This window comes from Nilaparvata lugens, chromosome 5 (genome assembly GCF_014356525.2).
Source record: "Nilaparvata lugens isolate BPH chromosome 5, ASM1435652v1, whole genome shotgun sequence".
Lineage (NCBI taxonomy): Eukaryota > Metazoa > Arthropoda > Insecta > Hemiptera > Delphacidae > Nilaparvata > Nilaparvata lugens.
This window is the reverse complement of record NC_052508.1, coordinates 55,188,678-55,332,856: the sequence shown is the minus strand read 5'-3', so window position 1 is coordinate 55,332,856 and position 144,179 is coordinate 55,188,678. Positions and strand designations below refer to the sequence as shown.

At 34.3% G+C, this 144,179-nt stretch overlaps 4 protein-coding genes and 4 non-coding genes across 8 annotated transcripts; 2 read left to right on the top strand and 6 right to left on the bottom strand.

Annotated features, from left to right (window-relative positions):
• Nucleotides 1-61,574: 61,574 nt before the first annotated feature.
• Nucleotides 61,575-62,944, top strand: LOC120351430 (U3 small nucleolar RNA-associated protein 25-like). Its single transcript, XM_039428805.1, has 2 exons — nt 61,575-61,600; nt 62,236-62,944. The coding sequence occupies exon 2, from the start codon at nt 62,237-62,239 to the stop codon at nt 62,540-62,542; it is 306 nt and encodes a 101-aa protein (XP_039284739.1). The 5' UTR covers nt 61,575-61,600; nt 62,236; the 3' UTR covers nt 62,543-62,944.
• A 99-nt stretch (nt 62,945-63,043) lies between these two features.
• On the top strand, nt 63,044-64,797 carry LOC111060426 (piggyBac transposable element-derived protein 3-like). The gene is made up of 2 exons (XM_022348091.2): nt 63,044-64,147; nt 64,792-64,797. Exons 1-2 carry the CDS (start codon nt 63,044-63,046, stop codon nt 64,795-64,797), a joined length of 1,110 nt encoding a protein of 369 aa, XP_022203783.2.
• A 15,101-nt stretch (nt 64,798-79,898) lies between these two features.
• Nucleotides 79,899-91,977, bottom strand: LOC111043427. Its single transcript, XM_022328384.2, has 3 exons — nt 91,739-91,977; nt 81,338-81,673; nt 79,899-80,382 (listed from the first exon to the last, which is right to left on the bottom strand). The coding sequence occupies exons 1-3, from the start codon at nt 91,752-91,754 to the stop codon at nt 79,967-79,969; spliced, it is 768 nt and encodes a 255-aa protein (XP_022184076.2). The 5' UTR covers nt 91,755-91,977; the 3' UTR covers nt 79,899-79,966.
• Nucleotides 91,978-94,158: 2,181 nt separating this feature from the next.
• On the bottom strand, nt 94,159-140,481 carry LOC120351644. Its single transcript, XM_039429548.1, has 3 exons — nt 140,394-140,481; nt 137,358-137,547; nt 94,159-94,298 (listed from the first exon to the last, which is right to left on the bottom strand). The coding sequence occupies exons 1-3, from the start codon at nt 140,421-140,423 to the stop codon at nt 94,159-94,161; spliced, it is 360 nt and encodes a 119-aa protein (XP_039285482.1). The 5' UTR covers nt 140,424-140,481.
• Trnat-agu lies at nt 100,509-100,582 on the bottom strand. Its single transcript has one exon. It is a non-coding gene; the product is annotated as a tRNA-Thr (tRNA).
• Trnat-agu lies at nt 100,881-100,954 on the bottom strand. The gene has a single exon. It is a non-coding gene; the product is annotated as a tRNA-Thr (tRNA).
• Nucleotides 102,094-102,164, bottom strand: Trnag-gcc. Its single transcript has one exon. It is a non-coding gene; the product is annotated as a tRNA-Gly (tRNA).
• Nucleotides 129,303-129,373, bottom strand: Trnag-gcc. Its single transcript has one exon. It is a non-coding gene; the product is annotated as a tRNA-Gly (tRNA).
• Nucleotides 140,482-144,179: the final 3,698 nt, after the last annotated feature.

The following is a 144,179-nucleotide window of genomic DNA, read 5'->3' as shown; positions in this document are numbered from 1 at the left end:
GACAAGCACTTACAGAGAGAGTACTTGATTTGTTTACATTTGGGGAAGTGACAGCTATTATTAGGTAGTGAGCCCATGGAGAGCAATGCACCACTGTATCAACAATATATATCAACTATGTATATATGAATATATGATCAGTGTATATCAACAATGGCACCTTCGCCGCTCCACCACTGGGAAGCAAACAGCGACCAACGATCTGCCAGTTTATTGATTCTGACAGGGTTTTGACACCGTTGAGCTGCTTAATTCACATTATGCCAAATAAAGAGACGTGGTGAGAGTCAAGGGGTAGGAAACCCTACCGTTGGTCATATATACGAACAGTTCGATTCGGCAAAGGGGGTGGTTTTTATTGTAAATTAGTCAGGGCTGTTGAGGTGTAGACCGTGAGGGGGGGGGTCGTTTTCATATTTTATGATACCATATGGGGTGGGCTCGCCTCCTGGGTGACCGCATATTTATCCAAACCAACAACGATTAAAGTCTTACGCCCCTCTCAATAATAACGCAGCCACGCCACCCCTTTCCAGCCACCAAAACTAAAGTATCTTGACAAATCTTGCTCGCGTGTTATTGCGCGATATTTATTCTGGCGAACAGGTTTCGGCTTTTCAAAGAGGCCGCTTTTTCCAGCAATCAATGATAGAGTGGATGACGGGAAGGGAAGGGGTGGTTCAAGTATCATCACGGCTCATCTATTTGCTCATGGATCATTTACTGTCATATTCATAATACAACATATACTTGAAAAATTAATGTATGCTATAAATGTCACACAATGAAAACATATAATGAATATTAGCTTAGTGAGGGTAACGGGGTAACCATCGTACATTTTTTTCGGTGATCAACCAATGTTATCATGTATACAATAAACGTCGAGAAGTATAAAAACTGGATTAACCTCAGGGGTAACGTTACTGAGTTCTCTCTAATAAACGCTAATAAGACTGAAGGAAATTGAAATTTGAAAATTTCACTTGAATAATTTATACAGTTATGTACATTTTACCACAGATTTAAGCCTAGTTTATGGTGTATGATTATGCATTATATTTGTACACTTTATGTATATCGGCTGAGTCTGATTACACATCTTTAAAAAAATCGAGATTAGTTCACAAAATTAATGTTATCTACTTTGGATGTCTAAAATGTCAAAGTTGATTAGTTTCGAGTGTGCTACAGTACGATATATTCATTGTAATCAACTTTGACATATTTAGACATCCAAAGTCTAAAAAAAATATGGAACTTGACAGAAAGTCTGCAAATTTCATGTCTAAAGTTTTGAATTGTGTTTTCAAATGATTGATTTGTAGAATTTAAAAATGGTTCATGTAAACCATCCCTTTCAGAGGGAAGAGGATACTATTTTTCTAAAAATTGTATATTTCAATGTCATACTCACTGTAAAATCTCAGATTACTGGTTATCAATTTACTGGCTATCATTTACTGGCTCAATTTATTTTAAATTGATCATATTGCAATTATTTTGAACATAGAGATCACCATCTCTATATTCACCATCATTCACATTGATGGTAACCCTACAGTTGTTGTCTTGGAGTTTTTGTACTTTCAAACTATTGACGAGCACTTTCCACAAAAAGTAGAAAATAAAACCTTGATACGTTAATCATTCTTCAAATCAAATCAAATCAAATTCTTTATTTACACATTGTTGTACAAAAGAAAACTGTATCAAATAGTGTATCGTCAAAAATAAAATCAAAACATAAAACATATATGCTATACAGTAGGCCACTACATCAATCATGTATAGTATGAGCATAATTTCTTATATTATTGTAAGGTTCCATTATCAAAAAACTCGTCAACACTATAAAATGCCCCTCTTACCAAAAAAGAAAAGACAACTTTTTTGAAATATCTGCGATTTCTACCCTTGATTGCAGATGGCAGGTGATTAAAGAGCTTGACTCCCATGTAACTAGGCTTCTTCTCAAAACCTATGTGAGACAACACACAAATTACCCTTGACTCTAGTATTGTGTTGGTGAACCTGTGAGTGTGTTGAAAACTTTTCTTTATTATCATATGTTAGCAAGAGTAATTGATAAAGTATCTTGGATACTTTTTGAATACGGTATGGTAAAACTTAGGCTATTCTCAGAAAATTCGGTTTGCCCTCTCTTACTATCGTGAAAATCGGCTGATTTGTATATTGAATACAGTAAATGGTAGTGAGTAGGAATTATTTCCTTCGTATCTTCTACCTACTTAAACATTCCTGTTCCTATAATGGAACCAACAAATTTTAATTGGGGTGGAGAAGTTATAATGAGACCAATTCGAGTAGGTTGCCTATTATTGAAATATCCACTGGTCAACGACCTTTCCGTTGAACGGTACTCCAGCTCTGCAGGTAGTTGAGTATTGTTGAGAAGTGCTTGAAATAGATGTTTGCCTATTCATGGTAATTAGCTCAATATTCAGGGTTTCAGGCACAATCTTCGATAGCTTTCATGGGTCTCTTGCAATGTGAAAGACCTCATGTATGGACTTAGAAACCCTTTCAAAACATTTTTTCTGCTACCCCTGAAAGCTATTTTGAATCCGTTCCATCCCTGTCATTGTTTTTGAAGAAGAAAACAGGACTGAGCATGCAACGGGACGTGCGAAGTTCAGATCTCTATAATGTAGTCTCTGGTGCATAGACAGTCCTCTTTCACATCCAAGCAGTTTGAGGAACCGATTCCTGGAAAAAAGGAGTGATTGTGGTGTGGATGTCTATACCCGGTTAATTTTTGACAGTTCTTAGCAATCCTTTACTCCACAAAATACAGGATTCATAATGTAGAAGCTTATAATGTGTTAACCTACATTGAACTATTACGTTGAACCACTACGTTTATGATTAATTTATTTATTATTTTCTCAAGAGAGCACTGATGTATTTTGTGAAATTTGCAATAATTATTTATTCATTCATTTGTTGATACAATTACAAATCTGAATATAAATATGAATAATAATATTTATCTTGGTAAATAAATGAATGAATGACTAGGATACATAACTGCGATGCAAATCATAGAAGTGTTTGGGAATAGATAATATCTTATTTTGGACAGGATTACAGAGAGAATAGATCCATGTATTAGCGTTGTTTCAAGTTCATCATGAAGCTCCAGAAATCTTAACCAAGGAGACAAAACCAGAAAAAATATCGCTCATTAAACATTTTAGATTACACAATATAGATAGGGAAGTACGGTCACAGAAGTCAGACTTTATCATCCAATATGATAATATGACAATATGAGTTGATAATATAATATGACACATAATATAATACATGACATACAATAAAATATATTATATTGTATGACAATATGAGTTGACAAATAATTTGATTGGAGAGCAATAAAACCTATGTACAGGTTTGGCTTGTCAGTGTAAGAGTAGTTTTGGACATTTAGCTTTAGGATTCTTGAAATGTTGATTTATATATGTTTATGTTAAGCCCAATAATATTATACTACGTCTGCTATCCTTTTATAAGGTTTGCTTGATTCTGTTTTCAAATCTATGTTTAAGGTGTAGGTTGAACCACGGACACCTTATTCTTTTTTTCTCTGTTGCTGAACTGTACTTCTTGTAATTTGGTACAGCATTAATTTCAACCTTTCAAGATTGCAAGGCATTGACATTGCAGGAGTTTCGAAATTACACAAGATAATGTTTGATTTACAGACAGGGGAGCGACGTATTGTGGTACCACAGCTCAAGCAGTTGGATTTCAGATTGAATGCATACACAGCGTCCATAAATATCAGCGACGCGAATGGAAATAATACAGTTATCATCGCTGACGGAAGAACAACTTTGGAACGCCACCGCGTTCAGCATTATTTATTCACGCGAGTTTTCCAATCTGGCTGATAAGTTGGAGCGCAGAGAGGTGACCTGTTGTCAGGCTGCGGAACAGCGATAAGCGGAGAAACAATAAACGCGCGAATACATTAAAACAACGATTCTAGAATAGCTTTACAGACGACCGGAACGGGAGGGGGTACTGCAGTCTCCATCTAGAAGCTTTCAAGGGGTGTGGTACACACCCTACCACCCCCTTCCCACTGTGTGACAATCTTGACACTTGTGCATTAAAGAAGTTGACGGTCCGTAACAGTAAATCCGTTTTAATGTTTCGGTTCCATTTATCGCCATAACGCACACTCGCGCCATTTGATTTCAACACTGAACTCTACATCTGCATTATCATGGCTGGAGCAGGTCGACTTATGCTGGCTGTATGTTTAAATGTCAACTTGCAGTTATTCGATCGACTTCGGAGGTGGAGGAAGAGGATTATGTTATCAGAAATGCTCTCTACAAGAAGTAATTATGTAAAAATGGTAACATTTTCTCATCTTCTTCTTAGGGTGCCTGTTCGTTTCGAACGTTGGCGATCATATTGCTTTGTGGTAAAATTTACTCACAATGGGCCCGTTCTTTGTACATGGAATGTGGTAAATTGTCTGATTTACCAAGTAAAAAGTTCCACGTTCCATGGGAGGAATTTTGACAGATTCTGTTCCAGAATCCTGTTCCAGCTCCAACTTTCTGCCCCACAGTCGAAGTGTGGTAAATTGTCCGACTTGGTACAGTTCCAACAGGTTCCAACTATCTGAGCTCTGATTGGTCGATTATTGTAGTCTGCTTGCTTCTCTGCGCATGCACTGATAGTTTGTTTACCATAGCATAGAATATATAACCAACAATATGATGTTTGATAACCATTCATTAAATGAATTTTTCTCGATAGAAAATTCGAGAGTAATGGAATAAAATAAATTTACACTTTTCTAGACGGTAGGTTTGTAAAACAGTCTTTCTTCATTCACGCAGCTAGTAAACGACACAGTTTAGTCTAAATAAACTTTATATGTGCGCGCCAAAAGCTTGAACCAACGATTTTGAAATGGCGTTCCATGGGAACATTTTGCACTAGTCACGTGATGGAACAATTTACGATTGGAACTGGAACAATTTACTGTACACAGAACGTACACAATAACAGTATGTGCCGTTTGTACGGTGACAGTTCAAGCTAAATTTCATTTCTAAAATGGATTAAATCCATATCAAGTTTTTTTTGTAATAAAGTGATTCGCCACCTGCTGATTGAATTCAGTTTAAACTTAGACTGTGCAAACGGCTCTATTAGTGTAACAAAAAATAAAACTGTGCAAAGTATAGGCATAGAGAAAAGATAGCATACAATTTTCTTGTGCTATCTTTTCTCTATGGTATAGGCTACTAGTCACTGTATTCTATCTATCTATAGTGCATATTGATACTGCGAACATGATTCTTTATATAAGGACAACTTCTTGAACAGAGATAAGGAAAGAACTTGACAACTATCTTCTAGTTTTAATAGTTTAGTAGTAACTATAGTGATTGTAGATCATATTATAGTTAATCTTATAATTATAGTTTATAGAGCAGATATAGTTAATCGTAGGGCAAATTATAATCCTTTCAAAGTATTGGACTCTGTATACTTTTGGCTCTCTATTGGATATATGATGAACATGATAATCATTAATTTATCATCGTGCATGGAATCAAATAATGCATTGATATCCAGATGTAACCAGATTTCCAATATTTAACTCCACCAAAAAATAAAAAGATTCTAAATCATAGCTACCGTTCCTGTTTAATTGTAATCTTCCTAGAAATCCCCATTGTATTGGAAAAGTATGCTATGTCAGTGATATTGATTGATTCCAATTTCCAATTATGCTTCAGTTATTCATGAATAAACTAAATTCATCCAAATTAGTTGAAAACCACACCATCATTCTCAATCTTGAAAATGCCTCACGTAGGCTACAATACCCAATTAAATAAACAGATTTGCATTGTTGACATGAACCTCTATTAGGAAAGTGTGATAGCTGATGGCTATTACTTTTTCGTAACATCAACTCATTAATTGCTAGCTGTTGAAAACTGCCAATAGAGGAAATTTGTAGTTGAGGCAAAAATTTCACAGGAGAGATATCTGTTAGAATTGACACTCGATATATTTGTATATGGAAGCTTGAACGTAGATTTGTCATTCATATATTTGTATTTTCATTCATACTCCAGTATGTTCTCCATATTAAAATAGATTTGAATGATATTGACTTAGAATGAGATATAGAATAGACTTTTATGTTTTCCATATTAAAATACTCCAATTAGGAGAATGATGAGATATGAGATAACCATAGGTTTCGAGAGGTGGCGTTCAAAAACCATTAACCAATTTTTGACTAATAGTTGATCAGATGAGTCGGCTTAAGTGGTCACCTTTTCAACGGGAATAGCAGACAATCATAATCTTATCTCAGCGATTAGATAGCACGACCATGGAGCTGAACGCTTCTCAAATAACTTTTAGCTGTGATCCAGTGACAATCAATTATTATTTCTGCCCTAAACTAATTCAGTATTGTCATTGTGTGTGACCCACAAGTATCGTGTGACATAACGCTGAAGTTTCATCCAAAAATGATAGTGTAGTATAGACTGTAGTGTAGTTCACACTTCTGCCACAAAGTAAAAAGGATCCTTCATCCTATCCTTGTCTGTGCTGTAGAGCACTCTATTCTACTCATGAACTTTGCAGAATCAAGTTTTGACACTAAGTTTTGCTAATTGTGGGATTGTTAATTCTATACGATTCGAAAGCATGCTCCAGTCAGTGAGAGAATATTTCATATTTTTCACAAAACTTTAATAGTCTGCAAGTCATCATCCTAGTGTCAAAACTTGATGAAACAACATATAGCAGTTGGCAATTTGTTGGATAAATTCAAGATACTGCAGAACTTTGTATAGCATGATCCTTTTTTCCACGTACATGTTCCTTTATCATTTTGCATTCTAACGATTACTCAACGATAAACCTAATCGATAGTCCCAACGAAAACATAACCTATCATAGGATGAAGGATCCTTTTTACTTTGTGGCAGAAGTGTGAACTACACTACAGTCTATACTACAGTATAGTTAGGTCCTAACCTAAACATTTTATATTTTTCACAATCAATATAGTCTGCAGTCGTCCTTCTATAGTGAGGTCCACGTTATAATGACAGTATTTGATTAACTTTGATGTTGCTATGCTTGTCTATCATTCGACAAAGTAGGTAGTACTATCATTTTATAGCTCCGCAAAGATGCCAAATCTGTTTTTGGCAATGTAGAAATATAATTAATCAATGCAGAGGCAAGGCAACGCTGTTCTTCTATCTTTATCCACTGCCATTATAACGTGGACCTCACTATAGTGTCAAAACTTGATTAAACATACAGAAGCTCGTAATATGAAATTCTCGAAGAGAAATTCAAGATTTTGCAGAACTTTGTTGAGTATGGTCATCTCATCCACGTTTATGTTCTTTTTTGCATTCCAACGACCACTCAACGATAAACGAATAGGTGCAGAAAATCCTTTTGACCTGCATCTCATTGTTCATCATAGTACAGAATCTTCAATGGTCGGTGAACATTTTCAAAGAGCACTGCACATCCACAAAGTAAAAAAGATAAAAAGTCTTCTTTGTCTGTGGCACAGCCCAGGTGTAAGGTGCTGCTAAACAGAGCTTTAGTGGAAGTTGGCACATTGTAGTGATTCATACGCTACAAAGAGCAGCAAACTTCAATAATAGAGAAAAGGCGTGAAGTGCGATGTGTGTGTGACTGGTAGGTGGTCCTTTTCTTGTGCGATTTGCGAGAGACAGGATGCAAGGGTGTCAAGACAGTTGTTGTTCCGATAGCACCCACCAACACCATCAACCAGCCAGTGCTGCTTTCACACAAACTGATAATTCCAACCCTCGCTTCCTTCTGGAGATAAACCAACACCCCCTGTGACACATCGCGAAGGGGTGACATGTCCCTCTCCATTCTTATGTGATCATAGGACTAAATTTCACTCAACTCAATGCTTCTCACGATTCCCTTCTAAAGATATTTGAATTCTCCAATCTCTATTGGATCATAACAATGGGGAATGGTGATATGTGATGCTGTGTGGGTGGATATACTGTTCCGATACTAGCTCCTCTTCTTTTGAGGAGGTTGTTTCTGATATCGTTTCATCACTCTAAAAATTAAATTGATTTAGTGTCTCGAAGAAACAACGGGGTGCAATTTAAGGTTGTGCAAAGGCTGAAAATAAACTTTTTACTGGTGATATTTTCCACGTTTTTTATCATCAAGCTATAAAAATGGAAAAATTTTCTTAGGAAAACATTTTTTTTCCGATGATTACTTTTTGAGATATGAGCGCCTAAAGTTTAAATTTTTGGGGCAGAACATTTCAAATTCCGTAAGAGATAAATCGATGAGATTTAGAGGATGAATTTTTCATGGTATTATTGATTGAATAAAACAAGATTTATAAAAAAATGTCAATTACTGAGAAAGTTATTCAATTATTAAAAATAAGTCAACTAAAAGTTTTTTTTTGGTTATTTTTAGTAAATTGAATAACTTTCTCAATAATTGACATTTTTTTATAAATCTTGTTTTATTCAATCAATAATACCATGAAGAATTTATCCTCTAAATCTCATCGATTTATCTCTCACGGAATTTGAAATGTTCTGTCCCAAAAATTTTAACGTTAGGCGCTCATATCTCAAAAAATAATGATCGAAAAAATTGTTTTCCTGAGAAAACGTTTTCATTTTAATAGCTTGATGATATACAAATCGAAAAACTTTGAAAAATATCACCAGTAGAAAGTTTATTTTTAGCCTTTGCACAGCCTTAATCAATTTACTGGAAAAAGTTAGAACATAGAAAAATAAAATTATTATAAAACGAAACCTCAAAGTTGAATGCAGTAACCATCTTAAAAAATCGAAAAAAATAGTTTCTCATTAATTCTCTTATATTTATCATTATAATAGTTTGATTTAATCTTTTATTTAGTATTCTGTATTTTATTCCGTCTTACAAATGTTAAGATCAATGGACGGAATAAATTTGATTAACTTTGATAACAAAGAATTTGACAGAGAAATCACTTTATGATATTTACAGATATTTTCAAACCAAATAAGGGAAACCATTAATGAAGAATACTCAATCAATCATACCTAACATCTATAATTCTCTTCTGTTAAATTGTGTCTATTCTATGTTCGATATCCTTTCCATCTGGTATTTCTTGTATCATCATTCCGACGTCTCAAGGGTAATGTGGAGATAGCATACAAAAACCTATGTAATTGAATTGCAATATTACGATCAAAAAACATATAAATTTAGATTAAATAAATTCAAATTTAAACGTATTAAATTATAGATTAAATCTTCATTCTCTCATAACACTGACAAGGAGCAGTGAAAATATAATTCCTACGAATTCCAATAATTGAAACTCTTGGGAATTATATTCCCACTTTGGAAATTATATTCCAATTATTGGACTATACCTACCAGGTATATTATTATTATTAGAATAATGATAATCACCATTAGAGCTCATGAGAATTATATGCCCTCTGCTGAGAGGCAATCCAGCTTGAATATTCCTTGGATTTCAATTGCATTGAAAATGGAGATCGTAGTCTACATGATCTGATTGATTTCTCTCAGTTTCTGATAAATTATGATTTCTTATTTAGCTGTGTCATTTTAGGTATTAAAACACTATTTAATTGACACAGGATGCACTACTAATCCTTCATAGAACTGAACCTGGATCCTGGATCCTAGGATTTCTGGATAAGGTCTACGGACCTGAAAGGAAGCTCGTGAATATAATTATTATGCTTTCATGATCGGCGGCCATTCTTCGAATGAGAATATAAGTTAACGACGATGAATAACATCGGGAGAAGAGAGTGAGATGGAGTGCTGGTATGTCGGCTGGCTCAGTGGCCAAACAACAGAGCACGGCCATAAACCATAATACTAGTACGTGTACTCTGTTAGTACTGAACGAGTCCTGGGCTTTCTGAGTGTGCTCAGGCCAGACGGAGGCTGAGTGCTTCCTTCAGAGCAACAGAGAGGCCAACTCTAAGATTATTGGTACAGAGAAATATCAAGTTAGGAGGATAAAGAGCCATTGTGACGATGGAAAAATCCCAAGACGTTGGAAGAGAGAGACAGGGAATTGTGGAGGAATAGAGAGATAAGAGGAGAAGAAGTTTGATATAGTAGGAGAGAGAAGAGAGAGAAAGAGGGACTGTGAGTGAGAGAGTGATGAAGAGTTGAAAATTTTGAGGAAATAAGATCAGTTGAGAATATGGAAAAATAGTGAGATGAAAAAGAAGAGCAGAAAGGAGAAAAGGAGAGTAAGAGATAATGATTAAGAAATATATATAGAGAGAGAGAAAAAACAAGAGAAATAGGAAAATTGAAAAGATGTGGAGAGAGAAAGGTTGAGAGTGAAAGAATGATGAAGAGTTGAGAGTTGTGAAGAGATAGGATTTGTTGAGCGTATTATAAAATAGTGAGTTAGAAAATGAGAGCAGATAGGTAAAGAGAAGAGTATGGTAATGGCCAAGAAATGAAGAGACGGTGAAGAAGAAGGAGAAAGTGGTGAAGAGTAGAATGGAGAAGAGAAGGAGAAGAAGCTGAAGAAAAAGAGGAAACTGAGGGAAATGAGAATTGAGATTAGATTGGATTAGAAATCTTTATGTATAATAAGAGAGGAAAGAAAGAAGGAATCGAAAGAGTAGAGAGTAAAGGAAGAGGAAAATTATGTGTTTGATTGGAAAGTGAAGGAAGATGAGAAAAGCTGGGAGGAGAAAAGCACAGAAAAGTTGAATGAAATGTTCAAGGTCAAGAAAATTGTTGAGAGAAAATTGAATAGTTAAAATAATTCAGAGAATGAAAAAAGAAGAAGGGAAACATAATGAGTTGTGGAAAAAGGAAAAATAGAAAGGAAGAGACGACGAAGAAGTTGAAGAGTGAAGGATAAATAATTCAGAGAATGAAAAAAGAAAAAGGGAAACATAATGAGTTGTCGGAAAAGGAAAAATAGAAAGGATGAGACGACAAAGAAGTTGAAGAGTGGAGGAGAGAATAAGAATGACAGAAGATATTAGATAAGTTCATGGAAATGAAGCAAGAAAGATAATAAACTTATTATGAATGTGATAGTAGATTGAATTACTTGGGGGAGAAAGCGAAGAAATAATGTGGGAGAATATAGAAGAAGAGGTAATTGATTAAAATGATCCGTTTGATGTTGTCGAGAAGAAGAAGTAATTGATAAAAACGATTCATTGATCTTGTCAAATCCAAAAGTGAAACTTTTTATACTAGAAGAATACACTTTATTAAGTCCAGAAACTGTTCATGTTAATGAGTTGAAGCAGAGAGAAGATATAAGATAAGTATTTTATCTTTAGTTGAAGTATCGGAGAGAAAAAAAAGATAAGAGAAACAAGGAAATAGTATAATTTTGAAGAGAGATTATTCACGTTTTCTTAAAATATCAATCACCGATCACAGAATACCCAAGATGTGAACAATGAGAACCTTTATGAAGTTTCACTGTGAGTAGAGATCTCAGCCAAATGACGTTGAAGAAGGCAGCGCCGCGCCGCGCTACAAAGCAAAGATGCTGAGAAGCTGAGAGGTTGAGAGGCTTGTCATCGTTATCTGTTTGCTCAAAACACGGCGTCGACCAAGAGAAGGCAAATAGTTTAAGTCGCGTATCGGCTGCAGGCAAAGCACATTAAATAATACAGAGATGACTCATGACGCCACACACTCAATAGTGATCTCAATTCCACGAATTCAGTCACACACAGGCGCTGAAACAGGATATTGGCTCTTTCCATTTGTATTCCATGATGAAGGCTTGATTCATAAAATAGGTTCCAAGTGAATTCTCTGAACTCTGAATTATTTTACTTGGGAAAGAAATCAAAATAACACTTCGAAGAGTTTTGACATGTTAGGACATGAGGACAGAGTTTTGACATGAGGACAGATAGATGATACCACAATATTTAAGTCTAAATATAGGATAGTAGCTTTTCTTATTTGTATTTTACGGTGAAGCCTTGATTCATAAAACAGATTTCGAGTGAATTTTCTCAATCATTTTCAAATGAAACTGATTTAAAATCATCCTAACATGAATCTATCTTGATGTGCTATAGTTGAGTCTATCTTTGATGTCTTTGTGCAGAGATAATATTATGACAATATTTCGTCAATAATAGAACAATATTGTCTGTTCGTTTCCGTGTCCAGGTCAGACTAAAATGTATAATATAGTATTAACACAATTCCAACCCATAATATTTATTTATTCATATACAAATACAATTAAGGTAAAAACAACAGGTATTCGCCCAAAACTGCTCTGAACACACAGAATTTGGAAAACACAGTCTAGAGGTTATGTGAAAATGACAATTTAATACATTTCAATATACTGGACTTCCAGTGATAAGGCACTATTAAGGCATTTATTTCTTATTAGCTAATGACAAATGACAATGTCCTCAAGAAAAGGCTACATGATTTTTGGAGCATTATGAAAGTTATTAAGTGTTCTAGATCCTGTATTTCTCCAAACTGAACAATATTGTTGAACATCATTGACATTATAATTATAATGGGGTTATAAATACATATTGTGTGATATCTATATCAATGTTAGTTATAATTACAGAAACTATATATTACTACTGTATATGGGTAATATAGTTACTGTAGTTATGATAAGGCCTGAATAGTGTGTTTATCTTTTTGGTCTCAAAATTTTACAGTTCCTTTAAAGTTTATACTTTTTTAATTGTTTGTAATCGATTTATTCCATTTTAGAAGTATTTGAAAAAATGTTTTTTCTTTGTATCGGATTGTAAATTTGAGTATGTAATACAAATTAGAAAGTGTTTGATAATCTAACAACATTTGGACTTTGTATGGATTAGAATATTGTAAGTTGTGTAATATAGAATAGTTGAATAAATAAATTGAATAGCCTATCTAGTGTAGACAAAAATGTTTTATTTTCACGTTCTCCACGAAATCTTCATATGCATTTCTCCGTTTTACACGCAGTGTCTTCCAAGGAAATCTGTAGAAAATATTCAAAGAATGAAAAAAAATTAAGACTATTTGAACGTTGGGGAAAAGTTTCATTTCCACGTTTTTCACGAAATCTTCATCTCCAATAAATTATTCTCCGTTCTCTACGATGTCTCTGATTCCAAGAAGTTTATTATTATTCAAACTCAGTTAATAGCTGTTCTACACAAGCAATGTTATTTTTAGACGTTCTTTATCCATCAATAATACGCGTTGATGCTTCCATTGTTCGAATTGTTAACGTCTCCCTTCTTGAAGGATTAGAGTGGCGCCAGGGATGAAACGGCAGAGGGCTGCTAATCCTCACTCTTTTGCCCCTCCTCTCCGACAGACACCCTCCCTACCACCACGGTCTTCACACAACCGCAATGAATAGTGAAAAACGCGCAAACAGGCTTTTGCTCTTAAGGGACGCAACCAGGGAAGAATAATTATAATTGGATCGCAGAGTCTTGCATTTCGAATGGATGTTTGTTCTCCGTAACCACCTCAACATACAAAGATTGGCTTCTGAATACACAACATCAACCAGAAAAATGAATTCACATGATTATTAATCAATGAATAAATAATGTCATAGTATCATTTTTTCAAAACTTCTTTATATAAACACCAACTTACTTATAATTATAAATCACAACAAAGCAAGTTTCAGATTTACAGCCATCTCCGACCTCCAGGTTTTTTTCCAAAATGAATAAGTGTTTCTAAAAAGTTTTGAAATAAGGGTATATTTTCCTATCAATTAACAATTAATTATTCAAGTAGCCCTACTGAAGTACTCTATTAGTCATAACCTATTTTTAGACAATTTCTATCCAAATTTGGGAAAGGAACAGTTTTGACCTTTAAGTCTGTTGTTCAATTCATGGTTAAGATTGATATTCTATCTATCAATGTATGAATAAATAAACAAATGTTCATTCAATTACATTTGGTTTCATGTTAAAAAGTTTCAGATAAATATGGGTCATTTTTAAAGAGAATCGATTCATTCTTAATTTCATATAATAAAAACACTACAAGAATGAAAATATAATCAATAGGGAAAAGTGAGAGTACAAAAATTGGGAATAGATTAGGAATTTCGAAGATGTGGAATAGAATGTGATAAGTAAGTTGATGTTTCAAGAAGAAACAAGGAACTACTACACATGAACACCAGTTTGATCCAGACTTATGCGTCACCAGGCACCAGAGTATGCAACCTGCCTTTCCTCAATAATTAGTGTAGCTAAAGGTCTTTGACTTTTGTTCATTAAGAGCTTCAAACTCAACTTCATTGAAATACACACAATATAAAATGTCGAAGAATGTATTGAATTTCCAAACAATTCAATTGATGTATGTTGAATATAGATGGATCTTAATAAAACAATTAATTAACAATATTAATATAGATTTATTCACATTCTTAATAGAATAAAAAACCTGTCTTATGAGGTATATGTGGTTGGCAACAAATACAATTTCACATTAACTATTTTTCACTTTCCAATTTAGAGTCTGTCAATAATTTTTGCCCATCTTCCCCTGTCTCTAGCTTCGGTCAGCCACAAATCTCCATCTCGTTGCGAAAGTTGATCCCTCCACCGGAGTGCTGGTCGACCCCTTCCTCTGGTCCTGTCCCGTGATATCCATTCCATGCATGTCTTCGCCCATTTATCAGCTTCCATCCTTGCCACGTGACCGGCCAATCTCCACTTGATTAGATAGATGGATCTCAATGAAACAATTAATTAACAATAATAATATAGCCTTATTTACATTCTTAAAAGAACCTCTCTTATGAGGTATATGTGGTTGGCAACAAATACAATTTCACATTAATTAGATGAGCTTCCCACTGCAGATACTTAAAATTAATCATATTCAAAATTCCCGGAAATTAATTAACAAACAGTTGAATTAAAAGATGTTATTGAAGCAGTTGGAGTTCAGTAAAAATGTCTAGCTCACACATAACCAATTTGGAATAGATATATTAGAATACGTCCCATAATTCAATTTCTTCTCAACTATTAATCTTTTTTCATCTTTTTTGAAAGGAAAACTCTCCAACTGCCTGAAAGCTCTTTTAATCCAGTAGCCTTGTTTACTGCAATTGAATACTTCATTAATAAAAACTTGTAGTACCCTTTATCATTGAAAACTTTAAAATATTTCATCGACTAGTTTCGAACATAAATCAGGTCATTTTCAAGTTGAAATGTAGAAAATGAATAAACAATATGATAATATGATAATAATGTGTTTACATATGATAATATGTTTACAAGTTTGTGTTTCTTCAATGGTTCCAAATTTTCTTAAATAAGTGGTAATTGAGTGGATTATTTCTAATCAATTTATTAATTCAAGCCATCTAAATTCAAAATTTATAGTTTTCATGTATATTTTGGACTTGAATTTTGTAAAAATTGTACACGTGAAATTCTAACCTCATCTTGGTCTGTTTCACCTACAAATTTGGAAGAAAAATAGCACAAGGACTACCTTATTATTTTACCTACCAATGTTATAACATTAGTCTCATTTGTATTGCAAATATGTATGCAATATGCATATTATTTATATGCATAAATAATGAAATGAAATATGTGATTATTTTCATGTGATATGTTCTATATGAATACTTCTTATTTAAACATTGGAGAAAGACGATATCAGAATTTTCACATAGATTTCCGCTATTACAGGACTTCCGAAATGTCTCTTGAAAACTGAAAAAAGGCAATATTAAAATTGTTAGATAGTTTTCTTTCTCCAATAAAATACTTCCGAAATATCTTTCGTTTACAAGCCTTAGTTCTGAATTTGAATCAAGAACAATGAATGTAAACAATATGATCCTCAAATAATGATCCTTGTCGTCATTTCAATTAAGGATCGTGGGCTCTAATCAAACAGTATAATTGGCCACAGGAATTCCACGCACTCAGCTCTCATTAATGGATCTGTGGAAGTAAGGAACCGCTCTGTGAGTGTGGGGGGTTAAGGAGTTACTGAGGGGGGGGGGATGGTATGCGATCCACAGCTGGTTGTGCTGATCACTGAGTATAGAAGCGGATTCCTACTCTTGTTGTGATAGAAGGGTTTGCGAGGACATTCACTTCTCAGACACCTCGGCTTACCTCCCAGGACTCCTCGAGATGTTTTCCTTTTTCAATTCATCTGCTGACGGCGAATCAATTTGCGAGCTCATTAATTATAAGGCATCGGGCAGCTGGCACTCTTTGAAAAGCCGGCGTCGGTTGTGGGGCGCCCCTGAACTCCCCCCAAACCCCCCCAAAATTATCTACCCCCCCTCGAACCCCCCCAAATTTATTGAGAGCAGCCGTGAAAGGAGCGACATCTCTTCTTCTTTCCAGTGATCACCTCAGCGCCAAATCCGCTGCGATGGAATCAGCTGACAATAATCACCTACACATGTAACGGACTGCGTTATCAGCAATTAGATCAACAGCATGGAATTCCGTTGGTGCGAATCTGCGCATTGTAACATTCTATACTCACTGAATCTGCATTGTAATCCTCGTCGGTGTTCATGAGATTTGCTATGTTCATTTTGCTGATTGAGGATATTTGCTCATCTATTGCCTTCCTATAGGGTACAAACAGAACGGTCAGGTCGAGATGAAGATTTCAGCTTGCTAGCGCTCTTCAATATATATCAATGACCTCAAATATTTTATCATTGCACAGCTGTATATTGTGGCATCGATCTTCACCACAACTCACTCGTTTTGTTCGCACCACTATGGTCCGTGCAAATTTACTTCAGACTTTGAGGAATATGCTGCGCAGAGAAATGGAGGGAGATCAGCCAGTTACAGTGACTAATAGAGTAATAGGTGGAAGCGCAATTGTCAATTTGTCAGTCGTCTGACCGCTTTCATATAGGAAACTTCGCATGTTTAGCATGAGCACATGAACAGTCACTAGAAGTTGGAGATCGCTGGCTGCTTCAAAACGGTAACATCGCGCCTCTGTATCCCTCCCGCTGTATGCTTTCTCTGTTGTGCATGTCCATCCCAAGTCGGAAGTAAATTTGCACGGACTATAGTTTTATTATGGCTTTGGAACATCAATTCTGCCTTCTACAGTGTAGTCAGTCCTACATTCACATCTACCAATGAACTGAACAGAAAAATCTCAAATATTATTTAATCGTGATTGGGAATCAATTTGAGAAAAACTATTGCTATTAATTACCTGTAATTTTATTCATCCAGTCATTGGCAGAATTCAACGCAAAGGAGAAAGTAGAGTATTGCTATGTTCCAATAATTATGTTAATCCAATTGAATCACAAGTGGAGGAAATTTGTGAAAATCATGAGATGTGAGGATTAGAGAGAGAATTTAAGACTCTGCAATCCATCTTGATGCGTATTAATTCTTTGAATGGAAAAAAGTTTTAGCATTGTCCCAGCTCTACATCAGAGGAAAACTGTGAAACATTTGAAGCCAAGAAGCCAAAATATAATCTGGAAAAGCTCTAAAATATATACTACCGTTTAGAAAACACGATAAAACATGATTCTAAATGAACATAACTTGTTTTTTTCAGCTTGATAAACATGAGATGACAATAATATTAAAAGTTTCTGTTCGAATAATCAAAGATGAAGTTTGAAAAGCACTCGAGCTTTTGAATGATTTGGATGCATATGGAATGAATTTCGATCGCATTTTCGCAGTTCACCATTACAGAGCCTAACCTGAATTATTTCATCACTATATTAGATTTCTGCTCTCGATGGATAAGACTACAGCCTCTGACTCAATCAATTAGCTGTCAAGCTCAGTGAATTAAGAATTAAAAATTGAAGATGTAAATCATTCATACATCCGATTTGACAATTAAAGAATCTCATCTTTAATTTACATCTTTACGCAGTTTACAATAACAGAGTTCAACCTGAATTATTTGTTTTTACTACAGTAGATTTCTACTCTCGATGGATAAGACTGCAGCCTCTGACTCAATCAATCAACTGTCAAGCTTAGTGAATAAGGAAGGTATATACTATAATAAGGTATCGCTATACCATATACTTTTGTAAGGCATTCGCTCTAGCTTGCACTTGTGATAAGATGATACTCCAAGATTTCACGATATCACAAGAGATACTCAGTTTAAGTACCAATTGCATGGTACATGGTGCCTCAAATGTGTACATCATAAACTATACATACGGTACATCTTTTATGTTGTCCATAAATAAGTGACTTTCATCTTACCATAAATATTTTAGATGGTCGTCATTGTTCAAGAGCCTGTGGAATACCATACCATTACCAATATTTCTCATTGAGTGTGTGAGTATATGTGGGTGTGTGTGAGTACCATTACCAATATTTCTCATTGAGTGTGTGAGTATATGTGGGTGTGTGTGAGTATATGTGTGTATGTGTGTGCATGTGTAGCTCGTTCGTTCCCCTCCATTGGTTTCATGAAATTCACGCGCTAACGGTTGCGATCGCGTGATTCCACGATGCAGACGTCTATGATGTACTGCAAAAGCCACCATCACCACCACTGTAATAGACAAAGGCATAGACTCCTACTTACGAGGATGCTCTTCTCTGTGCAATTGACCTTTAAAACTATCAAATTCATTCACAAAATACATTTTCTCACAATGAACATAAGATATTTTATTAATTTATTCATTATCATCATACAGACAAGAATAATTGCATCCAAATACATGGAGTAATGACTAGTAAATTCTTTCATTTATATTTATACAATAAGGACTTTATCAAAATGATAGGGAGAGGAAAAATAACGTAACCTTGTGCTATTCCTCTCACAAATTTAGATAACACATAGTCCGAAATAGTTTTATAGTTTTTCAATTCACAAAATTTTCAGTCCTCAAGTATTTTCACAAAGTAGATAGTAAATGACTCAAAATAATGAAGTGAGTAATCTTTTCTTGTTGAAAGATCCTTTATTTCGTATATTTGACAGTATTAAGCTGGATTCGCACACAGTAGTGATAGTGTACGGTCAAAATATAATTTACACGAGTTCTAATTGGACAATTTTTACTCAGACCGGCCGAGTGAGTATGAATAATACTATTAGAACTTATGAGAATTATATTTGTTTCTCTGTTCACTGTCACTGTTACTGTTGTGTGCGAATCCAGAAGTATTGTACTGTACTAGTATTATAGTATTGTATAGTATAGTATTATAGTATTATAGTATTATAGTATTGTATGCTGTACTGAATTGTATTGTATACTGTACTAGTATTATAGTATTGTATAGTATTGTATAGTATTGAAGTATTGTACTGTACTGTACTAGTAAGGGCACCTGTTCAATCAAATGTAAAATCCGATTCATAGCATATTTTGACTCATCCGTATCATCAAATTTCATCAATGATATGTAATATTATTAATTGGGTGTTTGTAAAGCAAATCAATCGAATCCTTTCAAAAATTGGTGACTTTTTCAGTGTCGTCCCACATTGGGCAACAGTATTCCAAGATAACTTTACACTTGTATTTTTTGTTAAAGGTCTTTAGTTTCATCATACTACCTTTCTTAATTTCTAGAGTATTGTTGATTGTTGAAATGCAGTATTGGACTGTCAATTCATTTGAAAATAATAGGGTATTTAATGATGCCAATATACGTTATCGTTGAAACTACATCTATGTTCCATCAAGTATAAATTTAGAATGATATATTTGTTTCTAATGTGAAATTTTGATATGGACTTATTATTGAATCAGATCACATTGTGGAAACAATACAATGCTTGTGGAATCCGTGGAAATCCATGGGAACCACAATATATTTTTACGATTGATTATTATGATTTTCAACTGTTTGAAATCGATTATAGATATCAGTTACGAGAATAAAGAATCTTCAATCAACATTGATAAGAAGAGTAGTTTTGGAATAGGTTTCTTTCTTGTTTTCAATTGTGCTGTTCTCAAATAAGGTTGTGGAAACCATCTTTTCTCACTATTTCTATATTATACAAGATATAATAAGGGAGTACTTGACATAGGGTGAAATACATTTTTTTTTTGTAAATCCAAATCAAACAGTTTCTAATCCGTAACTAGTTGTTTCTGTAAACAATTTCATCCAGATGAAAATCCCAATTAATCGTACAAATATAAGATGGTTCCCATGGACTCCCACAGTTTTCACTAGAGTACTAATCTGACTCAATAATAAGCCCATATCACAGTGTTGCACTAGTTTAGAACACCAACAAGCGTCACGTGAGCTCGGCTCGTGTGAAGAGGGCCTCCACCCTTCGGTGGCGGATCGCTGACTGCAGTTCAGTGGCGACAATAATTATTGTAGCTCGACAATTATTGGTGATTGCACTCTTGGAGCCTGCATGGGGCATCTGCAGAGGTTTAGGGGTGTCACCCGCATAACTGGGCCCATTTACCTTTGTCCTACAGTATCACTCTCACACGCTTCAATGTTATCTCCGTTACCATCAGATAGTTACAAAATAGGGTCGGCTTTTTCGAAATCGAAATTCGTCCACAACCCTCAGGCTCGCTCGCACAGTTTACTTGATGGAATCAGACATCTAATCACCAGTTATCAACTGCTGGATTGAACGAGTCAAGCTGACACAATACATTATTATTACTAGATCCCAAGATTAAATCTATTACCAGTTGACATGTTACTTATTCTATCGCGATATTGTATGTCCATTATCTTTACTCCATAATAATATGATGTTGTCTTTGTTTACTATGTTTAACTTCATCTAAATTTGATTGATTGATTGAGTACTTCATTTATGTAGATTACAATATATACTGGCTTATACACTTATATAAAATAGCTTACAATACAGCAAAGTTATAGATGAATTTACATAATATAGACTAGGAAAATAATTATTGAACTGTATATGATATGAAAAAGCAATTTGTAATATAATAACTATAGATGATTATAATGTTACGTATCTACATATAAATTGGTGGAACTTTGGACATATCAATGTCCATTCTTCGGAAAGAATATTAAAAATATCCTCCCCACTAACTCTCTACCAAATTTGGGAGAGGAATAGCACAAGATTACCTCATTTTTTCTCTCCCTATCATTTTGATGATGTACTTACTGTATGAATCAATCAATAAAATTATAATAATAATAGCCTATTAGGCCTATTGTGGCAATCAACTCAAGTGTTGAATCTTCTCTTATCCCTTCCTCCAGACTGCAGAGCTGAGCAAGCTATAGAGTTTCATAGGGAAAATGAGAGTTTAATTCCAATATTATGTTTTGTAATTAATAGAAACACACATATGTTGTCAAATTCTACAGTTTTATTCGGTACACGACCATGGTTTCTTGACCACACTGGTTACATTTTCAAGTTGACCGGTGTGTTCACGAAACCATTGTCGTGTACCGAATAAAACAGTGTAGAATTTGACAACATAATGTGTGTTTCTATTTAATTATGGAACGGTTCTATAATATTGAAAATGACTCAGTCGATTTTTTCCCAATATAGTATTTCAACAAAAAGGTTTGAAGCACTATTATGGAGGTACTATTGGTTACTACAGAAAATAAGAGTTTGATTCCAATTGATTATTCTGTTTTTCATCCTGGGATTTCAACAGGAAGGTGTTGAAACACTATTCTGAAGAGACTATTGGTAAATCGTTCTCTGGAAGAAACTCCTACTATTACCGTAAACAGTACAGTGTTATAATGTATACTATCGGCATTAATTTCCATTTTTGATATAGTTTTATTTTTATTTTAATTTCATCATGTACATTATCACTATGCTATTATATCAATAATAAAGATATAATCTTCAAAATGTTGTACCTGGAGATATAGGAATAGAACGTCAACCTTTAATTAATAAAGTAATATAACCTTAGTCTATAATTATAGACTGTGTATTCCAAATTAAGATTTGAAGCAGTTTTGGGAAAATGACTGTTGTTTTTACCTGGATTGTCTTTGCATATGAATAAATTAATAAATAAATAAATTTAGCATCAACTGAATGTAAATTGTTTCAGTATTGTAGACTCAATGACATTTGTTAGTTTCGCAAAAATCCTATAACATAAAATACTTTGGATACTCCAATATTTTGAAAATGTACGGATGAATGGCAACATAGGCCATAACATACTAAGAATTAACTTTGCAAAAGACTCGATTTATAATAAATAATAAATCAGCTTGTGTAGCTGTTTCCAAAAATTTCCGTGTGCAGCTTCCGTGAGCTAGAAGCGTTCAAAGGACATCGCTAGAAAATCTGAAAACTTATACAAAAGTGCAGGTATCCATGAGTAATAGATTTTCCATCTCGATGAACATTGATCCAATCAGCTGCATAAAATGAAGCTTGATCCTTTGAAAGCCACTTGGTGCCCAACAGGTGGAAACATTGATTAATTATTAGCATTATATCAGATCAGTTCCCTTATTTCCTGAATCGTTCCTAAAGTATATAATAATAATTGATTCCCTAACTGTCAAGCTGACATTATCACTTTTTATCAACTTAATTAGGTGATTTCTATTGTTTATTAGGTAGGAGATGAGAGGTCATAAAACGTTTTGATATCCCCTTGGCCACCCACAACTCTCTAATAATTAATCCCTTGTCATCAAGAAGCAGGAAATTCGTCACAGCCATAAAATAATGTTATATAACTTGTGGCTTATCGTGTTATCAATAAATCATTCATCTAGTGGTGCTCACTGAACAGAGCTGTAACTGTGACTGCTTTTTGGATTGACATTAGGTTTTCGTTGAGAAAAAAATACACAAGGTTGAACTAAAATGGTAGGCCTGATAGTTATCGCACTACCTTGTTGCGAATGTGTGGAGCTGCCTTCTCCAAGTTTGACATTTTTCGTCGAATAAATGCCTTTGTGGATAATTTATAGTGAATCGAGAGCGCGGCTCATTATAGAAGTTCTCAGTGAGTGTGAGTTATCGAGATACACCAGCAGTGGTCGTAAATTAAGTCCAGTTTACGGTTGGCACAACGTCAGGAGACGCGGTCATCTTTCCATTCGGGTGCCGAACAATGCGTTGCTTAACCGAATCGGACCAGGGCGCCTTATTACAGATTCCAAGCGACCCAATACTAACGGCTTTCTCGGAAATGTCAAGGAGATACCGCCACCGCCACCGCGAACAATACGCGTCCCTGCGCGTCTGCGCGCAGAGTCTCTTCTCCATTCATTTTACTTTTTGTGTGATCTAAACTGGTTGCGATGAATAGATGAACGGACATAATATTTTCTATTCGTGAATAAATTTGCTGCGACATTTACGCTCTTCATCAGTCGGCACCCGGATTGGGTGGCATCCAAATTTTTTCTCAATGCTAACACCGAATGAAGAAGAGCGTTATCTCACTTGGATAACCTTTCCCAAGACTGACAACATCTACTGGTGTTTTGTCAAAAAGGAACAAGAATAAGAAGAACCTTGCGAAGTTTGATTGTCATCTTTATAGCTTCATCACCATACAATCTGTCATAAGAAGAATCAAGGGTGAGCGAGTGTTTAGGCCTCCTGCGATTCCGACAATTGTATTGAATCTTGTAGTGAACCAATCAGTCTGGTGTACACTTAGCGTCCACGCACGCAGTTACAAAATTTATAACCTCGACACTGGTGATTCAGTGCAAGATTCACTCTACGTATGTGAGGCGAGTAAAAAAAAACCGCTTTACACAATTTGCCGACCCAACGTGAAGCATTTAAATACAGCACTACATGATTGGCCAGTAACGTGGGACTATTTACATTCCACATCTGATTCTTTATATGTGTATCAACTTATCCTTGGAGGTGAGAGTGACTCCCCCAGGAAAAGCCTTACAATATGAAAAAGCAATTTGTAATATAATAACTATAGATGATTATAATGTTATGTATCTACATATAAATTGGTGGAACTTTGGACATATCAATGTCCATTCTTCGGAAAGAATATTAAAAATATCCTCCCCACTAACTCTCTACCAAATTTGGGAGAGGAATAGCACAAGGTTACCTCATTTTTCCTCTCCCTATCATTTTGATGATGTACTTACTGTATGAATCAATCAATAAAATTATAATAATAGCCTATTAGGCCTATTGTAGCAATCCACTCCAGTGTTGAATCTCCTCTCATCCCTTCCTCCAGACTGCAGAGCTGAGCAAGCTATAGAGTTTCATAGAGAAAATGAGAGTTTATTTCCAATATTATGTATTGTAATTAAATAGAAAAACACATAGTTTGTCAAATTCTACACAGATTTATTCGGTTTCGTGACCACACTGGTTACATTTTCAAGTTGAGCTGTATCATCACGAAACTGAATAAAACTGTGTAGAATTAGACAACATTATGTGTGTTTTTATCTAATTATGGAACGGTTCTACAATATTGAAATCGACTCAGTCGATTTTTTATTATGTTTTGTGTTTTCCCGATATAGTATTTCAACAAAAAGTTTTGAAGCACTATTATGGAGGGTCTATTGGTTACTACGGAAAATAAGAGTTTGATTTCAATAGATTATTGTGTTGTATTGTACCTGGGATTCAACAGAAATATGTAATAATACTATTCTGAAAAGACTATTGGTAAATCGTTCTCTGGAAGAAACTCCTACGATTATCGTAAACAGTCCAGTGTGATAATGTTTATTATCAGCATTTTTTTCAATTTTAGAAATAGTTTTATTTCATTTTAATTCCATCATGTATATTATCACTATGCTATTATATCAATAATAAAGATATAATCTTCAAAATGTTGTACCTGGAGATATAGGAATAGAACGTCAACCTTTAATTAATAAAGTAATATAACCTTAGTCTATAATTATAGACTGTGTATTCCAAATTAAGATTTGAAGCAGTTTTGGGAAAATGACTGTTGTTTTCACCTGGATTGTCTTTGCATATGAATAAATTAATAAATAAATAAATTTAGCATCAACTGAATGTAAATTGTTTCAGTATTGTAGACTCAATGACATTTGTTAGTTTCGCAAAAATCCTATAACATAAAATACTTTGGATACTCCAATATTTTGAAAATGTACGGATGAATGGCAACATAGGCCATAACATACTAAGAATTAACCTTGCAAGAGACTCGATTTATAATAAATAATAAATCAGCTTGTGTAGCTGTTTCCAAAAATTTCCGTGTGCAGCTTCCGTGAGCTAGAAGCGTTCAAAGGACATCGCTAGAAAATCTGAGAAAACTTATACAAAAGTGCAGGTATCCATGAGTAATAGATTTTCCATCTCGATGAACATTGATCCAATCAGCTGCATAAAATGAAGCTTGATCCTTTGAAAGCCACTTGGTGCCCAACAGGTGGAAACATTGATTAATTATTAGCATTATATCAGATCAGTTCCCTTATTTCCTGAATCGTTCCTAAAGTATATAATAATAATTGATTTCCTAACTGTCAAGCTAACATTATCACTTAATTACTTTATCAACTTAATTAGGTGATTCCTATTGTTTATTAGGTAGGAGATGAGAGGTCATAAAACGTTTTGATATCCCCTTGGCCACCCACAACTCTCTAATAATTAATCCCTTGTCATCAAGAAGCAGGAAATTCGTCACAGCCATAAAATAATGTTATATAACTTGTGGCTTATCGTGTTATCAATAAATCATTCATCTAGTGGTGCTCACTGAACAGAGCTGTAACTGTGACTGCTTTTTGGATTGACATTAGGTTTTCGTTGAGAAAAAAAGACACAAGGTTGAACTAAAATGGTAGGCCTGATAGTTATCGCACTACCTTGTTGCGAATGTGTGGAGCTGCCTTTTCCAAGTTTGACATTTTTCGTCGAATAAATGCCTTTGTGGATAATTTATAGTGAATCGAGAGCGCGGCTCATTATAGATGTTCTCAGTGTGTGTGAGTTATCGAGATACACCAGCAGTGGTCGTAAATTAGGTCCAGTTTACGGTTGGCACAACGTCAGGAGACGCGGTCATCTTTCCATTCGGGTGCCGAACAATGCGTTGCTTAACCGAATCGGACCAGGGCGCCTTATTACAGATTCCGAGCGACCCAATACTAACGGCTTTCTCGGAAATGTCAAGGAGATACCGCCACCGCCACCGCGAACAATACGCGTCCCTGCGCGTCTGCGCGCAGAGTCTCTTCTCCATTCATTTTACTTTTTGTGTGATCTAAACTGGTTGCGATGAATAGATGAACGGACATAATATTATCTATTCGTGAATAAATTTGCTGCGACATTTACGCTCTTCATCAGTCGTCACCCGGATTGGGTGGCATCCAAATTTTTTCTCAATGCTAACACCGAATGAAGAAGAGCGTTATCTCACTTGGATAACCTTTCCCAAGACTGACAACATCTACTGGTGTTTTGTCAAAAAGGAACAACAAGAAGAAGAACCTTGCGAAATTTGATTGTCATCTTTATAGCTTCATAATCAGAATAAGACAGGATAACAGGATTCTGCGCATTTTCCCTTTCGAATATGAGAACACGAGATTGAATGAAACTGATGAAAGATAACCTTTTAGTAAGAGTGATTTTTCATTTTATGGATTCAGGAAAGAGAAATCATGTAAAAGACCTTTGAATCGTGGAATTCAATTGAGAAATTATGTTTGTTTTATTAAAAAGGATATTATTATTATTACCTTCTAGTAAGTGTGATTTTTCATTTTATGGATTCAGGAAAGTGGAATCATGTAAAAGACCTTTGAATCGTGGAATTCAATTGAGAAATTATGTTTGTTTCATTAAAAAGGATATTATTATTATTAACTTCTAGTAAGTGTGATTTTTCATTTATTGGATTCAGGAAAGTGAAATCATGTAAAAGACCTTTGAATCGTGGAATTCAATTGAGAAATTATGTTTGTTTCATTAAAAAGGATATTATTATTATTAACTTCTAGTAAGTGTGATTTTTCATTTATTGGATTCAGGAAAGTGAAATCATGTAAAAGACCTTTGAATCGTGGAATTCAATTGAGAAATTATGTTTGTTTTATTAAAAAGGATATTATTATTATTATTAACTTCTAGTAAGTGTGATTTTTCATTTATTGGATTCAGGAAAGTGAAATCATGTGAGGGATTTTTGAATCGTGCAATTCAATTGAGAAATTATGTTTTTTTATTAAAAAGGTTATTATTATTATTAACTTCTAGTAAGTGTGATTTTTCATTTATTGGATTCTGGAAAGTAAAATTATGTGAAGAAACTCTGAATTGTAGAATTGAATTGAAAAATTTTGGTTTTATTATGAATTTATAACTGTATAATAAAATTATCAGTAATGATCTCCCTGGTACTTCATAAGACTTTTTCTTTCTGATTTATCATTGCTTCAATTTTTTAGAAGGATGAAATGAGAGAAAGTTTTTGTTACTGAATAGAGTACAATTTGATGAGAGCTTCTTGTATTTCTAGTAGTATAAGTGTAATGACGGGACTTTGTTAGCCCCAAATTTCGTAACAAAGAAAAAATATAATAATTGTTTTTGAAACCTCCAATCAACTGTTTAAATTATTTGAATCCACGGTTGGGAGCTTTAGATGGACTCGTTCATGCAAATGCCAAGATCTTCACTATTGTTTAACAACACCTGTTCTAGAAACAAGTAACTTATCACGAGCCTCAATATTCCCCATATTACATAAGTTACTGCAAAATATGAGATGAGCTATGAGATTATTTTAAAAGTATGTTTAGTTTATAGTGAGCCGTTTTTGGGTATTAAAGACTACAATTCTAATTAAATCTGGTGATCTGTAAATCCAGTGTTTGGAATTTGAAAGCATTTTAATGGAGTTGATCATTCAGAAATGTCGATTATTAAATTAATCTCCTCTTAAGAACATTTTGGTCTTGATCCTTCAAATCTCTTCATGAACACAGACAGCTACCACCGAACTGGATAAAGTATGATAAAGCTGTATATCTACATAATTTAATTTGGATTCTCGTTTAATAATAATTATGGATCCATAAACAAACCCAATATAGTGTTCGCACTCTGAAATTTGCAGTATCACTTTCAATCATGATAAAATCGCTGATCAGCCACCCACTTTTTACCAGGCTGAGAAGATCAACAATCTGTTGTTTCGCGTAATTCGTGGATGGAGCAACAACAAAAGAAACGGGCTAAATAGATTTACATGGACGTCTTTTATTTCTTGGAACAGCTTGTTGAGCTCTGACCCTTGACGACTGGAGATTAAAGAGAAATAAGAAGAGATTAGAGAGGAGAGAGATAAAAAGTAGCAGCGGTCCAGGTTGAGTCGTCTAGACAGATGCCGCAAGACAGTAGAGTGCCCTAGGTCTGTTTGTGTCCTTGCCATGCTGAGCTGTGTGAGGAAATGCCGAATTAATTATGCGGATGGCGTGGGGTTAAGATCCCAGTGCCCCTCTGAACTATATAGTCTCTGGAGCAACATTGGGGAATTGTGACCGCTGTGGACACGCTATATCCTCTCTCACGTAATCCTCTCTCTGAATCACTCCATACTCTTTTATTCGATTTGTTTTTCTCAATCTATAACTGGGCCTCTTTTACTGTTTATTTCTCTCCTTCATTTGTTTTCTTTCTCACTTCCTTTTCTATTAATCTATCTATATCTCTCACTACCTCACTCTTTATCGCTCTCTCTAATACAATCTTTCTCTCCCAACTCTACTCCACTATTTCATTACTATACTGTATTTCAATGTTCTATTCCGATGTAAAGTCTGTGTTCCTCTTGGTGTCCCTCCTCTTTGCAATTCTCCGAATTCACCAATTCCTAGAATCAACAATAATAAATGAAGAATTAGGCAAACGATTTCCTCTCTAATCTTGCGAGAGTTTGTTTGCATGTTGGATTATTTCAGCATTGAACGAGGGGAATTAGTGATGACTCATAGAAGTCAAGACCTTTGTGCACTTTCTAATATCTCTAAATAACTCGGTAATTTACAAATAGAATGAATGAAATATTTGGAATAGATAAGCACGAAAATAGAATGGTATGTGGAGTGTAGTGTAGTCGATTTCATACACTGTTCATTCTATTTCAGTCGTATCGATTCAACATACTAAAGTACTATACGGAAAGTTGAGAGAAAAGATTAGTTATGAATATCTGAATGTAATACGGGTCATAAATTAAGAGATAAAATTGGATTTGTGATCTTCAGTTACTACTTGATTAAATGATGTACAGTTAGCAGTATAAAAATGAATTCAAGCAAGAAGATAGTATAGATACACAATATAAGAGATAACTGCTCTTAAATCACTGCAGATATCTTTGATAGTTTTCAAAAACTTTTCACGTTTCCACGATACTAAATAGTTTTATTAATAAAAGGCTTATATTATTATTATTATCATCATCATCATCATCATCAGTGGAATAATAATATAATCGCATGTATTCATACACCAAAAATGAGAATAATTATTGTCCCATTGTGTTTTATACAAAATCAGCTCTCCTTCTACCGTTTTACGAAATGAGGGATGAGAATGGAAAACCAAGTATGGGGATTGAGGAATTTGAAATAGATCTAACTAGGAATACAATACTGGAAAATAGGGAACTAGATTGAAAGGATAAAGATGCAAGATTATCATCATCATCTTCACATCCTCACTTCAGGGATTAGGTTCATTAATCAACCTGTTTCGGTACCCATCTCTTTCTTGGCCTTCCTACATCTATTTTTCCAATAGGTCCTTGGTTTTTGACTTCGAGTGGCATTCTATTTAAATGACTGCAACAGTTGCGATGTGAGCAAGATAGAAAAGAGAATAATAAAAGGTGAAGATGTAGAATAACGCTGGAGACTAAATACGGGAAATAAAGCTGGTAATGTCAAAGATGTGACAAAATTGAGTATAAAAATGTGATCTGATGTAATGGTAGATGTTTAGTGGTAAGTCATTCGTAGTACTATCATAGAGAAACAATAGCTTAAGTAGATATCCCATGGTATAGGGCGTTTATGTCGCAACTTTTACTGTTATCTCAAGCCGATTACTGTCGATTTTTACTGTTTTGACCGGGTAAGAGTGTATGAACGGCACAATATGAGAGACTACCAGTGTCATAAAGCTTCACAAGAAAGAACTACGTGGACTATCGGCTTGAAATAACAGTAAAAGTTGCGACATAAACGCCCTATATGTTATGCTCATCCCTACCATGGGATATCTACTTATGCTATTGTTTCTCTATGGTACTATATAGTAGTCGTGGTGAAGGGAAAGTCAGTAAGAGATAAATAATTTGAAACAGAAGACTTTGGTTGACTCGAAACCGTCTGGAAACGTAAAAAGTTCACATTAAGTGCATGGTATGGGAAGTGGGAAGCCTGGCTCCCTGAAAAGCTTGACTCTTCCTGTTACTTTGAGCAACTTGGGCTCACTCTCTGGCATTCCTTCCCTCTCTGTTCCGGCCTGAAATCTCATGGGATATTATTCAACTGCCTTCTGGGATTGCAGTCTTTTCTCCAAGTTCTTCGACTCCCTGCCGCTACAGCTGACTTAATAACGAAATTCTTTAGCTGTTTCATTCCTGCGCAGTTTCTTGCAAAAGCAAAAAATCTCAGGGTGATCAAAAACGCAGTTCGTGCGAGAAATGGGCAGAGCAAATGTTTATTCCAAATTTCAATTTATTTGTTTCAAAATATAATTTCAATAAAAACAGTTCACATAATTTAATATATATATATATTATATATATATATATATATATATATATATATATATATATATATATATATAATTTCTATTAATATATAATATATTAATATATATATTATTTAATTTATATATTTTATTATAATTTAATCCCTCAAGCTATTATCAATTTGTGGGAATACTCAGGGCATTAAAATCAGCATCCATCTCATTACTGTTGAAACAACAGAATATTTTCAAGTTCCATGCTTCCAAGTTCGAAAAAAAATCCTTATTCAAAAATTAATTTCTTGTATAATCATGAAACGTTCATTGTCCACTATTAAGGAGGATGTCTAGAATGTACAATTTTCTCACTCTCTGAGACTTATAATGAGTTGAATAGCCATAAACCGTTGATTGTCCACTATATTAAGGAGGAAGTTTGAAATGTACATTTATTTACTCATTGAGTTACTAGTGTAGTATACATTAGTGAGTATATACACTAGTGACTGTAAAGTAGTAGTGTTCACTAGTATCTGTGAACTTTATATTAATTAATCATGAGTTGAATGATGGAATATGTACTAATGATTGTTGATCATTAATAGTAGCTTTTTACTTTCCATTATCACCAATTCCTGTCTAAGCACTTCAACATCATTCATGAATGTAGTCAGGAAGAAAAAACCTGTGAATCTTTGGTGACAAACAAATCAAATCTTCGCTGAGAACTGAGTTTTAATCGCAGATTGTTCAAAGGCCTACATCTATTGACTTTAGGCAAGTTGTCAGTGCTGAATGTTAAAAAAACCACGTTTCTCAACGTTTTCCTAGCAATAAACTAACTGCCATGACAGGAGGCAGTTGTCAATGGATTTCATCTCATTTGAAGGATTTTTCAGGTTGGATTTCTGCATAATTTGAGAATAAAGTGAGAAAGCTGGCTTTTTATATAACTCAACCAAGGTCCAAATGTTGGTTTTCCCTGTGAGTTGATTTGCTATTTGGGACCAGGATTAGATTTTTTTCCCAATTACCCTTCTTTCCTAGAAATTTGTGGATATAGTCTACACAGGTTGTTTTTGGGCATAAACTTTATAGAATTTACCAAGTATTCAAGTAACGAAGAATGGTTGAGTAGAAAATTTTCATTTGAGATTTCTGTATTTCCAGAATTATCTTGAGTTCAGCAAATACACAAATTCTGACTATTTGAACTGCGATAAATACAGTAGTTTTGCACAAACATTAATGAGGTTGTGTTCGATTAGTGCGTTACTCAGTTTTCTTGTAGATTTCAATTTCAATTTATTCACCAGAATACATAAAATGCATCGAAAAATATGTTCAACCCATTTAATTGCGGTTGGTATAGAAAATCACAATAAAAAATGTATAGTAGGATTAAATTTAGCATCTCCCTTGAAGGTGAGTTAAAAGATTGTTACAATTCTTTAATATGTCGTAGTGTCTTGAGTTGTGACAACTCAGCAACTTTACCAACTTGTTTTCTATTATAGGGCAGTTTTCCAATGTAGGATATTTATTGAATATTAATAATATTATATATTGAATATATTAATAATATATTAATATATATTGAATATAATAATATTCTATTACAGGATATTTATTGAAGTAATCAATTTGTTATGTCAAACTCACTATCCTCAGATGAAGTTTCGCGTATCTGGTTTGGATGCTAAAGAAAATACATTCTTTGTTGGACAATAATGCAGTAGTGTGTTTTAGAAAAGGGACCTCTTGTCGCACAATGTTATTTCTCCATAACGACTTTGGGTCCCTTTTCTTAAACAGAACATAGCTCCACTATTCGATTATTATCGAATACAATCGATGTTTTCCAACAGTTGATGTTATGTTTAACCTGTACAGAATGAAGCAGACTACATTAATCGACTAAAAACCGAGTATCGATATTTTTGACATTGATCACTTGATTTGCCTCTCCTGAAAAATTTTCTCCAGCGACTTTGGGTCCCTTTTCGCTTTCCGCATCACATATAGCATCCGATGACTCAGTGTTTAATTAGTAAATTTTTAGGTGCCGGAACTCTAAGGCTGGACTACCGGGGAGTATGAAATACCCCCCAGTGGAAGGGGGTCCGGAATTTTTTTCTAAATTTAGCCATACAAACCCAGTTTATGTCTGTTTTCAATTATTAAGTTTAACTTGAAACAAATACAGATTTGATAAAAATAAATGGTAAAGGTGAATGCTTTAAATTGCCTGAAGGGAGAGAAATGAGAATGATAAAATGAAAGTAGTAATAGTAGTTTGTTTTTTGAAGCAACAGTTTTAAGAAATATTTCCCAGAGCACAATACTGTCTCCATTGTAAGTTTTCTCGCTTCGAGTTTGAATATGTGTCGAGAGCAGAGTGGTGTCCTCTTGCTATTTTGATATTTTTACCTGCAACAATAAAGTTATGTTCCGGTACGTTCCGGTCGTCCTGGGAGGTACCGGAACGCCGTTCCAGTGCGTTCCGGCAGAAATTAAGCACTGCGATGACTACAGATACAAGTTTCATAACAGATAGTTTACATTCACCTTATTTCAGTAGCGTTTCACCACATTTTAGTTTGGTTCTTGTTTGTAATTCAAGTAAAGTGTTTGTACCCCATCAAACCGACTGTTAGTCTAGTAGGGGATTCCCGAATTACTATTTGTGTGCTTCTCACAATTACATAATTGAATATCATAGTGAACTTCTTCTATTGATTATTCATCGAAACTTGAATTATGAGAAACCGACAAAAATAATTGTTATCAAAATTGATAGTGAATTTCCCCAAACTGTCATAGTTCATGACCAGTGACATTCTTGTTATCAGTAACGGCTAATTGGGCTTCTATGTAAAGGACTTTGAACCCATATATTAACTGGAAAATAACTTTCCACAACAAGTATCACGCTTCCGAGGTTGCTTATCAGGAGGTAATGCTCTTCCTTTGAGACAGTAATGATGTAAAATTGAGTGCATTTTATCTTTTATAATGATTTATAGACTCTTTCATGAACTTTGCAGCTAGTGAGTGCCCCCTATCTTATTTTGTCCATGTCAGGTTCATACCGGAAGAATGTCATTCGTGAAACATAAAACCTTTGCTGAGTGCTTGAAAATACTGTAATTTTCCCAAAAGGCGGCCATTTATACTTCAATTGCCATATTCTAATGTCACTCATCTGCACTTGACCTGTTGCACTTTTAATAATAATTATCTGTAAAGTGGGATAAGTCCTTTGTGATGTAGACAACAAGTTCTGAAACTTCATCCGTTATTTTACATTATTGATGGCCAAATGAACTTACTTTTTAGTGTAACAGTCAAACTGCACTAATAAATCTTTCTACTCAAGAGTATATCACCTCCCTAAAGATTGATTGAAGAGTATAAATAGAGAAAATTTTTTAGAAAACTGTAGACTTAGACAGACAGTTCGATTTTCAAGTTGGAAGATCCATTTTTTCATCTGAATCCATTTGAGTCTGATTTTACTTATTATTCAAATGTATTCAAATTTCTATTTTCAATTCCTATTGATTTATTTCTCCCAATGAAATTCGACCATAACATAGCACTTCAATTGAATTAACAGTTCAATTTTAACTGATCAATAAAATATTCTACACTGAAGGAGATTTCTGGTCAAAGCCTATCCTCCAACTCCAATAATTAAAAACGGTCATAGCTCCTATGTTTCATATAGTTAAAAACACATTAAAGTAAGAAAATCAAAGTGATTTTTTACATAAATTTTATTTTTCCTAAACATGTCTCGACTATAAAGCTATTTTCAAGTGAATGAACAGAATAGGCAAAGTTGAATAAATACTCTTTTTTGGAGGCCTATCGTAAACAGTATTTCTCAATTTCTATGTCAATCATATATTTTCTCATATTTCTCACACACATATGACATAACTATATTTTTGTCACATATTTCAATAGTAATATGTTTATGAATAGGCCTAAATATAAATTTATTTATTAATTCATTTATTTATTTACAATGCAAATGACACCAATGTATTAACATTGGTATATGTATATGTAATAACATTGAATAATAAGGTAGTCCTTGTGCTATTTTTATTCCAAATTTATAGGTGAAAAAGTCCAAGATGAGGTTGGAATTTCACTTGTACAATTTTTATAAAATTCAAGTCCAAAATAAACATGAAAACTATAAATTTTGAATTTAGATGACTTGAATTAATAAATTGATTAGAAATACTCCACTCAATTACCACTTGTAACATATACTGTGTTTTTCAAGAAAATTTGGATCCATTCACGAAAATCACTTTAAAATTTCTTTCACATATTTATTTTGATCAGCTTCAAAAAAAGCGACAAATAAAACAAAAGTTTTAATGGAATGTTTACAAGGAACCAGCTCAATAATGAACTTGTACAACTGGACAGATATCAAGTGCCCACCAACTTCTTGGTTGAAGATTAGCAATTGGCTGTACTTGAAGGAAATGACTGTCCAGAACGGTAAACTGAAAGATCAGATGATGGAGTTGCAGTTGATGGCCTCCCTCATCCCCCCCAGAAGGGTGGAAATGGAGTGAGACTCCTGCCAAGAGTGAGCAGTCTGTTGTGCGTTTGGCAGTCAATTAACAGCAACTATATAACCGGGGGTGGCTACCTACTGTTGCCTCAAGATTCCTATCTATTCACGATTCGATAGTCAACCTGCAAAGGGTTGCTGTTTGATTTCTAGTCAAGTCTTGGAATATCAAATCACTTCTGTCTGACTGTCATCTTGAATGGGGATGGAAATGTTCATTTCCGACCGTATGTTAACTTGAAACTTCAATCGTAGAATAAAACAATCCCAAGTAAAAGATTCTCTGCTCCAAGGTATATGGGAGAGAGGTAAGTGGAAGACAAATAATTCTATTTCAGACTATTTTGAACTTAGACCTGAAAACTGTAAATTAAACTTGGATCTAAAAAAATCATTATAACTGTTATAATGTTACAATCATTATAATGTCTTGAAATGAGAAGAAAGATAGTTGGAGAAAAGAAAATTTAATTTGGAATTGCAATCAAACTGTGTTTGTGTTAGACAAACACATGAATACTCATAATCATGGTCATAATCATGATTAGCATTAGCTTCAAATTCTCACAGAAAATAATTTAGAACGATAAACTTGAAAGAGGTCGATATGGAATATCCTATATATTGTAAAACTTGAGGAAAGATAATATAGGAAACCGGAAAGTCATTATTAGTACAGTAATAGGCTCTTTCACTTATCCAGATTTCTGGGAGACTTATCAACTTCCCGGAGGGACAAATCCTATCAATGGGAGCTCAGAAAAACCATACAGACTTGGTGAAAAATTGTTGTGATGAAACTCACCAAAAATGCATCACCCTAAAAAAGTAACAGAATTTCTATAAACTTGTACTTCCGTAGTTTTTAAATCTAGTGTCGCGTAGGCCGACTTATCTTTACCAGTAGCCTATTTTTAATTGTGATTTGATCAAGTTCTGATTTGATCTTGCCAGTTCTTAAATAAAGTAGGATTTCTTGATGAGGGGAGGGAGAGGTATAAATCACATTAACCCCCACTCTGAGAACTTGTTTGGCGATGAAGAAAAAAATGGGTCAAGTATGGGAATAAAATGACAAAGCACATCGAATTACTAGTATAATCCATCATGATAGAACCAGATAACATATTTTTCCACATTGCCGGTAGGAAGTTTGTCACCATGAAATTATTATTATTATATTTTTGTTGTGTTAAGCCACAAATTCTGAGCAGTGCTCAAGTGGCATACAACATGTAATTTTAAGAATGGAGTTACATGAATGCTCTAAAACACTCCTCAATGGCATAAGGACAATCCTCTACAAGTGTCATAATTATCTTTGATACGAATAACTTATAGCTACACAGCCTTATATCCTCTGGAATGCAATTAAAACACTTGGGTCCTGAATGATATGGTCCCTTTTCGAGAAGAGTCAGTCTATGGATAGGGAACTGGAATAATCCTGCATATTTATCTCGGGATTTATAGGTATGACAAAGAAATTATTTGCAACTGTATGATCAATGGATCCATTAGGTGAATACTTAGGGATTAGCGATCAATGAGATGACTGTAAAAACGATAAAACAAACACGATAGGTGATGAGAGAAATGACGGGAGAGTTTCCTGGTTGGAAATTGGGAAGATTATGGGTTTGAACTGTAAAATAAATGTTGAACTAGAGATAGCTGGGAAGTTAGCTATGAAGAAGATAATAGATGAAGATATATGAAGATGGAAGATATATATGAAGATGTAAGATATATGAAGATGAAAGATAGATGAAGATGGAAGATATATGAAGATGAAAGATAGATAAGAAATTGCGAAGAGGTGCCGTTGTGGGGGAGGGAGAAAGATGTAGGAGGCGTGAATTATCGATATTTGTAAAAACGCGATTGAATAAAGAGGGGACGAAAGATTAGGTGTTCCCACGTTATTAAGCCACACGAGCAGCGAACTTTATTGGACTGGTTGCCGGCCGGCGCTTCACCCCAGAACCCACAGAGTATAGAAGGTTCTCAGCTTCCATCAACTTGTCACGAACTGAACTGGTCGCTAGTGTTGTGTGATTAACATCCGGCTTAACAAGCATCATATCCTTATAAAACTGGGATAAATAAACTGTTGATGAGCTTCAAGACGCTGAAGAAGATAGGAACGATGTTGTGAAATAGGAAAGTAGAAACTTGATGACTGGAAGGATATGTTGCATGTTTTGATAGTGATTAACTTGAAGTGTCTGAAATCCATCAGAAAAACCACGACTTGAAGATACAAATGAGTAGAATTTCTTACCTGCTAATGAATTGAACCAATACCGTTCTAATTACTATGTTTTATCATTTCCTTGCTGATAATTCCGATCCTAATAACTTAATTTTAATAAATTCAGTATTGGATTACAATACAGTAATAAATTATTTGAACACAAGACTCTGCAGATATATCTAACCAGTGGAAAAAGCAAGTTTCTCCAAAAATATGTGTTGATGCTATCGAATAAATTTATAACGTTTGCAAATCGTTGAATAATGATTGAAGTTTATGATTTAATAGTTATTTTTATATCTAGAGTGAAAAGTACGACTTTTTCTCCCTGTGGGAAAAAGTTTGAGACGAAGCCGAGGGCAACAATTTTCCTGAGGGAGAAAACGTATTTTTCGCTTGTGATGTACACAACATTCTTCCTCCATCTACATTTTTTTATAGAAACTGCAAATAATATCATTTTAATAACTTACGTATTGGTGACAATGTTTCCTAACAACATAACCTAACATCTGAAACCCAAAAACCGGTCGTATGATTGGCACTGCCGATTGCACTATCTATCGGCAAAAGTTGTAAAAATTATATCAGCTGGGCGTCAACCAAAAATGGCTGACTCCACGCGGTTCAGATTTGAATTGCGGATCAAATATATTTTGTTGGCTGGTATTTTGAATAGAATATAATATTTTTAAAATTGTATAAATTTTTATCGTCTACTAATATTAAGAATATAATATCATACAAACATATATTTAATGAGTTGATCAAATTTCTGGTTGTGGTATTGAATTCAGTTGACTCAATGACAGATACCTCTATTATGCTTTCTCATCTGAGCTTAGACCTTCTACCCTATTACAATGTAAGTTTCAAAATAGAGATGCTTCCCATGTTATTTAAATGGGGTCACTTTTCCTCCCTAGGGAGTTTTTCTGTTTTTTACTACCGAGAGCGAAAAAGTGACACTTTAGTATTATGTTTCAGGGAGTAAAGTAAGTACTTTAGACAGTAGGTGGAGGAAAATACTATTATATATTGTGATATGAATTGGAATGTTTAGTAACTGCTAACTTTCCCTATATAATAATAATAATATCGTATGACCTGGCTGGCTCAGGTCTGGTGTCAGAGTTTTCAGGTCGCAACTGATCAATTTCAGGGCTTTTGACATGACCTAACGACTGTTATTCAGGCAGCCGGGACCGACGGCTTAACGTGCCCATCCGAAGCACGGATGTGTTACTTTCCCTATGATATATTATTCTAATAAAAGAGTGAAGACAGGTTGAAGGAGTCTCTTTTCTGAGGTTTTTCTTCTGAGGAAAATCGTTTGTCAGGAAAACAGTTTTGTCGGATCCTTCGGTGGATGGTCATGGGGAAGAGTGAATAGAAGTTTGTTATACATTAATTAATACAATAATTGATCAATATGATTTTGATTTGATTCAAAAGAAGGCTCCATACCAAAATCCAGATCAAGTCGACCAGAGAAAAAAATCAAACCTTAGAAAAGATCAATGCACTCAAGAAGATAAGAGGTATTATTGTCAATGATAAAAGTGTTTACTTTTGGGAGAGCCGAAGACTTGAAACCTACCACTTGACATGCTTTGAATTGAAGATTATCCGAAGCTTAGCTCTACATCTTTCACAACTTACATCTTATACTTTGATACTTGTACTTCGATTACAAGATTTCACACTGGAAAATTCATGTTGAGTGAAATATACTATACTAGTTTATTATTGGTTTATTCGGTATAATGTGTAGTAGGCTAGTTCTAGTATACTAGAACTGTTGTAGTTGTTCAAATCCAATTTTGAGTATGGCCTTATCCAGTATATTATATTTGTTCTCATTTTATAGTTCAAATTGTTATTTTGAATTTAGTTAGCGATCTTCAATTGCAATGCTACTTAAATTTCAGCTAGGAACGAGTTCTATGCGCTATGATAGTTTTATACATTATTAATTTCTGTATTACAAATTCAGGAAGGTGACATAAAAAAGGACCTGACAAGGAATTCCGATTCTCTTTGGTGACTTGTGACTTCAATTCAAAGGGATGGAATTGCAACTCAATTCTCAAGAATTGATTCACACCAAATTTAGCAGATATTACAATAAATTACCATCCCATCTTCAATCTTATTATTTAGTAAATTTTTGCCTTTCGTTCTTCAAAACCACAGTCTGTTTCTTATTGATATTGCTATTGTTGAAACAAGAAGAGTGCAGTGGACGATAAGAGAATCAATTAAGTGAATCAAGAAAACACGATAATAGCTGTACCATTCATCAGGTTTAGCACTTCCTAGTCACGATAATTCTCGGAACGGATTGACCCAAACATTCTCTGGAATCGCATGACTCATAGGAGAATGGCTTGAGTTGTCCTGCAACTTACTTCTGTTGGGAGCTTATCTGTGTTATCGGAAACAATCGGATCCACATCCAACGTATGACTCACCATTATGTAATCGAAATTTGCATTTATAACTTCTTACCCGTATCAATTAATATGTAGATGGGGTATGTAGATGGTCTGAAGCCTGAGGCAAAAAGTCATATTTTTTGTGAGTTTGTTGTTAATTTGTTCCTTTTTTCAGACCAATTCGATCAGGAAAATCTCAGAACTGAAACCTACAATCGTAAGAAAAATATCAGTCACATTCAAGATTGTTTTGTTCTGATATTTACTGGAGAAATGGTGAAAACTTAGCAAGGTGAATTTCATAATAGTGTGCGTCAATTCACTTACTGTACCTCATCGAGAAATGCAATGACAGCACTACATAGATTCTCTAGAAAATTACTCTAAGAAATAGCTTTTAAATAGCTCTTAAGAAATTGATTATGGAATCTATGGATCTATAAAAATGAATGAAATTCTTGATGTAACACAATGTTGAATAAGTAGGTATTAAAGGGAGACAATGTTTTGAGTGGATAATGGATCAATTAATCTAGTATTGTAAATAACATAATTTTATCAGAATCATAAACTCAGCGAGATGCTTTACAAGATACAGTCCCAGAATTGAGTTTAATCAAGCCGAATTACGTATTTTAAAGAATGCTCAACAATTTCATACAAATATGTAGTTTGAATGAATATTCTGTGAGTTTTTATTACTACGATTACATCATAAAGTTGTTACATTCAATTTATCAGAGTGAAATATCTCTCTAAACAATCTGGGATTCCAGAAGTATAGAGTGTAAATTTAGAGGAGTCAACTGCCAAATTTTCACAAATAAAGAACGAATCGAGAGAGAAAAACTTAGGATACCTTGCACTTTTTCTTTCACAAATCTAGATAACATGTAGAGTTTGGATTCATAAAAGGATAGTTGAAATTTGATAAGTCTTGAAGGATTTCCATCTTTTCAATTATTTCAAATTCTATTTAAAACGCCGTAAATAATAGCAGGTTGAGCAGAACTATTTTAATCCTACTTCAAATTGGCAGAATTAAGATGAGCTATTTTCTATCCATTCTCGCCGAATTCAAACATGATTTATATCAGGTGCTCGAAAGGAATGAGAACCACAGTGGGTCGAAGAATAAAATTAACAGTTTCACCGGAAGATTAAAACATTTTCTGTTTCTCACAGGAAAAAATTACCGTCTAACCGAATAGCGCAGGTGCTATCGCTTTCCTCGACTAGTTTAGATGTTAACTCAATTCTTCTTTTTCTATTTCCCCGACTATTTGCGTTGATCCGGAAGCATTCCTTAGTCGACCTACCGCTCCTGGGACTCGCAATCAACATGAATATTTATTACCTCGTTCTCAATTGAATGTAATTCTAATTCAATCTTAGGTAGCCGTGAATTATTTTATTATGCTAATAGCGTCGGGTGGTTGCCTTCAATTTTCGTATTAGCGATATAAGCACCGTAGTTGAGATGGGAAAGTACTGCCCATTTTCTAGTAATGCCTTTCTCACAAATTATCTGGTAGGATTCTCCTCCATTATAGTTTTCACTATACATATGTTAAGGAACGTACAATGTTAGGATTGTTCTGCAATTATGTAATTATAGACTTAAGGTTTCATCGCTTCGAAATTTCACAATGTAATTCTTTGCATCTTCGATAAGATAAAATCAAACAAATGTGTCTATTACTTACCATCTGTTGGTAGAGACATAGATGAATAATTTGGTAGTATCTTAGCGGTATCTTTCCTCTATGGTAGTGGAAGAATAAGATAAAAACAACAGAAAATTGATCACTTGAAGGGTGAATTAATAAACAAAAATAATAAGAATGAAAAATAAATCAATTAATCTAGCGAATACTGAAGGAAGAAAGTTAAATTTTATAATGTGAAAATATTGCAACATTTCTATTCCATTCCATTCTTTCAACAATTCAATAACTGGAATATATTGACAAAGTAGGCCTACTATTCTAGGGTATCATGCCAGATGAAATTAACTTATTGTTATGTTGCATTGAACTAAAAACGATTGATAAAAATTCATTGGGTTTGATAGAGTTGTCGGGTTCATTTACTTCGTTGGTTATTGGACTGTTTTTGTAATTGAACTAAATAATCTGATTTTATGTGTAATTTGGTTTCTGCTACCAAGCTTGAACTGTTTTTCGTTAATTATGTATTTTAATGAAAGCCGTTTTGGGTGTATCCCGTGGCTTAATTTTGTATATACATTGTATTGTAAATATTTTTGGTGAATAAATGAACATATAAATATAAATTTTAATACCAATGAAGCAATCTAATAGGGCTACTTGGATCTCCAATGTTACAGAAAATTATCGTAATAATTGCTGTAATAATAAAAATTGTAATATATTTTCATTTGATAAGAGTATGACACTTGACAATGTCATTAATGTCAAAACTAGTTGTGAATAATTAAAATAATATATTACAAAGGTATTAGCTATTCTCTATAATATTGAATTGTAATTGTTAACTGTTAGGTTAATTCAAAAAAGTTTGTATGGAATAATAGACTTTCCAATACACAACATTTCTGTTTTTGATTTCATTAATTTTAGCTGGTAATTTGAATAGAATATCCTGAATTTTCCTGTAAAGGGAGTTTGGCATATCCCCCACGAAAACTGAAACCAACAATGTATGATTTACCACTCTTCAATTCTGTAATGCCTATCACTATATACTATATCTCATCATCATTATCATCATCATCATCATCATCATCATCATCATCTTCATCATCGTCATGGATTAGGCTTTTCAAGCCTGTTCCGGCGCCCATCTCTTCCTCGGTCTACCAATACTTCTTCGGCCTATTGGCTTGTGGAGTAGGGCATCCAATGGGAAACGGTCTTCAGGCATTCTAAGGACATGATCTGACCACTTATCTCTATATTTTTTCATCAAACTCAACACTGGTCGAACATCACATCCTCTTCTTATATTTTCATTCCGAATCCGATCCTCCCTTGTGCATCCTTTGACTTGTCTAAGGAATCGCATCTCTGCTGACTGTATTCTTGATTCAAGCTTCCTTGTCAGCATCCATGCTTCACTATAACTACAGCTATTATACAGAATGATATTTTTTCACTATTCTTCAATTCTGTTATGCCTATATACTGTAAGTGCAGCTACTATCCAAAATAACGTATAAAATACTAAAACTTATGACTTAATATTTTTCAATTTTGTAATGCTTATTACTATACTGCAACTGCATCTACTATCCACAATGACCACGGAGAAGAGAACACATTTGTTTCTTTCTTCTGTGGCATGACTTACTTTTTTAAATTCTGTAGTGCTTACTGCAGCTACTACCCGGCCACCTTGATAATTGGAGGGTGGCAAAACATGAGCTGGCCTATTCATCACACCTGAGCGCCGACATAAGACGCCGCTGGCTTCAACCAATAGAAGGCGCCTGCTGTGGCCACAACTGTTATTATAGCTCGGATGATGATTGATTCTGAATTGATGAGAGGGTTTAAAGACTCAATAGACAGCATGTGGTACTGATTCGTGGATTAAACCGTCGTTTATTATTCAGATTGTTACTTGAACTGCAGTTCAAAGCGACGTAATTCGATTAGGGACATTCTTCAACTGTATACTTGAATACAGATAGTTTGTTCAGAATTTTAATGTTAGTAATAGGGTTGATAATATTCAAATTATAATCGAAAGGATGACAATGCTGCTGCTCTCTACAAGGGAAGCATAATGTAAACAATTGATAAGCTAAAGGAAAGGCACACGGCAGCAGAAGACGTATGCAGACGGAAGGAGAGGAAATCAAACATCAGCCTACAGATGTGAGTAGACATTTGCAGCAGAATAAATTTGAGAAAACTTCAACTTAAACTAAGATTCGAACACCTGTGGAGGGATTTTTCCTCCGTCTGTCTGTATACGTATGTCATCATTTCCCCTTCCTCCTTTCAATAGAATTTGTACACTACATATTTTTGAAATAAGAACTTTAGCCTAATAGTTATATAACAAAAATCCAGAATAAGAATTGTCTCATGAAAATATTCACTTTACTAAAGAGGATAAGAATGGGATTTATTACAAACATACTTCTATTTTGACACTACTACATTGTGTATCATGATGATTTTGAATTGAATCGAAAAATCTTTTCTCATTAAACATGTACAAATACATTTGAAGAGTGTCACATAATTTTATGTAGCCTAATTCAAATGGCATATGCATCAGTTATCATCAAACTCTTGTAACGAATACAGTGATAAGCCTACGAAATATTCCTTCAATTTAATACCAAACCTTTTATCTTCCGAAATTTTCAAACTGTTTGGCAACTTTATGAAAAATGATCTTCCCCTGAAAACAGGTTTCCTCTCAGATAGATCCAATCTATGTAACTCTATGATCCCTCCAACAAAATGAAACTACATAACAAAAACTGGATACGGAATAGACAATTTTCTATTTAGTCTTCCGCTAGCTATAGGGGATCTCTCCTCATAACAATTGACTTATAATTGCAATTGAAATTGAATTACAATTAGGAATTTACTATCCCTAAACTCACAACTACATTGCTATGACGTTCGGTACTATGACGTTGCTACGATATTGTACGTACACTCAGCGAGGGGATCATTGTTGTGGGGATCGTTGAAATTTTGACAGCACAATACACATGCACACATGCGCACACAAACATAAGTCCAAACTTACGTACAAGTATGGGGGGAAAATTGGGAATACATCAAGAAAGAGTTTCGACTTCCGCCTCGGCACGAGCCCATCACTTCCCCTCTTTTCCGGAAGCATCTGTTTCCTCCTGCAATAGTTTTTCCAGGATAAAATTCGACGAGATCCCCTCCCATTATTTCCCTGAAGTCCCCCTCACGCCCCTAATTGGTTTCGTTCAAGAACATCAACTATCTATTTCCCGGCACGCCACTTCTACTCTACCTACAATAACAACTTACATTACGTCAACAACAACAATAACTTACGCAAAGCCAATCCTTGTTGATACCCTAGTAACCATTATTAGAAAGTGAATAAAAAACGTGAAAAATTGCGTGCAAACAACCCCTATCACGCATAACATCTCGTGCTGTTTTCTTGTTTCCTCCCCTATTAATTTCAACAATCAACAGAAGTTGATGCCAACTTTTTAAACTTCAAATGGGGTAGATCGTGTGAAAAGATTGACCCTGAATTATGTCGAAAAGATTTAGGTGGTGTCGGCGTTTTGTATGCAGAACAAACCTTCCCAACACCGTACTCATTATAAAACTGTGAGTGCTTTCATAGTATCTTTAATAATATTTAAATGGATATACTGTGATATTTTAGTCCCTTCTAAACGGAATTGTATCCAAAGTACCCACAAAGTATTTATTGTTATAGTGAGGTCCATGTTATAATGGCAGTGTTTGATTAGCAATGGTATTGCTATCATTCAACAAAGCGGATAGTGCTATATATTTCTTGCTTTGCTCTGTTGCCAGATCGTCTTTCAACAATGTGGAATTGATAATCAATCAACAAAATATCTCATCTAAATTTTAAAAATTCATTATGTAATTATTAAAAAATATAATTTCTGGCTTAATAAAATATAATTGATTACTTTAAACGAGAATGAACATATATTACATCAATAAACCTGTATCAGCTACTTCCTATAGAAGCATTGACAAGACAGAGGATCGGCAACGTTGTTTTCCTTTCTTTCATCACTGTCATTATAACGTGGACATCACTATAGAATCAATAAGAATAACACTATTTCTCTGGTCGAGGGTACAACACGACCAGAATTTATTCAGAGTTACTGATTTCTGACACCAGACCTGACCCAGCCAGGTCACTCGATATTATTACCACTATATTATTCAGAATAAATGCATGTTGATTACATAAAGCATAAATAAACTACGATTATTTTCAAAGTATTGAAACAATAGATCAATCATTTGCTGTATCCTACATGAAGTATTGCAGCATCAGCCTATTTCATTATTTAAATGTTGTGATCGATCATTCAATTGAATTTTCATTGTGCTAAATACTATCTTACCATGATAATACAGGGGAATGTAGCTGTAGGATTCGAAGTTGACAAATATAAACTTCCATATCAAAAATTCTCAAGACTTTGTTCAGTCAATAAAAGTCATAACAAACCAGCACCAATCTGAAAAATGATGAAGTATTCGGTTGAGATGTTGATTTGCATATGTCCTCAGTATTAAGACTTGTCCGTTAGTAGTTTTGGCATTGACCGCTCTTGTTTATCATATCATTAAATGAAAACGATACGGCACCAAACTTTGAATAATTCAAAAGCTGTCAGAACCGTTACATAGTTTTTCTCCATTCTTCGGCCTAGTGGAACTGAATCATCCTTGGAGTAAAGCAGCAAGACAAAAGGCCTAAATAGGCTCGGAGTAATTTATTTACACGTGGCAACATTGAAACATTGTGTGGACAAAGTTCACTGCTTCTCATTGTCTTCGGTTGATATTGCAATCACCTTACATTCACAGTTACACTGATCATTGAATATTTTTCGTTAGTTCCTTCAAAATGGACAAAGAAAATAGTATTTTCTTTGGTAGTTTCAAATATGTTATTATGAACTTTTAACTATCTAAATACTCAAAAAACTTTTATCCATATAGCCATAAAATTATTCAATTTTCTACCTCCTCCTATCAGAAACCTGGATATTACAAAATTTAAAAATAAATTAAAGGTAATTCTGTCAAAGAATTGTATTTATACCATCAATGAATTTTTCCAAATAAATCTTGAAGTGTATTAATAGCCTTATTGGATGATTATTACATTGAGATCAGAGAATTCTGGGTGTAGAATTAGGTATAATTGATGTACAATTGTGAGTTATAGTACCTAATTGTTGTATTTATGTGTTTGATTTTGTTGTTACCATTTGACGTTGTGATGCATTTTGATGTTCTCACTTGCTATTACGATAAAACATTTATTCATTTTATAATTATTGAGAATTTTTTAGAGTATTTAATAGTCATTCAAAGGTTCCTTATATCACTTGTTCGTCAGTAAATATCATGATATTCCCGTCGGTAACACCATAATATTTATATCAGAAATATGTATCATGATATTTACTAATCATTCTAATTTTTTCATGTTCATTCTATAAAGTAATCAGATTTGAATTGCAGATCTTAGTCCAGTGATACATGAATAATTTCAATCTAAACTCCTCAATTTAAATTTTAGTCAATTTCAATCATGAGAAAAATAACAAACGCAGAACATACAGCACAAAACATGATTCAGACCTTGATAGGAGAAATTAAGTGAACAAAGGAAAAAAGTACGAAATGCAAAAACTACAACAAAGTACATTACAAAAAATGTTGATGGAAGTTGAATATGGTCATTGATATTGGCATCACATGTTGGTCGAAGGGCTCATCCTATTTCACATATAGTAGGGTACACATGAAAAAGTCTCATCCCATGACATCGATAAAGTGGGTCAACAATTTATTGAAGTTCCTCTGTAACCAGAACCACCTCTATAAAGTAAGAGAACTAACCACAACCACATCTATTGAAATATTTAGCTTCACACGGAAACAATTGTATCGAATCAATCCTTTAATAAATAATTGTGATAATTCAAATAATTTTATCACCTATGCGTTATGTCACGATTGTATCCCACATAATACGGAATATTCACACAATGAAAGTTATCATTAGTACCCTTCTTTATTTCTTACTAGTAGCCCTATTATAGAGCCTTCTTTATTTATTACTAGTAGCCCTATAGAGCCTTCTTTATTTCTTACCAGTAGCCCTATAGAGCCTTCTTTATTTCTTCCCAGTAGCCCTATAGAGCCTTCTTTATTTCTTACTAAAGTAGCTCTATAGAGGAAAGTGAGTATTCACCATTCTAATATTTATTTTTACACAACATGTTTGGAACCTTTTTGTGTATTCATGTAATAATATATCACTCAAAAGCAAAACACAAACAAAAACTCATAAACGTTGTAAGTTGTATCATTGGCAAACCAACTCTGTTCCATCATTAACACCTACCTCTCACATGCTCTGAAAACACCTGACGTGAGTAAATTGCTCTGAAAGTATCCTCTACTGAAAATTAAAGTTAAATTTACCAAAAGTGGCACGCGTAGCCTTGGATGGTGTACTAGTTACTGGTTCAATTAGCGAAAACAGCTGCTGCCTACGAGAGAGATCTCTGTCTCTGTTGTCAGTCATTGCACTCACACGCAAGTACACACATACTCTCTCTCTTCTCTCACTAATTATTTATAAACGAAAACGATAGTGACGGCTTCAAAGACAAAGAACTCTGCGATCTTCCTGTTCCGAGGATCTAAATGACGGCTTCTTCTCATAATATTATGTTTGCAAGCTGCTCGTTGCTCCTAGGCGCGAATGTTTTCAAGGACTGACTGCTGTGCGTATGTGAAGCAAGCAATACCTTTATACAGTGCTATAGAAGTCTTTGTCCTCTACAGTTTTCCACATCTGACCACTTTCAGTTTTCTCATGCCTCGGAAATGCTGCTATAATCTTCCAACATAATATGCCACAGAATTAAAAAACGAGAGCTATATTTAAATATCAGTTGTTGAAATGTGTACTACAGGGTAAAGTTCTTGGCAGGAGAGGTGTTGGTAGGAGACGAATTTCCTGGTTAAAGAACTTGAGAACATGGTTTGCAGTGTCCACCCCGGAACTTTTTAGAGCGGCTGTCAACAAGGTTGTAATTGCCAGAATGATTGCCAACATTCGGTAACGGATAGGCACCAGAAGAAGAAGAAGATATTTTACGTTTCGACTCAATAATGTTGTGAATTGGTGGTACAGGTTCATCACTGACAAATTAAATAATTTTACTCTGCATATTATCATTCATCATGGAGGCGAAAGTGTTACCTTTCATATTCATCGCATTGTCATCTCAACACAGAAAATTTCTCATATATTTGTCTTCATCATTTTCTATTATCATAAAACCTTGTTGTTGAATCTGAAATTTATTCTCATAGAATTGTTTGGCAGATAGCAATAATACCTATTAACTACAGTTATTGGTATTGAAAATACCAATGAAAATTCTCATCACAGAAAATTTTTCATATTCGTCTTCATCCTTTTTTTATTATCATAAAATCTTGTTGAAACTGAAATTTATTTTCATAGAATTGTTTAGCAAATAGCAATAATACCTATTAACTAAAGTTATTGGTATTGTTTAATCTCTCTACAATGTGAATGAATATTATGAGAATTTGCCATTTTCCAAAAACAGAAGATTTTTGTCACAGGGTCTTCATCTGAACTGATGTTTTTGAAAATTTTGAGAACAATATTTCCCGTGAAATAGTAGTGATTTGTAATGAATTCTGGGCTATCAACTCGCTATTCTATTCAAATTCACATCGATTGAAAATGTTGATGATTGTCTAACTATATCACTACTTCTCTATCATTCCACCCAATGAATATTTCGAAATATACAAAATTAATATGTCTTGTAAATTTTGTAGCAGTACAATGTAAAACGTATTCAATGCCAAAATTCAATACGTTGTACATTTGAAAAACGTTTTATATTTTTAATTCAATACGTTGTACATTTGAAAAACGTTTTATATTATTAATTTAATACATTGTATAAAATGGTCATATGGATAATAGAGAAAAAGGTATTTTCGTTCATAATGTTCTTTATTGCAGGATTCCGTTATAAGTAGCCTATTAAAAACGATATTGTAAAGTCAATATGATGCCTTGAACAATATATTGGTAAGATAACAACATAATACAAAATAGAAAGAAAAAGAAAAATCTCAGTACCCTTTTTATTTATTTATTTATTTATTAGATAGAGCGAACAATACAATAGTCGGAAAAGAAAAAACAGGCTATTGCCCAAAACCTCTTCAATTATTAATTTAATTTTTGAATTATTTAATCTTGTAAATTTTGTAGTAGTCTTCCAATTATTATGTTGTGTACATTATTAAATAATTTGTGATTAAATAATTCAAAAAGGGTACTGAGATTTTTATTTTTATTACAAGTAGCCCTAAACAGAAAAGAGATAAACATAATACAATTATTGTGATGAGAAACCAGCTGCATTTGTTTCATTTGCATTGTTAGGGTTTCGGTTACTCATCCGAGCGCAAAAAACGTAACGTAAAGTTGCACCAAAGTGATAAATGGAGCCTCATTCAAAACCCTAGCAGGGACGAATATGAGTATTATTGATCCCAAAAATTTTCTATTATCCGACCAGTTCAATTCGAATCACATTCGGAATTGACTCTGTGAGAGCAGTAGCAACAGCAGTGGTATAACCCCTTTCACACAATGCCAGGCCAACGTTCATCATTCGCACTTCCGGCGCTATCAAAATCAGCCCAGACAAGAAATCGATTTCCTATGTAAAACAGTTAGAAAGCAAGTGGGCGCTACGCCTTCCTCTTTGGGACACACTGTTTGCTAATGTATTTTTCTGAGGTTGTATTCAGTGGTGGTGTGGGGGGGGCAACGACGTAGTAGTAGAGGCGTAGGGGGCTCGATCCATTCATAACTTTGATGCCCTTTGAAGTATCTAAACATGGTCAGCCAACACATCCTACACCGTTACAATCTGCCGCTCCAGCATACTTAGCTCTTGCATAACTATCCATTACTTGCTGAAGAAAGTTTCCTATAGGCGTCGTCATTCATTCCTGATGCAAGTCCTTACACACACATGCATTTGAGGTGCAAATGAGTCATTCACGTACCATTCTACTATTCATCTCCCACCATATGTGGGCTCGCCCATGCTGTCATTTCGGTTAATGTGTGTCGAGCTAGGCATGCATCAATGCATTGATGTAGTGTTCGCTTTCAATTGGATGTAAACTCGTAGATTAGCACCAACACATGCTCATTCGGGTCAAGTCAGTCATTTGTTCTTCTCTAGCTTAATTACATGCATGAACATCAAGACTAGAAGAGATTTGAATAGGATTGGAAGGTATCAAGTCACATGATAAACATTCTAGTGCACTAGATATCTGCGGTGGAAATGGGTTACTAGAAGCCTTTCAGGATTTTTTTAAGACTATTCATTTGCCAGACAATCAACTATCTAACCAATTTTATTTATGAGATTCTTATTCTTTTACTGAAGTTGGATACCAATCTTACAATAGCTTACAATAATAATGTCAGGAATGAGAAGAGGTTGATTTTCTTTTTCTTTGATCTTCTTCTTCAATCTTTCTTCACAGATTCACAATCTGTGTTGGCAATGGTTTACTAGAACTTTTCTGCTTTTCAGGATTTTGACTATTCATTTAAGATGAATAGAATAAGATTTTGACTATTCAGGATTAAGACTATTCATTTATAGACAATCAACTATCTAACCCAATTTTATTTATGAGATTCTTATTCTTTGAAGTTGAATACCAATCTTACAATAATATTACAATAATAATGTCAGAAATGCAGAGTAGTTGTTTCTTGCTGAGGGTGATGCCCACATGAGCTCAAGGCTTGTGCTTTGGTAATAAGGCGCATGATGATAATGAGAGTTGAATGGACCTACAGTTTTAGGTGAGTTCCGAGCCACCTATAACATTGATTATGACATTAATTCGTAGTGTTTGTAAGAAAGTGTCTTGTTGAAAGCTCATAGAACTTTCAAACCACCTAACACTGATTATGACATTAATTCATAATATGATATAATATATTATAGTGTTTGTGAGAAAGTGTCTTGTTGAAAGCTCATATAACTCTATGACTCTACGAGTGGTGATGATTTTCAATTTCAATGTGATCATGAAAGAAAGAATACTTCAAAGTAATACTTGATGCAGTTATAAAGTAATACAATATTCCATCTCTGATATGATGTAATCCGAAAGTTTCCAATCAGGAAGTTCAGTATGAAAATTTCTATTTCATTTTTTCCAAAATTGTTTTTCGAATATATCCTTCTTCATGAGTGTATTTGTAGCATTAGTGGGATCGGAGATTAAACAATTGTGATTCCATTCTCGTCCCAAAAAACTTATCAATCTATTCTGCACTGCACATCCACAAACCTCCTAAATTCTCCAGTATGAATATTCAATCTACTTTGGTAATCTAATTTACTTCACTTTTATCCAAGCTCGAATGCGGGAGTTATCAACTTATCATGGTTCCAGATCAGTCTGATTCCCTCATTCTTTTAACAACTCAATTATTTTTTAAACAAATGATTCCATCACCATTATGATGTTATCAGCTCTTCAGTTAGTACGGTACCATTTTTTACAACATTTCTCTCTATAGGGGAGGGTATATACCGTTTGATTTGCATACTATATTCGAGCTTTTGGGTAGAATATATCTTTCTCTATCTTTGATCTCTTTTCCCTCAGATCATCGACAACCCCAATTTATTCTCCTATTACTTTTTTCAATAAGTTGAATAATTCCACTGACTCTATTTCCAATGTTCATTTCCAAATTCTCTACTCTATTACAATTTCCCCGCCATAATCTACTTGTATTGTAGTTTGCATGAGAATCGATGATCACACAAACTAGCATTCAAATTAAGTTATTTACTTAAATTCAGTAAATTTGCTGGATTTAGCATTGTTAAATTCAGTATTTTTTCAAGTTGAAATTTTTTCCGATTCAGTGTATTTGCTTGATTCCCAATTCCCATAGACGGTTAATGAAATAAACTCTCCATCATTTCTTCATGATATTAATATTAGTGGTGCGGAACCCACGTAAAACTCTGAGAAAACAATGTGTTTGCAAAACCAAGTGTGATAAAATTCGTGGGAGTTTTTCAATTGGAAAACTCTTATTATTTCCAAACTATACTATTTTGAATGTGATATTAGATAATAATATTTGCTATTAGCGTTTCCAAAGAAGCTTCATCACAACTAAATCACAGTATTCAACTATCTATTCTGCAGAATGTATTGGAATCAGGTTTTGAGTATGTTGGCGTTGTAGGCCTAAAGTTCAAGAATCAAAGTCAAACACTTAATTACATTCTCAACATTTTCTCTGTCGACATTGATGAAAAACCCTGATAGGTTTTGGAGATAGATGTGTCATGCGTAGGCTGTTGAATGGGTCTCTGAACACAACATGTGTCTTACAACTGGTGCATCCACTAATCATGTATGATCATTGATAATATAACATGCATACATTAGATTCCATTTTCATCGATAATTAAACTAAGATTCCATCAGTAATTGACTGCAACATAGTTTTATCCTGCTATTTATTATTCACCTCGTTCCATACAATGCTATCGAACAAATCTCTCAATGATCCTGGGTAGATAGATACTTGGAAGGTTATCACATAAATCCAGGCATTTTTCCAGTGTTAATAGAACGCGAAACAACTATCTTGGATACTTTATAGTACGCCTTCTGGCTGGGTTTCAAACGCGTGGGCTTCCTTCGTATGAAATAACTTCATCGCGTTAATAGTGTTGTAAATCCCATGGAGTCAACCTATTCCCGTGAATCAACCCACAACTAGTCACAACACAATCTTATTTATTGTATTAATCCACTGCCCTCAACCTATCTGTTTGCAAACACATGCATTATCATAGGTTCATAGTCAGTATGCATAGTTCTCGAAAAGAACCCTCAAGTTTTGGCCAAATTGAAATTTCTATTTAGAGTGGGCTAGAAATTCCTGGAGGTTTTTACCAAATATACTAATCTGGCTGACTGCGTACAATTGAACGTCCGCATTGTGACAAATTTGAAGGTTAAAATCACCATAGCAAACAATGGAACAATGAAAATACCGTATTTATTTAATAGTTTCTATGAGCGGGAGATTTAGTCTACAGTTTAAAATTTGTTGTCAAGTAGATGTAGGTTCGAACAATATTTGAGTTGTCTAGAAAAAACTGTACTAGCTAACACAATATTTTTGTGCTGGAGGAATTCGAAGAGACATTCTATACATCTATGTATTGCTCGATGGAAAAACTCAAATAACACCCTTGACATGCACAGAAGTTCTAATAATTCAATTCTTATACTGTGGAAGCCCTTTAAATTCATGATTCATACCAATCTATGATGTCTCTATGAAATTTCTAAGGAAGAAATATCACGAAATCATTATCTTGAATCATTCAAAGTGTCAATCAATGAATCAAAATCAGCAATATTTCTCTATTGTTTGCTATAGAACTTCTGTGCATGTCAAGGGTGTTATTCAAGTTTTTCCATCGAGCAATACATAGATGTATAGAATGTCTCTTCGAATTCCTCCATCACAAAAATGGGTGAAATATAATGTATGTTGTGTCCAGTGTCAAGAATGTCAAGTGACAGTAATTCATTGGCATGTTATTTCAAATTATCAAGCAGAACAACATGTGAAAGCTCTCTGCTCTCACTGTAGAGATGGTCAATATAGGACTAGATTGCAGATGCAGATTCGATGCAGTTTCATATTATCGTTAACGGTAAGGTGATAAATTGTCAAGGCATTATAAGAGCCGAGCTGTTTTATTGTTCAAGATTCAAATGACTTAGACTCAAATATGGCTGCTAGCTAACCTGAATATGTTGCAGGTCGCTATAAACATGGAGAATGGACGTGCACTAGAAACAAATGTAATATTGTTTTGAGCAGCGGAGAAAGTTCACTGTTAGTACATACAACATCAACCATCAAGTTTTTCTCGGGCGAACAATAATTTCACATGAAGGGTGCAGCAACAATCCAATGAAAATGCACTATAAATTATTATTCACCAACGTGGATTCTCGGGAACAGATCATTAAAACACTTGCACTTGCATATTGCGAAATTGCATTCATGTAACAGCCATGTGCCTAGATTGATATGAATTTAAATCAGAAACAGCAATGCGGTATAGCTTGATAAATATGAATTGCAATCAGGTAATTAGGTTGGTTAGTCTCAAGTATACCTTCCCTTGAGGGACTCCCCACCAACATTAAGCCATATTAATTTACTTTATTATGCCGTTTATTCATCCCTTGGGAATACTTGGCATACGGTACCGGTTATATAATAATTTGATCAACTGCGGAATGTAAACACAAGCTACCAACCTCCTTTCTCTTATGTCCACAGTAATATCATAGCTAAATATTCAGCTGTATTTCAATAGATAAAATTTTCCCACAAGAACACAGATCGTTCCAGCAATGTTACAGCAACAAATTTTCAATATCTGGTTATTGTGTTATAATATACCTAATATCGGGGCACCGAGCTTCGCTCGTTATTTATTTATTGACTTTTGATAAACCGAACACAATTCTTTAAAATTATAAATTAATTAATTAATTTAATTCTTTTAAACAGGCACAGCCCAAAACAGTTTTTTCCCGAATTTTGATTTATACACTATAAATAGTCCAGAAAGTAGGTTATGTTCCATACGCTTGAATTCAGGTTCAATTTTCTGTTCAAACATTTGAAAACAAGTCAAATGGAATAACACTCTTTGATCACTTGAAACTTTCAAATAATGATCAACTTTGAAAATTATGATATTATACTGTAGTTTAGGAGGATTATCATATTGTCATGTCAACAAATCAGATTATGTTGTTCAAATCGATTAAAAATTGTCTAGCTAGATAAAATTTCTCGCTGATTGATTATGATTACACAGCTGGAAATGAATCTGTCTCTCTCCCACACAGGCACACGCATCTTCTGTTATCGAGAGACGACGAAATTATCATCTGTTTTCCAAGGATGAATTATCCTTTTAATGTCGTTCAGCGAGTTTTCCAAAGAATGAGACCTAATCGAATCTTTATATCATAAACCTACTATGTTCCAAATTTCGTGAAAATCGTTAGAGCAGTTTTCGAGATCCGTGAAACATAAATAACCAGTTATAAAAATAGCCAGATATAAAAATAACCAGATATATACAGAAATTGCTCGCTTAATATAATAGGATATACTACTATATTATAGTTATAATACAATATCTAGTATTATTCACATGTTCATGTATTATAACACTGTGAAACTGATGAATAATGTAACAGGACGTTTTCCAGCACTTTTTCTTGAAGTCTCCAGTTCACGAATGATATTCTGGGTAATTTACTTATGCTTTCTGACCGCTGTCATTCAGATTTGATCCAGCGATGTTCTGACAACAATTTTTCCAATATCTTGTGTTATTTACGTGTTTGTTCATGTATTATAACACTGTGAAACTAATAAACAATGTAAAAGGACATTTTCCAGCAATTTTTATGTAGTATTCACAAATATAATGATTTTCATGATATTCTGGATTAATAATTTATACTTTCTGACAGCTCCCATTCATATTAGGTGAACTTTCCATTCATTGTGAGTCAGCCTATAAAAATGCAATCAGATCAACCTATTTTGGCTTTGGATCGGTATCAACCTTTGTTACACTATAGTAACATTCACCTTAAACTGTCAGTGATGGTTGAATGGCAAGGATATTGATGCTATTCACAAGGCATGCTGACTGTTTGAAGGGAATCTCGGTGTACTAGTGTGATGAATAATAGCGAATCACGAAAAACTGAGAGTGGTCATTGAATTCGTAATCAGGAATAATCAGGTATACGTTTGTACCAGTGGTTGTACATAGATTGGCGTAAAATTTCGAGAACCTTGTATAAAATAGTGGCAATTAGGACAGTCGTATTTTACGAGGCGGAATTGCTTCAGGTTGCAGGGGGCTGACTAATTACTAGCGTTTGTTGCCTTTTTCTGACCGTTGATTCGCGAATCTCCCGTGCAAAGTTAACGGCCGACTGATGAATGAGTACATTAATAGGAGTTTGAGAGAGAAGGAAAACTTGTGAAACGTGAACTGATAGGAGTTTGAGGGAGAAGGAAAACTTGTACTCTGTACTGCTCCGGGCGCCAATGCTGATTTTACGTTTAACTACTTAGCTCACGCAAATGTAACCTCAGTGAAATACAATAGTTAACATATATGACGCACAGCTGACAATTTGTACTCTCTTTATTTTCTTTGTTTATGTTTCCTCCTCGGTCATGCTGCTGATCGAAAGTGTTCCATTTCCTTTCTCAACCTGGGAAATCTAATTGAAACTTCCCGTCACTCCTGCTGTGCTATTCCGCTACAATTATTCAAAACCGTGAATTTGTTTAGTAAATAAATCGCAAATTCATTTAAACTTGATTATCTACCAGTAGCAAATACATCACAGTACTCATGATATTAATATATTGTTGTTCATAATTATTTGTGAATACTACTTGATTTTTCAAGAGATCAATCAATATATACCATACAGAAATTTTGTCAAATAACAGTTGTGTGAATTTATATTTTCCAAGCTTATTATGAATAACATCTTTTGCTGCTCTTGAAGAATATGTAATACAGAATTTCACTACTTGAATACAGCTCTACCTTGCAGAGAATGTTTCTCGAAGTAAAGTAATAATGCAAATCATAATGATTCATATACGTCCATAAATTTTGAAGATTTGTGGGACTCAACTCAGAGTGATTGGCCTTGATTGTCAACATAATAATATAAGTCAAGATATTGCTACTTGATTGGAAAAATATAAATAAGTGAGTATTTACTTGGTTTTTTTAATAGTCTTTAACTGGAACTAGATAACTTATTGAAAACTGACTATATCCTCAAGAAGTTTTTCATTGTTTCAGAGGACAACCAAGGACATCGTATTTGTGGTGAGGACAATTGAAAGTGAAACCTGGGGTGATCAATTGCGATGGAGTGAGCTGTAAATATAATAATAAATGTCCTGAATTGTCCTGAATCCATTGTAATATGGATTGTCAATCGACAGGAAGATATCTCATCTTCTACTTCATGTACCTCCTCCATGGCGGAGGTTGGCTATCATGGCGAATTTTATTTTATTAACAGCTGCTCTGAATGGGTCGTTACAGACAGATATCTCATAATAAATAGATAAAAATATTCTGGATGAAGAATTTAAGTCAATATTCAATGCTGCTTCTTTTTCAAAATTGGAACAGCATACTCCTTGCATTCTCTATACGATCCAAGTTAAACTGCATTTGAAGCGTTGGGCTGGGAAGCAGATGGTGGCCAAATAAGAGCTGAAATTCTTCTAAAAGTGCCTTTTCAAAAACCAAATATCTCATAAAGACAATATCTCATAAATTAAAAAAAATATTCTGGATGAAGAATTTTACTCAATATTCAATACTGCTCTCGTATTTCAAAATTGGAACAACATACTCCTTGCATTCTCTCAACGATCCAAGTAGAACTGTATTTGAAGCGTTCGGCTGGGAAGCAGATGGTGGCTAAATAAGAGCTGAAATTCTTTTAAAAGTGCCTTTTCAAAAACCAGTTTTGTTGAACGGGACATCCAACAGGGCTGACATCCATTTTCGGGCACAATCACAAGTGTCACTTTGGCTGACAATGGTTTTACAAAGTTTGGTCATTCTCAATCTCTCAGCTTTCTCGTTTTAGGTGTGAATAGTGCCATTGCACTGCCATTGTGCGATCGCTGGAGGACTCCTAGCTCCGACTGTTCTTCGGCCATTTACTGGAACTGCCTTTGTATTTCATAAACAATACACTCTTGAGCATCTACTTCATTTCGACAAAAGCAGCTCTCCAAATAATGAGGGTATCGAGTATTGTTGAAGTTCTTGAAAGAAAATTGAATCGCTTTTCAAGTGCTTTTGGAAACATGTTTAGTTGGTGGAAGAATAGCTGTTTGTTCTTGAATTTTGTTCTGAGAGGCGCGAAGTGAGAGAAGAATGGACAGAATATAAAAGAATTGAATTCTACAAGATCTGGCTTATCATGAATAATGAATGCATTCTATCAATTCTATGGTATTTAAAACCCTGCCATTGAATGAAACAATCACAAGTTTTATCATATGAGTTTTCTCTGACACTGCTTAAAATATGAAGACTGGTCAAACTGCAAGCTATATGGAGATTACTCTTTTGATCTGACTACAAATTAATTGATTGAGTACTTTATTTATGTAGATTACAATTTATACTGGCTTATACACTTATATACAAAAGCTTACAATACAGAAAAATTATATATGAATTTACGAAATATAAATTAAGAAAATAATTATTGAGCTGTATATGATATGAAAAAAAGCAATTTGTAATAACTATAGATAAAATAGATAATATTGTTATGCATCTACATAAATTGGCGGATCTTTGGACATATCAATGTCCATTCTTCGGAAAGAATATTCAAAGTATCCTTCCCACTAACTCTCTACCAAAACGTTAATTTCATTAATTCAACTAAGGATTTAGTGGATTCAACTAATTAATTCAAATATTGTCTGAGAAATAATGTTTCCATCCCTTTCAATTTCAATTGCAGTAAGTGAAAGTGAAACAGACTTGACACCTGAAGTGTAAGTAATAGAACAAGTATTCAAGATAATAATATCTAATGCATTTACAAATAATTATTAGGAATGAATTTTCTCATTAAATTATGAAGAAGAGGAAGGCAGAAGCTTGTGTCGAGGTGTCTTGAAGCTTGAACTGGTTTTCTATAATGTATGGATATTTTTTGCAGCTTCCCAAATATTTGTATCGTATCATCATACTTGAATATTTCTAATTTAAATGAAGATTTGAAGATTCAAAGCTACTCTTCAAATTCAGATTAGCATGTGCTCGTATTCAACAAAATAATATGAAGTTTCTCAAAAATCCTGTTCGAGAGCCAGTATTGTTTACTTTGTATCGACATAGGATTGAATCTTCATAGGGTTGCCGACTGCAGTATTCTTGATTTCATCTCCAAAATGAAACTTCAATAATATTCCCACAAAAACAAGCTAAATTGTACCTACAGAAATGCCAACCATTGCTTTAGTGCAATCCGCCACGAAATAGACCGCATCAAATAGATAGTATTCAGGATGTACTGGCTTAATCAATTACTTCAATAATATACTGTTTCAAATTGGATCAATGCCCCTAAGGCCCCCTACCTAGAAATTACTTCAATATTTATGAATAGTATAACGTGAATGATGGATACTAACTTTTGGTCAATACTAGCAAATAGTATCTATCGGATTGATCGTGAATAACATTGTGATATGAGACAAGATTCAATTTTGAATAATTTATGTACTCCAGTTGCATACATACAACATTTTACACATCGATAGAAGTTTGTGCAAATACGGGGAGGAATCATGAATGAATTGACACTGATGATTGTTCCCAAGGTCTATACCAACCTTAGTTGTGTCCCATTGTAAACTAAGTAATAAATAAACGTTCTATAAGAGAGTTCTGGCAGTATGTGAACGCGAAAACGATTGCTGGATTTTGAAAATAATTGGAGTAGACATAAATTAGAGCCTAATTTGAGGGAAAGAAAGTGGGGTGCTTTTTTCTGTGAAAGGCCTTTCTCACTAGTGAATGATTCCAGAAGGGTCGTTGTGATCTATAGATCTCAAAGCTCTCGGATGACTTGGCTTCAATTGAGCCTTTTCCGGGAGAGGACTCTTCAACTCCGACCGAAATGGGGAAATTTCGCCGCCCCACAACCTTTTGAAGCACTCTTAATTTTCTATGAAGCTTCTTCCTACACTTCGTACAGTAAATTTTAAATTGGTATTTATGGGAATCAGTGCTTTGAGTTGGAGAGAGCAGTTGGTTTGCCCCAGACCTGAATCAAAGGGGATGAACAGTTGTTTTGTAGAAGTGCTATCATCCAGTAAACAGCATCCTTCACCTTCTAACAGCGACGCATCTAAACTAGCTGATTCATCCAATTATTCAACTGCTTTTAGAATGATAATTAAATTGTGGTCATAGTTATTAGACGATTTTATTCAAATTACTCCAATGTATTTCAATATCTTATCTTCTTGTTTATTAGTAATATAAATGTTTTAATACCAATATAGGCCGTCTCCAGGCTTAATTCGTTTCTAACTAAGGCACTGAGGCTTGTATTTGCAGGCATTTCTATGAACTTCAACTGCTTTTAGAATGATAATTAAATTTTTGTCATAGTTATTAGCTCGATTTTATTCAAATTACTCCAATATACTTCAATCTCTCATCTTCCTGTTTAATAGTAATAGAAATGTTTTTATATCCTCTTCAGTCCCATTGTCCACATATGTGGACATATTTTCTATGATTTTTAAATTTAGTAGGAGTTCGTATTCGCCGCCAGACAAGTAACCACAGCCTTCTGTATACCTTTCTACAAATTGACACAACAGCGCTAGTGTCGCTTTTGAACCAGTCCAGTCAGATGCAAATGGCTACTAACTGTTGTCACGTTGTTCTGAGGTTAGCTTGATCAAGAGGTAAGTTTTTTGTTCTGTATTAGCTCATAGCCTAATTTAATTTATGTTAATGCTTGTTTTTAATTCTTACAATGTTCTTGATGCAAGTTGCAAGTTGTGACAAAATAATTTGTCCACATGTGTGGTCATTAGGTCTCAATAGAAAAAGTGGTAGATTTGAATTTGTCCACATGTGTGGACATTGGGTCTTAATAGAAAAAGTGGTAGATTGGAATTTGTCAACATTTGTGGACATTAGGTCTTCATTATTATAAATCTATACATATTTTGGAAAAGAATTTATGGTATCTACTAAATTTTAATTGTACTTATGTGAACACAATTTGTACATATTTTCTAGCATAATATTTCTTCTTGATTTTGTCTATCTATTACATTCTGCAATGTTATATTCACTTTTTTAGTAATAAAATGAAGTGCAGACTTTTGTTTTTTAAGTATTAACTTAGACAAATACTTACATGACTGGAGATCTTTCCACCATGTAAGTATTTTTAAAGTTAATACTTAAAAAACAAAAGTCTGCATGTCGTTTTATTACTAGAAGATTGATTATATTATTTCTATTGAAAATTCACTGTAGCTCAGAAATAAATGTATCATCATTTTTAAATCTGTTTACATTATTTTTTCAGAATGGCAGAAAGGAAGAAATCAAAACTCTTTGAACGCCATCTCACTGATGAGGAGCTTCTGGAACTTCTCGATAACAGTGATATTGAGTTGGATGATACAGATGCTGACCCAACTTTCACTCTCTCAGATGAGGAGGAGCCTGATGTGGATGAAGCAGAAGATCAGGAAGAAGAAGACATCCAGTTTACCGAAGCTGCTATCAACAATCCAATTAACTCAGAAGATGAACAAGGTAATGAGTTGAATCAAAATTCAGATGATCCATTATTTTCAAATCTAGATAATCCTATCACCAATGAAAATTAAGAAGGAGGAGGTGATGAAGAAATAATCCATATTCCAGAAGAAGGGCAGGGTGACCAAAGAAGAGGAGTGAGAGGAAGAAGACGAGGAAGAGGAAGAGGACAGCAGAGTAGGAGGTTAGACAGACAAGCAGGGAGAATTCCACAGACTACACATAGAAGAGGAAGGGGCAGGGGTAATGCAACAAGGCGTGTGGAAAAATGGTCTGGAAGAAATTTGAATAATAATTTCCCACAGTTCATCCCTCCTGTTGATGAGCACTGTAGTAGAGAGGGTTGGAACCCATTGAAATACTTTTTAGAATATTTTGATGACAACTTTTTTAATTTAATGGTTGAGCAAACAAATATTTATTTCCACTTGTCAACTGGTAGGGAGCTGAAGGCTACTTTGCATGAAATGAAAGCATTTGTCGGCATTTCAATGTTGATGAGCACCCTTGGATATCCAAGAATACGCCTTTATTGGGATTCATTCTTTAGAGTAGACCTTATTGCTAATGCCATGACTCGAGACAGATATTTCCAATTCAGAGCAGCAATCCATGTTGTAAATAACAATGATGTTACTGCTGAAGCCAAAGCACATGATAAACTGTGGAAGGTGAGGCCAATAATTGACAGATTTCAGAGCACTGTTTTAAAGATTCCAAGAGAAGCTGAAGCATCTATAGATGAGCAGATGATACCCTTTACAGGGCACGTCGCCTTTCGTCAATTCGTTCCTAGAAAACCAAACCCTACAGGTTTAAAAAATTATGTTCTCTCATCTAAACAAGGACTGATATTGGATTTTGAGGTGTATCAGGGGAAGAATACGACGAGACTAGTCCCAGAAGTTGAAGGGCCTCTTAAATTGGGAACTGGTGGTCAAGCTGTACTAAGACTTGCTGAAACATGTCCGCCTGGAACACACCTTTACTTTGATAGGTTTTTCACAGGAATAGCTCTGTTGGATGCACTCAAGCTGAAAGGAATTTCAGGCACTGGTACAGCAATGAAGCAAAGGTTTCCAAACACAAATCTCAAATCAGATGCTGAATTGACTGCTGAAGGAAGAGGTGCATGTGATGTTGTAGTTAGAGATGATGAGAGTGTTCTCCTCCTTAAATGGGTGGATAATAAAACTATTACTATGGCATCAACTGCTCATGGCAAAGCTCCACTTTCATTAGCTAAACGATATTCAAGAGCTGAGAAACAGTATGTGGATGTTCAAATGCCCAGTATTGTAAAACAGTACAATACTAACATGGGTGGAGTAGATCTGCACAATCGCATGATTGCTCATTACAGGTCCTATCACCGCACTAAAAAGTGGACTGTACGATTTTTCGAGCATTTCTGTGATATGGCCTGTGTTAACAGTTGGCTAACATACAGAGAGGACTGCATGAAGGCAGCCGTTCCAAAAAATAGCATAATGGATCTTCATTTTTTCAAAATGAGAATGGCACAACTTCTTATTCAGGACAAGAATGAGCCAATCTTTGATTCTGAAACAGACTCAGATGGAGAACCACGTGCTAAGAGAAAAGCTGGAAGACCTGGGAATGTTTCTCTTCCATTGCCTGAAAAAAGGAGTCAAGGGGCGTTGCACCTACCACAGGCAATAGACTTGAAGGATGCACAACGGTGCCGCAATCCAAGCTGCACAGGAAAAACACGCATTAAATGTGCAGAATGTAATGTGTATTTATGTGTCTTGAAAGACAGAAACTGTTTTTACGATTTTCATAAATAGAACATTTTTGTGCAATTGGTTGTAAAAAATTGAGAACTTTATAACCTAATTTTTGATTTTGCAAGTTTGGATTTTTGGTAGTGTATTTTGTATTATGACTTATTCTGTATTTTTAAGGTTTAAAATTTTTTGTATTATTTTTTATAAACTATTAATAGAACATTTTTATGCAATTAGTTATAAAAATTTGAGAACATTATAACCTAATTTTTCATTTTTTGTATTTTGAAAATCCCTGTAACTTTTTTGTCTGGATGAAGCCCACATGAGTCTTGTGACTTGTGCGTGGGCAATGGGGTGGATGACTGGATGATGATGAGTGATGAGTTTCGACCTACAGTTTTAGGTGGGTTCCAAATCACTGGAATAATCAATTCACTTTACATTATTGAATTTAAAATTGCAAAGTGTTTTGGAAGACAAACAGTTTCAATTTCCACAAATATAATTTTTTTTTCAATTATTTTTCATTTTTTTATAATTTTATAACTTATATTGTATTTTTGCAGGTGTAGTATTTTTTTGTCTTTTATTGTTAGCTTAAAACTCAATAAATGTCAGTAAAACTATCATTGTTAGTTGAACTGAGACTTCATGTTTATAACTTAAATTTTATTGTAATTTGTTGTACAGGCCTAATGTCCACATATGTGGACAAATTAAATAAAAAAAATGGATAATGATAAAAAATTGAAATTTGAATTTTTATATCTATTTATACATATTTAAGCCCAAAACAAGAGGTTTTCAAAAAATACTCACATTTAAATGTGTGGGACTGAAGAGGATATCAATCATCGTTAGACCGTCTCCCGGCTTAATGGTAATATCATAAGTTATTCAAGTAAGGTTTCTAAAGGGTTGCTAAGGCTTGCATTTGTAGGTATTTTTATGCACTTCAAAAACAAAATTATTGAGCAATATTGTCATAATGTTGACACTAGACATCACAACAATAAAAAAATTTGCTTATACAGTGATTCTATGTTGACTTTTTGGCTACTTTTACTTATCTAGGAATTGAAAAGTTAAGAAAGGGTACTTCGATTTTTCAATTTCCAGTGATCTATGATGAAGAGTGATGTGATGAGGTTGTTTAATCTGAGTCATAGAGTTTTTTAGAGTATCATATTCTCTTTGCTTTGAATTCACAGAATCTTTTGCCAATGGATTCAGAAAGAGTTGAAAATGCTTCTGTTTCCATAAATATAATATCATTGTCACAAGAATTGGAAATACATCGACCAGTCATTATTAATAATTTCAAAATAAATATTCTGCAATTTTTTTCAATTTCTATTGCAATCTAGTCTGAAAAGAATTCTCTAAATGTCGATGAAATTGTAGCTGTAGTTAATATAACTTGATCATGAAAATAATCCGGGCTACACCCTCTTTCGCTGTGAGATATCCTAGAATGAATTGAGAGAATATGGCGAATTTAATTATCCAATGAAAAAGTACAGAGCTGTTTTGCTTTCATAGAACGCTTTTGGTTTTATCAGACTCTTGGTTTAGACACAATAGAAATAGAGAGAACCTACCTCTTGAAAGAAAATAAAGCAATAATTCATTTTTTGTTCATCAATCTAAAATCATCAGAATAGTATCGTTAGTTTCGATAAAATCGGTTAATCTGGTTCTAAAAAGCATATTTAATTCAGATCAATTACTCTCGTGTGTGGAAGATGATCCTTTTCCATGCAAAATCTAATGTAAGTTAGAATGTAGATTGTGGCAGTCAAGGCTAGGCAATATTCGAATTAGATTATAATGTTGTCCAATAAGATATTCTAGTCAAGTAATATTGTTATATTCAAATAATAAGGTCAAACCCACACGTGTATGAATGTAACAACACTGAAAAAATATTCAAATTTATAACCGATCAGTCTAGCTTGACGTTATGAATATTCATAAGTGATTTTGCCTACGCAAATATATTGTAAAGATCAATCACCTCGTAAGGTTTTGCAAGCTTTTCTTAATGAGAAAGTTGTGCTGATCCTACACTACTTTTAACAGACACAGTGAGATTCAAGATTCAGAGTAGAGGTCATTGAGCCAACAGCAGTACAGTGACTACCTTTGATATTATTCATAAATGATTTAAATATAGGATCATCATTGTGAACTGATTCTTCTTGACTCGTCAAAATATAGTCCTATATATTCAAATAATAGTTTCTGACAATGAAAATCAATAGATGAAATCAATGCTAAATTTCCAAGTGTTGAAGAGAAATCAATGCCAAATTTTCAGTTGTTGAAGATCTATATTATTAAAATCGGATTTCCCGACCAGAAATACTCTTCAAATGGAAAATATTGATGAATGAAATAACTTCAACCTCTTTTCTTTTCATGGGTTGCTTGAAACCTACTTAGCCATGACTATTTGTTAATTTGATATTGATAAAGAAAATCAATATCAAAACACTGTTTGCTAAAAACTGGGATCAAACCAAGGTAATGAAAGAATAGGAATACATTATAATTTATTGATCTATTTGACAAAAGTGATGTTTGTACAAGTACATGATTAATCTCATTGAAATGAATTGAGTACAGTCATATTGCCTATAGTCTAGTGACTAATGACTGACTATTCCGCCCAGTGGTCAGCGTGATACCAGAGAATAAAACGATAGAAGTTTTCTATGGTGATACCTTAAAGACTTGTTATCAACGCTAACAAGTGAGCAATTATTGTTGACTGAGTCACTGGTTGAGGGTAGCTCAACACCCATAAAAATTAGATATGACTTCTCAAATCATTTCCAGGAAATATGGGAATGAAAATATTCAATTCAATTCCATCTCACATAAGAAAAATTGAGGGTTTGAAGGAGTTCAAAAACACTTAGAGAATTCCTCATTGTATTGTGTCCTTACAGATTAGCAGACTTCCTTGTTGGTTAATGTTTGATTAATGTATGTTATAAATGATATCTGTTGTGTTCTATTGACTGTAGTGTTGAAATATGAAGGATGGTAGTATTATATTAGATTGAACAAAACAAAACAAAACAGGTGGTTCACAACGTACTTGAAAATGTTATCATTGAAATATTTAATAGCTCAATAATAAATGTAATATGTAATAGCTCATCATCATTTCTTCTTCAATCAACGTATCAGTCAGGAACTAATGTATTTTTATATATAAAATATAATTATAGTAACCTTTAAAATAAATGAAATAATAGATTGAGAATACAAATTATAACAACTAGTTTCAGTTTCCACACCATCGTCAAAGGGTACTATAACTCTATTTTATAAATAAAAGAAAGTAGCCCTGAATTCATACATTTTAAGAAAATATGAAACTGCCAAGTATTTTTATTCATACATGGAATAATACAAAAATCATTATAGGAACGGTCAACAGGCTCAGTCCAACGCTATCCCTAATTGTGATATAAATAGTTCCAAAATAGTAAATCTCTGAATCAATTTAGTCAAATTTTTCACATCAGTCAATATGGGCATCATCTCACAAAAAATGAAACTGTATTTTATACTATAAGCATGCTACTGTGAAATACAAATTTTTATTAAAATAGAGTGCATTTTTTGACAATTTCTCAATCTATTCAATAATTATAATATCGGGGCACCTAGCTTCGCTCGTTATTTTTATTTATTGATGAACAGAACAAAATTCTCTAAAATGATCGTGTTTATATTTTACAGCTGGCTATACGTCAGCTTATGAATTTCGGGGAAGCGATATTTTGATTTTCCACAGAATCAATCGCTCACTTTTTACTATCCACAGACGATGAAAGTCTCAGCTGTTTCAGCCAAGGATGAATTATCCTTTTAATGTCGTTCAGCAAGTTTTCCCAAGGATGATCTAGTGCAATCAAATTTTTATATCATAAACCTACTATGTTCCAAATTTCGTGAAAATCGTTAGAGCCGTTTTCGAGATCCGTTAAACATAAATAACTAGATAACCAGATATAAAAATATAAACAGATATCCACAAATTGCTCGTTTAATATAATAGGATTATACTGTAATAATATTTTTCACACAATGGTTTGGATTGACAATGATAGCGTTACTGCTGGTACTTTGATCTTTTCGCCAATTAAGTTATGTTTATCTGTAATTTTGGTAAAAGAGCATGATGAGGAGGATGTTATGATTGAGGGGGAGGCAGATTAGCGACGGAACAGGAAAAGGTAAGGAGGAGGAGGTGGTGGAGTAGGTATGAGGCATAAATGGGCGTGACACCCGCACGCGCGCACACCGCTTGCACAAAGAGCAAACGTCAATTAGAACAGCTGATCGGGCCGCGAATAGAAATCGAGGAAGTAGTGCTGTTTGTAAACAATGTTGGTCAGTGTGAGTCTCAGATGGTCTCGGTCCCAGTTCGACCCGGCGCGTGGGTTGAACTTGGAGCCGGTTTGCCAGACACTCTGATTAGCCGCGGGGTTCGAACCCGGGTCCTTCCACATAACGGACCTCCCCACCGATGATCCACATCCACGTTCGCAGATTGCATCCGCCGATATAAAGCAGATTACAAACTGCGGCTCTACATTCCGATCTATATCCGACCGTCGAATTTATTATTTTGACAAGCGAAAAGCTCTACTTTCGAACAACTCTTATCCACTGATTTGTCTCACATAGGTCCTCCTTCTCTCAGCAGTCATAATATAGGATCTCCAACATCACCTTATCGATCCAATAATCAATCTTCATCAAATGAACTGAAAATCGATGAACTAAGATAACCAAGAATGTTTTGAGACGTGGGGTGGAAGTTTTCATTGTTACATTGTAACCCATTGGAGGTCATGATGCTTGCTTTTCAAATTCCACATTGATTTCTATTAGGACTCGCTAAATCAAAATTCATATGAATATTTATATGATACCAATATTATTATTATTTATAAATGATCATGAAATCTGATTGATAATTCAACAAATATTATTACTATAGATATAGACTCTGGTAGGTGGTTCCTATCTATGCCTATATACTAATCAATAGATATTTTTGGTTTAATCAATGATAATGAATATTTTCTAAGTGCGTGGGATGAACTGTGCCTCATATTTACAGCATGTTACACAATTGATAGATAGTGATTTGTTATCAGCGGAGCAAATATTCTTAGATATTTTTGGAAGAATATATTCCAATATTCAATGTTAATTGTGCTATCAGATATCAATGTGATAACATGACTGATAAATTTCAATTTGATTTCTCAGAAAAGATGCCAGTCATTGTTGAATATTTCGTATTCTATTATAATCTAAACACGATAAAAAAGATCATGGATTTTCATGTTCATGAATTTTCCTCATATAATTTGAATACTTTCATTTTCTCTTACTGTATTGGATTATGAATTGCTCATAATTATAATTTCCATACTCTTTTCTCATACTGTTTTATGAATTTATTGAAATTGAAATTGGTTTATTTTCTTCTTCTTTTACAAAATACAAGATAATACAATATTGAATGTGAAGAAAACTCCTCATATGAGCAAGTGCCTGTGAGTGAGGAGCGAGTTCCAAATACAAAAAAAGACTCCCTCATGTAATTTCCATACTATAATCTTCTATTAACTGTATTAGATCATGAATTCCTCATATAATTCCCATACTCTTTCCTCATGCTGTATTGAATGAAGAATTCCTCATGAACGTCTCATCAAAAATAAGCCTGAAGAGTGGAATATGAGAAAACGCTGTTGAGATGAATAAAATGAAAGGGAAAAGATGGTAAGCAAAGGTGGGAGCTTTTGATAAAGAAGAAGTCTATGAATATTCGATAAAAAGCACTACAAGCTGGTGACTGGTGATAGATGCCAACGGAGCGATAAACGAGTTGAACCTGACCTTGGATATAGTTTTGGGCACAGCGCCTTTTCTCAGCTATTCACTAGAGTTGAAGGCTGCACAGAATGAACTTTCAGGGTTAAGAGAACGGCACCACCCCTCCCTCCTACACTCAGCCCACCCCCACCATCAAATCCATTCTGTCATCGAATCCTGTTTTTTCAGCTGATTCTATTTTCCGGCGCATTATTATTTATTCTTCATTCTTTTCTCGGTCTGCTCTACACCCACTCTGATCAGTTTCTCGCACGCACCCACTCACACTCGGCATCCCGTTCCTACGTGTTGTGGAGAACTGCTTCCGATCCGCCCGAAAAATGTTTATTGTTAGCCCAAATATTCTCAGCTCTCGACCACAATGTCCCCGACATGTCACTATCAACTTCCTCTCAGCATCTGATAGTGAGTGGGTATAATTAATTCGGATGTCTAGATATTCAATCACTGAATACAACTAAATGCATCCATCAGACCATGATTTACTTCCAGAGTTCTGAGAATTAATTATGTCCAATCTATCACCGGAAATTCCAAAGTGGGTCACCAATGTATCAATGTTGGTCTGGACTCTGGAGTGTATTAAACAAAGATAAGATTTTCCAATCATTTAACATTTTAATTGTTATCATACGTACTTTTTCTTATTCTCTACTCTATAGGACTGAAATGGTATCGTCATTGAGATGAAGCAGTTTTGAAGCTTTGGAAATTGGAAATCTCTTTATTGAGATTACTTTTACAGAGTTATCATAAAAGAATGGTGCGGTTTCGAACATGGTTTAAAGAAAAGCCAAATTACTTACAGTTGATGTTGTTTATTCATCTAATTTGTCGTCTCAGGCAGTCTTTTACATAATTGATAAATTTAAATATGTGCGCCTTTAGTCGTTCGACATAATATCCAAACGATAACCAATTTCTCTCCAAACATTCGCTAACATTTCATTGGTTATGGTTGTCATTGCTTCATTAATCCTGTTTTTAAGTGGTTCAGGTAGATTTTTTCTTGTAAATTTACATCAAAAACATTGTTTATTCACAAGAAATCGCGAACTGAACCACTTTAAAACAGGATTAAAGAACCAATGACAACCATAATCGAAGAAATGTTATCGAATGTTAAGAGAGAAATTTATTATCGTTTGGACATTTGTCGAGCGACTAAGGGCGCACTTATTGAAAGTTATTAATCATGTAAAAAACTGTTTCAGACGACAAATTAGGTGAATAAAAAACATTAACTGGGAGTAATTTGGTTCTTCTTTAAACAATGTTCGAAACCGCACCATTCCCCTATGATAACTCTGTATAATGCTGAAGCGAGTTTGTAGAAGGTTGATTGTGGTGGCTCATTCACATAAAATTCAATTCAACATAGATGATGTAAGATTCAAGATTCAAGATTCTTTATCGCCAGAACAACTTTACATCGTATGAGCACGTCAAAAAATATAACACTTGTGAAATAAAAGAGAAAATAAGATGTAAAATTAAGCATAATATGATAATAGAAATCGTATAATATATGAATATACAGACATTTATTCACTCGCTGGTTTGTTCACTGTCCAGGAAACACCCATACAAGGATCCCATCTGCACAAAAATGTAATTGTGGAAACATAATAAAATAAACAATGAGAGATCTCCGGTTTCCTGATAAGAAACCTCTCTATGAAAAGCCTGGGTTGTCAGTCATCCACGTTATTCTCTTGACTTGCCCAATGTCAAATTTGAATTTGAAATAATATTTTCACTCATCTCTTCCAGTACCTTTCCATGCAAATTATTCGTGGGAGCACTGTAGCTGATGGAATCGCATGGAATGAAATAATCATAACCTGGAATCCATATCATATCTTATGTAACCCAAAGCAATGTCAAAGCTCTCAGTAGTAGTGCCAGTTCGAACTCAGGTCATGTTAGAATTAAGAGACACACAAATATTGTTGAAATAATGTTGTCACTCTTACATCGTGAATTAGTAATGGATGCGGTGCGGAATGGTATAAGAAAGTCTGGTGGAATGGAACCAATGAGCGCAGCAGCGAAATCTTACCAAGTTCAGGATGAAATTCAACATAACAGACACTCACCAGATCTCCGAAATTATTACTGTAGGCCTATTCCTTAACTATAATAGCATTCTGTTGAATGAAAAAGACTAAGAAATTGTCAAAAAACCACTGATTTATTGATAATTAGAAAGACCGTTTTCGGTTATTACACCATTGTCAATCTCTGATAAACTTCTTTCAGTTTATCACCATCAGTTTATCAGAGATTGACAATGGTGTAATAACCGAAACCGGTCTTTCTAATTATCATTTAATCAGTGGTTTTTTGACAATTTGTTAATCTTTTTCATTCAATATGAATAATTACTACAATATCAACTTCTCAACTACACAAAAAATAATAACATTCGTTATTCCATATAATTCGAACTCCACGATTTTGAATTTAGATTTTCACAACTATTATAATTGATAGTAGAGGACAATGAAAAGTTAATCAAGAGGAAGAATGTAGGCTAGGCTACCAGTGACAACTAGCTCACTTCATATCTTCTCCTTTTAGCAAAGAGAAGTTTTAAGGCTTGTATTCAATGTACCTAGAATACTAAAATGTAATCTAGGTACATTGCTAGTATTCAAATCAAATCCTCAGCTAAATTTTACAATTTCAACCAGGAAATAACATAGACTCTTAAATGTTTATAACGTTGTTACGTTTGTCTATGTTTGTCTCTTAAATGTTTATAACGTTGTTACGTTTGTCTATGTTTGTCTCTTAAATGTTTATAACGTTGTTACGTTTGTCTATGTTTGTCTATGTTTGTCAGGTCCTATGTTGTTACGTTTGCTTAATTATTTAGTTATATGAACGAAAAATTATTCAATAATAATTGCTCTTCTCCGAACAATGTATCAGAATGAGTGGTACAATGGTTTTAAATCTCATCTTGTCTGTTTCAGAATTATTTAGGGTGAAAAGTACCTCATAAAATCTCACCCAAGATGTCAGGAGCCTATGCAACAGTACAGTCCTGTACAAGTATTTCGATGCCTTTCAATTTTTTTTTTATATTTTTATATTACCCTTATTCCTTGTTGCAGTATATTCACTTGCCGCTATAATTGGTGCTTACAGCAGCTATTGATCCCATTTGATGAGAGATCGAGGGTTGAGGGGAGAGGGGAGTCTTATCGCAGACACTTTTCTTTCAGGTTTGTCTCATTTTATCGAGTCGAGCATTCCTTGTCGACATCTCACCCATCTTAATGCTGCAATTTTCTTCGGAGCAATGAGAACTTAATCTTGACTAATCGCCGCCGCCCCTGAATAAATTGGCAATATCAGGCCAGATTAAGCCCTAATGAAATTACTTCCTTCACATTCCGAATTGTCATTCGGCCGTTAATAAGAGAGGGGAGTTGTCTGCGTAAGGGGGGGTGGAAGGGACAGGGGGTAGAAAATGCAGGAGGGAGACAGAGCAGGGGGTGTATTTGGGGGTAGTTTGACCCGAATAGTGGAAGGGAGCGCAGACATAGTCTGGAATACTTTTCCAAGGGGAACATGTTATAAGATGGGGAAGAAGTCAAGATTCCAGACTATCTTCCACTTGACATTCGGCAAAAGTATCTTCGTCTCTCAACTTTTGACTGCTAGTCGGTACTAATCTCTGTTAAATTACTCAAACAATTTCAAAACTAGAGAACAGTTAGACAGATAAGAAAGTAATTGCAAATTCTTCGAAACACTATTTAGTTTCATTCAAAATGAAATATTTTACGATTTTGTGGTTTCATTCGAAAAAAGTAGGCTACTTGATTATATGTTCTCCACGAATTGACCTGAGACTTTTCAAAATAGAATATGAGTTTCGCCCCAGGGATTTACAATACTATTCTACCATAGAACATCAATGCAAATCCTGGAAGTAGAAAGATTTACATTACAAATTGATGATTTTTACAAATACAGATGAAAATGCCCAATACCTGCTAATGGGTAAATTGAACTTCAAGAAATCAAGAGCAAGAGCAGGTACCCTGGAGTATAAAATTTTGACAATATCATTATAATAGTAAATAATAAGTTATATCTGAAGTTTTCTTTTCATATTCATTTTGATAATGCACTTATTGTATGAATGAATGGAGAATATCAATTCAAGATATTTTCCAAGTGCAGCTTTATATTATTCCATCAATTTCAATCCCCAATTCTTTCAGTTGAAGATTATTTTTTTATTTATCCTGCTTCGTGGAGACCCGTTAAGATTAGATTGCAAGTGTATTATATTACATTTCAAACACGCATTTCATCTTGCTTTTGAATAGCATACAATTTATTCTTTGAATTCTTTATTATTTAAGTAGTAGCACTCAATCATTCCTAGGAGAGTGTTCCACGTGATTTTCGGTTGCAATGAACGTTCTGAACATAGCGAGCAGCGCGGCTCTAGAAACTTGTGAAAAGTTCATAAAAAATCTGGTGTGGTACACTCACACAACTTTCCTTGCTCATTGATCTATAAGCCTCATTCTTAAACGAGGATAATTTCGGGGAATAACATTATGCCGCGGCTAAATAATTAAAACTATGATTATACTATTGTTATTGTTTTCAGAGTACATACATTTTCCTTTGTTCGAATTATGAAATTTGAGGATTTTTTTAAAGTTGTCAAAACAGCTGTTCTACAAATAAAATATCGACATGTGTTCTTTTGAAGAAACTGCTCTACCTACCTACCTCACGCACGAGATGGAGATTACAAAGTGAATTTCTCAGGGATGGGGTGGACCCCCTGTTAGTTTCCCAGGGAGGAGACTCATGCCAGTTAATAGAGCTGATAAATAACTATGCAGGATATGAATTTGAAAAAAATCGGTCATTTTTGAGAAAATCGTGATAGAAATTTAACAAAATTCATTCTTCTCAGGAATATTACGGAGCTCCTGCAATTTTCCCAGAAATGAGACTCATTTCAGTTGATAGGGCTTATAAATAGCTATCTAGGGTATAAATTTGAAGAAAATCGTTGGAGCCGTTTTCGAGAAAACCGTGAAAAATATGGTTTTTTAGACATTATCCGCCATTTTTTCCGCCATATTGAATTGAATTTTATTGAATTTCTCATTGTCGGATCCTCATGGTATAAGGACATTAAGTTTAAAATTTCAAGTCAATCGGTTAATTATGAATGGAGTTATCGTGTTCACTGACACACACACACCCACACACACAGACCAACACCCAAAAATCATGTTTTTGGACTCAGGGGACCTTGAAACGTATAGAAAACATGAAATTAGGGTACCTTAATTTTTTTTGGAATGCAATACTTTCCTTACCCATGGTAATAGGGCAAGGAAAGTAATGAAACGTATAGAAAACATGAATTTAGGGTACCTTAAATTTTTTTGGAAAGCAATACTTTCCTTACCTATGGTAATAAATAGGGCAAGGAAAGTAAAAAAGTTGCAGTGTCTGTAAGAATCAGGGTGCGGGAAGGGAAGATGAGGAAAAGTGAGAGAATGCGAAAGAAATAGCCGGAGTAGAGGTGAAAGAAAAAGAGATTGTGAGAGAGGGATTGAGAGAAAGAGAGAGAGAGAGAGTGAGAGAGAAAGAGAGAAAGATAGAGTGAGTGAGAGAGCATTGATCGGACCAATACTGCTAAACACACTGCGACAAACATGCAGACGCCTTCAATCCATACGGGAAAGTCGGAAAATCCTGAGCAGCTTCTCGAATCAGCTTCCTCCTCCTACTACCACTAGTCTTGGTATGTGTAGGCTGTGAACTGTGTACTGTACACCTCAGTCCTCCTCTAGAAACTCCTCCTAGCAATGCGGTCACATTTGTATAATTTCACGCTGCATTCCCTCATGTGAGTGTGGCCCATTGACTTCTCCCAGTAGCACTCCCCCATTTAGTAATACATAATCAATATGTGAATTTCAATTCTGTGGTCGTAGTTGGAGATATTCTAGGGCTTCTATTAAACTTGGGTCTGGAGTTCCACATGCTAGAGTACTCATGAGTTTCACATGTTATGTGGAATCGCATCTTCAAATTCATGAACACTGATTTTATAGTACAGTAATTCCACTCTGTATTTCTTGCGAAACTAATTTTTTTGTTGAATAAAGCTGTTTCCAGTGGCGACATTTCACCAAACTGCTAGAGGGGGCAAAACCCAAGAGGTATGAGGGGGTGAAGGAATACTCCCAAAGGATAGAGGGTTCTGGGTTTCCCCATAAATGTCACATTTGAAGATGTATATTCATTTTCTCCAGTTTTATACAAATGTGGTTGATGTATCAATACAAGCATATAGGCCTACATTATTAGTTAATCATGAAGTATTTATTAGAAATATAGGCCTACAGAGAGGCCCCAAAGTAGGAATACACTGAAACAGATTTCTTAAAAATCATGGAAAAAGATGAATTTTTCTTTTACAATGACAATTTCAACAATTTTATTGGGGATCATATTCTAATTGGAAAATAACTTTCAGTTAGAAAGCTAAAGAAACATTAGGCTGTTCCCATAATTCTCACCAACTCTGTACATACATTTTTGATTGTCTGATTGTGCCCTTCTTTTGCTTTCACTGTGACATCTTGCAATTTGTTAATTCTCACGTTGGAATTTATGCAACTCACTTATTGTGCCCTCATCAATAATTGGACCCATTCTATATTTAAGCTTCAACTATACCACAGAGAAAAATATATTCTTTATTACTCCGTACACATACTTTCAAGGCAATTTTGCTACATTGTTGATACTGTAGAAGGAATTATACTACTGCTGTTTATAAAAAGTATCAAATCAGTATGTGATTCTAAGGACTCGTGTAGATAGACCCGCATTTTTATTATTCATCTGATCCTTGGGGAGGGCCTAGGCCCCCCTGCCCCCCTAAATGGCGCCCCTGCTGTATTCACTCGACAGTGAAAGTGAATAGTGAAAATATAATCCTCATGAATTCTGATGGGATTATTCATACTCGCTGAATGGTAATAGTTCAATAAGTATTTATGGGAATCATAATTTCACTGTTAATTGTCACAGTTGTGTGCGAACAACTCTAATCTATAGTAGGCTGTGTATGTGGGAATTCAGTTTCAATCTCCTACCTTGTGCACGTGTCCGGAAAAATAATAACTGAGAAAACGGAGTTATTCAGGTACGGGCAGTGACCGAATTGATGAATTATAGTTCCTTACAAATTCACTGTATGTATAGAATGATAAAATATTGTTCTAGAAGTACTTTCACGTAAAGGGAAGCATCATGTCTAGCTTTTGCTTTGAAATGGTGTCACAGTATACATACAGTATGGAAACTTGGCTAGTACCCTGACGCAAAAATCCGCCATCTTGTTAGGAAGCGCCGCATTGTAATAGTATTGATGGGAGGTTCGGAACACTTTAATGATCCGGATCAATTGATCTTGTTCACTGCCACGAGCCAATCAGAAGACCAGGATTGGAACTTCCTAAGATCACGTGACGTGCCCAGTATTTTCGTCATGTGAAAAGCATTGGTTAGATAGGCGTTTTATTGACAGTTTCCATTCTGTATCTATTCTGTGATGGTGTTACGCTCAGGCTTCAAGCTGTTTCCTTTGAAAAAGGTGAAAACGCTACTGGGAAGCGCACTTTGAGTTTGATTAACGGTTTATATAAGAGTGGTTATAGTAATGCAACGTCATCAGTTGGTTGGTACAGTCAATCAGAGAGAATTTAATATTCTCCTTGTAGTTTTCCTTCCTACTGAACAGTAAATTGTGATGAAATCGCTCCAGGATTCATCTGACTGATTATAATTTGAACGATTAAACTAGAGCATGCGCGATACACACTCAAATTTCAATTCTAATAATTCAATTTCTTAGGTCCGTTTGCACAGTAAAAGCTTAAACTGAATCAAATCAACTGGAGGTGTCTTAAACTAAAAATAAACCACATTGTAACAAACGAGTCTTCATATGGATTTAATACAGTTTAATATGAAATATTGTTTTAACTGGCACTGTGCAAACGGAATAATGACGGTGCCCTTGGACATGAAGACGATTTCCCGCAGAGGGATCCTTGTTACGGCATTGAAGTATAATCGGAGTTGAATGTGATCTATCCGGTTTCCAAATCATAGAGTGTCTGCAAGGAGCGAGTTGTAAGAGGTATGAAAAGGTCTGTTGATTACAAAATAATCGGGTCTAGCCGTCTGGTTACACCTAAAATTGATACAGATATCCGGTAGGAGGTGCTGGCTGTTTCCTCATCATTGCGAGACACATCAAAATAAGTATACAAAGGTGGTATAAGTATAATATAGTACAAGTAGACTATACAAAGGTTTTGTACAGATTTTAGACTGGAGAGGATCATCCCAGGTTGCTTAGCGGAGCGTCTGCCTCCCAAAATTATCACATCCGGTGGAAGGACCTTCCTTAAGGATGAAAAAAGGATCAGCTAAGAACGAAAGGGTCGGCTCGTTGTAATGGGGCAAGTAAAGGGATTGGCAACGCCCTGTGCCAACTCCAACTTCCTCGTCAACAACCCTTTCTCCCTTCTTCCAAACGCCGACTGTCACACTAGTAATAGAAGGTAGTAATTTCGGGCACTCGCATCTTCAGTTCCAATGATAATTCACAAGACAGGTCTCCAGTTGTTGGAGTCTTGAAAATTGGATAAACTTCTCCGCTAGTTTCCTGGGATTCATCACCGTGAGAGTTCCGTTTCAATCGAGAAACCCTTTCCTCCTGAGAAATTCTATTTGCTATGTTGAATGAAATTGCTTTCCTGGTTTTACAGGTGCAAGGATGCAGTTTTATCTGGGAAAAGTACTACGGGGAGGGAAATAGAATAATTATAATCAAGGTAATAAAATTAGTAGAATTGATGGTGATGTTGTGAAATCTCTCCATAATAAGAAAACAAAGATATTGTCATACTATTTTTAGTGAAATTTGATAATATCTTTGTTTTATTATAATTAAGGTAATTAGTATATTTTCAATTACAATAGAAATAATTTCTCAGTTTCAGATTCTCTGGACAAACATGATTTGATTGGTAAAATCCGTAACAGGCTCTCAGGTAAGTAGTAGGCCTACACTACACCGAATAATGAAGAAATTCTTAGAATTCCGTGTAAATATTGGATTATTATCTTCAGATAATGGTAATCATCTCATGTAACTTTTTTTTTGTTTTTTTTTCGACGAAAAAAATGAGATATTAGGTTAGCCGCATAATGAGACGCAAAGCGACATTACATGTCTTGGGTCTGATAGACGAGTTAATATCATGTACATTATGATTTTATATTTTTGTAATTATAATGTTCACATTGAGAGGCTAGCAAGCTAGCTGAACATTTTAATATGAATGTATGGTATTGAAATAATGATCTAGCCGATTCGCAAAATACCTCTAACAAGTCGCAAAATACCTCATAAATATCTTATATCACTTTTAATGTGAATTTTTATAGATTGTTCCAAGTATTGAAATGAGAATGTCATGGGAATGAATCTAATCTAAATTATTGTCATTCAGTTATTTTTCTTCATAGATTTAGGAACATTGAATTAGAATTGAGCTGCAATGAGATCTGTCAGAATGCTCATTCGTCTCTAAACATACAAATCCGGAATGCTCCAACTAGAATAATAATATTGAGCTAGTGATAAAATAATGAAAATGAAACATAGTACTAAACTTTGCTTTTAATTTTTTGTAATTTTGTTTATATAAGGATTAATTGTTGCCTGATTCATTATTCTGAACTTTTCTTCTTGCTGCCACCGAACAGTTTCCGAAAGAAGTTGCCCACTTTTTTCTTTGGCACACTTTCTGGGACATTATCCACATAATCCATATCTTCCGAATCCTCATTAGCGGTTGTTTCAGAGTTAGCCAGAGAGATCTGCAAAATTTCCAGCGAGTTTTTGGTGTCACTGAGCTTCGAGTTGGTGAAAAGTTTCTCATCATCCGACTGTTCTGCTGAAGCAACAGTTGCTTCTGATAAAACAGCAGCATCTGATTGGTCAGCCTGTTCGTTATATTCCTCATCATTGCTCACCTCCAATGTGTAGCTGTCCGATGTGTACGAGAACTGATTCCCTTCATCAGAGTTCTGCTCAGAAACACCTCCAGTTGCGTGTACCGTAACTTCGATAACATTTTCATTCACTGGAAAAAATAAATCATTTTATTCTGGAGTCGGAACACATTGAGAATCACTCAATTATTCCCAAAACTAATGAGGAATGAGTAGGTTGGTTGAGGTTACAGCTTGAGGTTAGTTTTGAACCACCATGTAGCTATTTCAATTGATAGTTTGAATAATATTCTGGTACATGGCATGGACATTAGAAGTCAATCTCCAATCTCTAAATAGCTCAAACTATCTGCTTATCTCTGATTAAAAATTTTGTTCTTTCTGAGAGTGAAGCCCACATGATCTCTAAGCTTGTGCGTGAGCAATATATGATGATGAGATCATGATGAGATGAGAGATGAGTGGATTTATAGCTAGCTCAAGGTACAGTAGTAGGTTTCGTAACACTGAGAAGTGATAGTTCAATAATTTTTGCGACTCGACAAAAATATCTATGTAAATCTCTCTCAAGTAGTTTTTCAATTTTTAAACCCTGATTCAGTTCATCTTGTGCTTTTCTCATGATTTTATGATCGTTTCCGTACCATCTGTAGTCCAATGTTTATTTATAGAGTTCTCCAAATGATATAGCTTACGTGGCAATTAACATTTTTGTAACAAGAATGAAAGCAGTTGACAAGCTTGGAAAATCCGTATTATGTATATTATCACTTAGATTGATGCAGAAATATAGGATGGACAGTCCCTGTATAAGCCTAACGGTCAACGTTGGTTGTGGTATACTGCTTTTGAAGTGAGTCTCAATCATACAAGTTTTATCGACAAGTATTATAAAGTATTATCGACAAGTCTTATCAAGTATTATCGACAAGTCTTCAAGAAAAGCGATTATCGATTGTTCAACATACAAATCCAAACTTCCCAACGCATTCAGAATTAATTCTAGTATGCATTCGATTTCCACAGATATATTTTGAATAAAAAAGTCGATATCAGTGATATGAGTCATTTGAATTTCACACTCACCATCAGATTCATTCTCACTGAAATTGTTCTGAGAAGTAGCTTCCTTGCTCGTCTCGCTTTCTTGGCATTGAATTTCCAAGGAATATGGAATAGTGACTGGTTCATCATAGTCATAAATGACTGAACCAGTTGACTCTCTGGCCAAACTCAGTTGTCGTCTCTCTTCCTCTAGTAGCAACTTCTCGAGCGTGTTTTTCGAGGTGCTCTTTCTCTGTGCGACATCCTCTTCGTCGTTCTTGGTCGAGTCATCAAGAGGCTGAGAATTTAGTTTTGTTCCCAATCCAAAAGTTCCAGGACGAGACTTGACTGCGTGTACTGTCTGCTGCTTTTCTGTTCCTGAATCACAAAATTAGAGGTTTGAAAAAGTCATGAATCAGCAGTAATTGAGCTTCATGGATAAGATTTCATAAGTACATATATACATGTTGCGCCATGCTCATCCCATCAGATATTCATATCAAAATAAGATATTATGATAAAAATTAATTGTTGATTATCCATCTTGTTTTCACTATTATTATTATTACTATTAAATTTAGTAAAACTTTAAAGTGAAAAAACACTCACATTGTTTGATTTCTAATGGAATAATTCCATTCGAAATTCTCTGACAAAAGTCCTAGTGTAATTGGTTTGAGACTGTTTAAAAAGTTACCAAAATGTTTATATGCCCCATCAATAAATTTTAAAAGAGAACTCTATGCATACTTAGTGAATAGGGCTTACTATAGTGTAGATGAATTTCTGAATGATGACACTTGAACTCTGCTGTTGTATTATAAATGTATTCTTACCATTGTTATATACTTGAATTTTTAATTTTACATTGTTATTCTGTCTATTTTTATGTTTTGACTTGGCCTGTATGTTTTTTTTTGGCTCAAGAAAATTAATTTGAATTTGAATTTGATGTGGCGACGTCCGTTTCGTGCTGGTATTGCACATTTTCAAGCCAAAAAGAAACAGGAGTTTTCTGAATGTGTTTTTTCACTTTACAGTTTTACAAAATTTAATAGTAATAAAAATTAAGATTTGGGAAAAGAACAGTTATGGGCTTTGAGCAAATTGTTCATTTCCCAGTCATTCATTGAGAGTTAAATGATATTATATCAATTAATGTTTAAATAAATAAATACAATTTCATCAGAAATTACTCATGACATCAAATATCAATTCAGCATGCAACCAATTGGAGCAGGAGAATTATATGACATATTATAGATTCATACGAGCATAATATAGATTAGTTATGCTATGTTTCTGATCAACTTATAATGGGAATTCAAAGCAAATCAAACATCCAAATTAAACACATTCATAACGGGTCTCTTAACGGTGAATAACGTTAGTTTATGAATAGTTGAGAGGTAGTTTGAATAGAGAAATGATAGAGTACTGTAATGGAGAAGCAAACATTCAAGAGTTTAAGACTGGTCAATGAAATTTGCTGAAACACTGATAGGCGTAACGTTAACGAAGTGGAAGATGAAGATGAAGATGAAGATGAAGATGAAGATGAAGATGAAGATGAAGATGAAGATGAAGATGAAGATGAAGATGAAGATGAAGGTGAAGGTGAAGATGGAGTAGAAGATGAAGATGAAGGTGAAGATGGAGTAGAAGATGAAGATGAAGTAGAAGAAGAAGAAGAAGAAGAAGAAGAAGAAGAAGAAGAAGAAGAAGAAGAAGAAGAAGAAGAAGAAGAAGAAGAAGAAGAAGAAGAAGAAGAAGAAGAAGAAGAAGAAGAAGAAGAAGAAGAAGAAGAAGAAGAAGAAGAAGAAGAAGAAGAAGATGAAGAAGAAGAAGAAATAAAACTGAGAATGAGAGGAGGGAACTAGAAATAAAAGAAATATGAATTTTAAATTTTTAGTTCGTTCAGATTATATAGAAACACAAATTCAATAATTTCCAATGCATTTTGGCTAGTTTGTATTGTCCATATTCCTATAAGCTTCACTCTACTATTTAATTGTTTCAGAACTCGTTGACGTTAAGACAAAGTGGAGAATGGAGCATAGGTCATGTCCGGAGTTGCTTCTTCATTGAAACTACTAGAGCAAAGCGATGAAGCACACAAATTTCGTTCGCATGCTACCTCAAGTTTGAACTCATAAACAAGCATCTGTCACTGAGGTGGAGCTCACAAATTTCATTCGCATGTTACCTCAAGTTTGAACTCATCAACAACGAGTTTTGCATCTGTCACTGTACTGCAGGAACAGAGCTGTTGGGTGGTGTGAGGTGAGGTACTGTGCAAGAATGATAACTAGGAAACTTGTAGGTCAGGTAGGTCAACACCACACCAGGCGGATCGATATTATGACATGAATGTCCAAATAACACCGGAAATGGAATCAGTGACCTTCAGGTCATTGACCCTTAACCCCCTTCTAAAGTTTCACGACTCAAAATTTCAAGATTTTAGTTTGAAATTCAAGTATAGGGTTGAGCAGGGAGGTATGGATGATTTGAAATAGCAGTTGCACACTCATTTTCAAACGAAACTCAAAATTTTTTCTTAGTGTGTACCTTGGATGTTGCCATTATGTAAATTAGAGAGGGAATAGTATATTTCGCACCTAGAGCAGAAAATGAGATTTTTCCGGCTCGAAATCGGTTTTCAAGTCCGAGGCCGTAGGCCGAGGACTAGAAAAGATTGAGAGCCGGAAAAATATTTTTGCCTGTGGTGCGAACGCTATTTTTCGCCACACACAAAAATAAACAATATATATTTTGTGTGATGAATTTTTTGAATATACCTCATGAAAAGAGAGAAAAATTGTGATTACCCTTCTTAAAATGAAAGAATTTGCTAAAGGAATAGTTAGCGACCGAGCGATAAAGCTTCCTTATCAGTAACTGTATACCAGATAAGAGTACCGTTCTGTACTGCATATTTTCTAGAAAATTATTTAATAAAATTATAATTATTCTGCAAATAAAGCACGAACCATTTATGAATTGCTCATTGAATTTTGAGGTTACACTTTGTTTACTATTGATCAGATGTTTTAAAGCAGCTCAAACACAGCTGACTGATTCAACGTATTGTAAAATGTCATGCCAGATTCATGCAAGCTATAATATTATTTCTAAAAAGTAAAAAACTATCAATGAAGGACCAAGAATTTCGAATAAAAAATAAAATGTATGTATTATTGTTGAAATTATTTATTACTTAAAAAATTATATTATAATGTCAAGTTTTATTGTAACTAACCAGGTCATAGCATGAACATTATATCATTGATAAAAACAGCAGAAATTAATTATAACAGTCTCAAACATAATAAGAATTGTATAAGAATATTAAATTATTAATTATTGCTTCAACTGAACCACATGGTGATTGAATCTCTTTGGCAAGCCTAAGCCAATCATAGTGCATAGAAATAGCACCAAAAAGGTGATCGTTTGAAAACAACATATGTTAATCTGCTATCAGACAACAAACCTGCCTTATCATATACGCTAGCACGTGTACATTGTATAAGAGGAACTATGTCTAGAAAATTAAGCAGTTTTAAGAATTATACAAATTGAGTTATTATTGTAATTAAAGGAATTATATTTACTGCTTGCCACTGACGTCATGTCTACGTCATAATCGTTCTACCAATGGCAAATTTTCATGCAAATTTATTACACCGAGATTCTCAGAAAAAAGGTTCTAGCCAAGAAGCTGAGAAAAAGACTTCACTTCCCTTTTGAAATCCTCACCGTTCAGACCTCGTTAAAGTTACCAAGACCTATCTGTAAGATTTTCGTTCGATTTTATATGTTTTATTTGTGAGCCAATATTTTAGGCTATTCTAATTGTTATTTGTAAATCTATTTTCATCAATCGATAAATCAAAAATTTAAAGTTAAATTATCCCTTAATTAATTTGGTGAAGGAAACATTAAATTGAAATTCCACACGTGCTGAGACCGAAGCCTGGACCCGCTGCTGATCAAACGATTATGATCTAAGGAAGAAAACCACGACCGCCAAGGAATTTCACGTGAGTTGTAAAATTAAAAGGGGCCCCAATCTACGCTTCGAAAAGTATTACAGTGCAGAAATATAAATTTCTCTTCGTTAGATTATTGGCCACGCCGACAAGCGCTTATTAGTCATTAAGAGCATAGAATTTATTCAATATAGAATTTATAAGAACTTGTAGTTGATTAACTATCCTCCGCTGCCAGAACCACGACCCCGAGCATTTTTTAAAACATTTTGTAATTTATTTTCACCATTTTTCATAAACTGTTAAATTTTATCAATTGTAAAATTCTGTCGAATCATGCATGGTGTCATGCAAGTACAAGAAAATTGCTAATCATTTTTGTTAACGTTAAACCACTTTCAATCTGTAAATCATATTCTGAATCTGCACTGTGAAATCATATATTTTATTATAATATATTTCAATTTTGTTAATTCGCCTTCTGAGTTCGATTATTTCTTAAGCCTGTCAATTATTGTGTCTGATACGTTCTATATTATCAAGAACCGATCGAATACGATCATTGAAATAATTGAAGTAAGCTGGATATTGGAACAGGTCTAAGTGGATGTAGTGAGTGGGGTCAGATCGGGATTATATATTCTCTGTCCTTACCTGCTCATATATCAGCTTTTATCTGTTACCAACTTCGACTTAGGAGCGAATACATCAACTGTACAGCAGATGCAGCCAGAGATCATATAATTTCATACAATAGAGCTTAAAGCCCGACAAGACTCTGTTCTCGAAATATATTCCGAACGATATCTGGTCCTTGTACCCTATCTTAATCTTCGGAACTTATTAGAGACGCAGTCCCGTAAATTATCTACATCGGGATTTTTGCTCGACCTGTATGATTTTGTATGCTCATTCATCACAGGTAATAATTTTAAGGTATCCGTATTCAGTGTTCAGCGATCACTACACTATTTATAAAAACTGCATCACCATACAACTTGTCATAAGAAGAATCAAGGGTGAGCGAGCGTGTAGGCCTCCTACGATTCCGACAATTGTATTGAATCTTGTAGTGAACCAATCAGTCTGGTGTACACTTAGCGTCCACGCACGCGGTTACAAAATTTATAACCTCAACACCGTTGATTCAGTGCAAGATTCACTCTACGTATGTGAGGCGAGTAAAAACCGCTTTACATGATTTGCCGGCCCAACGTGAGGTATTTAAATACAGCACTACATGATTTGGCCAGTAACGTGGGACTATTTACATTCCACATCTGATTCATTATATGTGTATCGACTTATCCTTGGAGGTGAGAGTGACTCCCCCAGGAAAAGCTTCACAATATATATATATATATATATATATATATATATATATATATATATATATGAGAATAGTTGTTTCCTAAGAACTTCCGAAAGCAGAAGTGGAAGGTGATAGCTCTAGCAAATCTGAGGTAATCTAAATATCAGGAAATTGTCCAAGTATTTTTTTTTATTCTGATTCGTCTAAAAGATGATGTTCAATTATGTGGGAAGTTGAGTTTATACTTTTTTACTCTTTCAAATGACAATAAGATGATATTATTATAAATGTTTTAATTATTGAATAATGAACACAAATAATGAAAAGTTTTTTGATCACCTTTCTTAGTTCCATGTTAGCGGCTGGAAAGGGTACTCTTTCCGGCCTAGGCCGGAAAGAAACCTGTTCTGACGTCAGACGAGAGTCGTCTGCAAACAATGGCTTTCAGATCTTCGTAGGGACTGGAAAACAGCTGCTTTCTGTGCAGAGTGGCGAAAAATTTAAACATCGATTATGTACGAAAAATAACATCTGTCCATTTTTGTCCATACACTCCTGTAGACGTTGTGAGAAATTATCCATACTCATCTGAAGCATTGCACGAGGTACCTCTCGAATTTATTGTGCTATTGTTCCACTCAAGGTTTGTGGTTTATACACGTGGATGTATACACTTGCTTTTGGTAGCCCTTAAAATTTGAGTGTTTCAAATCATCCATACCTCTCTTCCCAACTCTGTATATTAGAGCTGTACGATGTAATTGAAGGACGGAAGTTTCAAGACAAGGAAGTGGCGAGTTCACTGGACTCCTATCATGGATTATACTTGTTGAAGAGTTTGATAGTTGGAAGAGGATGAAATGCTGGAAGTTTGAAGTGGTTTAAAGAAGGATTGGTTGCAATTAGTTAATGATTAAAAGATGAACATAGCAAGGAGTACACCATTGGGAAACTCTGCTCAGAAAATCAAATTGTAGTTCATCCAAAAAATTTAAATTCTGCTCAGATATCATATTGTAGTTCATCAAAAAAAAATTAAAATTCTGCTCAGATATCAAATTGTAGTTCATCTAAAAAATTGAAATTCTGCTCAGCTATCCAATTATTGTAGTTCATTCAAAAAATTAAAACTCCGCTAAGATATCAAATTGTAGTTCATCCAAAAAAATTAAAATTCTGCTCAGATATCAAATTGTAGTTCACCCAAAAAATTACTCATTGTAAAATGTTAACACACATGGAAAAGGATCTACCATGATTCCTAAATGAATTGATTATAATAAGAATAGGAATTATAGATGATTTTTGAATATGTATTACGATTCAATCCACATTACAAAACACCAAAATTGAGTTTGAGATATCGGAACATGAAAACTCATTTATGGATGATTATTATCCAGAACCATTAGCAATAGAAGTGACTTATAACTCAAAATTATAAATTAGGAAATTGAGGAAGTTTTGGGCAATAGCCTGTTTTTCTTTTCTGATCATTGTATTGTTTGTGCTAACCTAATAAATAAACATTACACTGATAAACATTTTAAGCGGTGAACGAAAAAGTAAGAACTCGTCAAATTTTTATTATACATATTTTATGGGTCCTTATTCATCGTAGTCTAGTAATCTGGAGCGTCGCAAGTACAATCTACAATGTCCAGTCTACAATGGTTCGGTCTTGCTGTTCAATTCTTAATGACTAGCGGTCAAGGGTTCGATTCCCATTACCTCTGGCATTCATTATCATCCTTCACCTCTTGACCAATGCGCAAGTCAAAGTCTTGTGTGTATCATCAGAGAAAAAAAGGAGAACATCTTTTCACCATTATTTCCTCCAAATCATGGAATGATAATCATGAATCAAATATCACCAATGCGCAAGTCGAAGACATATGTGAGCATGTTAAAAAAAAGGAGAGCATATCTTCATGATTTTTTTTCTCGATCATGCTGATCGAGAAAAGATTTCTAGGGAGTGAGTGCCACGCATTTCATAATGACAATGGGAGACGCATGTAACAATAATCGAGCTCAGCTTGCGATTGCGTAGTCAGCTGACCAGTAGTTGGTAGTTCACCTGCGTGTCTGACTGTGTCTGCCGTTTACTTCAACCTTTCACTGGCGGTTAACCTACAAACCGTTCGATTTGATCAGAGCCAAATCAAGGCTGTCTGGCCACTTCCACAGAGGTCGTCTCAGGGTTTTTGTCTTTGTTTTTGTTTGACGGCCGACAAAAACCTACTATTTTGATTGACTACTGCGTTTCGTAAATATAAATTACAAAATTATTATAATGATCCGCCATATTATAATATAACTGACAGCGCTATTTCCACGCGTATACCTAGCAAATTGTTATTATCGTCGGAATCAACAATTTTTTAGTAGATGACTGAGATAGGTCTACGAATAGCCAGATCCAAGCACAAACACTTGAATTATATTTTATTTGAATCCTATTAAAACAACAGGGTGCTATGGAGTGCATGATATACGATTTCTTCAAGGGCCTGAACTGTGCATAAGACTACTGAACCGGAAACTAATTTTATTGAATAAATTTAATAGGAGTTCTAATACAGAGAGCTGAATGAATTAATAAGATTATAATGCTACAATCTTAGATGTCAAATTATCTTTTTCCGTTGGGGGTACTCTTGAATAGAAAAAAAATTATTCAATTACTTGATAATGGCATCATGGCCGAAATATGTCTAAAATAAACAAAATTAAAAAAAAGGTTACCTACCTAGATTTTCATTTTTATTTCTAATCTGAAGGTGCGTACAGACTTAAGCGCCGCGAACATGAGCAATTCACTTTTAATCAGCTGATGCCAAGCTTTTATATCTGTATCTTACCATTTCTGTAAAAATATAGTCAGCTGATTAAAAGTGAATTGCTCATGTTCGCGGCGCGTATATCTGTACGCACCTTTAGACGCACATTTTCTATCAAAATTAGATCTGTCAAGATGAGATTCCGAACATATTTAATTATCTTTATACTCCACAATAATATTGTAGATTTGATGATGTTGATGCCACTGATGGCTTTCATAGGTGGAGAGTCCCATATAAACAAATTAATACCTTATAGGAATATTGTCATATTGATTATCAGATTATCATTATGTCATTAGGTATAAAAAATGTCCTGGGTGTATTGACAACAATAATAGGATTGTTCCACATCGCTGCACAGCACAATATCCCTCAACGATTGGGGAACATGGAACAACAATTCTAATTTCAATCATCACGTTGGACAGATAGATTATAGAGTGTACAGATTTCTCTCTAATGTAAGTCTGAATTATCATCTCAAGCACTGCAATTTGCAAATCCACTTTTCTGCTGCAGAACCCGGAAGAGTGGCTTGTTAGTCATAAAACACTGAGTGCATTGAGAGTATATGTGACTCCAATTTGTGAAACAGTTATACACGATTAGGCACATTAGTCACGGACGAGCGAGCGATCGACTGTCAGAGGGCGCTGCTTGTTGCCATAAGTCCTAGTCGGCTTAGCAAAGTTAATTAAAGTGGAAAGACATCTCGAGAGCGCTTTTAGAACTCGCGGCTCCTCACCTCAAGAGGTGTGCGCTCCCCACTAGAAAAGAAGAACGAGCCAAAAATTTACGACTGTACCCGATAAAAAAGATGGCGGACCAATAAATCCGGACAAATTGTTAATTAAAGGGAGGGAATATCGACTCCGCAAGGGATTGTTCCGAGATAATTATGTTTATCTTTTTTATTGGACTCACCGAAATATGTTCCGGCCCAACTTTTTACTGTTATAGTCGTTGAGCGGTGTGCGGCCATTGTTTTATAGTCGTTGAGAGAAAGTTACACAAGGGGCCTTTTAAACACAGTATCGGCGAATTTATTCTCAAGCGAGTACTGTATGACAGCAGCTGAGTAGGCCTATATCAGCAACAGCAACGGTAAGGTCTTGTCATGCCTCAAGCACAACGCTGGAGTGCAGGAGTGTCTTCAAGAGTATCTAAGTTGAGAAATTTACAGTAAAGAAGTCAAGACTAGCCGAGGGAAACATTTTTTGTCCATGAACATTTTCTGTCATATTCAAGGACGGTTGTACAAAAGCCTGTTAAATTTTGAACGTCATTAAATGTCACAGAAAAAGCAACCAGAATATATATATAATTTTGGAAAAAGAACCTTTTCCAATCTCTGTAGTAATGATGAGTAAGATTGAACTGGCATAAATATGTTGAACTATGTTGAATATGTTGGAATCATCCAGCAAAACTACTACAGTCAAGAATCAAGTAAATCACATTCAAAAAATCTCATAAACGCATCGGCCGAGCCTCAAATAGTTTTCATTCTTGCATCCAATATAATATTATGCCCATGCAATTTGGTTCAGACACTGTTAACCTGCGTTTATTCCAAAGTTATTAACAAAATAACTTCAATATTTCAAAAAAAGGGTACTGAGATTTTTATTTTCTTTATATTTATTAACAAAATGTTTATTTCTCCGTCCTTATAGAATCTATTAGATGAACATAACTTATCATACACATGATGTGCATATGTGTTTGTCAAGCTCCGTTTAATCAAATAGAACTTATAGCGACGGGAAAATAAACATTTTGTTAATAACTTTAGTGTAAACGCAGCTTTATAGTAAAAAAATATTATCATATGTTAATATGATGTTTGCCAATAATCTGAAATAGGACAATCTATACGTTACTGGAAATCAATTGAACACATCAAATGAAATCTGGTGGAAATATTCTGCAAAATCTGGCTCGAATGCTACTAATATTATTATTTGCAAAATGTTAACTAATTAGAAACAGTTCTCTTTCCACGTTTTACAATTATCTTGAGCAATTTGTCGACTTAAAACGTTGTTATTCATAATTTGTTAATTTTAAGTTGAGTTTCAGCATTTTTGAATGCTACTATCTTTTTGATGGTAGACCTCTATAACTGAAATAAGTATGTTAATAAATGAGACAATACAAATTTATCAAAAAGATCCTACTAGAGATTATAGGTTGGCATTCAGTGGGCCAATCAATGACCCCATACAATTGTCTTCTGAAAATGGCGTAATTTTTCAGAAAGTGATTATTCTATAAAATAATAACTCACCCTCTTGATCCTCCATTGTTTGTTTTGATAAAATGTTTAAAATTATGTAAATGTGCTTACAAATTTAACTGAATATTTTGTTGTAAAATGACGAGATGAATGTTTACATGAATGTACACTATGGTTACCATGGAATTGAGAAAAAGTAACATGTAATTAAAAATTCAGATAAATTCATTCAATAATTCCACGTGATACTGCTAATAATAATCTCTATTCTGATTCCAGCAGCTGTTGATGATTAATTTAGTGGTTTGGGCAGTTCAGAGACTTTTGAAACTATTGAAAATCTCCTGCTAAGTTACTGCATTTCAAATCAATTATTTTGTTTGGTTGCTTCAAAACTGCCCTTCATTGTTCAAATTATTCTCAAAATAATTTTTCCAAAGGAAGTTTCTGCTGGTTTTTTTGAGAAACTAGTTTTGAACAGACTCTATTCATTAGATTTAATTGAAATATTCAATTTGAAGATATATTTCAATCACAACCTCGATTAATGAGTTTTATTGATATGATTATTGTTTTCAATTAATAAAAAATCTCACGAGAAGAAAAACGGAAACTGATTTTTAATTCTTTAGGTGGAAAATTGAAATTCTTCGCTCACTGCAGAAATGCATTGACATTTTGATATTCTCAATAGACGTTTTTGAACAAGTAAAGGAGAGGAAGGTACAGAAACGTCAACGATTTTGCAGCTGAAAATTAACAGAATCTTCAGCAGCTTTTGTCAATCTAAACTCAAGATGGAAATCTCGCCCACTCAAACATCTTACGAGGAGAAAAAACGGAAACTGATTTTTAATTCTTTAGGTGGAAAATGTAAATTCTTCGCTCACTGCAGGAATGCATTGGAATTTAGATAATCTTGTGAAATCTCGATAGACGTTTTCAAACAAGCATAGAAGGAGAAGAAAGTATAGAAACTTCAAAGAGAATTAGTAGATTTTGTCAATCTAAACTCAAGACTGAAGTCTCACCCACTCAAGCATCAAACTAATATTTCTGTATTTCTTCACTGGAATTCGAAATAAGTGACACTTTCGTTTTGAATAATCTTTCATGAATACAGAACTCGACTCTTCTCAGACTTCAGTGAGAAAGAGCTTCTACTCAAACTATTTAAAGAGTGTTAATAGTTCTTTTTCTCTGTTCTTTTGACTGTTCATAGTTTTTTCTCCATATTCTTCTATTTGAATGTTCAACATATTCTACTAGCACAGTATAGTGTTCTATTATATTGATACCAATTCATGTAAATTATTTGACTATTTGTGATTTTATATAAATAAAGTTATGCTATTCTTCTACTCTAAATTTTGTTCGGAGGAGTACAGAACATAATCCTTGAAACTCACTATATATAATCGAATATCACTATAATACATATGAAAATATCACTATAACTATATTGATATCAATTAATATAAATGATTTGACTATTTTCAATTTTATATACATAACTTTATTCTATTCTCTAGAAACTGGAAAACTCTGTACTGGGATCTTGTTGGAAGGATTACAGGACATAACTCTTAAATCTCACATTATATCACTATAATTATAGTGATATCAATTAATATGAATTATTTGAATATTTGTAATTCTATATGGATATAGTTATTCTATTCTTTAGGAATTGGAAAACTCTGTACTGAAATCTTTTTGGGAGGAGTACAAGACATAACCCTTGAAACTCACTATATATCACTTGAATTTCACTATAATTACAGTAATCAATCGATATAAATTATTTGACTATTTGTAATTGTATACGGATAAAGTTATTCTATTCTTTATAAACTGGAAAACTCTGTACTGAGGAGTGCTGGACCTACCCTTGGTACTTTGAAACACGATCCATAGGTGTCTACAAACGCCACATTAATAGGTGGTTATTGGATGTTGGTAGGATAGAAATTTAGATCTTAAATCAAACTATACTTTTTGATAAGACGCCTCAATGCATGCAAAGACGTTCTAAACCGTTTCTCTTGTTCTTGACTTGACAGTGAGTTTTCTGCCTCTCATTCATTTTTATCTCTCTTCTTCTTCACATCATAATTCACTTTTCCATCTCTCATTGCAATCTTTTCTATAATTCAATATTTTCTTTCACATATATTGTCATGTTTGTCATTATGTTAACTTATGAACTATTCAGATTGCAACTCTTTCCTGCACACAAGCATTTTGCCCATGCATGGAAAAATGTTTACTATTTCATTTGAAATGTATTTGGTTCGTAACATGAAATAAATAAATAATAAACTTCTATTGGACACCGATACAGGACCTCACCCTTGAACACCGATGTGGAGCATAACTTGGTCGGCGATATGAAGAATTTGAAGGAGGCGGTGGCGAGAGAAAGAGGTCATGTTGGCTGCAATGCATTTTGGCAAGTTGCAGGAATGCTGTTAGATGCTCGCTTTCCGCGGACCTCCCACACCCTGTTCAGCGACCCCACACTTGCATCCGGCATCCCAGACCAGCGACCATTGTCCTCTGGTCCGCGCCTTCCCCCCCTCCCCCTGCACACCACTGGCCACACTTTGCTCTTCAAATGTCAAATGCCAACACCTAGTAACCAGCCTCCTCGATAACAGGCAACTCAAGTGACGAGAGCTTGGATTCCAGTCGCTAATGAATTGAAAAAGCTGATTTATTGATTGGTCAAATGAAATGGTTACAAGAAAGTTATAGAGTAATTAATTGAAATACAGGTTATTTATAAATGTATTTTAGGGGTTTTAATTCTTTATAATATGTGTTACATTGAACTTACAGTTAGAAATGATATTGAAATAAAAACTCACATTATAACGAGGTGTTGGCATTGCTATATATTATAAACATTGACAGTGACTAAGTCGAATTTAAAAAAATGGTATGTCAAGTGGAAAAACAACTCAAAAAGGAATAGTTGACTCATTGAATTGTATCATAGAGAAACAATAGCGTAAGAAGATATCCCATGGTATAGGGCGTTTATGTCGCAACTTTTACTGTTATCTCAAGCCGATTACTGTCGATTATTGTCAATTTTTACTGTTTTTTGGGGTGATAGTGTATGAACAGCACAATTTGAGAGACTACCAGCGTCACAGAGCTGCACAGGAAAGAACTACGTGAACTATCGGCTTGGGATAACAGAAAAGTTGCAACATAAACGCCCTATACCATGGGATATCTACTTATGCTATTGTTTCTCTATGATTGTATTTAATGGGCCTAAATAAGGTTATGATACCTATCCAATAGAGTTTTATCATGATACATATTTAGTATGTTTAATACCTATTGAGTTTCATTCAACATTTAGACTATTTTAATAATTATTGAGTTACTGTTCTAGATTTTTAATTTTAGACTCTTATGGTATCTATTTGATTCAAAATTTGCTCGTTTATCTGATTTTTGAAGAGCGTAAATTGTATTTGGATTGAAAAGTGAAAGTGACATAACCAACATTTTGATTTGGACAGTATAGTATACATTGGAAATGGGACAGTTTTGGGCATGAGCCTGTTGTGCCTTTCCTCATGTTAATTATTTGTACACAATTTGATAGATAAATAAATACAAATTTGATAGAGGCCTATTTAATAGGCCTCTGAATGAGGTTATGATACCAGTTCTTACAATTCACGAAAATTTACACACCAAATATATAAAATAACTAAAAAACAGGTCTTTGTGACTCTTCATGGGATGTTATTTCATGGAATTCCGTCATATAGAGAGAGATTTATAAATTTTAGTAATTTTTTATCGTAAGAAAATAAAATGGAAAATCGTGTTGAAACGTTTACAGCCAAAAATGTAGGATGCTTCTTGGATCCATTGTAAAAGTGTATCTCAAGAAAATTATAGGGGAAATATTGTTTTCGAATATAATAAAAATAATATCAAGTAACTTGGCTGGCTCAGGTCTGGTGACAGAGTTTTCAGGTCGCATCTGATTAATTTCAGGGCCTCTGACATGACTTAACGACTGCTTTTCAGACAGCCCGGATCGACGACTTAACGTGTCCATCCGATTTAAGAGAGTGGCCCGAAATAAATATCTTGCTCATGAATATCTTCGTTTTCGAAATAATAAATTTGATTATTCATTTAATGATTATTTCTTCTATGTTTGGTTTTTAAGCATCTGAATTGAAAAATCTACGTTGTAAAAATAATTGAGGACTGAAAGAATTTTGTGGAGTGAACAACTACAAGACTTAACCTATTTCGGACTATGTGAAGCCTTATCTAAATTTGGGAGAGGAATAGCACAAGGTTACCTCATTTTTCTCCCCAACATTTTAATGATGTACTTACTGTATCAATAAATAGAGAATTTTAATCTTCAGGAACCCCTGTACATTGAAAGAGGTTCATGTTAGACGATTATAATACTGTTCTTTGGAGAATTACTTCTGAAACAGCAGCATCTTGCAACCGGTTAAGCACTGCTAAGAAACACTGTATTGAATGGAATTCGCACATTCAGTTGATCAAAGAGCAAAGAGAGTGGTGAACGGAGGGAGCAGTTATAAGTGATGCCGAAAGCGGGCATTTGAGATCCGGCTCGCCATCAGGAGAGAAGATTGAAATATCTCAGGCTCGGGCCACAAAGAATGTTTAGTGTTTGCACCGCAAATGAATTGCGACCCGCACTCACTCGCCATTCAAGCATTCGGGCTTGTGGCCCGAGGCTTGGGCGAGGCCTGCTGAGCACCTCGCCATTTCACCTCTCATTCGAGAAAAAAGAGAGCATGATAGTTTGGATATGGAGAGAAACAGAGAGAAAGAGAAGAAAGCTCCCAAGAAAGTCAAGTGGTTATCGACCACATAATTCTGCTCTTCATTCAGATCAAGACACTGTCATAATTGTAACATGAAATTATACACTTGTCCTAGAAGTGAGTTGTTTTGATTTTGTGTATCAAACATACCTAATCAAACAGCATCCGATTTGAGAAAGAAGTCCATGCATCGCATTAGGATAGCTCGCTCAAAGAAGTAAGAATACCTTGGGGCTCTCATTTGTTTGCTTTAAATATATAATTTTCATCTTAAATTTGGTTTTTTGATCCAATTGAAAAACCATTTTTAGCAGTGAAAAAATTTGGCAAATTGCAAAAGGAAATTCACACGCTCAGCTTACTGAATATTCTAAGGACGCTTGATGATGACTAATATAATTCTAGAGCCCCGCTCGATCTGCAATCATGTGTAAGGTATTCTAGTTGTTATTAAGGCTGTGCAAAGGCTAAAAATGAACTTTTTCAAAGTTTTTCAATTTGTATATCATCAAGCTATCAACATGAAAAAGTTTTCTCAGGTAAACATTTTTTTTTCTGATCATTATTTTTTGAGATATGAGCGCCTAAAGTTTAAATTTTTTGGACAGAACATTTCAAATTTGGTAAAAGATAAATCCATGAGATTCAGAGAATGGATTCTTCATGGTATTGTTGATCTAGTTAAACAAAAATTTTCCGAAAATATCAATTTTTGAAAAAAATTCAATTTACCAAAAATAACTCAACTAAAAGTTATTTTTGGTTATTCAAGTAAATTGAATAACTATCTTAGAAATTGATATTTTCAGAAAATTTTTGTTTTACTAGATCAACAATACCATGAAGAATCCATCCTCTAAATCTCATGGATTTATATCTTACTGAATTTGAAATTCAGTACAGAACATTTCAAATTCGGTAAGAGATAAATCCATGAGATTCAGAGAATGGATTCTTCACGGTATTGTTGATCTAGTTAAACAAAAATTTTCCGAAAATATCAATTTTTAAAAAAGTTTTTCAATTTACCAAAAGTAACTCAACTAAAAGTTATTTTTGGTTATTTAAGTGAATTGAATAACTATCTCAGAAATTTATATTTTCAGAAAATTTTTGTTTTACTAGATCAACAATACCATGAAGAATCCATCCTCTAAATCTCATGGATTTATATCTTACTGAATTTGAAATGTTCTGTCCCAGAAATTCAAACTTCAGGCGCTCATATCTCAAAAAGTAATGATCGAAAAAATGTTTTCCTGAAAAACTTTTTCATTTTGATAGCTTGATGATATACGAATCGAAAAACTTTGAAAAATATCACGAGTAGAGAGTTTATTTTTAGCCTTTGCACAGCCTTAAGTAACGACGTGGTTTGCAGTATATTGGAGCAGAAATTAGTATGAGATCTATGTTGAGATGGTAAGTATACTGAGGTATTATTCTACAAGGGGTAAATATTATTTAATTCCTCGAATATCATTGAGCGTTAGCCTACCAGAGCCAGCTGGGCACAAATAAGGCGGGATGCACACCGGAGAAATGCGTTTCGTGAAAAAAGTTTCAGGAAACGTGAAACGAAAGTTGCTCGCAATCGACTGATAAGATTAAGCAGGGAACGTTTCTTTTGTATGCATGCGCGAGTGAAACGGATTGCATGCAACAAGTTTCATGAAAGAGGGCTTCAAGAAATGCGTTTCTCCGGTGTGCATCCCGCCTTAATCTTCACAGAAAATTTCACTCCTAAGTGTCTTTGTTAAAATACAGAGGGTTTTATTAAGAAATTTAAAAATCAACTGATACTTAGCAAGTTATTATTTCTAAGAATTTGTTGTAAACTAACTACTTTCAGAGACAACTGATACAAGTAGTATCTTACGCTATATTTTATTTATGCTACTACAGTATGTAGTATCAGTTCTCCCAGTATACTATACGGGTACACTTCAGCACAACAGAATGCGATTACAAATGATGGTCAATGAAGAATAATTATTGAGTAAAACAACTTTCCATCATTGAAAATAATTCAACATCATGGCACGGTGCACAATCAACACCTTAATTTCAATCTAACTAGATGAAACCAACTTCAAGTAAGTCCTCGACTGAAGACTCGTTACTGATTTACAATTCCGATTGAAGTCTCAGTCTTACTGAGTTCCTTTTTTCTCCGCTGCTAACAAGACTGGCAGCAACTTTCGAGCCCATTAAAAATAGCCTTGTTCAGTTGCTAACACACTGTTTTCTCTGTTGAGATTGCCAATTAATTTAAAAAATGAAATAAAATGACAATCGCCCTCTAATTGAAGAAATACCTGTTGTGGTTGTACACACATTGATTTATAAATCGGACTTTGCAATCTGAAAGTGCAATGTACACAGATATAAACACCTACCCAGTGCCTATAACTCATTGATAATGAAGGAAGAGTGTTTATGTTTCTCAAGAACAGGTAATCTAAGTGCATGTTGATTTTTTTGTTACCCATTAGATGGAGATAACAATCAATCTTTTATCAGTCAGGAGTGATTACAGTTGAATAATTTAATGATTTTATAAATATTCATTTAAATAGAATATAGATAAGTTAATAATTATTGAAGAACCTTTTTCCAGTCTTTGTTGATTGAAAAATAACTCTTCTTAAAGAGTTACAAGAGTACACTAAGTGTCATTCTATGAAGTTTTTTCACATTGGAAAAGAAAAAATTGGTCATCTCTAATAAGTACAGTATACAAAAAAAAATAGAACGAACGATACTTTTAATCTAAATTGAAATAAGTTCTCACTTCTCACACAGAAACGACAACTTTATACAGACTGTTGGAGAACTACTCACCAAGGTAAGTGGGATCCCAGGATATACCTGTGCAATATACTCACTAATCCCAGGATATACAAGCTAATCTCGCTAATGACGAGATTTTCACTCCCTAAAATTCTAAAATACAAGTGGAGTTACCTTACAGACTGTACTCTCACTCCATGGGTAATCTTGGATAAGAATATCGTACTATTTTCAACTCGTTTGATCAATTATATAAAAAATTGTGATTCTTCAAAAAATGATGACAATGATAAAAATAATAAAGTGAATATGGAAAAGGTAAATAATTAGCAAAATGATTCATAGAAAATTAATTATTGTAGAAAAATTCCACATTATTTCATATTTATTAGCATTTGAACTAATACAATTTCTTATTTATTTCCATCAATGAATGAAACATTCTATCTCTCATTCATATTATTGAAGCAAAACTAATAAAACTCCATACTGAAATCCTAGTTAAATATAATAACAAATGAAAAACAGCAGACTTGAACTTCATTGAACTCTGCAAAAAATTAATCTTGAGTTGAACCACCCACAGAAAATCAATAAACATCATTGCAATCATTAAAGTATAAAAACATTTTGTGTTTCATAAAAATCATACACTTAACAAGAAAAAATCAACTTATATTCTTATAATTTGTGTGGAGAGATTTTCGAACAATATTAGAGGAATTCAATAAAAATTGAAATCCAAGAACCCTTTTTAAATTATTTAAAAAAGGTACGGTACTTAGATTTCAATTTATTTATTCACAATGCAAATGACACTGATGTAATAACATTGAAAAATAAAATAATAAGATAGTCCTTGTGCTATTTTTCAAGAATGTATGTATACAGGTTAATGTTTGTAAGCCGTCTCATAATTATTCATTTCGTACAAAGTTTAATTCCTCTTGTCTGTTTCTTTAGGACTACTTTTACCCACAAGTACCCTTTTTAAATTATGTAAAAAAGGTACGGTACTTAGATTTCAAATTTTATTTATATTGAAAAGTAGCTTTAAAGAAACAGACAAGTGGAATTAAACTTTGTACGAAATAAATAATTTTGAGAAGGCTTACAAACATAAACTGTGTACACTTCTACAACTTTTTAAAAACTCACCAACGTGGGGTTGAAAAAAAAATAGGCACCGGCGAGATTCGAACTCACGATCTCCTGTTTACTAGACAGGCGCTTTAACCAACTAAGCCACGGCGCCTTCATATGTGGGGTTTGATGCTTTTACCATCTGAATTGGTCAATGCCAAATATAATGCTGTGTCAACAAAAAATTTGACAATGGAGCATAAAATGTTTTATTAAAAGAATAATATAATGTTATCACTGTTATCAGCAAGATTGCATTGTATGCCAGGCGCAAGAAAGGCAACCAGCCCACTTCATGATGTCATGCGTTTCAAAATTGAGATGTGAAAACGCCCGTGCAATATGCTTATGTCATTTCGATATCTGTAGAAATTTTTGAGAAGTGACCAGCGTGAGGTTGAAAAAAATTTAGGCACCGGCGAGATTCGAACTCACGATCTCCTGTTTACTAGACAGGCGCTTTAACCAACTAAGCCACGGCGCCTTCATATTGCTGAATAATTGTTTTGATAATTCCAATTGGAAAAATAATTAGGAAATATGATGACGTGTGAACAAAAAACTATTATTGCAAATTAACAAATTATTCTTATTATTAATGGTGAGGTTGCATTATCACTGCCAGGCACAGAAAGCAACCAGTAGAGCACATTCAGTCAATGATTTCATGTACTGTAAAACCGTTTCTATTGATTACCGGTAGGTTTTAATACTCATAAAAAGATACCATACAGTATACGGTTCGTTATTTCATTTCATAAAAGCATTGAGGTCAAATTATTAACATAATGAAATAATTGAAATTCAATACTCCTTTCACATAAAATCACTTCACTTGTATGATCCACTTTAATAAAATTATTAAAAACAATAAAAAACATTAAGTAGCCTTTTATTTAAAACATATTAAAGTTTAAAACATTTCAAACAAAGTAGACCGAAACTAGTTGTTTGAAATGTTTCAAATAGAAGGGTACTACATGTTTTTATATTGTTTTTAATAATTCTTTTACATAATATATATTACTTGCATTTTACACTTTCGACTTTATTGGATAACCAGGCGGCAGAAATCTTTAGTGAGGTTTGTTCTTGGTTCATAGTGGTCAGTTATTTATTCACAACAGTCTATTTTCTTTCAATCACTTGAAGTAACATGTAGTCGCTTGTAGTAATTATGAGATAAGACTAACTGATTATTTTATCAACAATATCCTTTAGAATGAAACATAGAGATTTCAAATTCCAATACAATTACCAGGGGACTAGCAAACCATCCAAGGTTGCAATATTATAATGAATGAATGTTTATGTTAACATTGAAAAAACATTATATGATTCATTCTTAATTGCTTAGCCCAAAACTTCCATGAATAGAAAAAAATCAGTAACTAAAATTGTCAATGATACTCACAATGTTATAGTATGAATTCATTATCATTATTATACTCCAAGGATTTTAGCTCAGATACAGAAAAAAATTAAGTATAATAATGAGTACAATAAAAATATATTGTAAGATTACGTATTTTTATATTTTGAAGAGTCATTTCAAATATTGTTTGTTGAGTAGCTCTAATGGCTAAGGATAAGCTAGAATGGTATTCCAGGATACAAAAATATTGCATCGACCGGGAATCGAACCCGGGCCGCCCGCGTGGCAGGCGAGCATTCTACCACTGAACCATCGATGCTTGAATATTCCGCAGAGCATCCTGAGATCAAATGTTAAAGATCCTTTGTTAAATCTAATCGTTCATCCGAGAAAAGTGATTTATGAAAAAATTGTGTAATAAATTAAATGATTGTGTTATTTTTTGCAAGCAAATATTTTGATAGATTTGCTCTATCACACTTTTCCCGTAAAATCTATGAAACTAGTGAACAAGAAATACTAGTTGGAATGATCTTTTAATATTCATATCAGTTCATCTGACTGCAAAAATTTATTCTTGATAGAAGAACTCTCTTAATCACAGAAACTGAGAGAAGAAATGTTGACCTAATTGCTCTTGTTTATTTTATCCAATTTGCAATTGATAAAAACAGTTTGATAAATCAATGAATGTTGCTGTCAAAGGTGTTGATAAATATAATTTATAGGATATAGGTAGCCCATATGAGTACATACATAGGAAAGTGGCCCTCGGGAGGAAGGGAACAATCAAGATTATTAGAAATTTCATCACATGTAAACTTTGTTGTTCATGATTGTTATTTATTCTTAAGTTGTGGTATATGTCTTCAAAACGTGAATTTGATTCTGAGAAGATATCGTAGACCCCGTTTTTCATGTGAAGATGTGACCATCAACACTGGCACCCCGCACATATGCTATCCATTATTAATCCATAAAGATCGAAAACTTCCATAACGTGTGGTTCTTTTCGGAGGCGAAGCTTGTTTCATTTGTTGAGACTGGTTCGATTTGGCCTCCAAGTCACGTCTTGGTTATTCTGTGCCATCCCTATTCCCTATCCTTTTCTTCCCACTTGCTTTCAACCCATTTTCTTCTTTACTCAACATTACAGGAGTCATTGGCCCCACCGACATCCATTTCCTTCTCTTATTCTTCCCCTTTCTTTCAACAACTGATACCTCCCACATCTCTCTTTCTCGTTTCCCTATCATTCACGCTGTTCTTTGCAAACCAAGAACACGGAAGGAATCAATGTTGCGCTGCACATCCTTATTCACTTCTCGTTCAATTCTCCGGATGCACACTGATTTCATATCCTCTACTTTCCTACTGCAACTGTGGCTCAACCCTCATTATTCTTCCTCCGATGTTAGAGTATTCACTATGTTGAAGATCCAAATATAAAACATTGGAATTAAATAGAGAATGCATTTATTCAAATGCTAATTAATATATAATTATTATTGAACGAAAATCCTAAATAAATGCTGCAAATCACCCCGAAGACCTCTGCTACTGCAGACATTGACAACAGGGCTAACAGCTAGATGGAAATTCGATGAGAACTACTATCCAAACGAATTTTTGGAGAGTAGTTCTCAACGAATTTCCATCTAGCTGTTAGCCCTGATGTCAATGTCTGCAGTAGCAGAGATCTTCGGGGTGATTTGCAGCATTTATTTAGTATTTTCGTTCAATAATAATTATAAAACATTGTTTGAGTGATTGAGTCCAATGTATTTTGATTCCGGATTTGCCATGTTTTAACTATATCCACTCAATTAATGATTTGAAACAATATCATAATACACAGCCACTGAACTGTCATAGTTCACCCAATGTGGGAAGTTTCCTTATTCTTGGAACCGAACTCTCCTATCTTCTCCTCCTGTAAAGCCTGTCTGATAATGGTAATTATAAAGATACATTATTTATTTATTTATTGAGAATACATTACAATACATTATATATACATACATTACTCGATAGCATTATAATATTTCAAATTTACACTAAAAACAGATTTCGTAAATTTGTCCATAATAAGGTGAAATGGGAGAGATTTTGTTAGTTCCATATAATCAGTGCACTTTCTTGGGGCATCATCATAATCAGTGGTCTTTCTGGAGAAACTTACAACATCTCCTTAATTTCACCTTCAAATATGGAGAAAACTGAAAATGTTACTTATGATGATGCCTCAAGTGCATTGAAACTGTAGTTCAGCTCGAAAAAATTATGTGGAACCGACATCTCATTCATTTCCCCTCACCATTATATTTTAAGGAAAATATACTTCAGATTTTTTAGTAGCTATCAGACTATTTTAATGCTGTAGCTGCTAGTGAGCATTTATATCACATTTAAAGCTTGCTGAAAATACAATTCCAATGGGTGAACGGTCTTGATTATTCATTTGTTTTCATCAGTAAAGCAGTTCATCTGAAATCTTTCAAACTGAACTCTGAATTTGTGGTATGATCTTTAAACTCATTACAATGTTGCGCTGCACATCCTTATTCACTTCTCGTTCAATTCTCCGGATGCACACTGATTTCATATCCTCTACTTTCCTACTGCAACTGTGGCTCAACCCTCATTATTCTTTCTCCGATTTTAGAGTATTTCAATGTATCATTGTTTTCTCAACTGATTTAACGAGTAGACTTTGGTTCCATTTTTACTTTCCTTGCCCTATTACCATAGGTAAGGAAAGTATTGCTTTTCGAAAAAAATTAAGGAACCCCAATTTCAATGTGTGTGTGTGTGTGTGTGTGTGTGTGTGTGTGTGTGTGTGTGTGTGTGTGTGTGTTGTGTGTGTGTGTGTGTGTGTGTGTGTGTGTGGTGTGGTGTGTGTGTGTGTGTGTGTGTGTGTGTATGAGTGTATGTGCGTCTGTGTACACGATATCTCATCTCCTAATTAACGGAATGACTTGAAATTTGGAACTTAAGGTCCTTTCACTATAAGGATCCGACACGAACAATTTCGATCAAATGCAATTCAAGATGGCGGCTAAAATGGCGAAAATGTTGTCAAAAACAGGGTTTTTCGTGATTTTCTCGGAAACGGCTCGAACGATTTTGATCAAATTCATACCTAAAATAGTCATCGATAAGCTCTATCAACTGCCACAAGTCCCATATCTGTAAAGATTTCAGGAGCTCCGCCCCATCAATGCAGATCGATTCCCAATTATCAGGCTTCAGATACAATTGAAACAAAAAAAATCAAGTGGAGTAGATTGAGCATGAAAATCTCTACAATTAATGTTCAGTAACATTTTCACCTAAAATTGAAAATAAGCTTTAATTCGAGAAAATATGATTATTCAATTGCAAATTATTGTTGATTCTATTAAATCATTCACTATGAAGAGATAGCAGACCTCATGTGTGTCTCCAGCGTTATTGCCCTGTCACCAGCTGGTTCAAATCTTTGAATAGTAGACTTGAGATGCGTGGGAACACTAGCGTCAGGTGATCAATTTTCATAACGGCAAGGAAAGTTGTGTGAGTGCGCCACACCAGATTTTTATTAACACGATATGTTCCGACTCATTGGTTCGAAACATTTCTATTAATATGATTATTAGAATACGTGATTGAGCGCTTGTTTGAATTTTCTGTGGAGAAAAAAATGTTTAGCGGTGAGTGATAAATACGTATTTGATGAGAATTAATGTAGTGTGGAGTGAATGATGTGCTAGAGTTTGGGAAACCGTGATAAAGGGGTGGAAAAGCAGGTGGTATCCTTTGAGACATATACGCTACAGACAGGGTAACGTTCTGTATTCGCACTGCTTGCCTGCCTCAATCCCAACTGCATCAAATGAAGATAAACCCAAGTTTTAATGAGTTGAGTGCAAGGTACGAGTTAAAAGTCATAGAGCTTCACGTCTAATTGACACTTATAGCGTTTATTAATAACCAGCTACATGAAGTACTTGGCAGTGAGTTTCAAGAAACAAGTAAACACGCTTTTAATGGGTAAACGGACTTGATTATTCTCTTGGAGTGCGCTTCGTACTTAGTAGAGCGTTCTAAATGAAACTTTGTTTCCCAGACAGAGTACTTAATAACCGGCATTGTTCCATCTGGGCGTCAAAACAGATCTTCCGGCAACTAAGTTGAAGGTCTGTGCCAAGTGCATTGACTCGGCTTCCAATTAAATCGTTAATTATACCTTGACCAATTAAACTCAGTTCAATTAAGTGAATTGAGTGGCTATTTTTAGTGTAGGCCTACTTATCTTCGTAGATTTAATTTCTGCTTCAAATTGAATGGAGTCTTCTCTACTGCAGAGTTGATGGATCATCCTGAGACGCCTTTTTCACGATCCTGCAAAATAAGCTGGCAAAATAAGCTGAGGGAAATCAAAATAAAATGCAATATCGAACAAATTATGCCCAATAATAAATCTCAGTACTACACTTAAAATTGCTATAAATAGTCGTTACATTTTGTGGTGAGTAAATAAAACATTTCAATCGGGTACTCAAGGATTTTTTTCGTTCTATTAATATTGTAGTAGCCCTACTAAGAAAAGTGCATAATCTCAGTGTACTGTATATCAAACATTGAATTATCTGCTCGTGTTGTATGCAGTGATAAGCTGGGTTTACACCAAAGTTATTAACAAAATGCTAATAACTTAATCCTTACAGATTCTATTAGAAATTACTGAGATATTGCAATTACTCATTGCTGATAATTACAGCATTTAATTTGGATTTTCGTTTAATAATAATTATTATTTTTACATTAATTGATATTCAAAATATTGAATATTGTATTTACTTTTTTCTCTGGTATCTGTTTTTCTACTGCTATTTGCATATTAAGAGTGGTTTTGTACCGTTGGAATAAATATAATAGAAGAACAAGATTATCAACAGAATTCTGACGAATAAAATTTAGTTCTATTATATATTATGTTTGTATGACAATTAGATTGAACAATTAAACAAACTGATACTGAATTGCTACATTATTATCAGACTTCAGTTGGAAAATCAAACCATAATCAGTAATATTTGCTACTCAACTCTGTTATTGAATTGGGATGTCTTTTCTTATCAAAATCCTTGGCTTATATAAGTTTAAACAGCTCATCCACTATTCTTAAGTAAGCTATTTGAAATATAATGATCCTATATTTATAAATTGAGATAAACATTTAATTCATACAGCAGTTATCAATTCATATAGCATGGCATTTTTCATATCTATATAATTGATAATTCATGAATCTGTTCTCTAAAAGCAGACCAGAATCGAATGACTAGTATAACGAAATTCTTTCACGTGTCTGCTGTGATAATATTTGGATAGGATTGTGAACTCAATTCCTCTTATCTCTAAATACCGCTCTATAAATGATAAGCTACTCCTCTGTAAATAATACATCACAGAGTTCATGGAACAGTTTGAGAAGGAAGAATTTAAGAATCAGAAGGAGAGTGTGTGTGTGATAGCAATTATCAATTATGAGAGGGTGTATTGATTGATTTTTACAATTGATTCTTCATATTGATTTTTCAGGCAACACAGGAGTGATAAAGAGATGAATTTAGAGTGGAAGAAAGAGGAGAAGAGGGAAGAGGGATGGGTGTTGAACAGGAGTAAGAAATAAATAGAGAGAGAATAGAATAGAAACGCTGCCTTTATTTTTCACCTAGGAGGGCGGAGTTAGGGCGCAGCCGGCCCTCTCTTTCAATCAATTCTCCAATACAACGCTAAATAATTACTAGATTAAACAAATCAAATCGAGAAAAAATATATACAATATTACAAACAAGATTAATGAATATTATTAAAATACAAAGTAATAATCAATGGGGAAAAAATGAAAAACCTAAATTATAATTGAGATATGAATAGAAATTAAAAATTAAAACTGAAAAATAATAAAATGTTACAAAAGAAGAATTAGAAGTAGAAAAAGAAGAAGAAGTAAAAGAAGAGGAAGAAAGAGAGATAATAAATATTGAATTGTTAGAGAGAGAGAGAGAGAGAGAGAGAGAGAGAGAGAGAAAGAGAGAGAGAAAGAGAGAGATTGATTGATTGATTGATTGGGTACTTTATTTATGTAGATTACAATATATACTGGCTTATACACTCATATACAATAGCTTGCAATACAGCAACATTATAGATGAATTTACAAAATATGAATTAATAAAATAATTATTGAGCTGTATATGAGATGAAAAGAGAGAGAGAGAGAGAGAGAGAGAGAGAGAGAGAGAGAGAAAGAGATAGTGTGTGTGTGAGAGACAGAGTGAAAGTGAGAGATCATCAATGCAAAAAGAGGTTTAAATAAATTTCAAATTGATTCTTTATAAATTACAGGAGTGAGAAAGAGAAGAATTTAGAGTGTAAGAAAGAGGAGATGAGGGAAAAGGGATAGTGAACAGGAGTAAGAAAAAAATAAATAACAGAGAAGGAAAGAGAGACTGAGAGCTTATCACTGCAAAAAGAGGGTTTGATAAGAAGAGCACCTAAGAAAGAATATTGAGAGAGATGTTGAACAGGAGCAAGAGCAAATAGAGGAGAGAGAAAGAGAGAGAGAGAGTGAGTAAAAGCTTATCACTGCGAAAAGGGAGTTTGACTTGGAAAGGGGGGAAAGGGAGTACTGCGAAGAGTAAGAAAAAATATCGTGTAGCAGAGCGTGAGAGCAATGAATATACGACCACGTGAATCGTTCATAAGGTGGTTGATAAGCGGGCGTGTTATGTATGAGACAAAATAAAAAGTCTCTACTCGTTCTTCGCCAGTTGTTTTCTTTATTAAAACAAATTGGAAAGCCACACGTTTCAATTGTTGCAAGCAGTTTATGACTGTCGGCTGCTCGGTTGGCGTACAGGTATGCATTATGCGCCAGTCCAGGAGTCCAGGGTTCACTCTCAGCTTTTATTCTGCTTCTCAGCTTTTAGATTTGTTCTCAGCTTTGTCTACACACCACCACTACTCCAACATCGAGTCTTGGCACTTCTTGTCGTTCATGGCAACTTTAAGTTGATCATGATCGCGTGTCCACATCAAATTAAACGTACTTCAGAAATGAAATTGATACAGCACCAACTTATGCAATGAACATATTGATCTATTCAAAAACAATAATTATCTTAATCATTTTGATTTGATGCTTGACGATTGTTTATTTTTGATTGGTTATGTTTATTTAACTCTATGCAGATTGATAATAGATAGAATATTATTACTGTAATATGAAATATTTATTAATTCATTGCAATATTGACGAGATAATTCAATGAGGTTGATTGTTCTATAATCTGCAGTTGATACTTCTATCACTGAAAAAACTAACAATTCACAGTACTAAAAATAACTAACACTACTAACAGTACTAACACTAACAGTCATTCACAGTACTAAAAACCATCTACAGTTTATTGAAATACAGTACAGTTATTGTATTCATATAGAATATAGAATGAATCCCAACATGGCAACAACCCGGCAAGATGCAGAAAATATCTGTAGCTCGAACCATAATAATGAAGGAATATTCTTCTGTGATGTTCATTTGATCCGACATACAACGATCACTTAACTTCGGGAACTGAAATGAAAATCCCAAGTGAATGCATTGCAGATCTTCATGAATCGAAACGTTCTCAACCGATTATGGAAGGTGTCGAACCATGATATACAGAAGTTCCATAATTTCTTCGCTATATATAGTGTGCAGTAATACAGTATTAATAGTGGAGCCCTCATTATACAGTAATAGCTTAACAGTGAGCTGTGTAATACAGTGTATCTCTTCCAATAATAGAGTTTGGATAACCAACCATCCATACAACAATCCGTAGTAGCCTCTAAATTATGTTTCCAGTACATAGAACCAAAGAGGATTCTATCTCACTATAATACTGTATTTATTTTATCTGGATTATGTTTCTATTCCCTTTCATAGTACATTGTTGACAGCGTATCATGTTTTTCAGAGGAGAGTGAACATCAGTAAGGAAGGTGAATTAACAAGTTTTGCTACAGATTATCCTCTACAACTACATGAACACGGAGAACCCTGAACTTGCATTTCGGAACAAAATGGTGGATTATAACAAGTTGCTAAGGTGCATCCAACAGAACACAATTTTGTTGCATCGCATTCGCCAGGCTACACGAGCACTTCAACCACTTCGTAAATCATAATCGTCGCTATTTTTGCAAATTTCCCGTCGCTCCAGACCCGGCGGCTCTGAAAGAAAGTCGGGAGAGTGGTCTGCCTTTTTATGCCAGCGAGATTTTATCTATCACGGAAAACAAGTACTCCTTTTAATAGCATTCCGCCCGCTGCGAATCTAAATCAAAACAAGAAAGCCACCGATTCAATCTGTGCTGCTAGACTGGATATCGACATACGAACCAATTTATAACTTTTACCGCTGTAAATTCCTATCGGACTTTTATGGCTGCTAAGAGATTTGACCAGGGGTTTTGGTAACAATATCACTCTAATAAGAAAGCTCATTGATATCTTTGTAATTTCAAATATTGTTCTGTTTCATAACGTAGATTACAGTGAAATTATGTTCAGTTGTATCATTGATGAATTTAAAATTAATGAACGGTCGAGCCCAATATCATAGAGAAACATTAGCGTAAGTAGATATCCCATGGTATAGGGCGTTTATGTCGCAACTTTTACTGTTATCTCAAGTCCAACTTGAAAATGACCCAAGTTAGGGTCGAAACTAGTTGTTGAACTATTTTACAGTTTTCAAAAAATAAAGGGTACTTCAAGATTTCTATATTGTTTTTATTAATTTGAGATAGGTAACTATCACAAATATTTTATTAATATTTATCAAGGAAGAATATTCACAGATAATCAGTGAACTACAGAGAATTACACAGAAAGAAACTAATGAGAACTAGAGATAACTATATTTCCGAAGACCAGTGATGATATGGGAGAAGATAACAAAGAACCAAACTTTGGCGTTGGGTAGGCTACCTGCATCACACCCCTCATGATAGATATGTTTCTAAAATATAAAATAGAAATTAAATAGTCATCATACTATTCATTCTCTTCGAATAGATTATGCATTAGGAGGTAAGAAAAAGAAATTAGTAATACAGAAAATTCAAATACCTTTATTCAAATGATAATAAACAATTACTAGCAGTTTTAGGTTATTCGAATCAAATTTATTGCCAAATTCATATAAATAATTCACAAATACACGGAAAACAAAATTCAGTTTCATACATTAGAAATTTACTGACAAAATTACAAAAGCTTCCATTGAAACTAAATAATAATCTAAAATATAATATTGGCGTTTCCAGCAAAACAAAGTTTGTGCTTAAAGATGATTCATTAAATATGAATACTAGCAGGAAAAAATTGATTCTTTGGCCATCCAGAAATCTCAATGCTATGAATACAGGTAAATCAATATCATTGAATATGATTTTTTACACAATTGGATAAATATAGGAAGCTAGAGACAGACTAAGTCTGAAACTTCTCTTATTGTTTGATATTAGAACAGTGTAGATGAAACCAAAGATGATTATAATACTCTTACACTCAGTTTCACAAAAGTAAGTTAACTTAATCCCGTTTAAATGTCACGGGAACCACCAATCAGAGAAGCATTATTAAAAAACCTTCTGATTGGCTCTCCTGGAATTCTATCAAAATTTATTTATTTATACATTGATACATAGGTTACAATATCATTCTCAACTATGAATGATTGGGAAAGAAACAACAGGCTTAAAGCCCAAAACTGTTCCTCTCCCAAATTTAGATAGAAATTGTCCAAAAATAGGTTAAGTTTACACTTCACGACTTTTGTCCAAAACATTTATAAACTGGTGTTAATATTGACATTGAAATTAAGAGGCGATTGTGCAACGGGGCCTTGTACTTTCTATAATAGTATGTAGTTTTGACAACTTGTAGTTTCTTATCATTTCTAGTTTCTATTTTCCTGTGATGTAAAAAATTAGTGGTAGCTCAAAATAGGGAATATTTGAGTTCTAAGGGAAATAATGATAATGATCGATATGATAGTGGAAGCAAGGAAGTTGAATGATTCGAATAAACTCAAAAAAGGGAAACAATTATGATCGATATGATTGTTCAGAAATGGAAAGTCAAATAATTTCAGTATTCTATAAAGAACAGCTCAAATCATACAATAGCTGGAACAAGGAAGTTTAATCATTCGAGTATACTCAAAGATAGGAAACAATAATGATCAGTATGATTGTTCAAAAATGGTAAGTCAAATAATTCGAGTATTCTAAAAAGAACAGCTACTACCACACTAAAAAAAGCTAACAAAAACCAAATACGTTCAATCAACTGCTTTGTTTTCTAGTTTTCCCAAACACTGTTTACTAATTAATGAAACTATTGTGATGGCGCCGTATAGTTGACTGTTGATTAGTAGTAGTAGTATAGTGTAGTAAATATATAGTGTGAAGTATTTGTTGACTGATAGTACATAGTATAGGACTAGTATTATAGTGTAGTATATAATATAGTGCGAAGTATTTGAACGGCGTAACGCGAGTTACGTTGGCCCAACTAGTAAACAAAGGTAGAGCGGCGCTCGCGAGAAAGCACGCGTGCGTGCGCTCGTCCGACTGGCCTTGTGTTGATATTGACATTGAAAGCGTTCACTTGAGTTCATGGCGAACATTTTGTTTTCGGCTGTGATGCAATCAACGTCGCAATAATCGTCATCACAATAAAAATATTGTAAACGGCGTAGCGAAAAAGACTCGAAAGTAGTACATTGTGTTATGTATTCTATTCGATTTGCCTCATTTCTTTAGCATAATAGTCATGGTTATGAGAATGTAATGAAAAAAATGGTGTGATACTGTATTGCGGTAGGATTCATACAGTTGTAGTACCAGATCATATTATTCATATTCAAGCTGGATACCCACAAATTAGTGACAATGAAAGTGACAGGATGGTATTATGAGAATATTATTCCCATAGATTCTTATTTATTTATTTATTCATTTGTGGACAGAATTACAAACCATATAAATATGATTAGGAAGGAACAACAGGCTTGGCCCAAATCTATTCCATTCCCAAATTTTGATGAATTAATGAAATGTCCAAAAAATAGGTTATGTTTCTACTGTTTCTATGGGACTTTTCATACCCTCTTGTCCGTGGTGAGTGAGAACAGTCCCATTATAAGTCATGGAAATTATATTTTCACTATGCCGGTCACTTTCACTGTCCCGACATGCGGAAATCCAGCTTTATTAGTACCAAAACATTTTAATGAAGGGAAGAAAAAACAGGCATCAGTGCAACAATCCTCTGCAAATGAAGCTGTACTGGTACTGGATAGAAATCTTTTCCTGAATTTATCTCCAGGAATACTTTTTAATTGCATGAACTTCTATTTTGAATTCACTGCAATGTGTTTGATATGATGCTTAATACTGAATAGACTTGTCCATGACTCTTCCATGAATTGACCGCTCAGATTGACTCTTCTGATCGCCCAGAAAAAATTATTGACTTAAGTTATTATAGTTGGGTACAAATTTATTGTTTCTTGTAAATCTGTATTTTAGAAAAAATAAATTACATTCAACATCAGAAACGGATAAAAGGAGAAGACTGAATTAATTTGCTATCAATCAATTCATCATGAGGCTCAGTACTGACATGTATTTGATAACTATTGATAATCCAAGGGTATCATCCTGGTCATACGATATATACTAACCAACTGAGACAATCCTGATTAGGTCTTACCCATGTATACCAGATACTCTATAGGAAGGAGAATTTGTATGTAAGGAGGAGGGAAGTATGTTTCCTTTGTATTTCAAGTACTTATTTTGAGAATTAAATTACCATATCCTCACAAATCTAGTTCTACGAGAATGACTATTTGCTAAACTATGGTACAAGTTGAACTGTAGTATAACAAATACAACAAGCTGTATCATAGTTTTATAAAAATAGTAGAACCGTATTGGAATCCTATTTATCCTCTGTGCCGAAAAATGGTATTGATTATAAGTGATGCTTCAGTAACTCATTTACATGTGTTCGAATTTCCCCTCCCCTCACCGACATGTAATCGCCGTGCAAAAACGTGAAACGTATTCGAAGCCCACTTTTCACTTTATCAATGTCACAAAAACAACTGAAACGTAGACTGAGCGTAGACAGACACTGCATTTCGGTTGTAAGTCTGTTTATCCACCGGATGATATCATGATAAATGTCTCTGATTCCCCTACAAAAACTCATTTGAATCGAATATTGCTCCAAGTAACAGATTTGTAGGTAATATATCACCAAGTACATTCAGATCTTGACGGGAGTAAAGGATGACAGAAACATTTTCAATTAACGGTTTGTGTGAAACAGAACCCCTCTGTCGTTTCATTCAACGCAAGTTCGAGTTGAAAACCATTTCGCATGTACAGTACGTAGTTACATGAGCGGTGCTTATATGATTCAGGTGCAAGTGATTTCAATTTTTCCAACAAATTAACAATCAAACCCCCATTCACACAATATCATTAATGTTACTTTGATCTCATGAACAAACATTCAGTGAAGTAGACATGAGCTAATTTCGAGAGTGTTATATCAATTGATGGGGTTGTTGGTTTTCCCTTTCGAAAAAAATATTTTATAAATTGAGTTAAAACTTTGGTTTGAGGCTATTCTTCCACGATTTGAATGGTTCAATTCATAATAAATTAACATATTATTTTTAACCTTACAGTTGTGTTGTGAGTGATGTTGTGGTACTTTTCCATAATGAAAACACAAATTTGAAATTGTCAACCACTTTTTATAATTGTACTTTTATACTTTATACTTTTTTTATAATTATACTTTTCATAAAAAGTGGTTGACAATTTCAAATTTGTGTTTTCATAACATATTATTCTCAATCTTGCGGGGGATGGGTAGATTTTATATCCTTCTTGACGTCTTTCAATAAAATAGTTTTTTTGATAAAATATTTCATTAACTTCCCAATCTGATTAGTGATTTTGTTAGCTCGGAATAATTCATAACCAATATATCGTAATTGATAATTGACAATTAATAATTGAATAATTATTGTCTATCACTGTTTTGTAATTTTTTTCTACTCCACTATTAATTTGAACTTTGAATTGAAACTTATATATAAATTCATTAGACTAAATAAATTAAAATTCACTCCAAAAGCATTTTTAATTCGAAGCCTAACATCACATTTAGCTCCCCGAACTTCTAAAAACTCCTAGTTTTCTTCCGAACCTTCTTCTTCAGTTACTTGAAAGCTTTTTTATTAATCACCTGTGGACGTGAAATCTGAAGATAATATTGCATCATTAATATTTTGTGTTTTTCCATTGTCATCTGTCCTAGAAAATTATTTAATACCAAAGAGAAGAATTTCGGGAATATGTTTCTTGAACAGTGATGATAAGGAAATTGAATTGAAGTGGAAAGAAAATCAGTGAACTCACTTTCTTTGGCATTATCAGGCATTACGTAATCAGGAGATCAGTTGTCATAACTGGTAGAAGAATTGATTTGGTTTTATTAAAGAATTTAGATTAAAAATTTAGAAAAAATAAATTTTTATTAAAGAATTTTATTAAAGAATTTATTTGGTTTGATGAGACTCAGTAAGTTGGACAGTGAATCACTATTTATTATATTCTGAAACCTGTGCAATCAATCACAATTTCTGGATAACTATTAGATTGTGCTGACAAACTCCTTTGGGAATTCTACTCTCCTGTTTTGGAAACGGACCACACATTCTTGAGGAATTTTCATCGGCTCGACTTGGATGTGGGCCAGAAGCTCATATTATATCTTAAGGTAAGCTTATGCAAAAATGCGTCCTTGACCAAGCTGATTATTCGGAAATGTTGCTGCGACCAGAAACGATGCGTAGAATACGGTATCGGGCGGTGGTGCGTGCGTGAGCGTTTGTGGTGCACTGTGTCTGTGGTGCGTTTGTTGTGGGATTGGGTTCTTGGCACAGTGAACGAAGAAGAAGAAGAGGGGAGACAAGAAGAAGATGGACAGGAGAAGGGAGAGATAGAATAAGGAGAAGGAGACGAAGGCGGGAAAGAAGGAGAAGGAGATGGAAAGGATGGATGAGAAGAAGGAGGAAAAGAAGAAATGAAAAAGAGAGAAGAAGAAGGAGATGATGGATGAGAGGAATGATAAAAAGGACAAGAAGACGGATAAGAAGAAGAAGAAGAAGAAGAAAAAGAAGAAGAAGAGGGAGAAGACTGAGAGGTAGGAGAAGAATGTGAAGGAGACTAAGACGAAACAGTAGGAGGATAAGAAGAAGAAGAAGACGAAGAAGGATGAGGAGAAGAAGAGGATGAATAAGAAGAAGAAGAAGAGAAGAAGAAGAAAAAGAAGAAGAAGAGGGAGAAGATGGAGGAGCGAAAAAGAAGGAGGTGAAGAATAGGAAGAAGGTGAGGGAGGAGAAGGTGAATTAGAAGGAGTGAGACAATAAAGAGGAGCAGGAAAAAGAAGAAGGAAAAGTAGGAGAAGAATAAGAAAGAGGAGAAAAGGAGGAAATTAGGGAGAAGGAGGAGACAAAACGGTAGAGTACAAAGGAGAAGAAGAAGAAGGAGATAAAGAAGATTAGGAAGAAGAGGTAGAAGGAAAAAAAGAAGAAGAAGAAGAAGAAGAAGAAGAAAAAGAAGAAGAAGAGGGAGAAGACTGAGAGGTAGGAGAAGAATGTGAAGGATTTTTTTGATAAATATTTCATTAACTTCCCAATCTGATTAGTGATTTGTTAGCTCGGAATAATTCATAACCAATATATCGTAATTGATAATTGACAATTAATAATTGAATAATTATTGTCTATCACTGTTTTGTAATTTTTTTCTACTCCACTATTAATTTGAACTTTGAATTGAAACTTATATATAATTCATTAGACTAAATAAATTAAAATTCACTCCAAAAGCATTTTTAATTCGAAGCCTAACATCACATTTAGCTCCCCGAACTTCTAAAAACTCCTAGTTTTCTTCCGAACCTTCTTCTTCAGTTACTTGAAAGCTTTTTTATTAATCACCTGTGGACGTGAAATCTGAAGATAATATTGCATCATTAATATTTTGTGTTTTTCCATTGTCATCTGTCCTAGAAAATTATTTAATACCAAAGAGAAGAATTTCGGGAATATGTTTCTTGAACAGTGATGATAAGGAAATTGAATTGAAGTGGAAAGAAAATCAGTGAACTCACTTTCTTTGGCATTATCAGGCATTACGTAATCAGGAGATCAGTTGTCATAACTGGTAGAAGAATTGATTTGGTTTTATTGAAGAATTTAGATTAAAAATTTAGAAAAATATAAATTTTTATTAAAGAATTTATTTGGTTTGATGAGACTCAGTAAGTTGGACAGTGAATCACTATTTATTATATTCTGAAAACCTGTGCAATCAATCACAATTTCTGGATAACTATTAGATTGTGCTGACAAACTCCTTTGGGAATTCTACTCTCCTGTTTTGGAAACGGACCACACATTCTTGAGGAATTTTCATCGGCTCGACTTGGATGTGGGCCAGAAGCTCATATTATATCTTAAGGTAAGCTTATGCAAAAATGCGTCCTTGACCAAGCTGATTATTCGGAAATGTTGCTGCGACCAGAAACGATGCGTAGAATACGGTATCGGGCGGTGGTGCGTGCGTGAGCGTTTGTGGTGCACTGTGTCTGTGGTGCGTTTGTTGTGGGATTGGGTTCTTGGCACAGTGAACGAAGAAGAAGAAGAGGGGAGACAAGAAGAAGATGGACAGGAGAAGGGAGAGATAGAATAAGGAGAAGGAGACGAAGGCGGGAAAGAAGGAGAAGGAGATGGAAAGGATGGATGAGAAGAAGGAGGAAAAGAAGAAATGAAAAAGAGAGAAGAAGAAGGAGATGATGGATGAGAGGAATGATAAAAAAGGACAAGAAGACGGATAAGAAGAAGAAGAAGAAGAAGAAAAAGAAGAAGAAGAGGGAGAAGACTGAGAGGTAGGAGAAGAATGTGAAGGAGACTAAGACGAAACAGTAGGAGGATAAGAAGAAGAAGAAGACGAAGAAGGATGAGGAGAAGAAGAGGATGAATAAGAAGAAGGACGAGAAGAAGAGAAAAAGGAGCAGAAGAGGGAGAAGATGGAGGAGCGAAAAAGAAGGAGGTGAAGAATAGGAAGAAGGTGAGGGAGGAGAAGGTGAATTAGAAGGAGTGAGACAATAAAGAGGAGCAGGAAAAAAGAAGAAGGAAAAGTAGGAGAAGAATAAGAAAGAGGAGAAGAAGGAGGAAATTAGGGAGAAGGAGGAGACAAAACGGTAGAGTACAAAGGAGAAGAAGAAGAAGGAGATAAAGAAGATTAGGAAGAAGAGGTAGAAGGAAAAAAAGAAGAAGGAGGATAAGGAGAAGAAAAATAATGAGAAGGAGGAGAAGAGAAAGAGAGAGTAAGAATAGGTGAAGGGGAAGAAGTAGAAGGAGTAGAAGGATGTGACGAAACAGGAGAAGTAAAAGGAGGATGATTGATTGATTGAGTACTTTATTTATGTAGATTACAATATATATATATACTGGTTTATACACTTATATACAATAGCTTACAATGAAGCAAAATTATAGATGAATTTACAAAATATAAATTGAGAAAATAATTATTGAGCTGTATACGATATGAAAAAAAAACAATTTGAATAACTATGGATAGAATAGATAATATTGTTATGCATCTACATAAATTGGCGGAGCTTTGGACATATCAATGTCCATTCTCCAGAAAGAATATTCGAAGTATCCTTCCCACTAACTCTCTATCAAAACTAACTATCTACCAAATGAGGAAGAGTAGATGAGGAGAAAAAGAAGAAGAAGAAGAAGAAGAAGAAGAAGAAGAAGAAGAAGAAGAAGAAGAAGAAGAAGAAGAAGAAGAAGAAGAAGAAGAAGAAGAAGAAGAAGAAGAAGAAGAAGATGATGTGAGTGCGGCCTCGGCAGCAGAGACAAAGAGTGAGTGGTCCATGGTAGTAGAGTACTATTAAGTAGTGGGCCTACTGAGTAGAGTACCAATCGAGGACACTCCAGTCACCAGTACAGTATATTGAGAGATCGGCGCATGTCCACAGTGTAGTGTAGTTTCCGGGCTGGCATGAATAATTCGGCTCAGTTTGCCGCCAAAACTGCGGCCGACCAATGGCAGCCTAGCAAAGCGGTGACGTCACACGATCGATGTAGGCGTCTGTTGTCAAGGGCGACTAGCCGCTGTGCTGTTCCCGCCAAAACGTAACTTAGCCGCCAGACGGCTGACACTGAAACTAGGCCATGAGGGGGGCTCAGGGGGGGATGATGTCCCCCCTTGGGGAGATTATGAGGAGATACTTATGGAGAGGAGAGTATGGTGAGAACTGCAAATGGACCAATTTCTTCTTGCGTGTCTGCGAGGCTAGGAGCTGTGACATAGCCAACAAAACCATTGTCAATCCTTTCACAGGCTGTCAACTGAGTGCTGTACTTTGTGTCATCCAATCACACCACTGCTTTGCATTCAACAGTCCTGTAGGGCTGGTTTTCTTCTCACTATAAATTAGCCAGCAATTCTTCTTTTCATCTTATTACTCAGAAACTATATTCAATTGGATATCTTCTTTATTCCATAAATTAGTACAAATACACATCCTAATTAATGAAATAATTATAAAATTATGAGTAATGAAATGATTATAAAAAAACAAATTATAATTTATTTATTCATTTATTAATTGTTTTACAATGCAAATGACACTGCAAATGTAATAACATTGAAAGATAAAAAAAAGGTAGACCTTGTGCTATTTTTCTTTCAAATTTATAGGTGACAAAGTCCAAGATAAGGTTAGAATTTCACTTGTACAATTTTTATAAAATTTTAGTCCAAATTTTAATAATTTTATCAAATGAAAAGACTAAGAAATTGTCAGAAAAAACACAGATTTATTAATACTAAGAAAGACCGGTTTCGGTTATTACACCATTGTCAATCTCTGATAAACGCAAAGTCTACCCGGAGTTTATCAGAGATTGACAATGGTGTAATAACCGAAACCGGTCTTTCTTAGTATCAATTAATCTGTGGTTTTTTGACAATCTCTTAGTCTTTTTCATTTAATATTAATAATGACCACAATATCAACTTCTCAACTACACAAAAAAAAGGAAAAAAATATATAATAATACACACAAATTAAGTTTCTTATATGCATTATGTCTTATATGATATATTAATACATCTGTGTTTTTTTTGACAATTTCTCAGTAAGTTACATTGATCTATTGTCACTGAGGCATGTGCATGGATTTTGTGCAAGAATTATTATAAGCTAGTTGAGGGACATCGCCGGTTCGGCGCGGCTGTCTTGCGGTGGATCAGAGGTAGTGGACTCGGCTTTAATGCTCCCTAACCCGTAATTCAAGTCTGTAAATGAATATGAGTAAATATATAATATACACATACAAGTATGTGTATGTGTGTGTGTGTGTGTGTGTGGTGTGTGTGTGTGTGTGGTGTGTGTGTGTGTTCCTCTCTTTCTTCCTTTTTTCTCTCTTCCTTTTTCTTTTCTTTCTTTTTCCTTCTTCCCTTACTTCTACCGGAATAATCTATGGATTTGGACTGAAAATTCTCAACTGTATTCACTTTTCTCTTCTTCCTTTTGCATAACCCCTTTTACGTACTCAAATTCGAAAGGAGTTCAAGTTTTCTCTTTTTTTATTTTTATTATATTTATATAATATTTTTTTTCTTGTTAATTTGTTTTCTAAGTTATTGTTTTCTTTTACTTTAGTTCATTCTTTATGATGTTGTTTTAGTTGTAACTTAGAATTGTATGGAGGGTCATGTGTATGAGAGGGCCGGCTGCGCCCTAACTTCGCCCTCCTAGGTTTTTAATAGAGGCAGCGATTCAATTGAATTCAATTCAATTATAGTTATTAATTACTATAGTTATATAATCTTGAATCTGCATGAAGAGAGAGAGGAGAAAGCCAAACTGGAGCCAATTTACTGTTAGATGAGAGTACAGTAATTTTATTAAAATAATAATTTATTGTCATAGTATTGTATCATACAGTACATTGACTGTGTATTGTCATTGAGTCATTATTTTACTGTAGATTATTTTATTATAAGTCTTTATTGTTATTTCCATCTGGAAGCACTGAGTCAACTGAGTCTAATCGGCAAATTGGCAACTGCGCTTCTTACTATGACTATTCATCACTGTAATTGGCTAATATCCTTCCATTCTCTGCTCCAATTCGGAAGTAATTATGTACGGACTATGACCATAGAGAAACAATAGCATAAGTAGATATCCCATGGTATATGGTGTTTATGTCGTAACTTTTTCTGTTATCTCAAGCCGATAGTCCACGTAGTTCTTTCCCATAAAGCTATGTGACGCTGGCAGTCTCTCATATTGTACCGTTCATACAATCTCACCCGGCCAAAACAGTAAAAATCTACAATAATCGACAGTAATCGGCTTGAGATAACAGTAAACGTTGCGACATAAGCGTCCTATACCATGCGATATCTACTTTCGCTATTATTCCTCTATGCTATAACTAAGATTCAAAAAACCATTCAACAAAGCAAGACTGAAGCATCGAATATGAATTATTACATATTCATAAAGTATGAATAGTAAATATAACAATATTATACAGTTATAAAATTTATTTACAGGTTGAACTTTGAAGTAATGTGGACAAGTGGTTAGCTATGAAAGTGTAGTATGATTAATGTCTGTATAATTTCCCATTCACTCTGAAACAAAAAAATGGTAAAATCTACAACTTTTGCAGCTAGTAGGCTACTGAGTTTAATAGTCAGTTACCCAGATTACTTATTCTGTGAGTAGCCGGTCAATAAAGTAAAGTACTGTACTCTCATGGCTGTACTGCTGTGATAGATCTTGCTAATTACTAGTCTGGCATTTATTATGACTGGAAGGAATTGGATAGCTGGCCATTCAGATGACCGGGTTGGAATTCCATTGAAATAGTGCAGACCGGTAGCTGGTGGTTGCTATATTAAGGCTAGCCAGCCCCAGCATTGATTGAGCGGTTATCCATAGCCTCAGGCTATAGTCGAATGAATATGGAATGCAGTTTGCACAAATATCCCACCCGTTTCACACAACTGTAACTGATTGAATTTCATCACATTCAACATGCATAATTACCTTGCAAACTGTTATGGCCAATTGAAAATATCAATTTCACAATCATGAAGCGACAGGGAAAATGGTTTATGCTCTAATATACGGTGTACTTTATCATGCTTTCAGAATGAAAAGATTTTATTTTATTGAGTAGAACTTGTAGGGTTGACCAGGAGTTGTTGATATTTGAAAGATATGTCAATCACTCTCTTGAGTTTTCTTGACATTTAACATAATTACCAACTAACTCATAACAACATTATGAATATGTTATCACGATTATTTTCAAATGATAGTCTTTTGAGAAGAAAGATTGGGAAAATCTTCTATGGATCTGGTAAACATAAGAGGAGAATCGTTGTAATTGATGGACATTATGTAATATAAAGTTATTGACTGATGGAGATGATGAATTAATAGTGATAATGAATTAATAGTATTAGAAGGTAATATTGTATAGTATTGTATTGTACTTCCATTGCTGACATCAGACGGAAGTTCTAAATCCGAGGCACTGTTGCATGAGAAAATATAAGATTATATTTTATTAATTTTCTAAACTAATAATCTATTGACTACTAATTAAAAATAATTAGTTTGTATTTAAACATGCAATAGACCTATCTTGATGACAAATGTGGGGACAAATGCGATCACCAATGAGCTCCCAACTGAATAACAAACTACGCTTCTATTGAGTGGTTTAGTATTGAAATATATTTTCCAGAATAACAAAACGGTGACAGGAAAGTTCATTCTTCTCTACTTGAGAAAATGTTTTCTAGAGGAGACTAGGCACTAGGTATAGCCTAATGTAAATAACCAATCATCTAGTAATAGAATCGTTTAATAATCACTAGTGGTCATCAAGGGATTGATATAGATAGGCCAAAACAATGATAGGAATAGTTTATTGAATTATTCAAAAGAGTGAGCATTCAGGAAGATCACGGCATTTGAAAAAAATATTGTCGAACACAAAAAGTATTTAGTAACATATTTTCATTAAACAATATTTCAGCAATTTCGGAGGTGAGTAAGAAATGTTTACTTTTTGAGGATTGATTTCATGGTGTATTACTATTATTGATGTTTGAATTTATGTCGCTGATATTATTCAATATGGAGGGAGTTTGATGTATGATACATCGATCGAAACATAAATTGGACAACTTTGTTCCAGTTGACAAGTTTTTTTGTCAGAAATGTCAAGGTAAGACTGTGAAATAAACTAGACGGCCCAATAATAAAACTCGCCAATAACAGAAAGACGGCGAATAAAATGGTAGAGTCCGAAATGGATTGGCATTCAAACAAAGCCAGCCTACAAATGGGATAATTATGGATATTATTGTGCGTGCTAAATATAATGATTAGAGTTCCTCATATCCAATATGAATTTTTTGCAGGTTTGGCTCTACATAAAACATGAGGTCGAAAACCGTGAGAATTTCATTCAAAAAAGCCGGTTTGAATAGGCAATTTTGTGAGACGTTCATTTCTATGGATGTTTTGCGTTAATATAATGATTCCGGTAGTGTTGGTCGCCTCCCGGAAAAAACGCTCTGTAATTTGCAGAAAGCGAAACTTCATATCACTTTGAGAAACTGCTATGTGATTATGGCACATTATTCCGAAAAATAAATTAGATAGAGCTTAACGTGAAACGTGTGTTCTACATAAACTCCGAAAACGGAATCTCATTTGACTGGACTACATCGTCATCAAGGTCTATGGTTTGTAATAGGTTTTCAATCCCTTTTCATATTCTAATATTCGATAAAGTCTATTAATATTATAAGTCTTCTCAATTCTAATTTGTATTTCCATGATATTGACGTATGAGGAATATTGTCCCAGTTGACTTGATATCATTCAATCAAAATATTGTGCGAGGAATTGATATCATAACATTTTTCAATAAAGTGTTTTAATCAAACATAATTAATTATAAATTGAACAAAACATTTATTGACGGAAGATTTACAGCATAGTGATAGTTTTATATAAACCATACCTGGTCCCTGAACTGAAAATCAATTTGATGATCTCACCTATTTCAATGATAAAACTTTCCCACTTGGTCTGAGCGATAATTATGACAGTTTATGTCCAGTTTGATGTGACATCACCTTAAAAGTTGGATAATTAATAAAATTGATCAAGAGTGATAAATAATTTCAAGAAATTTTGAAAAACAACTCAAATTTGTTCAAGAGAAGGAATATGTTATTCAAAATAGCAGACAACTTATCATCTGCATGTTTTTGGATCTGGAAGAATAATATTGTAATGTCATTTAATGAATCTTCATTGTGAGATAAGATGCATGAATATTCAGTTTAATGATGAAAAATAACTAGTACTAGTTCATTTCTATAATTTCAAGTAGCTCTATTTTATAGCTCTATTCGTGTAGCCCTATTAAAATACTTTATTAGAATATTGAGTTTTTTATTTGTCCTTGATTGAGGATTCTAATGCATAGGAAACGTAGCATACCCGTGATAAATGTGTAATGAGTATGTCATAGTGTGAGTAACCTGTATAACATACCTAGTATACATGTAGTATACCTGCTGACTGTTTTTATCTGGACCGCTCACTCTTCCTCCTACCTCTCGACCTGCGTTGAACCCATAGAACTATATTATGTACTGTATTTATATTTTCATGTTTAGATCCTGCGGTCGGCGTATCTCAAGCAGACGCGATATTTATGTTAGCAGCTCGTCAAGCAGATAAATCGCATCCATGTATTTGGCACAGGTCAACAGCCCTCAGTTACCCCACCCCCCTTAACCACCACCCAACCCCCCACAGCTCCCTCAGCAGCTAGATGCACGATGAAAACCAATTAAAACTGGTTCCACGAATCGCTACATAAAAATATATTATTTGAAACATAGAAAAGGGCCGGCCCGACAGTCAGTTTCGGTACGATGACACCCGATGAGGGTGGTTGGGGGTTCTGGTTTTGCGGAAAGGGGGGGGGTGACGGTTGCACCGATTGCGGTTCTCATTAGAGGGCGGCAGAAGTAAAGTATAATGATCCTGTACAACAATCACCAGTTAATTCGCCTCGGGCACGAGAGGAATTTCAAAGTGAGAAAAAATTTCCACTGAGAGATTCGAATTCAAGTTCTCATCCATTTTCACAATATAGGGGAATGGAATGAGGGAATACTGTAGAATAATGTGTTTTATAAAAGAATAATGTAGCTTCATTTATAATGTACATTACCAGAGATGTAAGCCTATTGCACTGTAGAATATTGGGGATAATGTAAATAATAACTACTATATTCTAAGGAATACTGTAGAATAATGTGTTTTATAAGAAAATAATGTAGCTTCATTTATAATGTACACTACCAGAGATCTAAGCCTATTGCACTGTAGAATTTATAATGATCACTACCAGAGATCTAAGCCTATTGCCCTGTAGAATACTGGGGATAATATTCTAGGGAATACTATAGAATAATGTGTTTCATAAGATAATAATGTAGCTTCATTCCTAATGTACACCAGCAGAGATCTATGCCTATTGCACTTGATCTTATACCACTAAATAAACCAACTTGTAGTCTATGTTTATTTTGTCTATGACACTACGTACAGAAATGTGAGAGTTGATATATATAAAGCTAGTTCAAATTTGCTAATAACTATCCACAGTAAATTAGTACCGTATACATTTATAACATTTATCTCATGAGTAGGAATGAAAACCGCATGCTACGATTAGTGTGACTAGATCTGTACAATTTTGAGTACTCAAGTACAGTACAGATTAAATCTTTTTCATCTCCTATGATTACGAATACTGTCGTCTACTATAATTATTGAACTCTTTATTATATTCCAATTATATTATATTAATAATATAATATAAGTGCGGTTATTATATTGAATTATGACTATAATTCAAAAGTGAATGAAACATAACCAACTTTTTGGACTTGTGTATGAATCAAAATTCAGGAAAGGAACAACTTTGGACTGTGCCTGTTGGTACTTCCCCAATCATTTTAATGAATTCTATTTAGTGTATCATTGAATAAATAAATGATTCCGAGTACGCTCCTCATCCATGAAAGTAATAACTCAGCCTATTTATTGATCAATTCTCCGAACAAAAATTCATTAACTATACTCTCTATTGTCCTGTCATCAGGAGAACTAGATTTCCACCGGATCAATTTATTATGCATGCATCAAAATGGTCTCTCGAATTTCACATAATCATCAGCAAGCCGACATTGTTAATCCTATTATCTGAATGAAAATAGGAATGCATTTAAAATTGTTGCATTTAGAAGCCACTGTCTCATCATTGATTCTCATTCACAGGAACGTCGTATTGTTTTTTAGTGATGGAAAATGTTGGAGCCAAAAAAATGATATGTTACAGGAACAGGAGATTATTTCACAAAATATAGCCTGTTACCCAAATGGATAAAAAGTACATTATACATTTATAATTTATATATTTACTAGCTGTACCCTGCCACGCTTCGCAGTGGCACATTGTGATTGAATGTTTATTTTTTTTTTCTGTGGCCCCCACTATATATAAAATATGTGTTGGGAAACCACAAATATTATGCTTGTTAAATAAATATGAACATCTGTGTTATGTGAGCTGTTAAATCTGGTTTATTGTGCAATTACAAAACTAAAAGGAAAAATAATGTTTATGTGAGAAATAAAATGAAAAAAAGCAAAATTTTTAGAAAAAATAAATTAAAATGAGTAAATGAATACCTATATATAAAATAGAAAATTATTGATGGAAAATAATTAGATTCTAAAAGAAAAAATATTTGAGAATAGTCTCTTAAAAAGGATTGATAAAAAAATGAATTAATAATATTCATAATATCTAGTTTGTAATAAGGTCTTCACTATAATTTATTCTATTTTCAATTATCCAAGTTTTTGTTTTTGCTTTAAATATATTAACCAGTACCATTTCCTTGATGTCCATTGGCAGCCTGTTGTAAATCTTCGGTCCTAAGTATGTGACTGTTCTCTGGGCGGCAGTTGTTGTCATCCTGGGGACTGCTAGATCAATATTCCTTCTTCGCGTGCTGTGGGTGTGGTCCATGTTGAGAAAGAACTGCGTGTTTTTCCTGATGAATGTGAGTAATTTGTGAATGTAAATTTGTCGGATGCTCAGTAGTTGGAGCTCTTCATATAGAGAATCTGAAGGGTAGAGTGGATGTTTCTGTCCCATTATTCTGAGGATGAGTTTCTGGACTTTAAAAACAGGATTGATATGGCAGAAATACGTAGCTCCCCATGCCAGGATTCCATATCTTGCTATTGACTCTACCAATGCGTGATATACAATTTTTAACGTATCCAGTGTGAGTATCTGTATCAGTGTGAGTATCGTTCTACTGATGGACAATTGCAGTCTATGCGATTTATTTTGCAGTGATGTAACTTGATTGTATTTCGTACAGGTTTTTTGGAGTCCGTCAGTGAAAATGCTAGAAATTTAGTTTTTGATGAATTGAGAGTCAGGATATTACTGTGGAGCCAAAGTGTAATTTTTTCCATGCCTAATTCAGCGGTTATGAAAGTCTCGTTCCAGTTGTTGCCTTGAAATATCACAGCTGTGTCGTCGGCAAAGACAATAATCTTGCCACCAATGTCGAGTGAGCACAACTCATTGGCAAAGATGAGGTACAGTATCGGACCAAGAACTGTTCCTTGTGGCACGCCGAATTTTACAGGAAGGCCTTCTTCTGCACTCAGATTTTTCCCTATTCTCACTCTCTGTTTGCGAATGGTTGAGAAATGAGAAAAAACAAAGAATACATTTCATATAAGTTTGATTTTGCAATACTTGTTTATATACAATATTTTTTGTTTTTCCACTGTCTGCGTAAATATAAAGACTATCTGGTTTGCCGACTCGGGAACACGCAACATACAGTTGTCCATGTGAAAAGCAATCCACATCTAAATCTAGACCACACAATTCTAAAGATAGACTAATATAATATTATAATCTATCCCTTCATTTTGTTTATATGATCAAATAACCAGCTGACTACTAAAATATTAGCCTACTTTGTATTTTAGCATGCAACACAGCCCAGATCGTATTATCAACAACACCGTTGTCAAATGCCGGTATGTTAGTAGAAAAGAGATAAGAATTTTTTTTTATTTCTCGTTGTTTTATGATAGAAGGAAACATAGCATGAATATGAAATAGAAATAAGATATTGAAACTATAAGATAAGCCGATCAGCTTATGAACTAAGGTTTGGAGGATTATGAAACATTGACAATTGAGAAATTATGAATACACAAATGCAAGAATAAAAGCCTCAATAATTATTATTCATTACAAGATTGATTTACATCGATAAGATTATACTCACACTATCGACTGAATCGCCAATTGATTGTAGCACGGTACCGGTATCGATCCATTCACTGATTGAAATTACTACAATATTAACACAAGTAACACGATTATTTGCACTGAAACACGAATTTATTATCGAAAAAAAAGCATCGGTATGCTTTCTTTGTTCTGAATTGCGAAAGTAATTGAAATCCAATAATTGTACCGGAAAACATACGGTAATCAAGAGTGTAGTTTACCGGTACTCTATATCTCACGAACCTGTTGAAGCTGCGTTTTGAAACATGCGCGCTATCTAGCGGTCAGATTTTGCACTTTGATTGCAGCAGCGCTCAGCTCAAATCTGGCCAAAAATGGCCAAAGTTTCACCCCCTCCCCCCGGGCCACCCTGCGAGCCCGGTCAATTTTTTTTTTTTTAATCGACTTATTTTCGCGAGCTGACCCCGAATGTGAAGTCAAAAATCGGAAAAATCCATAAACAAAAAAGTTAAAAATTTTCGGGCGAGCGTAGCGCCCCTGAAAATTGTAAAAAGTAGATAAAAACCATCCTTGATGCGGATTTTATATCATGTTAAAATTTCAACTCAATCGGTCCAGTACTTTTGGAGTTTTTGCATTACACACAAACCAACATAACATTTTTATATATATAGATTATTTCAGAGAAGCATAAATAAAAAATAAACACAAGTATTTGTATTCTTCATCGAAGTATGATTATTTATCTTTATAAAACAGATGATAGTGGAATGGAATAACTGGGAGAAAAGACTGTGTATATTATAAAAAAATGTTGCATCGACCGGGAATCGAACCCGGGCCGCCCGCGTGGCAGGCGAGCATTCTACCACTGAACCATCGATGCTTGAAAGTTAATGAAATAGTTGTTCCAATTTGAGACAGCTGGAACTCAATTAGTCCTTATTTTACCGTTAGTTTCAAAATACAGTTACTATACTATAAACGGTAACTTTAGTACCAACTAGCCGTCAGGCTCGCTTCGCTCGCCATATCTGTCTAGCCAGGGGGCTACGCCCCCTGCACCCCCGACTAGATCGTCCAAGAATGAGATCAGCATTTTTCGTTTGAGCATTTTTATCATATGTTAGGACGATCCAGTCGGGGGTCCAGACTAAACGTCTGGCTAAACGGATATGGCGAGCGAAGCGAGCCTGACGGGTAGTAATATAATATTCCCAGGAATAGCTCTGATTGAAGTAGCAGTGCCCAATAAATTTTTCCGCGATAAATTCATTTCAATCTTCAACTTGGTGCCAACCTAACAAAGTCAACTCTACTTAATGCTAACCTGACAAAATTATTAATTCAATTACCAGTTAACAACTGTTTCGAAGAGGTACTCTCTCTAGATTATAGTTCTATATTAACAAATGGTATGGACATTTTTCAATTATAATTAAGAGAATAAGAAGAATATACATGCTAAAGATGAACTTTAAACCCTTAATAACCACCGTCAGAGTTAAAATATTGCCAAAAGATTTCTTAGTGCGCCTCTAAAGGGCCAACTGAACATACCTACCAAATTTGAACGTTTTTGGTCCGATAGATTTTTAGCTCTGCGAGTGAGTGAGTGAGTGAGTCAGTCAGTCAGTGAGTGAGTGCCATTTCGCTTTTATTTATATAGATTTACTGTCATTGAAAATGTATACAGGAACATCAAATTAAACTGGAAAAAAATATTGTTAATGGGCTACTTGGATTTTTAATTATAGAGAATTACTAGTAGTGATATTTTTAAATTACTACTAGTTTCGACGTTTATGTCATTTTCAAGGGTCTAAATAGATTATTCGTCTTATAATGCATTTTGAAACTTGAGAATGACATGAGTGTCGAACCTAGTCCTGTTCAATTGGAAAATATTACAAGAGTACTATCAATTCTCCATAAATGGACTGTAATATCGATCATATTGTGTACTATGATATGAAACGTTGAACAATAGAAGAGTTCAACATAGGTCTAACCAAAGTCGGTGATTAACAAAATATCACTTTTGTACAAATTTATAAAAAGAAGATGTATTTGAAAGGATGTATTGGAGGAAGTAAAAGTAAGACGTTGATTCTAATTTTTTGCCATAAAAAATTCTGTCAAAGATCTATATACTTTGTGATTTTGTAATTAATGGTAGAGATAGATAGAATATAGATAGATGGATGTAGAGTGCTATGTGTATGGTTATTATTATTTTGACTGGACCATCGAAGTACATACTGTATTGAAATAGGTATAGGGTTCAATGTCCTTACCCTTTGAACTAACTCTTCAAGAGTTTTCAAATTATGTAAATAATGTAGTTAAACAAGTTAATTCAATTGTGATCAACGTCCTATAAGTTCATTTACTAAGTGGTAATGATAGAAATATTATGTGGATGTGGTGTATATGGTATATGGTATGTGGTATGTGCTGGATATGGTATGTGCAGTTTCTGACTGTGGATAATAGTTCACAGTTTAGGTGGGATAAGTTATTTGCGAAGAAACGTTATGAGATTGGACTGTTTCGAACTGCACTGGTGGTATCGTACGTAGTATATGCACTGTAGTATTAGACTGGCCACTAACGGTAGGACATGGATGATAAATATGCTTGATACACATTTCATCATACTTTGTTACGTCATGACAGCGAAAGATTTCGAGCAACACTTTTTAAGGTTAGAATTTTTCTATCTCCTTTTTTTATTTTCTATTTGCTGCTCTACGAGTTGAGGTAAAATTAATTTTTCATTCCATCATTACAATTTGTAATTTAACAGTGGTTCATCTATTGTTATTTGTTGTCAAAACAAAACATGCATGATGAATATGTGTGTATGCATGTTAATCATGCATGTACATGCTTGTTATCATGCATATTCTACCGTTAGTGGCCAGCCTTTAACGAGTATAATTCGCCTCGGGCACGAGAGAAATTTCCAAGTGAGAAAAATCTTCTCGGCGGATGCTGGAAGATTCGATTTCAAGTTTTCACCCATTTCCATAATCCGCTCTGGTATTGGATTTATCAAGATTTATAATTGTAATTCTTCAATTTCATGATTTTATTCAATGTGCACTCTACCTCAGTCTACCTTCAAGTGCAGTAGTTTCTAGCTCTAGATTCACACACATCGAATTATTACCATTATAATGCTACCACATTATAGATTGTATTACTTTCCTTGCCCTATTACCATAGGTAAGGAAAGTATTGCTTTCCAAAAAAATTAAGGTACCCTAATTTCATGTTTTCTATACGTTTCAAGGTCCCTGAGTCCAAAAACATGATTTTTGGGTGTTGGTCTGTGTGTGTGTGTGTGTGTATGTGTGGGTGTGTGTGTGTCTGTGAACACGATCACTCCATTCCTAATTAACCGATTGACTTGAAATTTTAAACTTAAGGTCCTTATACCATGAGGATCCGACAATAAGAAATTCAATAAAATTCAGTTCAAAATGGTGGATAATGACTAAAAAACCATGTTTTTCACGGTTTTCTCGAAAACGGCTCTAACGATTTTCTTCAAATTTATACCCTAGATAGCTATTCATAAGCCCTATCAACTGACATGAAACTCATTCCTGGGAAAATTGCAGGAGCTCCGTAATATTCTTGAGAAAAATGGCGGATAATAACTAAAAAACCATGTTTTTCACGGTTTTCTCGAAAACGTCTCTAACGATTTTTTTCAAATTTATAGTCTACCATGGATAGCTATTTATAAGCCCTATCAACTGACATGAGTCTCATTTCTGGGAAAATTGCAGGAGGTCCGTAATATTCTTGAGCAAAATGGCGGATAGTTACTGAAAAACCATGTTTTTCACGATTTTATCAAAAATGACTTGATCGATTTTTTCAAATTCATACTCTGTATAGTTATATATCAGCTCTATCAACTAGCATGAGTCTCCTCCCTGAAAAACTAATAGGGGGTCAACCCCATCCTTGAGAAATTTACTTTGTAACCTCCTTCTCGTACTTGAGGTAGGTGGGTAGAGCAGTTTATTCAAAAGAACACACGTTGATATTTTATTTGTAGAACAGCTGTTCTTAAAAAATCCTTAAATTTCATAATTCAAACAAAGGGAAATGTACTCTGAAAACAATAACAATAGTATAATCGTAGTTTTAATAAAATTATTTAGCCGCCAATCGGCATAATGCTATTCCCCTAGATTATCCTCGTTTAAGAATGAGGCTTATAGATCAATGAGCAAGGAAAGTTGTGTGAGTGTACCACACCAGATTTTTTTTCAACCATTATTTTATTGATTGCGTGTCTTGTGTAACTGTGACTCGTCTAGAAGGAGCTGCTGATAAGAGTGTAATCGAATCCTGATTGGTGAATATGTATGTATGAGTGAGGCACGTGTGGCCACTTTGAATGAATCATTCAGTCATTGTGCCTGCAAATGAGTTGGAAAAGACTTCTGGCCTCCAGCCGCCTGTCTAGGCCTATTGATGTGAGTAGAGCCCTCCCATCCGATGATAATATGAGAAGTGGAGGCCTTGAGGTTTCTCTGAGCAAACGCTATGGGACTCGTCCCTTCCTTTGTCAGCCGATGCTCGAATTAATTAAGCGAACAATACGCCAACAATCACTCTTTGTGTTTCACGCTTCTTTGTACGATTCTTCGCTCTCAATTTGGTGGTGGAGCTGTCTTGGCCGAAAAACTTCCCCGCTCCCAGAAAACAAAGACTACGCAGTGCGTATTTGTAGCTACGCACTGCACAGGCCTATCCAAACAATCACCTGCCTAATACTCTTTCTTACTCAATACCTCTCACTGTCTCACCGCATTCCTGGAGCTCTTACAAACAACGCAGGGGGAATTGGAAAACCATTACTCACAATTCGGAGTTATACGATTTCATTATCATTCTCTCATAACATGCATTATCGCAATCTGTCAATTACCAAATAGAAGGAAATACTTTTCGTAAATCGAATCTTGATTCCTAGATTGACAAGTGAATACAATCACGCAGTAGGATAGATGGATGATATTAATGAATGATATTTTGATTTGTATTGGATCGTTAATCTATATCATTGATCGTTTACTAACCTACCTTGGTATCGGATCGTTGATGATGATCAAGAGTGTTTGCCGGGCTGATGAACAAATAAGTGACATTTTAGTTTAGAATGATTAAGGTTTGATGTCATGGTAGACAGAAGAATTAAAGAGGATCAAGCTTTAAACATTATTGACAACAGTGGATAGCGTTCATTGCATAATTATTAAAATAATAATGCTGTTACAATCATGGCTCAAATTTGATTTGATTCATTCAATTATTCAAATCGATCAAGAAAGTAGAGGAACACTTACACAGTATTAGCTCAGCGTGAGTGGATATCCCATGGTATAGGGCGTTTATGTCGCAACTTTTACTGTTAACTCAAGCCGATTATTGTCAATTACTATCGATTATTGTCGATTTTTACTGTTTTGGCTGGTTGAGAGTGTATGAACGGCACAATATGAGAGACTACCAGCGTCACACAGCTTCACGGGAAAGATCTACGTGGACTATCGGCTTGAGTTAACATTGAAAATTGCGACATAAACGCTCTATAACATGGGATATCGACTTATGCTATTCTTTCTCTATGATATTAGTACATCAGCATGAACTTACTCGAATAATCATTGATATCACCAGACCAGAGGTTCAGATTGCTTGTTTATTCGACTTTAACTGTTAACAACCATAGCGGAAGTTCATTACTTGAAAAATTATGAAGATTCAAATCCATAATTTATTGCTACATAATAGATATAGAATGTAGGTGATAGATGAATGAGTTTTTGTGGAAAAAACGATAACTGATTTACACAATTAAATGTGTGGATCTCTCAACCTTCCAATAAGTTTTATTTGTATGTTTTGTGTAGTGATTTCGATAAAGCTTTCTGTAGAATTTGACAATATATGTCTGTTTTTATTTCATCATGATAAAGTTTTCATTAGGTGTTGCTCGATTATTTGTCAATAATTGATCTTATTTTTAAAGATAAGTGTAAATTAATTGTAATCAAAGCCAAGTTAATCCACTTCAGTTTGATAATGGACAAATTGATTGAGTAGCTGACTGTGAATGAGCTGTAAAGTGGAAGCTGATGTTTTTCCTTGTCATTATTATTCAAGTGGATTTCTAATCCTCTAAAATATTCCAGGCGTGAGAGCCAGTCAAACAGTGGAAGAAAGTAGCCATGACCATGGACATCATAACACAACAAACTGGACCAAGTCACATCAAGGTCCAGGCGGTAATGAGTTGTCTCAACTAAAGAGAGCAAGAGAAGCACTCACTTCTCAAGTATGATAATGAAGGGTGGCTACACATAAAGACACACACAAAAAAGGGGAAGAGGTGGAAGAGCGATTGGTGGGGTATTTAGATAAACAAGGACTCTCCTATATCACACGGCAACAGTTGGGCAACAAGAAACAAGTTTAAAAACCCTTGGCCCATTACTATTCAGTCCCGTTGCCTGAGCACAAAGAAAAAATTCTCACTCTCTTCAAGCCATGGAAGATATTGAGCTGGAACAGTAAAAAACATGGAAATGAATAATCTCCATTGTAATCATGCATATATTTCTCGCAATGGGATCTGTATAATAGTGTATCCCGCATTGTATATCTTGTTACAATGCTCAAAAATTTTTGAATGACAAACTCCTGATTAATACTGTAACTTAAACTTCTTTGTTCATCTTCCCATGAGCTGAGACTTTTAACTTGGTGTGATCTCAGTTTTGATGAGAGATTTCGTATGTTTGAGAGATATTGATGATTTAGTTTTTCAAATTCAGTTGAATCCTGTTTATCCAAAAAACTTCATGAATTTGATAATTATTACATACTGCTATGGTACCGTAAACAAAAACTGAGATGATATTCAAATATATGTGATACCGTATCCAGTATCTTGGAGATGATACAGAAATATGTATTATTGAGTTTTATTTTGTTGACCGAACGAAGTGAGGTCTAAGATTCAAGTCGACGGTTTGGCATTTCTCTTAATGTTTAAATGTTTATATGTTGGGCATTTACGGCGAAACGCGGTAATAAATTTTCATGAAATTTGACAGGTATGTTCCTTTTTTAATTGTGCGTCGACGTATATACAAGGTTTTTGGAAATTTTGCATTTCAAGGATAGTATAAAAGGAAAAAGGAGCCTCCTTCATACGCCAATATCAGAGTAAAAATCAGACTATAGAATTATTCATCATAAATCAGCTGACAAGTAATTACACATATGTGTGGAGAAGCCAGTCTATTGCTGTATTTCCATAAAGTCTATAGTTTTTTCAATCAGGTACTTGTGGATAAGAATACTGCGTGAGGTATACTGTTCACAGAACTATTAGTATGCATTGTTTTTGGCAATGAAGTTTATAATTATTATTATTATTATCTATGGTACCGTATCTTGGAGATGATAGGCCCTATATAAATTTGTGGTAAATGGTACCGTGGCCAGTTTGGTACCGTATTCAGTATTTTGTTGATGATATTCGAATAATCAATCCATGAATATAATATTGATGAGAAGAATGTATTGATTATACATGTTTTCCTCTTCATCAAATCTATCTTGAAGATGAGGTTAATTTGAAACATTCATCTATCTAATTGATAATTAATTACAGTTTAATAATTAATTATGGATTCAATCATCATACTGGTGGAATTTGTTATTTGGCTCAATAATATTATTGTAGTTACAGGAAAATTGGATAATGCGACCTGGTTGAACAATAGAAAAAATTGTTGACTACTGATAACTCTCCTTATTGGTATGAATTGTACCAATTGAAATTGGTATCAAAGTAGCCTAGTGTATTGGGTGGAATGTCAGTTTAGCTCCATCAGAGACAATACTATATTACTGTATCGTTATAAATATCGTATTGTCTCTGATTCTACTCATTCTAGTTTATAAATATTTTGGACTCAAAATTGGACAAAAATCATGAAGTTTAAACATAACCTATTTTTGGACAATTTCTATCTAAATTTGGGAGAGGAACAGTTTTGGGCTTTAGGCCTGTTGTTACTTTCTCAATCATTCATTGTTGAGAATGATATTGTATCTATCAATGTATTAATAAATAAATATTTCAATCTATACTGAAACAGCAATTCAATCATACTCATCTACTACTCAATACTATTCTTGAAAATCGTTACTCTCTGAAATCGTAATATTATGCAAATTATTATTCAATTTCTTGTTGATGTTGAAAATCAGGTCTTGGAAACTTAGAGCTACAACTTGCTCACAGAATTTGTTATTCTGCTACTTGGTAATTGGTATTGGCTTACTAGTATTGGTATTGACTAATAACAAGGTTTTCTTCTGATGAGCTTATCTTCTTCGGTTGTCCATGATAGCAGAGAGAATGGATGTTGGTATCTTATCTCTATTCCTTGTAAAAATGATTATGTGACCAGCCTTATTGGGTAGAAGTGCATAATATTTATTCCATATTTACTACAACTTCACAAAAGAAGTTGTTTTCACCCTAAGAAAAAGTAGAATGACTTTCAATATTTTTTTCCGTTTAAGAGGAAAAACTTCGTTTTAAATGTTTAGAAACGAAAGTTGATGTACGTTGAATTTTATTATACTGTAACACAACCAATATTTATCTATTTTTTACGTGAGTCTAGAAAATTTTATTTTGAATATTTATTCATTTATTTATTAGGTTAGCAAAAACAATACAACGATCGGAAAAGAATAAACAGAAAAAACTATGAATTATACTTGTCTTATTGTGATGTAAAGCTGCGTACACATATACGCACTTCCAACCCGCACCCGCACCGTCCTCCATCGTACCACAGTCGCTCCGCCAGCGCACCCATCATGAACGTTACGGAAGATGTTGGATCTTCTCGCGTTTCCCGGTCGAACCACTGTTGCTCCCCGGTCGATCATCAATCGCTCTGCTGGAGTGACGTTCGGTTGCGGAGCAGAGCGAAAGTCTGTACGCACCTTTAAGGGAGCATATTTGGCTTTTTACCTGTTGCTTCAATTGTGAAATAAATAAAATGATTTCTGAACAGTTATCAGCTGGAGGGGTAGAATTTCCTATAAAATATTATCATATTGAGGTATTTTTCCTGGATAATTTGAATAAATACACTAGACAAATAAATCGAATGTCATATTGCTACGATATCACTGGTAACAACAATAAACTGGAACCTGTCATCAATGCAATGTCGATGAGAATGGCACTTTTCCGACGTGAGTACAAAATTCAGGCAAAGGTTGATGACGGTGCCATAATATCTTTCTTGATCCCTGCCTGGAAGCCCCCAATTAGTAACGATGACTCTAGCTGCTGAAAAGTGGAAATGCAGTTCGGCATCCGGTCGGTCATTTAGATGATGTTATTTTTCGACCCTTTTTCTGTTTTGACAGATGTTGAACGGCATCACGGTTCCGGTCTGTCGAATGGCGAACCATGCCGTGTTTACACTGAATTAAATTTAATAAACAGACAGTGCAGTAAGGAGTAATTAGCTACGCAGCCACACAACGAGCATGCAAGTTCGGTCGATGTTGTAATGGTTACGATCCAATGAGCATGCACAGCTCAGCAATATGCTTGATAGGAATTTGATTTTCTAAATTATTCACTTGCCAGTATTATCCTAGGATGGGTTCAAGTTCTAAAGAAGCCAATTCTACCTGAATCGATACTAATGAGATTTATTTATGAAGGCAACATAGATATAGCAAGGAGGTTATAAGAATTGAATTAAATGGAGACCATTTCCTTAAGTACTTTGAACACAAGTGCTTCCTCTAGTGATAGCTCAACGATATTATTGAAGTTAAACCGATATTACTTCCTGTGCTTCCTCTATTGATAGCTCAACGATATTATTGAAGTTAAAAGTTAAGTTAAGTAGAAGTAAGTTAAGTAAGTTAAGTTAAGTTAAATATTATGAAGTTAAACTAAAGATAAAGTAATGACTGGTACAAAATTCAGAGATCAATTAAAGAAGGAGCTGCTGTCCATATGCGCGTACTCAAATGAAGAGTTCAGAGAGTACTACGAGCGTCAAAATGGGGTTTAGAGAGAATAGAAAAAAAATGTATTGACTTTTCATGTACCTGTTTATGTTCTAAACTACGAGCATCGAGATAAGGTTTGGAGAGAAAAAAAATATTGACTTATCATTTATGTATTTATGTTCTGTATTTTATTGACTTACGACATTGACAAGTCCAAATACCCCTTTTATAGGAGGTCAGTGGATGAAATAATAATAAATAAAATAAAAATAAACTGCTATTACTTCTTGTTTGAAACTATTAACTATCTCTTGTCTTGAACCATCAATATAAGTTTGCTCTGGTTGCTGATTCCTCCCTGCTCTGAGATCAGAAGTATTAATTTCCCATTGATTTAGTCTAATGTAGAGAGAGTTTCAAGTACATGAAATGTAGAGAGATTTTTTGAGAAGAGTTGTTCAAGGTTATCAGTTGACCACTCTAGTTAAAGAGTACTACACTAATTTTTAAGCTACAATTTACAAATATAACACTGTCATAACTGTCATAGATCAATCAAAACCATTGAATTTTCTATTAAAACTAATCTAAAGTAAGCTATATTCTGTTAATAATCATTGCATAAGTGTGTTTCTATGTCATTACACTTCAATGAAGATTCTAACAAGTTACATACATAACATTTATGTATTAATTTTGGTATTTGCAACATTTATTACAGTTTGTAGGTTCAGTTATTCACAATTTGAAAGTTTTTATCAAAGTCGGCTTTTTAAATTTGAATGAATTTTTTATAGACCAAATTATGTGATAATCTTATCTTTCAAATGTTATCATATCAATCGAAATAAAATGTTGACGAGAATTTGAGTGAGAGAGTCCTACAGTGAGGTCCACGTTATAATGACAGTATTTGATCAACGTTGGTTTTGCTATCCTTGTCTATCATTTGACAAAGCCGGTGGTAATATCCTTTTCTAGGTGCACAACGATGCCAATTATGTTTTTGACAGTGTAGAAATATAATTAATTAATACAGAGAATCGGCATCGCTATTCTTCTATCTTTATCCACTGCCATTATAACGTGGACCTCACTATACAACTATAACTCAATACCATGGAGAAACTATACCATGTCAATATACTACGTTATTCTATACTATGAACTATACCATAGAATAAACAATCTAGATTCAATGACTATTCTTTGTCAATCTTATTCTTATCTACTAGAGCTAGATCAATCAACACCATTGAATTCTTGATTGAAACTAATCTAAAGTGAGCTATATTCATTTATTCATTTATTTATTCGTGGACAAAATCACAAATCATATAAATATGATTAGGAAGGAACAACAGGCTTGGCCCAAATCTATTCCATTCCAAAATTTTGATAAATTAATAAAATATCCAAAAAATAGGTTATGTTTCTACTGTGAAACGTTCAAGTTTCGTCCAGAAATATATATAAGCTAAACATTTTGAATTTATAGAAATAAAAACACCAAACTATATTTAAATTATAACACTTGATTATCACTTCATATTGAATTAATCAAGTTATTTTTTAAAATTTTGAACCCAAAAATACACACAACTTCAATTTGATATTCTGTGTCAATTTATAACTATCAATTGCATAACTGTGTTTTATTGTTGATTACACATAAAGCATTCCAGGGGACACTTTTTAAAATACTTTTTATTTCCCATAATACTACTTTCAGCTTGAGAGTTTAACGCACTGTACACAATGTTTCTTGCACAATGTTTCTTTTCAATGAGGAGATCACTGTAGGTAGAGATTACCTGTGTAGTAGGCGATGTTGACAAGTCCATTAGTGTCAGCTGAGTAAAAAGTATGACGTTAGTCGGCTGTAATTGGCCACTGCTTGAAGTGCCATCTCATGCGGCGGCTTGAAGGCGAAAAAACTATCTAGGATACTATTCAGATATATGGCAATTACTCAGTGTCTTTCGATGTGTGAGTGAGAAAATACTCAATGAAAGTGGGGGTTGGGCGCGTGTCTTCTTCCTTCCTTCTGTTTGCGATTCAAAAAAGCCGACAAGCATCTAGATTCGTAGACCACAAAATAAAAAGGTCATCTCTTACCTGATCACTCACTGGAACGGAGTAGAGCTTCCAACAAAGAGCGGTCATCCATCACAGTCGTGTGCCGCTAATATGACACTCTCACTCTTCCTTCCTCCTTCTTATAGAGAACTTATTCTCTCTTTCATACTTGAAAGGATACAAGAATGTTTTTCCTTACACAGAATAATTACAACCCTCTCAAATTCAGGATACCTTTTCAAACAAGAAATTTTGTTCACATAAACATTCTATCGAGAAAAATTGTAATAATAGAGACAACCTTATTCTCATATTCGTTTGAGTTTTCTCTGCCCATGTTTCCTAAGAAAATTGAAAATGAAAAACTCTGAAATGATGAGAACCAACCCTTTGTGACTGTAATCTTGAAGAACTGAAAATAGGCCTCAGTAAATTAAAAAACTATATGCAAAATTTCAAATTAATCAGTTCAGTAATTAAGACGTGATGATGTGTCATTCATGTATTTCCTATCCTGTACGTGTATAAACCTCTTCTTTCCTTTATTATGTTACAGATCAGTTCAGGCTGAACTTTCTGACTTTTTGACACTTTAAAAGTTATTAACCACGTCAAATTTTCTTCAAAATCCTCATCAATATATTGGACTTGCTTGATTATTTCTTCACTGAATACAATGTATCTAGTTTCAAAACAGGTTCCTACCCACATTAACTCTACGAATATGGAACATAATATATCTCTATATAATATTATAATATAATATGCACTAAATTATCCTAGCTATCATGAAACACTCCACTTTAATTAGAGAGTTCATGATACTTGATACATGATAATATCATATTTTGTTTTTGAATGATTATTTACAATTTGTTTTCCTGGATTCTGGAAATATATCACTCAATAAACTACCATCCAGCTTATTTCATTGATCAATTCCATCAATCATACTACGCGTACTTATAGAGCCCTTTATCAATTATTATCATGAATGGTCTGAAAATGAGGTGAGTAATCTAGCTTTCCTTGTTCAACTGGGGGATAACCCTTCTAAAACAACAATTCAGAGTTCGAACTCTCCATTATCCCCTTACTAACAAGTCAAAATACTCTAATCAATTATAATAATGGACGATAAATTCCAGGTTCATTTTGAATGCTCAATTTTCAATTCAATTATATATGAAGCATTCGAGTAATGAATGTGAGTAATGCTTCACAATGGCTCCTGGTTCAGGTTGATTGACAACCTGTTGGGATGAAAGGTGATACGGGAGGCCAACAAATGAAATAGGCCAACCTATGCTACCGTGGGAACGATTACTAATGAATGGGGACAACCTTTTTGTAAGGCAAGTGTTTTTAAGCCTTTCTCTTTCTTTTTCTCCTGCTCAACTCCTCTTCGAATAATTCCACTACTTATGATTTCATTACTCTTCTTCTCCTTCTTAAAATGAATTATAATGAATTTCATACTAATTCTACCGTTCCACCCCTATCATGCACATGATTGATCACTATATATGTACAGGATTCACAAGTCTTTTATCCTACAACCTTGACCAGTTTTACATATTTTTCATATAATTAATTAATTAATTCCAGCCATCTCTTCTGATTATTATCTTCATTTATTAACTGACATCTCACTCCCCCTACCCTTTATCATTATGTCTCTATCATTTTGACTTCTCAACAATCTCCCTCACTCAGTATAGCATTTATTCTCGCGATTTTTCAAGCTTTCTAGACTTTTTCAGTCTCAAGCGGTCACTTTACCAAAGACAATAGTTAGGTTAAATAGCCTACTTCACGAATGACCATCGCTGATCTAGCTTTCAAGATTGAACGGTTCGCTAGCCGCGAGGTTGATAACTTTACTTGATGAACTGTGAACATCTTTGTATTTTATGTGAATGTAATACACATATTTGTATTGATAAATTTGCATTCAAATCAATAATGACTGTTTACTGTTTACTGACGAATGGATAAGAAAGCCAGTGACTTGAACTTGAGCTCAATGCTTATTTATTTATTTATTCTTACAAAAAGTTATTCTTAGTTTTGAACAACTTTGATTCTTGTAGAAATCAAGTGATAATGATATCATTGCCGAAACATGTTGTGAGTAAACAATTTTAAAAAGGGTACTTGGATTTTTATTGTGATTTCTATTCAAGAGTGGCCCTAACAAAAAAAAAATACAATTTCACTCTTGTACTATTTGAATGAAAAGTATCAAAGTAATCTAAGTGTCTGTTCTCTTCAAGAGATAGTGATAATATAAAGAAAAGAACTGGTTGGATATGACAAAAGAACAGAAAAATCCCATTTTGAATTAACCGAATTATGTTATCCTTATTGAGAATCTTAATTTTCTTTTCACTCTAATTTTCAGGATTCCTAAATTAATAATGAAACACATCTCTAGCATTTTCACCAAGTCAAATGTTTTCATCACTTGTCCATCAGCATAGAATAGAATAATGTTATAAATAGAACAATTTTATCAATCATATAATTTTTCCATGCCAATAGTTATCCCCCCCCCCTAAAACATAGTTATGAATAAAACAATTTTATCAATCGTATAATTTTTCTATGCCATCAGTAAACCCCCCTCCCCCTAAATATCCCAAATTTTAATATCCAGTCGATTGGGAAACCAACCGGACAAAATTTTCAACGACGCAGTCTACGATTCCAACCCCTCCCCCCTCACTGTTGGCACCCCTGTCTTGCCCCAATTGGACAGTAGGTTTATATAGTGGATGTAGTAAGGATACAACTAGATAATTATACAGCTACACAGCAATGATCCAGTAGAATAGTTTTTGCATGTGCAGAATTTTCGCCATCTTGGTACCATCCTCTGTAACCCAGATCGCTCTAAGGTTCACATGCAATCAACATCTGTTCCACAACCTCCTTCAAATCCTTTAGACTCTTCTTGCTTTCTTCTTCATTTCTTTCTTCTTTCTTTCTTTCTTCCCATCTCTATCTTTGTTGTTCTTTCTCATCTCTCTCGTTCCCTCTTCCTAATTTGCCTCATCTCCATCTTGATTGCTCTTTCTCATATGTCTCTTCCCCTTTTTTCTCTTGCTCTTTCTCACCTTTCTCTTTCCCTCTTTCTCTTGCTAATTCTCATTTTTCTCTTTCTCTCTTCCTCATTTCTCTCGTCTACATCTTTGTTGATCTCTCTTATTTCCCTCTCAGTATCTCTTTCTCAACATGATATATTTAGCAGGTCGTTTTTTTGACAAGCAACTAGGTCAATCTTCCGTCATGAATAGAAGTTGTATTTGTAATTATTCACGTTGAGACAAAACAAATTCAGGCTATGTCAACTGAAAAGCAACGCCTCCGACCTAACTGCCGCCATTCATAACGTTTTGTTAACTCATTAGAGCTCATATATCCTGTCGTCTGAATGACACTCAACATCATGCACCAGCTTGGATTGTTTGCAAAGTGAGCCGAGTTGATAGAAATCAACTATACCAGTATATATGTAG

What these genes read in the sequence shown, in the direction of transcription:
- LOC120351430 (XM_039428805.1), top strand. Translation starts at nt 62,237, where the DNA reads ATGGCAGAAAGGAAGAAATCAAAACTCTTTGAACGCCATCTCACTGAT.
- LOC111060426 (XM_022348091.2), top strand. Translation starts at nt 63,044, where the DNA reads ATGACTCGAGACAGATATTTCCAATTCAGAGCAGCAATCCATGTTGTA.
- LOC111043427 (XM_022328384.2), bottom strand. An exon ending in CAGTGAGAATGAATCTGATG is followed by an intron (nt 80,383 to 81,337) that starts GTGAGTGTGAAA and finishes TATTTTTTCCAG; the next exon opens with TGAATGAAAATGTTATCGAA.
- LOC120351644 (XM_039429548.1), bottom strand. Translation starts at nt 140,423, where the DNA reads ATGGACTTGTCAACATCGCCTACTACACAG. An exon ending in CAACATCGCCTACTACACAG is followed by an intron (nt 137,548 to 140,393) that starts GTAATCTCTACC and finishes GCTCCCTTAAAG; the next exon opens with GTGCGTACAGACTTTCGCTC. An exon ending in GGTGCGGGTGCGGGTTGGAA is followed by an intron (nt 94,299 to 137,357) that starts GTGCGTATATGT and finishes TGACATTTGAAG; the next exon opens with AGCAAAGTGTGGCCAGTGGT.